Raw genomic sequence first — 144,179 nt, forward strand, 5'->3', positions numbered from 1 at the left:
CTTGCCCTGCGTAAGGGCGCCTAATGTAAATGATCCCGTAGGGGGCGGGAATCATTTAAATTAGGCGCGCTCCCGCGCCGAGCGTAGAGCGCATGCTCCGTCGGGAAACTTTCCCGACGTGCATTGCGGCAAATGACATCATTTGCTTCAGAGTGAACGTGAATGGCGTCCAGCGCCATTCACGAATCACTTACACAAACGACGTAACATTCAAATATCGCGACGCGGGAACGACGGGTATCCTTTAGCATTGGCTGCGCGTGCTATTAGGATGTGCAACCTTACGCGAAACCCGACGTATGCAAACTACGTAAATTGTGTACGCAGGGCTCGCGCAATGTTGTGAATCAGTGTTAGTATGCAATTTGCATACTATACACTGAGCACAATGGGAGCGCCCCCTAGCGGCCAACGCAAGAATGCAGCCTAAAATCTGCGTGGCATAAGAGCCTTATGCCACGCAGATTTTAGGCTGCAGTCGGCGTTACAAAGTTCCTGAATCAGGAGCATTCGTAACGCCGGGGCAAGTAAGCAATTGCGCTGTGTAACCTATGGTTACACAGGCGCAATTGCTTCTTGAATCTGGGCCAGATTCATATATATATATATATATTACTGTGTATCTGTCAAAAGGGTGGACTGCAAATCCTGTGTATCGAGTGTTGGGAACAGGCAGGCTCCAACTACTATATCATATCAATGAGTCACCACACTCCAAAGGTTTCTTTTTCAGTAGTTTTTTTCTTTATTTGTAGCAACCACCTTCTGACATGCACAACTGCTAGTGCTTTATTTACCAAGGTTAGCACTGCTTTTTTCAGCATTTTATGCAAAAATCCCACTTCCATGGCAAGAGAATTATCAAGCTGTTTAAACTATAGCATTTCTAGGGTTGAATGTTTTTGGTCTTTCCTCTAATCGCAGACACAGGAAACAGTTTGTGGCACAAATCAGCACATCTTTTTAAGCAATTCTGTGTATGTTTGTGCTATCCTCCATGTGAGTGCACGTGCATGTGATATATTATCTTCCACACCTGCAGTCACAGTATTATGCCATATTTGCCCTTGTCTTTCACTTTCAACATGACCATTTGATTTGGAGATTTTGATGTCACATCTACCCTGCTGAGCCTGTGAACATACAGTGTGGAAATTGGTTTTAGGCTGTCTGTGCTATGGCCTGGAGGTGAGCCTTTTATACCACTAGAGGTGTGCGCACCGAAGTCTGCTCTTCAACCACAGGATACCCCCTTGGGCCTCTATTATTGTTCACAGTGCACTTTAAGATTTCATTTGTGTTATTTGACGTTTTTACCTCATTACGGTCCCACATCTTCCCTCTTCTGGGACTTCTGGGACTCCATTTGGATTGTGTTTTATTTGAACTTTTTGGCACCCCCTTGGGCCTCTATTATCGTCCACAGTGCACTTTAAGACTTTTTTTGTGTTATTTGACGTTTTTACCTCATTGTGGTCCCACATCTTCCCTCTTCTGGGACTTCTGGGACTCCATTTGGATTGTGTTATATTTGAACTATTTGGCACCATTCACATCAACTAAGCTGTTATTTGACTTCTTTACCTATTACGGTCCCACATCTTCCCTCTTCTGGGACTTCTGGGACCTCATTTGGATTGTGTTATATTTGAACTTTTTGGCACTATTCACATTAACTAAGCTGTTTGGTTTTACATGCTTCTCATGTTTGTGATGTTCATCATTTAATTTAATTATAGTGTATGATTAATATTTAATTTATGCTCACCATTACTGATTCACAGACCTCCCACCCTCACTGGCTCTAGCGAATACTCAGTGGTGGGTTTTCGCTACTCACTTCCTTGTGCATCTGCTCTTTACCCTTCCTCACACAGCGCAGTCACCATCATCTATTTCATTCACACATTTCTGGCCAGGACCGGTTCCAGGTAACTGCAGCAGTGCCCCCCCCCCATAGTATTTAGCACCGATAGCGCGAGAACCTTTCCAATTTACTGCCCTGTGGTGCTGAACTGGTTAACTGCTATATCAGAAAGAGGAGGGAGCTTCTGAGCAGGAAGAGTTCAATATACTGAGTCAGGTAGCACCACACTGTGTGAACAGTAGTCCAGGAGCTTTTGAGCTGAATTTTCCAGGAAAGATTGCCAGGAGAAGAGGAAAGAGCTGCATTTTCTCAAGGTGTGCAGGACACATCTTCCTCTTGCCGTGAGGGAGGTCAGAGAGTGCACATTGCTGTCCAGTGTGCATCATCACTGCAGCATACCAGCAGCCTGAGGGGAATCTGGAGTGCTGAGTGAAGACAGAGTCATCTGGTTGTAGAGCAGTGGGTGGAACTAATTGCTTAGTGTGGCCAGATGATGAGCTGCACAGTTGCTGAGATTGGTGAGCTGCTGCTGTGGGGACCTGTGCTCAGGACCATAGATTAAAAAGCTAAAAATAATAGAAAAGAGCTTTTAAAAAACGTAAAAATTAAGGAACACTATCTTTGTTTAAATGTTACAAAAAATACAGAAGGTAATCAAGGCCACACAAATTCAAAACATTTTTTGCAAAAGATAGTAGGACAAACTCCCATAAATTCTTCAAATATATTAATAGTAAAAAGGTCAGGTCTGAGACTGTAGGTTCTTTACAAATTAAGTTAGAGTGGGTGACTGGGGACAAAGAGAAGGCAACCTTCTTCAGCTCTGTGTATACAAGGGAGCATGGAGGAGCTCATGTCTGTAATGTGGATGGTATTGACACCAAAATGATCCACAATGGCTCAAAACTGATATGGTCCACAAATATTTAGTCAGATCAAAGGTGAATAAAGCACCTGGCCAGGTGACATCCACCCACGGATCCTAAAAGAATTAGGCTCTGACATTTCAAAGCCATTGTATCTAATTTTCTTACACTATTTATTGACTTGAATAGTACCGCTGGAATAGTGTAAGGCCAATGTGGTGCCTGTATTTAAAAAGGGATCAAAGTCTTTGCCAAGTAACTATAGACCTGTTAGTTTAACTTCTATAGTTGGGAAGATACTGAAGAGTTTAACCACTTCAGCCCCGGAAGGATTTTCCCCCTTAATGACCAGAGCATTTTTTACAATTTGGCACTGCACTGCTTTAACCGGTAATTGCGCGTTCATGCAATGCTGTGCCCAAATGAAATTTGCATCCCCCCCCCACAAATAGAGCTTTCTTGGTATTTGATCACCTCTGCAGTTTTTATTTTTTGCGATATAAACGAAAATAGACCAAAAATTTGGAAATAAGCGTATATTTATTGTTTTTGCGCAAAAGTTATAGCATCTACAAACTAGGGTACATTTTCTGGAATTTACGCAGCTTTTAGTTTGATTGCTTATCTAATTTCCTGAGGTGCTATAATGGAATGGCAGTACAAACCCCCCAAATGACCCCATTTTGGAAAGTAGACACCCCAAGGAATTTGCTGAGAGGCATGTTGAGCACATTGAATATTACATTTAAGTAATTAATAATAATTAAGTAATTTAAAAATTACAAATATATATAGTTGATATATTGATCACACATGCCATGGGTATATGTGAAATTACACCCCAAAATACATTTGTCTGCTTCTCCTGAGTACGAGGATACTACATGTGTTGGACTTTTTGGCAGTCTAACCGCATACAGGATCCTGAAAACCAATCACCGCCTTCAGGCTTTCTAAGGGCGTACATTTTTTATTTCACTCCACACTACCTATCACAGTTTTTGGTGGCTATGAAATGCCCAGATAGAATAAAACCCCCCAAATTAACTGTTCTGGCTTTTTATGCACAATATTAGAAACTTATGCCACACATCACCCACTCTTCTACCCACTTGAAGACAAAGCTTTTTCTGACACTTTTTGTTTACATGAGATTCTTATTTTGTTTTCTTTGCTAGAAAACTTTGAACCCCAAACATTATATATTTTAAAGCAAAGGCCTTGGAGATTAAAATGGTGGGTGTTGCAATTTTTTTTACACACAGTATTTGCGCAGCACTTTTTCAAACAAATTTTTTGGGGAAAAAAATATACTTTTTTGGAATTTTAATGCACACGCTATATTGCCCAAATGTTTGATAAATGATAAAAGATGATCTTATGCCAAGTACATCGATACCAAACACAACATGCTTTAAAATTTCACACAACCGTGCAGCGGCAACAAACTACATACATTTTTAAAAGCCTTTTTAAAGCCTTTACAGGTTACTACTGCTAGAATTACTGCCCTCGATCTGACATTTGTGGCGATACCTCACACGCTTCGTGCAATTGCTGTTTACATACGACACCAGACCGATGCTTGCATTCGCCTTTGCACGCAAGCACAGGGGGACAGGGGTGCTTTTATTTTTACACTGTTCCTTTCATTTTTTTTATCATGTTTACTATTATCACAGGAAATATAAATATCCTCTATGATAGCAATAGGGAGTGACAGGTACTTTAAAAAAAAAAATTGGGGTCTATTAGACTCTAGATCTCTCCTCTGCCCTGAAAGCATCTTGCCACACCAAGATCGGTGTGATAAGATGCTTTCCCAATTTCCCAATGGCGCGGTTTATATCCAGCGAAACCAAAGTCATGAAATGCTCGTAGATTCCAGTTTCTTAAGCCATAGAGATGATTGGAGCCGTTCTGGTTTTCAATCAGCTCTATGGTCAGCTGGCGGAACCACCGGCTGCATTGTCAGGTTCACCAGTAGGACAGGAGAGCCCGAGCCCAAGAAAAACATGAAAGACAGTGGTAGGGGGGCGTTCCCTCCCACTGCTTGTAAAAGCAGCCTAGCAGTCAATTAGCCACTAGGATTGCTTTTACATGAAAGCCGACTCCTGGCTGAAAAGAACAATACCAAGATAATACCTAAACCTGCAGGCATTATTCAGGTATAACCACTCAAATTCCAGCAACATACCAGTATGTCGCTGGTCCTTGTTTGGCATATATTGTAATGTTCTTTTTTTCATGCAGCCCGTAGGCTGAAAGAAAAAAGAGATTGATCGGTTGATATGCCCATCATTAGAATACTGCCCTGCATCCACTAATGGGCATGCATGCACTTTTTTTTTTTCAACTGTGGTGGTGAAATGATCTCCTACAGTGCTGGAGTCACTGATTTACGTATCGTAAGAGCAAACCCTGTTGCTAACAAAATAAATAAATACATGCTGCAACTAAATGGCATATCTGAAAAGCTGACAATGAAAACATTAACTCAATAAAACAACTTTTTTTTTTATTGAAATCTGTCCCTAAAAAATACATGCCAAAGCATGGGATAATCCACCCCTGCCCCCATGCTTTGGCATATATGTTCTTTTTTTTTTTTTTTACTGTGGTGGTGAAATCACCTCCTACATCACTGGAGTCGCTCATTTTCATATCACGAGAGCAAACGCTGTTGTTGTCAAGATTAATAAATCAGTGCTGCAGCTGAATGGCATACCTACAAAGAAAAAAATGGTTAACAATAAAACACAGTAAACAGTAAAGTATAAAATAATTATATACCTGCAAAGCAAACATGATAAAACATAGTAACAATAAAACATTGCAGTTAAGCAGTAAAACCAAGCAGAACAATAGAGAGAGAAGAACAAGAACATGACAACTATTTTTGGCTTTTTATTATATATATATTTCTTTACTTACACTTTTATTTGTAACTGTAAAGGTTCCATGTTCGGGTCGCTAAAAATGTGATGGCATCTTTGGAGACCCTGTGAAAGTGTGCCCCAGGATTGTGCTGTGCTGTACCCTATGCAAATACTCTACTAGTGTGTGTGTTAACGACAGAAACATTCACTGATGCAGAGTCCAGGTTGGCCAGGACAGGAGGGACAATAAAAGTGTGTGTCATGCCTGTATCCGTGCTTCCAACAAACACATCTTTTTTGGGGTGTTCTTTGGCCTGGGGTACCACAGAGGACTTCTAGGAAGTGCCTCTCATGCAGCCTGCTCACTGCATTTACGTTGTGAAGTTGGGGCACAGCACCCTCTGGAAACAGAAGGGCTGTGATGATCTTTTCCTGGAATTTAAGGAAGAATCCAGTTCATCCTGATGCTTTGTATAGTACATAAGCGTTCAGCAGAGCCAATTGAAATAGGTATACAGACACTTTTTTGTACCAGCATCTGGCCTTTCAGGCAATTAAGTACAGCGCCATCAACTGGTCATTGAAGTCCACCCCTTCCATATTAAGGTTGAATTACTGGACACAGGAACGATTCTCAACAACACCAGCCACCGTTGGAATTTGGACAGTCAAATCTGCGTGAAGAGAGGACAGAGCAAAAACATTCCTATTATGCCTCCACTTTACTGCAAGCAAATTATTACTTCTCAAGCAGCCTCTCTCCCCCATCTAAGATGGAAATCTACAAGCCATAGGGGGAAGCCCCAGCGATTAGATCGCACGGTGCCACATGCACCAATTCCACAATCAAAAAGGTGACTAAAAAGTAGCACACTTCAGTAGTAATTGTCTACGTACATGTGATATACCTTTCCGAATAAGGGTGACACCAGGTTCCAAACAATCTTGCCAGTGCTCCCTATGTAGTCTGTCCAGTCGGGGGCTCCACGTGACTATCTCTTCCCTCGTAAACCATAAAACTATATGTATAGCCTGTGGCCCTGTCATAGAGCTTATATATCTTGACCCCATATCTAGCATGCTTTGCTGGGGAGATATTGTTTGAATAACAAGCAGCCAGAAGATGGAATCAGGGACTCGTCAATGCAGACAACTTTATCAGGAATAAACAACAGAGTTCGGTGTTGTTGAAGAGCATAAACCGCAAGATCTTATCGTATCTAGCCCTGGTCATGGAAGCAAAAAACAGGGACATATTGTGAATTTCGTCAGTGGACCAATATGAGCGCAGCTCACTATTTTTTAGTTATGCCCATTAGGAGGGATAGGCCCAGAAAGGTCTTAAAGCGGGAGTTCACCCATTTCTAAAAAAATTTTTTTTCTTCCCCTAGATTCCTGCTCGTTCGGTCTAGGGGAATCGGCTATTTGTATTAAAATAGGTGCAGTACTTACCCGTTTTCGAGCTGCATCTTCTTCCGTCGCTTCCGGGTATGGTCTTCGGGAGCGGGCGTTCCTTCTTGATTGACAGTCTTCCGAGAGGCTTCCGACGGTCGCATCCATCGCGTCACTCGTAGCCGAAAGAAGCCGAACGTCGGTGCGGCTCTATACTGCGCCTGCGCACCGACGTTCGGCTTCTTTCGGAAAATCGTGACGCGATGGATGCGACCGTCGGAAGCCTCTCGGAAACCTGTCAATCAAGAAGGAACGCCCATTCCCGAAGCCCATACCCGGAAGCGACGGAGAGGATGCGTCTCGTAAACGGGTAAGTACTGCACCTATTTTTAAATAAATAGCCGATTCCCCTAGTAATAACGAGCAGGAATCTAAGGGGGAAAAGTGCCCTCTAAGGGTGAACCCCCGCTTTAAATTTGGAAACCGTAATAGGTTTCCATTCTCTGGCAAGGGACAAATGGGGATTAGTGGTGATAAACTGACCAGCATACAAATTGCTTTGGTTTACAATAGATCTATAGAGATCTTCCGTGAAAAACAGCGAATGAAAATCAAGCAGGTGTCTGGGCTGATCCTGATAACACTGTTTTTGGGAACACTAAATTATTGGAGACGCTAGTTTAGATCTGATCGGATCAAAGATATCGATCTGTTCAGACACTATGCTAGTAAGGGAGGTTTATGTTGTTTGTGTGGGTGTTAGCCCTATTGGCACTAATCTGACTCTGCCTGGAATTGACACTGACCCTAACTGATGCTAAAACTGATGTCACTTGCCGGGCGATCAGGGGGTTAAACCTTTATTGGGTAATACATTGTGGGTACCCTGGTGCTATAAAAAAAAAAATAACTAACCAGCGTCACCCGTGACACTAAAACTGTGATCACTGGGGGCGATCAAGGGGTTAAAACCTTTATTCGGTAATATATGGGGGTACCCTAACACTATAAAACACTGACAGTGAAACTAACCAACTAACTAGTGTCACTGTGACACTAATACGGCGATCAGAATATAGATCTGTACACTATATTAGTGACACTGGTGACAGGGGGTGAAAGGTCTCGCTGGGGGGTGATAACCGCCCTAACGCTGTTTAGTGACAACAGTACAGTGATCAGTGAAAAATCTGAAAACTGTACTTGGTAACACAGTGACTGGTACTGAAGGGGATAACTGGGGGGTGGGGTAAATCAGGGGTAGTGTTGCTCACGAATATTCGTATTGCGAATATTCGGCTCGAATATGGCATATTCGAGTATTCGCGATATATTTCGAATTTCGCGGTGAATATTCGCTATTCCGAATATTCGCATTTTTTCAATTTTATTTTTAAAACAGATCACATCCTATCGACGTCTAAAAGCATTGCTGGTATGATTAGAGACCCTGGGCCGAGTAGCTAAGCTGAGGCGATCCTTTTATGTTGCTGAATATAAAAAAAAAAAAATTGCGAAATTTCGCTAATGCGAATGCGAAAATGATTGCGAATTTTCGATAACTGTGGTAGGAGAACTCTGATTGTCTCTGATGCAAAAGGGGGGGGGCTTTGTGTATGTTTCGGTTATGAATATTTGTATGTTTGATATTTTTTTTTGTAAGAAGGAAAAAATTGCGCATACCTTAAAAAAAGGGGAGAATACAGCAGCAACTCAAAAATGTTATACAACATAAATTAATACAAGACAGAAAATGGAGTCGCTCTACAAGAATAAAAAATATGTCTAGTGACAAGACATGTGGGCAAATTATAAAATAAGCAAGCGCAAATAACTTGTGAAATACACAGTGAAACAAATATATAAAGAAATATAGTCCCAATAATAGAAAAATAATCTTTCATAAAAATGTCTTTGATATGTGAAGTGAAAAAAAGTCCAAAGCATGCAGCATGAACGTGTTCAATCTTCAAGGTGTTTGATTGACAAACGGCTGTGACAGATGGATAGAGTAAAGAATCACCACCAATGCAAAACACTTTTTATTTTCTATTGTAAAATATCACGAATATTCTGAGCCAATCAGAGTGCTCCTTCCGCATTTGCCGAATATTCGCAATTATTTTGTATTGTAAAATATCACGAATATTCTGAGCCAATCAGAGTGCTCCTTCTGCATTTGCCGAATATTCGCAATTATTTTGTATTGTAAAATATCACGAATATTCTGAGCCAATCAGAGTGCTCCTTCCGAAATTTCACCATCAATATCACATTCGCATTTTGCGAAATTTCGATACAATATCACGAATATTCTGAGCCAATCAGAGTGCAAAATATCACGAATATTCCGCTGTTGTCGAAATTTCGCAATTATTTTCGCATTCGCAATAGCGAAATTTCACAAAAAAGGCATTTCGATAAAATATCACGAATATTCGAATTTAGCGAATATTTCTTGAATATTCGGCTATATATTCGTGATATATCGCGAAATCGAATATGGCGTATTCTGCTCAACACTAATCAGGGGGTCAAAAGTGTACCTATGTGTACTGTGTCAGTGTAGTGTTGGTGCAACTCACTTTTAGATGTCCTCTCTCCTCTCTCTGGAACCAAAAAGTGTTCCATGAGGGGAGAGGACATCACTTTTCTCTGCCTATGTTTACATTCACAGGCAGAGGACAGTTTCTCAGTCCCCTCCCTTTTCTGACCTGCCAGGCTTCATGCTCGGATAAGGGTCTGGTATGGATTGGACTTTTGGACCCCCATGCCATTTTTTTCACGATTTGTTTTTGCCAGCAATTTTTTTACATTCAGATGTCAGCGGGGAAGCCCACTGACAGCTGATGACTCATCGGTTGTTAACAACCAACTATATTCAGTGTTTGAAGTTCAGTTCAGTCACTTTAAAACAAAAAACTCATGAAAAATGGATGAGCACAAATGAAAAACGGATGAAAAACTGATGAATACTTCATCTGTTTTGATGTGACTGAACTGATGGAATGAATGGTCCATATGTGTAAAAGGGGCCTTAAAGTCATTACGGAGGACAAGAAAGCATTCTTTACATCTGGAGGAAATTAGATTTAATCTCCAAATATGGAAAGGTTTCCTCACATTAGGAGCTGTGAAAATGTGGAATAGACACCCTCCATTGGTGGTTCTGACCAGCTCAGGGAGGCATTTTCTCCTGCTGTAGCAAATTGGATCATGCTATATTGTTTTTTTTTTCACCCTCCTCTGGATTGGCTGAGAATATAGGATTGTATGATTTTTTTTATTTTATTTATTTTTTCCTGTTTTTGGTTGAACTAGATGGACTTGTGTCTTTTTTCAAACAGACTAACCACATCAAACTGAAATTTTAGGTTTGGAGATGAATTGGCCCTTAAAGCATATGTAAACCCAGTTGCTAAACTCTCATATGAGTTTTAACTCCTTTCTGCCCAGCCCCCCTTAACATGGTCTTTATGCCTGGGGGAGGGAAAGACCAGCCAATCCCATAACCACTATGATTGGCTGTCACAGTGGTCACATAAACAGGAGCCGATGGGTCAATGTGCTGGGAGCGCACAGTGAGCTCACGCTCAATACAGAAAGCTCTGCCACCCTTGAATGAATATGAGCTGGGTGTGGTCATTAAAGCCCACACTCTCTGTCGCCACACATATGCATTGCATAACATTTCAATGTAATATTAGAACTAATATTCAGGTAAATTTACAGCTTTCATTCAAATATTACCTAATGACAACACTCTGTGACTGTTTTCCAATTGTGCTTCTGCATTGTCTCCCTGTCACACAGGTTTTTGATGGAGACAAGTGGTAACATCAAAACACATTGAACAGTCATGGTACACTGTTGTCACCATAAGGAAACCTACACCATGCAGCCATTGTTGGAGTGCATAAATGTAAAAACACATTTTCGGTATTCAGTTTGAAATCACTGTGGCAGTTATTTATGATATAGCAAATGTAATGCTATTCACTTGGGGTTTTCCTCTGCTTTAACCACTTCCATACCAGGTACTTACGCAGCTTCCCGCCCAAGCCAATTTTCAGCTTTCAGCACTGTCGCACTTTGAATGGCAATTGCGCGGTCATGCTACACTGTACCCAAACAAAATTGGCGTCCTTTTTTCCCCACAAATAGAGCTTTCTTTTGGTGGTATTCGATCACCTCTGCGATTTTTTTTTTTTGCGCAACAACTAAAAAAAGGCTGAAAATTTGGAAAAAAAATTACGTTTTTATTTTTTTCTGCTAATTTTTTTGTAAATAAGTTTTCTCTTTCAATTACGGGCACTGATATGGCGGCACTAATGGGCACCGATGAGATGGCACTGATGGACATCGATGAGGTAGTACTGACGGGCACAGATGAGGTGGCACTGATTGGCGGCGCTGGTATGCGACACTGATGGGCACACATAGGCGGCACTGATGGGCACACATAGGCGGCACTGATGGGCACACATAGGCGGCACTGATGGGCACACATAGGCGGCACTGATGGGCACACATAGGCGGCACTGATGGGCACACATAGGCGGCACTGGGCACTCATAGGCGGCACAGATGGGCACTCATGGGCGGCACTGATGGATACTTATGGGTGGCACAGATGGGCACTGATAGGTGGGCACTGGGCATGGATGGGCACTGTGGGGTGGCACTGGGGTGGCACTGATGGACACTGGGGTGGCGCTGATGGACACTGGGGTGGCAGCACTGATTTTTGCCAGGTTGCCAGTCAGTGCCCATTTATTTTCTCTTTTAGCTCTGAAAGTGTGTCTAATAATATTAATAGAAATGTAGAAAATATCAGAACAAGAAAGGTCATTTATGCGCTTGAAATATAAGTATAGAAAAAGATTTTCACATATAATTGAAAAATTTGATACTATGAATTAATTTTTGGAAGTTCAGAATAATTATTTTAGTTTGAGCTTGTTATCTGAAGTCAGTAGTACTTTCCTCCTGCCAGTCATTTCTTTCTGACATATGGCAATGAATTGATGATGCTTTATATAAACCAGCTGGGCTTTCTTGGTTCATAAAGCATGTTTAGCACATCCAGATTTTCAAGGCAAAGGTAAAATCCAGTACAACAGAATAGATGAACTCCTCTGGGCCCTGAACCTGGCTTCCTGTCTTGTTATTCTTAAATCCGGCTTGAACAACTCACTCAGTTCAACACAAATGTGCCTTCGTTGTAACAAACATGCCATGACGATGTGTCACTTCAAACAATAAAGGTAAAATAAGCATTGAAAAAGCAAAACTGGACCCTGGAACCATAAACAAAGTAATGGATAGCACTAATCTATAGTATATACTGTATTTCTGGAATTATTATTATTAAACTGTTTACGCAGTGCTTTACAATATTAAAAAGGGAGACAATACAGTTATAATACAATAAAATACAAAAGGATTAAGAGGGCCCTGCTCAGAAGAGCTTACAATCTAATAGGATGGAAATGACACCAAAATAGTCAGACTAATGCTGGCCATACACTATACGAAAAATCATCTAAAATTCGGTCTGGTGACGCTACAGATGACGTCACCAGACGAAACCGGTCGAGCACCCAGTCGCAAACACTCCAAGGATATCTGACACAAAATGCTTGATTACTTCTTGCCAATTGTGAGTACCTGACTTTTATATAAAAAATTTTTATCAAAATGATACTGTACTATGTGAGTACTCTCTCTCCTCTGAGATACACATCAAAGTGAAGGGGTCCAATCAAGTGGAAACTTGCCAGAGAGCGACACAGGGCTTATTCTGTGAAGGTGTCTTACCCCTTGTGGGTGCCTGGATCTGGTGAGTGAGGGACCCACCAGAGCATGTGAAGAGGGATCACTGAAAACACTGTCATCTGCATATTATATGAAGCACAACGCACTTTTTCTGCATGGACTGTTTATTTAATATCAGCGGATATTCACAGCACAGAGCACTTTTAATTGAATTTATCCATTAATACTACTATTTTTTATTTTATTTTTTATTTATTTTTTATATTTATGTATTCATTTATTTTTTATAACTGTATGGATCTTTTTTAAATGTTTATTTGTTCATTCTGTGCACTATGGTTTTTGCCTATGATCTAAAAGGGTCTGATATATACCTAATATAAGGTGTGGTGTGTGGTGTGTGTCTTTTATAGGGCAGAGCAGCTATAACCAACACCTCACATCTCATTCCATTGATTGGAGTGAGGTGTCAGCCAACAGGAGTCCAATTAGCTCTTGGAGATGTCATTAGTCTAGGGGTTTATATACTTTTTCCACCTGCACTGTGAATGTTTACATGGTGTGTTCAATAAAAACATAGTAACATTTAATTTTGTGTGTGTTATTAGTTTAAGCAGACTGTGATTGTCTATTGTTGTGACTTAGGCCCCGTACACACGATAGAATCCATCCGCAGATAAATCCCAGCAAATGGGTTTCTGCGGATAGATCCTATGGTGTGTACACGCCAGCGGATCTGTTTCCGCGGAGAAATCTCCTCTGGGATGGATTCCAGCAGATCGGATATTTGCTGACATGCACAACAAATCCATCTGCTGGAATCCATTCCAACGGATGGATCCGCTCGTCTGTACAGACTCACCGGATCCATCCGTCCAAAGGGATTCCCCGCACGCGTCGTAATGATTTGACGCATGCGTGGAATTCCTTATATGACAGCGTCGCGCCCGTCGCCGCGACACGTCATCGCCAGAGGATTTCCGCGCGGATTTCAATGCGATGGTGTGTACACTCCATCGCATAGAAATCTGCGGAAATCTTTAAGAGGATTTATCCGTGGAAACGGTCCGCTGGACCGTATCCGCGGATAAATTCTCTCGTGTGTATGGGGCCTAAGATGAAGATCAGATCACATTTTATGACCAATTTGTGCAGAAATCCATATCATTCCAAAAGGGTTCACATACTTTTAATTGCAACTGTATAATAACTAAAGCAAAATATCAATTTAATGACAAAACTCTTATATTAAAAAAAAAAACACACACACACACACACATATAGTAATGAATGGGAAAAATAGCAGGATATTAAATACCCAATGGATATTCTTAATACTCTTGACTGAAGCTTCTGCCTATAACAGCTGTGGTTTGATTGAAAGTGAAATAAAAAGTTACTCCATCAAAGTTTCCTGTTGAGCTATTTATTTAGCCAACAGCTGAATGTGCATAACTTCTTATGGTGAAGCATTTTGTGTGAAACACATCAAGGTTTCTTCATTGATATCGATTTACCCGTGCATAGCAGTACATTTTTACACTGAACGTATGGTCAAACAAGGAAATGAAGCATTTTTATTATACCAACGTTTTGTTGGATTTATCACCACCAGACAAGGTCTGAAAGCCAAGATCGTTGAAGCGTTTATCATGTAAAGCCATTTCACTTGCGTCAGAAATGTCTTTATTATTCCTTGTATACCTAACCTTAACTAAGCGGTGCCTGTAGTTTATAAGGAATCTGTCCTTACCCTATGAAAGGTTCAGTAGCTCAGCAAGAGTCAGTTGGATATTTGAAATACTGTGTACTTTTTATGCTGTATACCTATATAAGATGGAGTTGCAGTATTTGTATTACTGCTATTATTTGGTGCCGAGAAAGTCATTTCTTTAATCACTTAAGGAACAGAAGGATTTGCTCCCTTAATGACCAGACCATTTTTTTTGCGATACGGCACTGCGTCGCTTTAACTGACAATTACGCAGTCGTATGATGCTGTACCCAAACAAAATGTATTTTTTTTACCACAAATAGAGCTTTCTTTTGGTGGTGTTTGATCACCTCTGCGTTTTTCTTTTTTTTGCGCTATAAACAAAAAAAGCAACAATTTTGAAAAAAAAAATGTTTTCTACTTTTTGCTATAATAAATATCCCAAAAAAAGAAATATAAAAAAACAAATGTCTTCCTCAGTTTAGGCCAATGTGTATTCTGCTACATATTTTTGGTAAAAAAATTGCAATAAGCGTATTTTTATTGATTGGTTTGCGCAAAAGTTATAGCGCCTACAAACTATGGGATAAATTCATGCCATTTTTTTTCTAGTAATGGCAGCGATCTGTGATTTTTCTTTGAGGGACTGCGACATTGCGGTGGACAGATTGGACACTCTTGACACTTTTTTGGGACCAGTGACTTTTATACTGTGATCAGAGCTAAAAATAAAACCACTAATAAGGCCCCGTACACACCATAGAATCTATCCGCAGATAAATCCCATCAAATGGGTTTCAGCGGATAGATTCTATGGTGTGTACACTCCTGCGGATATTTATCCTCGGATAAATCTCCCCTGGGATGGATTTTCAGCAGATGAATATTTGCTGACATGCTCAACAAATCCATCTGCTGAAGTCCATCCCAAAGGATGGATCCGCTCGTCTGTACAGACTCACCGGATCCATCCGTCCAAAGGGATTCCCCGCACGCGTCGTAATGATTTGACGCATGCGTGGAATTCCTTATATGACAGCGTCGCGCCCGTCGCCGCGTCATAATAGCGGCGACGGCGCGACACGTCATCGCCAGAGGATTTCAGCGCAGATTTCAATGCGATGGTGTGTACACGCCATCGCATAGAAATCTTCTGAAATCCTCGAGAGGATTTATCCGCGGATACGGTCCGCTGGACCGTATCTGCGGATAAATCCTCTCGTGTGTATGGGGCCTTAATGTCACTGGCAGGGAAGGGGTTAACACTAGGGAGCTATCAAGGGGTTAAGTGTGTTCCCTGGGAGGTTTTGCTAACTGTATGTGGGCTGACTGGAGGAGGAGAGAGACCGCTGTTCCAAATCACTAGTGTAGCGGCCTGCTACTTTCTAGCCGGCGCTGCTTTAAATTTAGAGAGTAGTCTGAGAGTTAGTTGACTCAGACTGTATGAATTTTCACTAAATTTGGGCCTCTGTTCCAGTCATGGCTGTACTGCGAGTGACCAATATTGTTGTCTGGGGTGTCGTTATCATCCCAGGCTGAGGGTGGCAGCAGTCATGTCAAGGACTCCAAAGACATGCTGGTAGGTAAATTGGATCTCATCCAAAAAAAAATAAAAAAAATTTGCCCAGTATATATGTATATATGTGTGTATGACTGTGTGTCCCTAGCGTGTCAAGATCCTACGGGGTAAAAATGACCGCGCCAGCCAAGCAGACTCTGGCTGGAAAAAGCGCCCAGAGGCGATTCAGTTCGCATGCGTTGCGCTATACAAGTCATTCATTCATTCAAGGTGTTTTGGGTGTTCCCCTTCATCAGCCAATCAGAGGGAGTTGATCGTCCCGCTGTGCATGCTGGGGAGGAGTACTTAAGGGACAGACGTCATTAGTTCGGGGTCATCACCGATCCTGGTCTGTCGCCCCACCACCCCCCGTGTTTGGCCCTCCTGGCCGGGGGTGGGTGTTCAAGTGTTCCTGGCTCCGGGACCACGTTGGTCCGGGGTTGTGATCTACCAAGTAGGCCCAGTAGTCAGACTGGGTCTACGCTTGCAGAGTGGTCCTGTGCTGTCCGTCCTGAGGGAGGAAGCCACCCGATGAAGAACCTGTCTTGGAGAGCATCAAACAAGGGGCTGGTATCTCAGGAGAGGCCTTGAACTCCATCGAAGGACGCACTATTACTGAGAGGCTGAGTGATGGTCGCCTGTCAGTTCTGAGTTCACAAGAGTTTATTCAAGAGAGATCCGGGTGCTTAATCCTGTTCTGAGAGGATTCTGGACCGACTATATCTCCACCATATCTCTATATCTCTCTATATCTCTTACCAAGTTTCCGTGTGACACCCTGGCTGCTAGGTTAGTGAGAGAGGCCTATCCAGGTGCGCAGTACCCACTCTGGCTAGAGTGGCGACAAAAGTTACAATGCTGGAAGCAGGATTGTTTCCGAACAAAAGTTATACACCTGAACCTACTACCTTTTACCCTTTCCACCTCTTCAACTGCTACTGTTATTCATTTACCACGTTTGGTAAATAAAGCAAAGAAAAAGAAGCCTAAAGTGTGGACATTGAAGTTTTTCTCAACTCTCATCTGATACCCTAGACGGCGAAGAAATAGAGGTAACATGCCACCCAAAACAATCCAGCAGCTCCTTCGAGGGTAGTGCTACACTAGGAACAGACAATCTCTCTCTCCTATCCTGACAGAACGGGGATCTTTTTTTTTACACTGACAGATCCCTCAGAACCTGTGTAATTAATATGTGTTCAGTTTTAAAGGGATGAGGTGGCAACCCTAACATTAGAACCACTTTAATGGCTGATCCTTTTGATGGTGGAATGGAAAAAATAATTTAATTTCAACTTCTATTTATTAACATTGAGTGTTTGGAACTTTAAAATCCTGCTTCACTGAGACTTATAACAGAACTCCATGCAAACATTTAAAAGCCACCCCTAGGCCAGCCATGCATATAAAAACATTCAAATGAAAGCTCCACTTTTACTTAAATAATGAAAGCTATGAAAATCAATTTGTAATTTCATGTAATAAAAAAATTACCTGTTTTGATCTACAGCTAGCTTTGATTTTTTTTAATCTTCAAGAAACATTTATTTTCTTTTCAGTAGGGAAATCTCTGTGAACAGGATGAATTTCCCATCCCTTGCTCATGGGCTTTTCCCAGAAGTCTACACAATGGTCAAGCTTTAGGCCCCTTTCACACTGGGGCGGGAGCCGCGGTGGCGGTATAGCGCCGCTAAAAATAGCGGCGCTAAACCGTCAGATTTGCCACGGGATCCGGCCGATAGCGGTGCGGTATTAACCCTTGCTAGCGTCCGATAAAGGGTTAATACCGCCCACAATGCACCTCTCCAGTGGGAAGGAGCGGTATACATACCGCTCCTCTCACCGCTCCAAAGATGCTGCTTGCAGGAGATTTTTTTATCTCCTGCCAGCGCATCACCTCAGTGTGAAAGCCCTCCGGCTTTCACATTGAGGTTGCTGGGCAGGAGTTTTTCAGGCGGTATAGCAGCGCTATTTTTAGCGCTGTACCGCCTGAAAAACTCCTCAGTGTGAAAGGGGTTTTAGGCATTGCCTACACTATGGGGTTTACCTTTGGTGAAATATTCGAGTCTTGCATGCCTAAAGTCATGTATGTGCCAATTAGATAATCCTATTGAAAACATATCCTCCTAAAAACTGTCACTTTCAAAAAGGTTGATAATGTTCAGGCTGTCCTCTCCTCTCATCCAGCTGCATTTACTACTTGAGTTGAGCAGAGATCAGAGTTTCTTCCTGGCAAGGGGGATCTGATCATACTGGATGGCATGGTGACAAGCTTCCTTCACTGCACACTGATCTGTGCTGGATCAGAACACTGACAGGCAGATCTACCATCTCCTAATCATTAAATGTCTCCTTCCGCTGCATCCATCCATGCATCCATAATACTAATAATAATAATGAATCCACCCCATCCATCCACACACCCCCTCACCCCATCCATCTACCCACCCTATCCATCCCCCCATCCATCCACCCACCTACTCACCTACCTGTCCATCACTCCCTGCACACCCCTTCCTGCTGGTTGTGTATTTCCTGGCTATCCCTCCTCTTTCCTATATGAAAGCATCTGATTTCTTGGTATTGTCCTAAAGCTGACCATACTCTGTCCCATTTTTCAGCAGACCATACACAATACAGTCTGTGCAATCTCCTATAGATCTGCCAACTACTATGTGCAAGAGCCTGCCTTGGGGGGGTGGGGGGGGTGGGGTGCGACTGCGTGGGCCAGGTCTGTTTTGCGACCCCCCCTAAAAATGGCCGCCACTGCCCAGTAGGTAAAGCTAATGCAGGGAAATCATAAAGGCTTTAACACCACTTTTCTAGTGGTAAGTCTATTAAAGGGTAAGTTCACCTTTACAGAAAATTCTGTAAGGTGAACTTACACAGGACCCTCTCATCGACTCCCCCAGTTCCATTGACCTAAATCACGGCATTCTCCCATTCTGGGCCCTGGTATTTCCATGTTAGGAGCCTGGGGCTTAGAAATCCCCACAGCTCAATCTCCAAAACGTACCCCATCAGGGTGATGCAAATTCGTCGGCGCCGACACATGGACAGGGCCGACCAATCAGAAGACTCGTAGTCCTTCCTTTTAGCTGGGTAGAAGACACATGGATGCTGAGGGGATTTGTAAGCCCCGGACTCCTGACACGGACATACTGGGGCTCAGAACAGGAGATTGCCACACTGCAGGTCAGGATGCATTAAGGTGAAAAAACACAAGGGTTTACAACTCCTTTAAGAATCTATTGTTAGGGCAATTCTTAAAGTGGTTCTCAAAGAATCACTGCCAGTTCTCTGTTTAGAAATATGGCTTTAATTAAGACCAATTCTGAACTGGTATACAGAGGTACATCATACTCAGAGCTGGCCTTGTCTGTGCTAGGAAGCTGTAAAGTATGTGACTGCTTCCTGCAATATGCTGTATTCCCTGCCACATTAAGAATGCATTCACACCTGAGCATTTTAAAGCTCTAAAACGCAGGAATAGAAAAGAAAATCTATTATTCTCTATGAAGATGGTTCACATCTCCATTCCAAGTCACTCGAAGCACACAAAAGTTCAGGAGATTTTTTTTCAAGCTTGAATCGGGCAGATTGGTGCATTTTTGAAACTTTTTTTTTACATAAAAATGCAGGAAAACATGTGGTTCGTTCAGTTTTAGTGCGATTTTCTGCTGAAATTCGTAAATAGTAAATAAGTAATAAAAAATAATAAATGAATTACATACATAAATAATAATAATCATAAATAAATAATACATTTAATAAACAATAATAAATAACCCCTAACCCTAATACCTAAGCCCTAACCAAACAAAATCATGTTTTTAAATAATAATGATTAAATAAATAATAATAACTAATAATAAATAAAATAAGTAAATTAACCCGTAAATCTAATCCTAATCCCTAACCTAACAAAGTAAATAAATAAATAATAAGTAAATTAATAATAATAATAATAAATAAATGAATCCCTAACCCTAACCCCCTAAGAAAAAAAAAGTAAACAAAATTATTATAAATTAATAATAAATAAATAATACTAAATAGTAATGGATGAAAAAGCTGAAAACATAGCAACAAATGATAAAACAGATGATATTTTCCTCTATTGGCTAATAAAAAAAACAAAGCTCTGAAAAACAAATTGTTCAGGTGTGAATGCAGTCTCAGCTGGGCGATTCCCCAGCCAAAAGCTGAATATAAACTAAAGGGCTGGGGATTCATCTGATGTCATTACCCCAATCTGGGCAATGCCCTTTATGAATTCCCCCAATTGTTTACTAACATGCTATAAAGTTTGTTACTATCCTTGTGAGATGAATTATTGTGTTAGGCACGTATGAAACAATGGTGAAAAGGTCATTTTGCTTTCTAAAATTATACAATTATTATAGTAAAAAATATAAAAAAATAATGAAATTAATTAATATTTAATGTGTCCACACTTTGCATTTAAGACAGCATGTCTTATATGATTCTTCCTACACAGTTAATTTAGTTTGATTGTATTTTACCCTACTGTACCCGTCTGCCTGCCTGCAAAATCCTTATTCCAGGAATTCAGCCACTTTGTAAAAAGTGAGGGCACACTATGAGTTAAGTCCAAGGAGCTGCATGACAATATTGGGCTTGTCTCTATTATTTACATTTGGTAGGAATATTGTCCTACCCAGAGACACTCTGGGGTTCTGAGAGGAGATAAAGGCACACAGAGCAGCTACAGTATGTCTGCTCCTCCATTCTGCTGCCTATTCACAGAAGCCTTTGTATTTTGACAATGTATTTATATATTACCAAGGATTTTGTGATTGGGCAGGAGCAGGGGAGGAGCGGGAATAGCATCTACAGTGACTCTTCTATTCAAGATGCAGAGCTCTGAAGAATCAGTGCCACTCTCCTGGAAATACAGCGATAGATGTCTTCTGGGAGTACTATAAAGCCACCAGATATAAATAATAGAGCTAAACCCAGGAGGTGTCATGCACCTCGCTGGACTTAACAGTATGCCTTAATTTTTTACAGGGGACATGAATTCCTGGAATTCAGCTTTAAGGCAAATGTGGCACACACCAAATATGCATATTTGTCAATTTGTTTTAGCAAACATTCCACTGTTGTTGTTGTTTTTTTTTTGTCCAATAGCCCCTTGTCACCTTGATTGTTGTTAAAAATCATTGAACAGTGTAACGCACATAAACACTTTGATCTCATGCAATGACAACAAGGAATCATTCCTGCAGTAATCAATATGAAATGAAATACCAGAGCTGCATAGGTGTGCTCAACAAGTGCAGCCAGTCATTAATCTCTTTGTGAGTCCTTGTTCTCTGTTAAGGATAATAGGAAATGCCAGTTTCCAGGGATAGCAATTCAACTTAGAAAGAGCTGCCTGTGGGGTCAGCAACAGTTTCCATTTTTGAGGTAGACATTGTTCATAATATATTTAGAATTTAAATGAGGAAATACTCAAAATGTCCTTTGTGGAGGGTAATGAGACAGAAAAGCATGCCTGTGATCATAATCATGATAAACAAAATGATTGTGTGTTACCATCTGTTTAACTGTGTTTGTAAAGCCTCTGTATATTCTGAACCTTTCTATATCAAAATCAGTGAATTTCAGTATGTACAGAATGATTGCCAAAAATAACAAAATGAGAGGAGGGTATTCACAGAAATGTTAAGCTATTGCTAAAAAAAAGAATTGGGACATGGAGCACTGCGACATTTAAAATAAATAAGAGGGTCCTTTTTTAGTGGTGTTTTTTGGTCCCGGACCATTTGGCTGGCCAAAGACCAGAGCACTTTTTGCCATTCTGCACTGCGTCACTTTAACTGACAATTGCGCGGTCGTGTGACGTGGCTCCCAAACAAAATGTCCTTTTTTTCCCCACAAATAGAGCTTTCTTTTGGTGGTATTTGATCACCTCTGTGCTTTTTATTTTTTGCGCTATAAATAAAAATAGAGTGACAATTTAAAAAAAAAAAAAAAACAATATTTTTTACTATAATAAATATCCCCCCCCCCCCCCCAAAAAAAAAAATCCTCAAAAATATATAATATAACTATTTTTCCTCAGTTTAGGCCGATACGTATTATTGTACATATGTTTTGGTAATAAAAATCGCAATAAGCGTTTATATCGTCTTGTGCTGGTCGCCAGGGGTTAAAGGGATTGTAAAGGCAGAAGTTTTTTTTTAACTTAAAGGAGGTTGTAAAGAAAACATTTTATTCACCTTAATGAAATCTATGCATTAAGGTGAAAAAACATGCGGATGACACCGGGCCCCTCTCCCGAGCCCTCCGTTTTACTTACCTGACCCCTCGAAAGGACCCGCGCTCGGCCCGAGATCCTCTTCGCACGCTCAGCCTGCCGCTGATTGGCTAGGAGCGGATGGATTGAGAGCAGCACAGGCCATTGCCTGGTGCTGCTGTCAATCACATCCAGTGACGCGCCGCAGCAAGGGGCGGGGCCGAGTGATACAGTGAGCGGCTATGGCCACTCACTGTTATCACGGGAGCGTGCCCGCAAAGACTCGCCACCATGTAGCCCTCTCGCATGATTGTGGTGAGTTCTTGGCGGGGAGGACCAGAGACAGCTGCCGAGGGACCCCAGAAAACGTGGATGTGCAAAACGAACTGCACAGTGGAGGCAAGTATAACATGTTTGTTATTTTAAAGCAAAACATTTTTTCCTATAGTAACCCTTTAATAAAAACAAAAAATAATACTGTGCATGTGAAAAAATAATTAAGTGTGAAAGAAAGCAGCAACACAAATGTGAGATATTACCACAAAAAACAAGAAACAAAATAAAGGTGTGTTGCGCTACAGTGGTTGATAATAAAAATACTGAAAAAAATTATAAAGAAACAGTCCAGAAAAAAAGTCCCCGTTTAACAATAAGGAGGCACCCAAATACTGCCACCTCCCTGTGAATGAGTAAGGCGTACATAGGGGTACATATACTATGATATCTTAGGATGTTATTGACCAAATATGGTCATGATCATATGACATCACCCAGGAGACCCGCCCCTTTTTTAATAATAGCTATCATCTGCCAGGCTGTCATTGGGTGGGTGTGGTTGGTGTGTTTTTACTCTTAAAAGATCTGCATCACTGGATGTATTTGGGGAATTGATTTTTTTTAAATGAGTAGGGATTCTGTGTTTCCTGTGGAGTTTTGCTTTTCTGTTTTATTTATATTGTCTGTTGTATTTATTGTCTGGTATAGAATTTGGGGGTGGAGCACATTTTTAAAATTCATATGAATTCGTAAAAATGTATGAAAAGACATGCTTTTTGTGTGTGGTGTTCCCCATTAACATATATATGAGACCCTCAGCTAGGGATAAGGGTCTGGTATAGGAGAATGGAATACAGGTGCTCTGCTTACAAACAGAAGAAAGCAGCTGAGAGCTTTTATTTACTAGCAATTTAAACACATTTATTTCTTTGTAAATGTCTGTTTTGCTCTAGTAGGTAGTATACATAACATAGATGCACCACTTCCAAAAGTTAAAAGGAAAAGGTTTGCACGTGGATACATAGCTAGTAAAGTGGTCAAGTGCACTGGATATTCTTTCAGGCATATACAGATATTATCATTATAATTCATATATATAACCAGTATTGCAGTATAAGGCCGTTGACACATATGCGAATTGGACGCGGCTGATCCGCAGCCACAACACTGAGGAACCGCTGAACAACCGATTTTTATCTTCGCAGGGAAACCGGAGCTGCAATTCCCACTGCCATATGTTGAACCAACCTAAAGTAAAATTATAGTTAGCTGGCTTGTAATCCATATCATGAAATATCTATTAACCACTTCCTACCCTCTGTCTGCAGGAATGACGGCAATTTTTTTTATTTTGTTTTAAACAATTTTGCAAACAGGTAATTTTTCTACTTCATTGATGTACGCTGATGAGGCTGCACTGATGGGCACCAATGGGCTGCATTGATGGGCACTTATAGGCGGCACTGGTGGGCACTGATAGGCATCAATGATGTGCACTGAGAGGTGGGCACTGATGGGTGCACTGAAGGGCATTGATGGGTGCACAGGGGGTTGCGCGTTGCACGTGCAAAGTGAGGACGTCTATTGACGGCCTCCCGGATTTTTAGGTCCACGCTGTGGCCGTCATTCAGCTATAGCGCGGGCCCCTAGTGGGTTAAAGTCCCCAACCTTTTCTTTTTAACCACTTCCGGACCGGCCGTCGTAGTTTTACATCGGTTCTTTGAAGAGGAATACCGTTGTTATGGCAGCTGCTAGTTTACCATAACCGCCCGGTATCCTCTTAAAGAGCGGTGCGGTCTGCATCAAGATAAAAGGGGTCTCTGCGGCAGATTCGCCGCAAGATCACTTTTATCAGCGGCCGCCCTCCCACCACTCTCCGGGGCCCTCTGCCATTTACCGGAGCTTGTCCCTGGCTTGACATGGAGACGAGTGAGGGGAAGATTGGCCCCACCCTCTCCATAGTCAATTGCAGGAGGTGCGGGAAGCGACGGCAAAGCGTCACTTCCGCCCATAGCTCTTAAAGGGACATTTTTTTTTTTTTCAAATTGCATTTTAGTGGTAAATAATGAGAGCTGAGGTATTTTGACCCCATATCTTATATTTTAGAGGGTCCTGTAAATGCTTTTTTGTTGTGATTACAAGGGATGTTTACATTCCTTGTAATAGGAATAAAAGTGACACAATTATATTTTTTGTGTAAAAATAGAAAAATAAAAGGTAAAATAAATAACGATTTTTTTATTTATTTTTTATATGAGACCTTGTCCCCGCCGAGGCTCACAGAATCGAACGCATACATGAGTAGCGTGAAAACAGTGCTCAAACCACACATGAGGAGGTATCGCTGCGATCATGCCGAGCGAGATCAATAATTCTAGCCCTAGACCTCCTTTGCAACCAAAGGTGCAACCTTAGAATTTTTTGTAAAAATGTCGCCTATGGAGATTTTTAAGGGTAAAACTTTGTCGCCATTCCATGAGTGGGCTCAACTTTGAAGCGCAATATGTTGGGTATCAATTTATTTGGCAGTAGTAACATCATCTTTTGCAATAAAAAAAAAAATATTGAATTATTTAGAATTATTATTATTAAAAAAAGTTTTTTTTTTTTTTTTTAAATAGTGCGCTTGTAAGACCGCTGTGCAAATACGGTGTAACACAAAGTATTGCAACGACCACCATTATATTCTCTAGAGTGTTAGAAAAAATATATAATGTTTTCTAGCAAAAAATAAATTTAACTTGTAAACACCAAGGGGCAGATCCACAGACATCTGCGCCGGGCGTAGCGTATCTAAGATACACTACGCCGCCGTAACTTATCTTTTTTAGTTTGAATCCTCAATGAATCCGCGCCATAAGTTGCGGTGGCGTAGTGTATCTCTTGCGGCGTAAGGGCGCGGATTTCAAATGGCTGTGATGGGGGCGTGTTTTATGTTAATACGTCGTGACCCGACATAAACAACGTTTTTTTGGAACTGCGCATGCGCCGTCCCTGAGGTATCCCAGTGCGCATGCTCAAAATTAAACCGGAACCCGCCAATGCTTACGACGGTGACGTCATTCTATGCAAATTCCTATTTGCGAACGACAAACAACATGAACAATTCAAAATTGTACGCGGGAACGATGGCCATTCTTAACATTGAGTACCCCACCATATAGCAGCTGTAACTATACGCCGGAAAAAGCCAAACGCAAACGACGAAAAAAAATGCGCCGGCCGGACATACGTTCGTGGATCGCCGTAAATAGCTAATTTGCATACTCAACGCGGTTTTCAACGGAAACGCCACCTAGCGGCCGCCGAAATATTGCACCTAGGATCCGACGGCGTACGAAGCTGTACGCCTGTCGGATCCATCCGAGATGCCGTCGTATCTTGTTTTGTGGATACAAAACAAAGATACGACGCGGGAATTTTGAAATTATGCTGGCGTATCAGTAGATACGCCGTCGTAATTTCTTTGTGGATCTGCCCCCAAATCTCAGAAGGAGGTCCTTAAGTGGTTAAATGTGAGATTTAGGAATAGAGGCATATGACTATAGTATGTCATGGGCCTCATTTAAAGTCCTTAAACACCTCATGTACCCTTTTCACAGCCAGAGTCAGGGCGTCTTATCACCCCTCATTCATGTTATTTAATGCAATTTTGCATGTTTAATGTTTCACTTTAAGCATTATGAAAATGTCTGCTCCATTCCATTTTCTGCTACATTTTCCCTTGGGCAGTGCCCAGATCCCCATGCTATTTCTTTGCCAATCCCAGTATATTATCCTAGGAAATTACCATCACCTGTTTTTATCATCGGGCCCCTATTGACTTCAATAGGGTTTAGATTTGGCACCCAAACTTTAGTCACGTTTGCCAAACCTGTCTCAAACTGAACCCAAGAACGTTTGGCTCATCGCGGGTAACGGTTTATGGTAAACTTGCGGCTGGTGTGACAAACAATTCAGTCAGGCAAACGTTATTCTCCTATCTTTGTGTTGGTACCACATAGACATTAGTCTGTGGATGAACCTCATGACTTCATGACAGAAGGGCTGGAGGTGCCACTACCTCTGAACAACTGGCCATAAAGAGGAGGGGTACTTCTTGCAGTTTAACAAGGAAGCCTGCAACTTTAAAATGTATTGCCATATCAAATATGCTCCAATTGAATTAATAAAATAAAAAATAAATAACAAACCAAAAATCTGGTAGCTTAGAGGTTGACAGCTTGACACACAAAAAAAGTATTCCTAAAACAGTTGGGTCTCTGGACTGTGAAAACAAGGGAGAAGGTAAACAACAATATGTATTACACTACACTGCAATCCCAGTATTTTAGCACAATATACTACTGTATAGCCCCACATAGCAACTAACTCTCGCTATACAGACTCTCATGCCCTGTACACACAATTGACCTTTGTCCGACCAAATTCACATCGGAATTCCATCAGAGGAAAAGAGAACATGTTCTCTAGGTAAACTCTGATGGAATTCATCGGAATATCCAATGGGAAAAATCATTTGAGTTATGACCATGTGTATGCCCATCTGGGGCATACACATGGTCGGAGTTTCCGTCTGACTTTTTCCATCGGAAATTCCGATCCTGTGTACGAGGCCTCAGCTCTCCATAAACGACTTCAACATGCATTGACAAATGGCTACTGACAACCTACAAGGGGCAGAAACATAACAAAGCCTCCATTATTGGTTCTTCTAAGCCAGCTGTTCTACGTTCAAAAGCCTGGCAGTGAATTATGGTCACAAAGAATTCAGTCTGCCAAATTCCTATATTAATTCGGAACTGTGAGACTTGAACAACAGTTACCCCTTGTTATCAACAAATACAGACCTTATCTCTATACTGTATATAAGACATTTTGCTCATATATATTGGCAATTGGTTACCAATATAACTCTACCTCCCGTTTGGAGCAATCAAACAAAAATCAGCTACAGATTCTCATGGACTCTGTCCACAAGCAATGCAGGCAATACATTTTTAAGTCAATAACTCTGCTTTATATTGGATTCAATTTACCTTCTCTTTTCTCGCTGCTAAAAGAATGCCTGGGGGCAATCTTTTTACACCGAGGCTGTGCTTGGATTTAATCCATAGCGTGAGGTTAAGTGGAAAGTTTTATCAAACATGAAACAGTAATATAAATATGTTGCCGTAAAGGCAGTTATTTCATTAACATCATATCTAGACTTTATTTTATGAGAAAATTGCAAATACTAATATCCAGCTTTAATAAAATGTAATGCAGCTTTATAGAACAAAACATTTTATAACGTACATGCTAAAACTAGATGGCTAAAAAGGTGGATTAAGGTAAAGTGTATCAAAAAGTTGAAAGTTTTCGTCAGGTTTGAAAAGAGTGATAAGGGGTATAAACCAGTGTCAGGTTTTTACTGTTCTCTGAGGCCTGGTACACACGATAGGATTGATCCGCGGATACGGTCCTCCGGACCTTATCAGCGGATAAATCCTCTGGCGGATTTGGATCCGTTGGCATGTACTCACCATCGGATCCAAATCTGCGCGAAATTCAACCGCGATGACGTGTCGCGCCGTCGCCGCGATGATGACGCGGCGACATGCGCGACGCTGTCATATAAGGAAATCCACTCATGCAACGAATCATTACGACGCATGCTAGGGACAGGTTCGGACGGATCGATCCGGTGAGTCTGTACAGACCACCGGATCGATTCTGCTGGAGCCGATTCCAGCGGATAGATTTGTTAGCATGCTAACAAATATTTATCTGCTGGAAATCGGAAATATCCGCGGATAAATATCCGCTGGAACGTACACACCAGGGGATCTATCCGCTGAAACCGATCCGCTGAGATTTTTCAGCGGATGGATCCTCTCGTGTGTACGGGGCCTCAGAGATTTACTAGAGAGATTACTCTATTTTGGATCATTAGAACGGAAAATGAAGGACGATTCAAATGTTTAAAGTGGTTAAAACCCAAAAGCAACCCTTTATTATATTGCAGCTTCCCATTTCTTTGATGTGATGGCTGCATTATTTTTAATTCTTTAGGTGCCCCTGTGTTCATTCATCCAAAGCGGGGGCACTGTAATACAGGAGGTGTGTTACTGTCCAGATCACAAAGTGAAAAAAGGGGGAGAAAAGCCTAAGAAAAGAAAACTTATGCAGCCACCACATATTATGATTGGTAAGCTGCAATATATTATAATTTTCACTGGAGCGTTTTGACATGCAATTTGATATGTCAAATCGCACGTCAAATCGGCGGCATTTGCCGTCAATGGCACCGTCCTAATCGGTGCAACAATTAGAAGCCTTTACAGATGTCTCTGAAATTGAGGCCAAAATTGGGACTGACATGCGGGAGTGAAATCATGTGAGTTCAGCTGAATTGGCACGGCTTAATTTCTGCAGCTCAGGGTGAACTTGGGATCAGCCCTGGAAGGATTTACACCCTTAATGACCGGGCCATTTTTTGCGATGCAGCATACTGCATTACTTTAACTGACAATTGCACGACCATGCAACTTTGTACCCAAACCAAGATGATGTCCTTATTTCCACAAATAGAGCTTTCTTTTGGTGGTATTTGATTACCTCTGCAGTTTTTATGTGTTACGCTATAAACAAAAAAATGCAACACATTTGAAAAAAAAATATATATATTTTTTTACTTTCTGCTATAAAACATATCCAATAAAAATATGTAAAAAATCTAATTTCTTCATCTGTTTAGACCAATATGTATTCTGCTACATATTTTTGGTAAAAAAAATCCCAATTACCGTATATTCATTGGTTTGCGCAAAAGTTATTGGGCCAAATTCTCAAAAAGTCTGCGTAACTTAAATTTCAGCAGTTAAGTTACACTGACTTAAAATTTCTACCTAAGTGCCCGATCGTCAAAGCACTTAGGTAGAAATTTCAGGCCGTGTAACTTAAGTGCCGCCGTCGTAAGGCGGTCCTCCTCTCCTGGGGGCGTTTAAAATTTAAATGAGGCGCGCTCCCGCGCCGGCCGTACTGCGCATGCGTGTGACGTAATTTTCCCGACGTGCAGCGCGCAAACGTAATTAACGCCGGGCGGCTTTGAGAATTTCGACGGGACACTAAAGTTGCGACGGGTGAAAAAAAAAGACGCGCCGGGAAAACAAATGATTATAAAAAAAAATGACAGCGTCGCTCAGCATGCATTCCTGAGAGGGTGAACTCCATGCCAATTTTCAAAGAAAAAAACGGCATGGGTTCCCCCCCCAGGAGCATACCAGGCCCTTAGGTCTGGTATGGGTTGTAAGGAGACCCCCCCCACGCCGAAAAATTGACGTAGGGGGTCCCCCTACAATCCATACCAGACCCGTATCCAAAGCACGTTACCCGGCCGGTCAGGAATGGGAGTGGGGACGAGCGAGCGTCCCCCCCCCTCCTGAGCCGTGCCAGGCCGCATGCCCTCAACATGGGGGGGTTGGGTGCTCTGGGGCAGGGGGGCGCACTGCGGGCCCCCCCACTCCAGAGCACCCTGTCCCCATGTTGATGAGGACAGGACCTCTTCCCGACAACCCTTGCCATTGGTTGTCGGGGTCTGCGGGCGGGGGCTTATCGGAATCTGGGAGTCCCCTTTAATAAGGGGGCCCCCAGATACCGGCCCCCCACCCTAAGTGAATGGATATGGGGTACATCGTACCCCTATCCATTCACCTGTAGGCAAAAAGTAAAAGTTATTAAACACACAACACAAGGGTTTTTAAAATAATTTATTATTCTGCTCCGGAGGCCCCCCCTGTCTTCGTTATTAGCTCAATTACCAGGGGGGGCTTCTTCTTCCACTCTCCGGGGGTCTTCTTCCACTCTCCGGGGGTCTTCTCCGCTCTCCGGGGGGGGGTTTCTTCTTCGCTCTCCGGGGGGGGCTTCTCCGGACTCCGGGGGGCTTCTTCCATCTTCTCCCCTCTTCCGCTGTTGACTCGGCGAACCCCGGTTCTTCTGCAGCTCTCCGGTGCCTTCTTCTTCAGCGCTGGCTGCCTGCTATGTTTGTGTGTTAGCTCAATTTCAAACAGGCAGCCGGCGCGGTCTTCTGTCACGTCAGGGTCTCCTCTTCTGTTCTTCCGATGTTGACTCGTCGCCTGTTGTCGCTGTAATGATGGAAGCGCGCCTTGCATCACATTTATATAGGCATCACCGTCCCATCATGCTCCGGTAGGTACCTACGTGGTGGGTGCACGTGGGTAGGCACCCACCACGTGGGTACCTACCGGAGCATGATGGGACGGTGATGCCTATATAAATGTGATGCAAGGCGCGCTTCCATCATTACAGCGACAACAGGCGACGAGTCAACATCGGAAGAACAGAAGAGGAGACCCTGACGTCACAGAAGACCGCGCCGGCTGCCTGTTTGAAATTGAGCTAACACACAAACATAGCAGGCAGCCAGCGCTGAAGAAGAAGGCACCGGAGAGCTGCAGAAGAACCGGGGTTCGCCGAGTCAACAGCGGAAGAGGGGAGAAGATGGAAGAAGCCCCCCGGAGTCCGGAGAAGCCCCCCCCGGAGAGCGAAATAAGAAACCCCCCCCGGAGAGCGGAGAAGACCCCCGGAGAGTGGAAGAAGACCCCCGGAGAGTGGAAGAAGAAGCCCCCCCTGGTAATTGAGCTAATAACGAAGACAGGGGGGGCCTCCGGAGCAGAATAATAAATTATTTTAAAAACCCTTGTGTTGTGTGTTTAATAACTTTTACTTTTTGCCTACAGGTGAATGGATAGGGGTACGATGTACCCCATATCCATTCACTTAGGGTGGGGGGCCGGTATCTGGGGGCCCCCTTATTAAAGGGGACTCCCAGATTCCGATAAGCCCCCGCCCACAGACCCCGACAACCAATGGCAAGGGTTGTCGGGAAGAGGTCCTGTCCTCATCAACATGGGGACAGGGTGCTCTGGGGTGGGGGGCCCAGCAGTGCGCCCCCCTGCCCCAGAGCACCCAACCCCCCCATGTTGAGGGCATGCGGCCTGGCACGGCTCAGGAGGGGGGGGGGGCGCTCGCTCGTCCCCACTCCCATTCCTGACCGGCCGGGTAACGTGCTTTGGATACGGGTCTGGTATGGATTGTAGGGGGACCCCCTACGTCAATTTTTCGGCGTGGGGGGGGTCTCCTTACAACCCATACCAGACCTAAGGGCCTGGTATGCTCCTGGGGGGGAACCCATGGCGGTTTTGAATTTAAAAATTGCCGTGGAGTTCTCCCTCAGGAATGCATACCAAATGCCGTCGCTGGAATGGGCCTTTACAATGTGTGACTAACTTTCCACATTATAAAACCAGCCCTAGTTTTGCGCAGGCAAATTCGGAACTTACGCAGAAATCAAAGTGCTGAAATGCTTTGAAAATCTGCTTAAGTCCTCATTTGCATACGCAAAGCTGCATTTCAATGAGAAATGCCCCCAGTGGCGGATGCGGTACTGCATCCTAAAATCTGACCGTGTAAGTGTCTTACACATGTCAGATTTTCTGCCTAACTTTGGAAAAAGCCTTTTGAGAATCGTTTCCAAAGTTAGGCACAGGGATACGCAGGCTGAACAGCAGTTAAGTCTGCGTATCTCTTTTGAGAATCAGGCCCCTAGTGTCTACAAACTATGGGATAGATTTAGGGACTTTTCTTTTTTTTTAACTAGTAATGGCGGTGATCAGTGATTTTTAGTAAAAGAAGGTAAGGTCTGGTGTGACCCCGCTGACACCACCATCCCTAGTAGTACACAAAAAGACAAAAGTGGTTGCTCTGGGACTTTAGATGAGGTGAGGGAGGTTTAGTCAATGAAAAAAAATCTATTTATTTGTTTCAAAATGTTATGTAACAGAGCGGCAACAACAATGATTTTGAGTTACCCACCATAATAGCCAATGTACATAACACAGATGAAAATAAATTTATAAATATTTATTACAAATGATATACGTCAATGAGCAACAATAAAACTAATGCCGCGTACACACGGTCATTTTTCAGCATGTCCAAAAAACAATGTTTTTCCAACTTCATCATTAAAAACGACGTTGCCCACACACCATCGTTTTTGAAAAATGATGAACAATGCACGGTGACGTACAACACATACGACGGCACTCTAAAGGGGAAGTTCTATTCGCCTTTGGGGTGCTTTTAGCTGATTCCTTGTTAGTAAAAGACGATTTGCGCTTTTTTGTCTGTTACAGCGTGATGAATGTGCTTACTCCATTATGAATGGTAGTTTTACCAGAACGCTCCCGTCTCATAACTTGCTTCTGGGCATGCGCGGGTTTAAAATGTCGTTTTTGCCCACACACGATCATTTTTTACAACACGAAAAATTACATTTTCAGAAGCCGAAAAACGATGTGAAGCCCACATGATCATTTTAAATGACGTTTTTAAAAATTATGTTTTTTTTCATGCCGAAAAATGATCGTGTGTACACGGCATAAGAGTTGCTGGGCCAGTAGATACACATACACAATAAGAAAAAAATGTACATAAATGTTAACAGGAAAGTATGTAAACATAATGCAGACATCAATAATACCCAGCATGTACCGGCAAAAAACAAGCATCAATAAATCCATGCGCGTTTCGCGAGACCCTGCTCGCTTCTTCAGGGGCGGATGCATGAATGTTGTATCTGCAATATACGTGATAAGATCAATTGATGTATATTGTTGACAAATGGGGGCAGGCGGAATAATTGGCAAGAGAGGTATAAAGCAGAGACCTCATACTTACCGACGGGCTGAGATACATTGCCAAATGCTGGATATCAAGATAGCGGTCGTGTAGTGCATCCAGCACTGGAACAGTGAGCAGTGCTAAAAAAATGCCACAGTATAAATTACACTGACAGTGAAGGGGTTAACAGGGTCAATCAAAGGGTTAAAAATCTGTCCCCTGGGTGTGTTTATTAACTCTGTGGGGGATGCTGACACTGGACAAAGAGATTTTTATTTTCTGATTACTAGGAATCGCAGATCTCTCTCTTTTTCTGTGACAGAAAGATGGTCTACCTCAGGGATGCCCAACCTTTTGAAGAGCAAGGGCCAGTAAGTGACTTGGTAACTGGTCGTGGGCCACAATGAACAGAGTGGGTGGATGACAGCTCACTCTACTACATAGTGTACTTTTTTTTTTGCAGATCGGATTGGAGATAGGCGTTTGTAAACGGACACAAAACCATTTACATCTGCCACTCCTTAGATGCGAATGGAGGGTCTGACTGACCATGTGAAAGGGTCCTAAAACTGCTTTCACACTGATGCACTGTTGTTAATTAGACATGTGCATTCGTTTTAGTCCGAATGCATTTTCGTCCGAATTTCGGGTATTTTCGTTTTAACGAAAACTAACGCACAGAATCCGAAAGCTCCGACATAAAAAAATGCTTTATTTTCGTTTAGTATTTTTTTTCAACAGTTCGATGTAGATAGGAGATTCAACATGACGCTGACAATAGCAATCTGTATCTATCGAACCTGTGGTTGAATGTGCCTAACCTTAACTCTATTAGTCCAAGATTATTTTACATAGAGAGGAAAGATTCAACATAGAGAGAAAAGATTTAACATCATAAAGACAGTGTTGGGGTAGACCATTCGACATGAACGACTAAGATTCGACGAAGCAGCGAAAAACATACAAATGTCGAATCTGTCATTGAAGGCTTATGGTGTCTGTCGAAAGTTCTAAGAAGATTCGACAAGTAGCTAAACTGTACGAGGCCGCAATCGTACATTTCCGGTCACATGCTCGGCCCATAGGCTATAGAAGAATTTGAATGTTGGTTGACTAGTAATAATAATTTATAAATATAATTATTACTAGTGTCATACAACATTAGAATTCTTCTATAGCTTGTAGGCAGAACATTCGACCGGAAATGTACGATTGCGGTGTCATACAGTTTAGCTGCTCCGTCAAATCTTTTTAGAACATTTGACAGACACCATAAGCCTCGCTTGAATGCATTTTTTAACGAAGCAAAATAAATAAAAACTAATTTTGGGAGTATCTAAATAAATGTATTTTTCGAAAACGAAATATTTCAGTGTGCACAGGTCTATTGCGTATCCACACCGCGGGTGCAGCACAGTTCACCTGTGGCTTTCCTGCAGGTTAGCTGCATATTGACATAGAATTGTATTATATCGTGGAAGCGTGGTGCACTTTCAGAAAGCATACCAAACTCGCAGGTAATATAAGTCTATGGCTCAGTGCAGGTAAGTTTGAAAGCAGCCTAGTAACCACTGCAGAACAGATATGCCCATATATACACTCTGATTTTAATAATAAATTACTAAAGACCAGACCAGGGAGCGTGGACAATGTACAGGTACATTGTTTCTCGCAGCTGGGCCACCCTGCCGCAGTATATATCCAGAACTGGTTAATAACGCTTTACGTTGCAACTAGAACAGGGCTAGAGGGGAGATCTTCCAAAAACAAGGGTAATAGCAATATGCAATCCACTCACTTGGAGAAACTGTCATTTACTGCTTCCCCTTCCATATCCACGTGTCTTCAGTCTCTCATAAATCAAAGGGAGCCATTCGCATCCTGTGCTCACAGTCCATTGAGAGCCTGTCGCTGCACTATGGAAAACATTGGTAATATGTTTCCACCTTGGCAGAGAACCCAGAGAACACCATTAAAAAATACAATCAAAGGCAAAAGTGTCAATTTACCAAATAAATAAACAAACGTTCGAGAAGACAGAGATCGTGGACCAGTCAAACTAATCACTGACTTAACAAACGACCAAAATAAACACCAGGTATTTATACCTTGGCTCGTATCATAAATGTATAAATTTCTTTTAACTGGATAGAGCCAAGTAAGATAGTAAGTACTAAATAACATACAGGTAGATGGAAAAAGCAAAGGAAAGAAAAGATAAAGTGCAAAATAAAATTTAAAATTATAGATAGGGGGGTAGAAGAGGCTTAGATCTATTATTAAAAAGACAAAGGGTTAGGAAACCTGATCACTAATCAAGGAACACATTTAAGTTCAGTTCAGTGTTTAATTTATCTGGTATGAATCAGGTTCCCAGTTTATAAATCCAGTATTTTTCTATGCACAATAGTACCTGATCCAAATGCGCTCTTCGTGGGTGGTAATTAAGAGCAAAAATGCTGTAACTCTAAGACCATCTGTTTATCCCGCATGCCCTTTTTTGAAATGTAGTGCTAGGGGATTATCCTTAACATTCTCATCCTTTTTGGAAGGTGTTGGTATATGTTCTTCCTATTATTATAGGAGTTTTTTTTACATTTTTCTAAAGTCAGTAAAGTTTTGCATATTTTAACTAGATATACTGCTTGGTGAGTAGTTATTACCTACTTTTTTGGTGTGTTCTATACAGCTAAAAACCTTTTTTGTATTGTAATTTTGTTCTTGGTACATACTAATGGTGTGCCATTGAGCTAAATGAGAATATTTTGAACAATCCTACCTCCTTTGTGGCTTTTAGATTTATTTACTATAATAAGGCTTACTTGTAGGCACACTTACACACAACTATTTCTCCTTTTATGGGAGATTACCTTAGGCAGATTAAAGGCACTACTGTGGGGGCCAGGTTTAAACAACATATGGGGGAGAGAAAGAAAAAACGCAGCCCCAATGGTGCAGGTCAAAAAATATAAAGGTTTTATTGAAATAAAACCGCAGGTATACATTAAAAGTGATCACAAATGGTAAAAAGGGGCAATATGAGAAATGGTGAAAACCAATGCCTGCGCGTTTCTTCCTAGAGGGACTTCAACTGGGGCATCCAAAGTTGAACCTCCCAAGAAGAAATCCCCACTTTGGAACACCATCTTTGGTGTTTTAGATGTGGGGTTCCTAACTGCAAGGTATGTGGCTTCATGTTGCACAAAAAGAAGAAAGCGGCAGGGGTAGATGGAAAGATGTATCGTGTCAAGCAGTTCATTAACTGCTAGACACAGTTTGTCATCTATTGTTTGGTCTGCCCCTGCGGCCTCTTGTATGTAGACGGTACATCATGCACATTTAGAGTGCAATTTAGAGAGCATAAGCAGAACATTTTAAAAGGGTTTGAAAAACATTCTCTTTCGTGCCACTTCCAAGATTTTCATGATATAAATGCTACAGGGCTTAGAGTATTTATCAAATCCATTAATGAATTCTTGGATGCTGGTGGTAGATACCAGTTACTGTGTAATAGGGAAATCTATTGAATACATCAGTTAGGATCCCTGGTGAATGAGGGCCTTGACATCCATGCAGTGCTACAGCTTGTCTATGCGGGGTGTTTTTTCTTTTCTTTTTAGGGGGCAGGACATATGGGGTTGACCAATTTTCTTATGTGTGGAGGTGACGTCTTTTAATAGGGTATACAGAGTACCCTTTTAACCACTTAAGGACCCCTTCACGTCGATATACGTTGGCAGAATGGCACGGCTGGGCACATCCACGTACCTGTACGTTGCCCTTTAACCCCAGCCGCGGGGTCACGCGCACGTGCCGGCGACCCGGTCCGAAGCTCCGTGGCCGCGGGACCCGATCAGGGAAACCTGATCAATGACATCACACGTCCAGCCCGCCCCCTACAGTTAGAAACACACATGAGGTCACACTTAACCCCTTCACCGCCCCCTAGTTTTTAACTCCCAAACTGCAATTGTAATTTTCACAGTAAACAATGCATTTTTATAGCATTTTTTGCTGTGAAAATTACAATGTCCCAAAAATTGGTCTAAATTGTCCGATGTGTCTGCCATATTGTCGCGGTCACGAAAAAAAAAAAAATCGCTGATCTCCGCCATTAGTAGTAAAAAAAGAAAATAAAAACGCAATAAAACTATCTCCTATTTTGTAAACGCTATAAATTTTGCGCAAGCCAATCGATAAATGCTTATTGCGATTTTTTTTACCAAAAATAGGAAGAAGAATATGTATCGGCCTAAACTGAGAAAAAAAATGTTATATCTTTTTTGGGGATATTTATTATAGCAAAAAGTAAAAAATATAGATTTTTTTTCAAAATTGTCGCTCTATTTTTGTTTATAGCGCAAAAAATAAAAACTGCAGAGGTGATAAAATACCACCAAAAGAAAGCTATATTTGTGGGAAAAAAAGGACGCCAATTTTGTTTGGGAGCCACATCGCATGATCGCGCAATTGTCAGTTAAAGCGATGCAGTGCCGAATCGCAAAAACTGTCCGGGTCCTTTACCTGTCTTAAGTGGTTAATAGCCCTATGGGAGCTATAAATACGAGGCTCTTCATCAATGTCCTCTAATTCCATGCACACATGATTAGGCATTATACCATCATTCAAAATCTATGTAGCGAGCGTGGGAAGTGTGTTAGATATAGTTGACTGAATGCTACATGCGTGGACTTTTTACATGAATTGTCCCTGGTTAATATTGTTTTTTAGAGGTACACCTCTGGTTTCCAGCTTTTTGTTTTTAATGATCTCTTAACATTCTTATTCATGTACTGTATACGAGTACATGGATATATGTGAGCATACATATAGGTCTTCATTGTAACCCCTAAAGGGTGGGTTTCTTAGACCTCCAGAGTATTTTAACTAATCGCTCTGGGTATGGATGGAATAGATTTTAATACTTATACATGTTTTTTTATTGGATGATTTTTAAACTTATAGCTATGTAACTATGTATTGATTATGAATTATGTCCCACATATATAATTTAATTTATTTATTGAATAATTTATACATTTTACTATGGGGAATGTGTAGTTCCTTTTGAGCATATTTTGTTTGCATATTGGAGTCCCTTGCCAGTGATATTCAACTGCACTTTTGCGGGTTTTGGCAGTCCCTGGCAGTCCTAGTAGCATCCTTGGAGACATTCCCTTCGCATCGCATTAAGGGCCAACCTCCCAAAGGCTTGGTTTCTGGAGCACGCTGCCAGTTGGTATGTGATCCAGGAGAGGTGGCGTGTGTTCCAGCAGCCCCTCCTGAGCCTGGAGAGCTCTGAGCATGAGTGGTTTGGTGCGCCAGACATCCTTGGCTTATCCATTTACTTTACTACATTAAGTGCAGAATTATTATCAAATCCAAGTAGTGATCATGGAAAGAATTAATGAGAAAGAGACATATATACTATGGCCCGGATTCAGAAAGGAGTTACGTCGGCGTATCTCCAGATACGCCATCGTAACTCCGAATGCGGGCTGTCGCATCTCTGCGCCTGATTCATAGAATCAGATACGCCTCAATGTTGCCTAGATACGAGCGGCGTAAGTCTCCTACGCCATCATATCTTAGGGTGCAATATTTACGCTGACCGCTAGGGGCGCTTCCCAAGACTTTTGCGTTGAATATGCAAATTAGGTAGATACACCGATTCAGAAATGTACGGCGCATTTTTTACGTCGTTTACGTAAGGCTTTTTCCGTTAAGTATGGACGTCGGGCCTGCGTTGAATTTTGCGTCGTTTGCGTAAGTCGTACGTGAATAGGGCTGTGCGTAAGTTACGTTCACGTCTAAAGCATTGACTATTTGCAGCGTAATTTGGAGCATGCGCACTGGGATATTTTCACGGACGACGCATGCGTTGTTCGTAAAGAACGTCAATTACGTGGGGTCACGGCAAATTAGCATACAACACGCCCCCTACAGCCTATTTTGAATTACGCGGGCTTACGCCGGCCAATATACGCTACGCCACCGTAACTTTAGCCGCAAGTTCTTTCTGAATACAGGACTTGCCTCTCAAAGTTACGTCAGCGTAGCGTATATGAGATACGCTACGCCAGCATAACAATACGCATTTGTATCTGAATCCGGGCCTATATGTATAAGAGTACTAATGATTTGATCGTCGTGGTCAAATGACAGATTGTTTCCATTGCAATGTAGCCATAGGACTTTGTGTGGTGGCTAAATAGGTCATCTGTGGGGAGGGGTGAAATATGGGCCCACCCAGATATGCTAGTGAAGGGGAGGGTCTCTGCAATATGTGAACATATAAATGGTGGAACTAAAGCACGTTGGGTCAGCTTTGAAGAAGGGGCTTGTTCCTTGTATATAGTATAATATTGGGGGTGTTTAGCTCAAGTGGGATAAGCGATTTTAAGCGATTCACGCCAGTCCGGAACTATGTTTAAGGGCTTGTTGGCCAACTTTTATTGAAAAGGCAAAAATAAACAAAATCCAAACATAGGTTTCCCACGCAGGGGGTTTTCACTGTCCACACAGAACTGTACCTTTAGCCTCCTGGCTTATACGTGCCAAAGAAAATACCGAGCCACCTCGCTCTTGTCAGCAGTAGCACAACTGCTCAGGCTCCAGCATGGAGCTCTCCTGACTCCTGTCAGCAACCTTAGACTCAGGTCTCTGGGGTTTCACAGTGCAGCCTGCACTCTCCAGCTTCTCTAGCCACTTCACAGTGCACACCTGCACTCTCTGAGTTCTCCCTTGCAAGCCTGGACTCCTGGGGAGGGTGGAGCCCAGAATGCTGGTCCTGAGTCTCCTATCAGGCCCACACACACCTGCACAATCAGTGTGCTGATCAGCTCTAAAGCCTGAACTCAGGACTGGGGATTTCATCCCACCCGGATCTCTACAAAATCCCCGGGCTCCAGATCCCAAAGTGGACTTTAGTAAATACAGAGGAAACTGAAAAGCCAGTTTCCTCTTAAACCAGCAAATACCCTGGAGCCCCTCAACCTGCCTGGTTGAGAATCCTGGTTCACCACACCCCTGGGGTACCACACTACTACATATCTCCCCCCCTTGTTTCGACCCAGAGGGCGGAACACACCAGTACAACCTCCTCACTTTGGCATGACCATGCAAGCTACCACCCACATGGGCCAAACCTTGTCCCATCCGGTGACTTTCTCCGCGTCCCCCTGCTACATTTACTCGGGGTCTGCAAAGACACTCCCATGCCTTTTTACGTGTACGCTTCCAAAAGCGCTGTCTTCCCATTTCCCTTGGACCTACACTAGCCACCTTATCAGTAGGGAGTTTACTACTCTTGGCACCTTTTTGCACCCAAGGCTGATTTCTGAGCTTTGAGGGTCCGATACCATTAAGGCTACCAAAGTCTCCCTCAATTTCCGATACACCACCCCTTTTCCCTTTATTTAATTTGGAAGGGATAACATTTTCAAACACTTTTTTAGCGATAAGTGGGGGCTCTTTTATTGGGGCGACACTGGTCCCTCTCTGAGCTCTATGTACGGGCACCCCCTTACTGTCCAAACTTGGCATCACTTGTTTCCCCATGTACACTGCATGCTTCATGCTGTCAGTTTCATCACTAACACCCTCATATGACTGCAGCCTCATCCTAGTCTCCCTCTGAAGGACATCCTGACTATCTCGCCACTCTGAGGTTTTTAAGTCATGTGACACCTTGCTAAGTTTTGGGCTTTTTCCCTCCAACCATTTTTTACCAGGATCCTTCTCAGATCCTAGAAGTTCCTCAAACCTCAGGAAACCTTCTCCAGAATTACCCTCCTAAACCTGTAGGGGGCCTAATTCTGCTTTACTTTTTAACTCTGTCAAACCCATCATTTCCTGTCTCACTACAATTTTCAGGGTTTGCTACAACCATATCAACTTGACCCAGACCATCAGGTCTACCATTATTTTTGATGTCACCCATGGCAACCAAACCATCAAAAATAGCCAACATGCTGCATTTTTCATCATGGTCAGAAATATCAATGCATTTGTCATATTTAATTTCACCCATGTTTGGCAGGGCAGTGTCTGGAGAGGAACTGCACCCAGCGGAGTGGTTATCTATGGCAGCTTCAGTACATGCAAACTCCACTGGCATGAGATCCTCTGCCAGAAACTGTCCTGACCGCTGAACATCGCATAACACAACATTTGGATCTTTGACTACAATCAGTTCACTTATTGCTGTGCCCTCTCGCACTTCCACCAACATCAGCTCATTTGGCATTGCATCATCCATTACCACATTTGAACCTTTGTGGATCACAGACATGACCTCTTCTGTGCGTTCGCCGTTACTTGGCGCTTCCATCTTGTGAGCAACATCATCTGAAGCAGCAAATGCACCATTGCATACAAGTTGCTCTGCTGGTCCTTCATCTGGCACTGCAGAAATCATGTCTGCTCCACTTTTACCAACAGAGGCCTTTTCCAACAAAGCCAACAGGCTTTTTGCCCATCTGTCCCAGTCTGTTATCTCTGCGCTACCAGAGGGACAGAGTGGCACAGCAACAGACACATTGCAGACGTCACTTTTGTTTAAACCAGACTGTGGTAATACATTTTTAACCAGAGCAGGCTGCAATACCACACTCTCACCACCTTGCTCTGGTGGCGCTTCATTAAACACATGAACACCTTCACACCTGTCATTGCCAGACAGCATTAAGACACGTCCATCATGAGTGTTTTCAAACATATCAGTTTTAGCATTTAACATTTTGTCATCACCATGTTCAGGTACTGTCTTATCCCTCCCAGCGGCACCATAGCTGTCCCAGGCAACCTCCGGCTCCAAAACGCAGAGCTCCCTGGGGGTTTCTAGGGACACCTCTATAACCTTTGTCTCAGTTGCTAGGGGAGATAGCACATCTTTAATTGCATTCATAGCAACATTGTTATCTCTAGTGAGCTGCACTAGCCCATTAGCAGCTGGACCATCAACTTTAGCCAACACAATATTCTCAGTTTTACCCATCACACTGTCACATTCAAGTTTACCACTTGCCTCCCCACTGGACAGGGCACTGCAGCAAGGCAAGTCCTTTTCCACACAGACAGCGGATCTCCCATAGTCATTTTCTATGCATTTACCAGCAACAGTCTTACCGATCACTGTAACAGGGGTTGTCATGTTCATTTGAGTACGTTGTCTATCCTTTATCGCACTTTCACTGGCCAACTCCCCCTGGTGGCCATGGGATGAAACTGCAGAAGCCACTGCTGACTCCTTAGCACCCCCTGCAGGCACAACAGGTATTTCCTCACCGTTGCCAGAGGTGATTGCAAACACACTTGCACAAGGACCTGGGCTTGCAGACAAAGACTTCTGCCCAGTAGCCATATCTCCAGCCAAGTTCCATAATCTGGGACAAGAAAAAATTCCATGCCCAAGCTGACCACATTCCAGGCATGGTACATTTTTGCACATTTCTTTAGTGGGACGCCTCTCCACATCTCCACTGTAGCTCCTCCTTCCGGTTGACATCTGATCTTTCGTTGCTAAAGGAGATGGCAATCTTCCAGCTGTACTTTGCTGACTCTCCCAAATGCAGCGACTTTGCGATTCTTGATGCATTGTTGCTTTCAGCTTGCCACGATCCTCTGTCGGCAATACGTTTCTCACATGGTTTGCAGACTTGACATCACCACCGTTGCTACGGGCAACCACATACCTCTTAAACTTCTGATCCGCCTTTTGGACACTCCTGGCACTCAAATAAGGTTTCCCAAACATGGTCGCAGACCTTTGTCTAGCCATGTCACCTTGTCTTGGCGACTGAGACAAAGGGCACTTGGAGACAACATGCCCCCATTCACTGCACCGCAAACAGCGCTCTTGCTTCATAGCCTTAGCAGGGCTTCCCCAACTGCAGCCGCTTTCAAACTTAGGACTTTGCACATTAACAGCTGGCTTGCTTGTACTAGCGTTACCAGGGGCGACCACATGCACTTCCCCTTTAACTGGAGTTAGTTTAGCAAAAAACAGTCTGCAATGCTCTCCGGCAGGCTCAAACCCTTGCATCATCTTTGCAGTCACTCCACCAAACTTTTGCACCGTCCAGCAAAAAATGAAGCACTGTCACTTTAAAGCAAGTTGCTTTTCACTTCATGCAAGCTCTCCTCAGCTGCACACACAGATTGTGCTGTCTCAAGCACACAAACACAGTTCATATAACAGGTGAACTTACTTTTGCAGAGATCTCCAGTTCTGCCAAGTTTCTCCTTTCACAGGTACATAACCTGCAATGCCTTTTGCCTGGCTGCACTTCCACACACAGCCAACAGTTCCTGACGTGAACTCACTGTAGAGCAAGGACCCGGATACCACCGTCTTGTGCCCGCTGAGTCCACCACTTGTAATATTGGGGGTGTTTAGCTCAAGTGGGATAAGCGATTTTAAGCGATTCACGCCAGTCCGGAACTATGTTTAAGGGCTTGTTGGCCCACTTTTATTGAAAAGGCAAAAATAAACAAACTCCAAACATAGGTTTCCCACGCAGGGGGTTTTCACTGTACACACAGAACTGTACCTTCAGCCTCCTGGCTTATACGTGCCAAAGAAAATACCGAGCCACCTCGCTCTTGTCAGCAGTAGCACAACTGCTCAGGCTCCAGCATGGAGCTCTCCTGACTCCTGTCAGCAACCTTAGACTCAGGTCTCTGGGGTTTCACAGTGCAGCCTGCACTCTCCAGCTTCTCTAGCCACTTCACAGTGCACACCTGCACTCTCTGAGTTCTCCCTTGCAAGCCTGGACTCCTGGGGAGGGTGGAGCCCAGAATGCTGGTCCTGAGTCTCCTATCAGGCCCACACACACCTGCACAATCAGTGTGCTGATCAACTCTAAAGCCTGGACTGGGGATTTCATCCCACCCGGATCTCTACAAAATCCCCGGGCTCCAGGTCCCAAAGTGGACTTTAGTAAATACAGAGGAAACTGAAAAGCCAATTTCCTCTTAAACCAGCAAATACCCTGGAGCCCCTCAACCTGCCTGGTTGAGAATCCTGGGTCACCACACCCCTGGGGTACCACACTACTACAATAGGAACACGATCGGTCTCCTTTCCTTATCAGTCCTCTCCCCCCACAGTTAGAATCACTCCCTAGGACACATATTTACCCCTTGATCGCCGCCTAGTGTTAACCCCTTCCCTGCCAGTGTCATTTATACAGTAACCAATGCATTTTTATGGCAATGATCGCTTTATGAATGTCAATGGTCCCAAAATAGTGTTAAAAGTGTCCAATATGTCCACCGCAATGTGACCGTCACTATAAAAATCGCAGATCACCGCCATTTATAGTAAAAAAAAATAAAAAAAATGACATAAATCTATTCCCTATTTTGTAGACGTTATAACTTTTGCGCAAACCAATTGCTTATTGCGATTTTTAGCAAAAATATGTAGTAGAATACATATCAGCCCAAGCTAAGGGAAAAAAATATATATATTTTTTAATTGTGATATGTATTATAGCAAAAAGTAATAAATATTGTATTTTTTTCAAAATTGTCAATCTTTTTTTGTTTATAGCACAAAAAATAAAAACTGCATAGGTGATCAAGGGAGTAACGTGAGTCTAGATAGAGGGGTGCCACAGAAGGACAATAAACTAGCAGTCATGTTTCCCCAGCTGCAGCATACTGCCAAGTTTGCTCCAGTGTTGAGGAGGGAGGGGATGATGAGGTCACTGACTGTACTTGGGTGCCTGAGAGAAGAGAAGAGGAAAGTGAGGTGAAGGCACAACTCCAATGAGGCAGGATGTCAGGGCACTACTGACTCCCCGCTGACTTCCAAAAGTTCAGTTATGTGGATTTTTTTCAACACATGTGGAGTAGATCACACCGTTGCTGTTTGCAATCTTTGTCTGAAGCGGATTAAGTGTGGCCAGAACAGCACCTGCTTGGGCACCACATGCTTGACAAGACATATGATGACCTGCCATGCAGTTCATTGGCAACAGCACCTGAAAGACCCACAAAATAAAAAAGGCAGACTTCTCCTTTCTCCTATGATCTTCCACTGTTCACTGTTGAATTCAGCTTTGTTGGTGCGGTATGTAATTGGCCGTCCGTACAGCGTAGGGCGGGGCTTTGCACATCATCATGGAATTGCGTCACTTCCGGCTTCTCTAAACCACGGTGAAACTCAAGGCCTCTCTGAGTTGGCCGGGCAGTAGCCGGCCACCAGACTTTCCATGTGTTGCTTCTGCTATTTTTATTCTGCATACATTGTAATTTTATTTGTTCAGAACAGAAGACATGTAAGTGAATGAGTTAATTCATTAATTGTACTAAGGGCGGCTTATATAATCTCCAATCCATACAAATGCAATCATCGCCTTCCGTCTCCCATAAGGAGGGGGTGCTTGCGGTGATCGCTGCCTTCCTGTCCGTGTCCTCTTGGATGGCGTTATGTTTGTTCAGCCTCCCCCTGAAATATTTAGCACCAGCCGCCACTGAATAGAGCACAGACTTGAGAAAAAAAAGATTGGGACTTGAGAAAAAAAAGATTGGGACTTTCACGGTGCTTCACAACTCAGAAATTAACACAGATGGCAAAGTAAAAGAAAAGAAAACTCTAATTTTGTGTAAAAAGTTAAAATCATGATCAACTGGTTAAAAATATGTATATATCACTTCTGATAGAAGCCAGAAGCCAAAAGAATTGGAAATGTAAGTGAGCTGTAGTTACACACAAATGTCAGTATAACAGTGCTGGCGCAGCACATGAAAATGTAAGTAGGCTGCACAAACTGTTGTTGTTTTTAGCATTATAGTTATTATTAGGGTTGTCCCGATACCGATACTAGTATTAGTATCGGGACCGATACTGAGCATTTGCGCCAGTACTTGTACTGGCGCAAATGCTCCCGATACCTTTGCCGATACCTGGGATCAGCAGGGGCGGAGTCAGCGACTGGAGGACAGAGAGGGATGGAGAGCAGAGTGGAGTCCTCAGGCAGGTAAGGGGGTGCATAATTATAAGGGGGTGCAGCCGCATCATTATCCATCTGCGACCAGAGCCGTCACATTCGTTAAATGAAGTGACACTCCGTGTTGCCGGTGTCCTGCCGAAAAAGGTCCCCCGGGGGATAAGGACCCCCTGTACTGCGCAGGCATGGCGCTTCCGCAGTACAAACCTTTTCGGAGCCTCTAAAAATAGCCAAAGATGTCTAAGTGTCAGCTCTATACGGCACTTGTGCAATTACAATGCCGCACGCTCCCGATGCTAGTGCTACTCTGCAAGGGGCAGGGGTGATACAATAAAGTTTAGTACACCTCTTAGCGCAGTACAGGGGGGTCCTCAACCAGCCAACACTGGTACACTCACTGTCTGTCAGTGATTGAAAATCTGTGACGCCCATCTTGGTACACCCTGCACTCAGCCACAGTATGCCAGCAGCGGACATCTTGTTACACCCAGCCCGTGTAGTTCAGGCTGGGTGTAACAAGATGTCCACTGCTTCTTTATTGAGGCAGAGTGCAGGGTGTACCAAGATGGGCGTCGCAGAGGCAGCATAGAAATATAAATCCTCTCCTGCCTAAGTGCCTATAAGTGCCAGCCATCAATAAATGCTCAGGGACATTAGTGCCATCCATTAGTGTCCATCCAGCCAGTGCCCATCCAGCCAGTATGACTGCCAGCCATCAGTCAGTGCCACCTATCGGTGCCAGCTTTCAGTGTGTGACACCTATCAGTGCCCATCAGTGCGTACCACCTTTGCACGTTGCCCATCAGTGCGTGCCACCTATCAGTGCCCATCATTGCGTGCCACCTATCGGTGCCCATCAGTGTGTGCCACCTATCGGTGATCGAAGCCCAGTGCCCAGCCATCAGTGTGTGCCACCTATCAGTGCACATCAGTGCTGCATAATCAGTGCCACCTATTAGTGCTCATCACTCAGTGCCATCTATCAGTGCCAGCCAGTCAGTGCCCATCCATCAGTGCCATCTATCAGTGTGTGTCACGTATCAGTCAGTGACACCTATCAGTGCTGCATATCAGTGCCACCTAATCCTATCAGTGCCCAACAGTTTTATTCTTTTATAATGTCTTGAGTTAGAGTTCTTCATAAATTATCAAGAATATATCATTAGTCTGTATTGTGGTTTGAAAACACATGCCATTGTCACATGGCATTAAAAAAAGTATCAGTAACCGTTATCGGCAAGTACATGAAAAAAAAGTATCGGGGGGGTGGGTTGGACATGAGACTGTGAGGACGCCTCTCTTGTGAGCTCCGGCATCGGCACCTCAACTATCTGATTTAACGATAACCTAGCACGGATCTAACCTCATGGCAAGCATGGTCAAGAAGTCGGGAAAGACCCAGATCAAGAAGGGTTCCTCTGCGGGATCCATCAAGCGATTCCTCGCCGCGGAGCCTGAAGATTTCCCGGAGGCAGATGGACTAGGCCGCTTGCCACGTGGGTCGGGAGCTGGCTCCGCCTCTCGTCATAGGCCTGACGCCAGACATCGATCTCCTGTTTCCTCTGGCGGATCAGAGGGTGAGGGAAGCCCGGTCAGACGATCCGGTGTTGCGGAGCTGGTGAGTGGACTCCCCACTAAATCTGATCTGGCCTCTATGCTTATGGGCTTGGAAAAGGCCATCAAGAAAGCAGCGCCTTAATAGACACGCCACAGCGATAAGGGACTTGCAGGCCACCACGCGCTCTCTTGCTATAGCCCACAGAATGGCAATGTATAAAATCGAGGACCAGGAGAACCGGAATCGGAGAAATAATATCTGCATCAGAGGGCTACCGGAGGCGACGAAGGATGATGATCTTGTGGCCTCTATTCGCAGCATTTTTAACCAGCTTTTGGGCAATGAAGCGGACTATCCCCTGAAGCTAGACAGGGTACATGGAGCCCTTCGCCCCCGTAACATGTCCTCTGATGTTCCCCGGGATGTGATATGCCGGGTTCATTATTATGTGGAAAAATTAGTCATAATGCGGAAGGCCAGAGAAGCAACCACGCTGGATTTTGATGGCGCCACATTGTCGTTTTTCCCTGACTTGGCCAGAGAAACCCTGGAGCAGAGACAAGCTCTTAGGCCTCTCACGGAGAAGCTCCGGGAGGCCTCTATCAACTACAGATGGGGGTTCCCAGCTGCCCTAATTGCTACCAGGGACGGGAAAACTGCGGTTCTTCGTTTTCCAGAAGATCTGGATGTTTTCTGTATGGATCTGAACATCGAACCCCCGGAGCTCCCTGGCTGGTAAGATGGTATTCCTGCTATCTCTAATGTGCCTAAGGTACAATGGCAGAAAGTCACCCGTAAACACCGGTCTACCACTCCGACCTCCACTCCAAAGGCTGACTGAAGTAGCTGTTCCCTTTGCTGGTGCACTTGAGAAAACTCGCTTACTGGCCCTGGACATGCAAGTATAATGCTGTCGGGAGAAATGTTGTTGATTTTTTCCTTTTTTGAACCCTTTTTTATGTTTTCTTCTACCTTTTATTTTCATTCTTTGACCTTATATATTTTTTTTTTTTTACGGATATTTGCTGCACCTGGGTTGTGGGACTCGTCGCTTTTTTTTGGGTGCACACGATTCGCCCGATTTTTGCAGGATTTGGTTCATGTGTTATGGAGGGTGGGTGTACTAATGATGTTCATGGGTCATGTGAGTGAGGTTTACTGTTTGCCGAGTTTTATATGGCTAATTATGGTTATCTAATGTTTTTTTCTTTTGTATATGTATTTTCTTTTCTGGTTTCTCTTCTTCTCCTGCTTGTCTTCTTTGTCCCCTTCTCCTCTTCCCTACCAGCCCTGCGGGATGTTCCTGTGCTGTTTTCCTCCTCCGGAACCCATGGCCACGAAAAAGTTGATTTCCATTAATTTGAGAGAGCTTCATGCTCCAGGTAAGAGGCACACCCTTTTTAAGGAACTCAAGCACCTGCAGGGGGATATCATCTTCCTGCAGGAGACGCATCTAACACACACTACCTCGGTGAAACTTTTTGCACACCATTACCCTACGTGGTATTACAGTCTTTCTGATGTCTCAAAAGCGAAGGGAGTGGCTATTGGGCTCCGGAGAGGGACCTCTTGTTTTGGAGGACTCCCTTACGGATCCATTTGGAAGATATGTGTTTTTGAGGGGCACTCTGGGTAAACTGAAATGCACACTAGCTAATTTCTATGCTCCAAATCAAGGCCATGTGAGTTTTCTGACTTCCACACTGAACAAGTTAAGAAATTTTGCTCAAGGCTGTATTCTGTTAGCGGGTGACTTTAATGTTTCTATGGAACCCTCAGTAGACACTTCCCTGGGTAGAACCTGTATTTCCCACAGACGCCTTGCGTATATTCACAAGAGATTACATGAGGCACAGTTGCTGGATGTGTGGCGCATAATGCACCCACGTGAAACAGATTTTACACACTTCTCCCATCTTCATAACTCCCATTCTAGGATAGATTACTTTTTTATAAACCACCATTATTTAGATTTGCTTTCTCGTTCATGTATTGAGGTGTCCACAATTTCTGACCACTCCCCTATTAGTATAACCTTGCGTGTCCCATCTTTACCATTGAAATCCACCAACTGGAAGCTTAATGACTCACTCCTCTCAGAGGAGATAGATAAACAAGAGATTGAGATGGCACTCTCTCTTTATTTTCAGGAAAATGGCCGCTCAGTATCGTCGGTGGGTGTTTTGTGGGAAGCCCATAAAGCTCACATACGTTGTAAACTTATGGAACTGGGCTCTAGGAAAAAAAGAGAGGACTCATATGCAACTGAAGCTCATTTCGGAAATTGGAGCGTTAGAGAGGAACCATAAACTTTCTAGTTCACCCACTATCTTTCACTCTTTGAGGCAAAAGAGGGAGGAGTTGAGGGATCTTTTCCACAAAGAAAACACTGCACGACTCTGTTTGGTATCCCAATAATTTTATGAGTGGGGTAATAGACCTAGCCGTTTATTGGCACAGTCCTTACAGCAAAATAAATCTGCCTCTTATATAGCCAAAATTAAATCCCCTTCTGACACCCTGGTGTATGAAACTAGTGCAATTGCTAGGGAATTTCAATCTTTTTATCAACAACTTTACAATGTGGGTCGACAGGTCCAGGAGGGGGAGCGTAGAGCTATTCTTATACAAGACTATTTGGAACAGGCCCATTTACCAAAAATCCCTGTTGCGGCATTGGAGGCTCTAGAGGGGGAGTTCACTACCGTGGAGCTCCGACTGGCGCTCAAATCTATGGCCAACGGCAAGGCACCTGGACCCGATGGGCTCACTGTAGCTTACTACCGTGCCTTTGCCGACACGCTTCTTCCATTTTTAACTTCTTACGCCAACTCTATCTTGGCGGGTGTGGGCTTCCGCCCAGAGACTCTTCATGCCCATATCACAGTGATCCCCAAACCCGACAGGGACCCTAGTCTTTGCAGCAATTACCGTCCAATTTCTTTATTAAATATAGATGCCAAACTGTACGCTAAAGTCATAGCATTGAGATTGATGCCATTTATTCCCCAATGGGTTTCTAGGGACCAGACAGGGTTTATACCTGGCAGGGAGGCGAGGGACAATTCGCTCAGGACTCTTTCTCGGATCTTTTTTTGTGCGAAGGTGCTCCCAGCCCACCCTCCTTTATCGACTGACGCTGAGAAAGCATTTGATAGGGTGGAATAGGAGTACCTGATGGCCACGTTAGCGCATTTGGGTATGGGCCCGAATATGCTGTCGAGAATTTCGGCATTATATCATGCTCCGTCAGCCCAGTTGCGAATCAATGGTACGCTGAGTGAAACCTTTACTTTGCACAATGGGACTAGACAGGGCTGCCCCCTCTCCCCTATCCTTTTTGCCCTTTCTCTGGAACCTTTCCTGGCCACAATTCGCAATGATCCCAATGTTCATGGAATAAACGTAGGTAATTTGGAGCATAAATATGCAGCATACGCAGATGATATTCTATTTTATGTTCAGCAACCCCTTCTTACACTTCCCACTCTTATGTCGGCCTTTACCAAATTTGGATCTCTTTCTAATTTCAAAATCAATCTTGCCAAATCGGAAATCCTGAATATATATCCATTCCCCACAAATTAGTGACCCAGTTAAAACCTTCCTTCCCTTTCGTTTGGCAATCCCACTCATTGAAATACTTAGGTATATTCCTGACCCCTAACTTGGATTATTTGTTTCGTAGTAATTGCATACCTTTATTGAACTTAATTAGGACTGATTTGCAAAAATTTACTCAGATGGCTCACTCCTGGCTAGGACGAATTAGCATTGTAAAGATGAATATTTTGCCCAGACTGCTTTTTCTCTTCCAGATGATTCCTTATGGGATCCCCCCTGAGTTCTTTAAGATAGTACAATCCTTGCATCGTAGATACGTGTGAAACCACAAGTGCCCCAGGATCGCCTATGCCTGGTTAATTAGGCTGAAGTGTGAGGGGGGCCTTGTGCGCCCAGATTTTAGGAAATAGTTTCTTGCCATTATACTGACCAGGTTATCCGATTGGAAGTATCACAAAGACACGAAAATATGGGTACAATTGGAAATGGACATATTTGGAGCTGAATTATTTCCTTCAATTTGGATACCCGCCAAATTTCGCAAATCGGCCCTGAATATATCCCCTCTTTCTAAATCTTCTCTTCATTAGCAATTTGGGACTCACTATGTAAGGCTCAACATTGGCCCTATAACTCACCGCTGATGCACATAACTGGTCATGATTTCTTTCCACCTGGGAACATTGACTCTAACTTTGGAAGCAGGATCTCTACTGAACCTTTGTTATTACATCATGTAACTTCCATGGAGGGGGTCCTACCGATGGCTGATCTGTTTACAGCGGCGCTAATTTCCTTTATGGATCAGTGGAAATACCACCAGCTTTCTCAATTCGTAAGAGCTCTACCCCAACCACTGTGGTCGGAGTCAGACCTGACATCTGTTGAGGCCCTATTCGTGGGTACTCAGCCCACGGAGCGGCCCGTTTCGGGTTTTTACCAAGCCTTGTTAGCCTTACCACCGGTGGCTCAACACACGTTCCTTGCCAATTAGGAACGTGATCTCCAAAGTCAATTACCCGAGGCTCATCGACCAACGTTGTTTCAACTCTCACATGTCTCTTTCATATCCTCAAAAACTGCGGAGGTCAATTATAAATTATTAATGCGGTGGCATTACACTCCAGTAATTCTGCACAGGACTTTTCCATCCATTTCCGACCACTGCTGGAGGGGATGTGGAGAACAAGGATGTAACATAAACAACAAAAAACCGCGCTAATATCCCCCCCGCCCTCCAGTCCCCGGCAGCAGCTGGCGTGCGAAAACACAATAGAAAATAAACAAAGAAAAAGCCGCGCCACAAAAGTCAATTGAATCGCACTCAATAAAGATGTGATGGATCCGTGGCTGATCAGATGACACACATATGTTCACAGATATTATGATACAGTCTTTGTAATGGTCGATCCTACGTTCCACACCACCCAGTGACACATATGCATATGGTGACCCTCCACCAGAAAATGGAAAGCCGCTTATCAGAAGGCAAGCGGTTTGAGGCAGGTGGCTATAGCCCAGCCCAGGCCTTTATTCCTCAGATTGTTACCAGGAAGCTCTCCGTCCCCTGAGCGTGATGTCTCAGTACCACCATAGAAATATAAATGAAAAAAGACAGGCGCACATAGCGTGACTCTGTAGCGTACACTTTTATTTAAAAAAAGGGTAAAATAATACTCACAAACGAGCGTGTTAAAACAGCATAAAAGGTAAATTGCCGGCCGGCATACAGGAACCCTACTCCTTGTCGTGGTGACGTCACTGCGTGATCCTTTCCAGACGCATTTCGTCACTATTGGACGTTGTCAATGGGGGTAGGGCCAAGCAGTACCTCACCACCTATATATAGACCCGCCGCCTATTGTGAACGGCTGTCTATGAGTCCAGGTGCGCCATCTTTGATATGGTATACCTTGCCCATACTTGGACCGCACTTAGTGCGTCCATACACAAGAGAAAAAAGAATAAAAAGGAATAAAACCTTTACTAAATCAAACATTAAACATTAAAATTACCCACCTCCATAGCGGAGCTGCCCAAAATCCGGAGCTGGGGCGCAATTACGATCACTAAGATGGAGGGGCCTATAGGAGCTGGAGAAAGGAAGGCTGAATGCCTGGCACCGGACATTCCCTCCAATTTCGTTCGCTCACCTCACCACCGCCATCTAGCGGATGCAGGGGAGTTGGTTTCCCTCACGCAAAAACATGATATATAGAAATGCACTCTCTCTCCCCGCAATCCTACCAGCTACTCAAGCCACATGTAAGATCTGGGGAGTCATGTACATTAATGAACCTAATTCTTCTGGGGATTTATCCATAAAAGAATTTTTTTTTTAAATTATGATTATTATATTTAACCCATAATGGTGGAACTAGTGTAAGTGTTGAAAACTCTCCGTGCACAATATGAACTTTATATTACTTTATATGTGAAAAACAAATACAGACGGCGTCCATGAAATGTTGGCTTTTCGCCACACTTCAATATTCACCGACCACAGTGTGAATGTGAGATATATGTATAAAAAGGAGGAAAATTATGTGACTAGAAATGTGACTACAAAAAATGAGGCTACAAAAAAATTGACTTTTGTGTATACGGGGACAGTTGTCCCTGGAGTGCATAGATCAAAGCAACCTGAACATATGATCTATCTATTATTAATTAATCACCAAAGTGTATATTGTTTCCTGTCAAACCAAATTATATGTGCAAATATAGCTATCTATATATATATATATAAATAAATATATATATATATATATATATATATATATATATATATATATATATATATATATATATATATATATATAGATAGCTATATTTGCACATATAATTTGGTTTGACAGGAAACAATATACACTTTGGTGATTAATTAATAATAGATAGATCATATGTTCAGGTTGCTTTGATCTATGCACTCCAGGGACAACTGTCCCCGTATACACAAAAGTCAATTTTTTTGTAGCCTCATTTTTTGTAGTCACATTTCTAGTCACATAATTTTCCTCCTTTTTATACATATATCTCACATTCACACTGTGGTCGGTGAATATTGAAGTGTGGCGAAAAGCCAACATTTCATGGACGCCGTCTGTATTTGTTTTTCACATATAAAGTAATATAAAGTTCATATTGTGCACGGAGAGTTTTCAACACTTACACTAGTTCCACCATTATGGGTTAAATATAATAATCATAATTTAAATTTTTTTTTCTTTTATGGATAAATCCCCAGAAGAATTAGGTTCATTAATGTACATGACTCCCCAGATCTTACATGTGGCTTGAGTAGCTGGTAGGATTGCGGGGAGAGAGAGTGCATTTCTATATATCATGTTTTTGCGTGAGGGAAACCAACTCCCCTGCATCCGCTAGATGGCGGTGGTGAGGTGAGCGAACGAAATTGGAGGGAATGTCCGGTGCCAGGCATTCAGCCTTCCTTTCTCCAGCTCCTATAGGCCCCTCCATCGTAGTGATCGTAATTGCGCCCCAGCCCGAGATGGGCAGCTCCGCTATGGAGGTGGGTAATTTTAATGTTTAATGTTTGATTTAGTAAAGGTTTTATTCCTTTTTATTCTTTTTTCTCTTGTGTATGGACGCACTAAGTGCGGTCCAAGTATGGGCAAGGTATACCATATCAAGATGGCGCACCTGGACTCATAGACAGCCGTTCACAATAGGCGGCGGGTCTATATATAGGTGGTGAGGTACTGCTTGGCCCTACCCCCATTGACAACGTCCAATAGCGACGAAACGCGTCTGGGAAGGATCACGCAGTGACGTCACCACGACAAGGAGTAGGGTTCCTGTATGCCGGCCGGCAATTTACCTTTTATGCTGTTTTAACACGCTCGTTTGTGAGTATTATTTTACCCTTTTTTAAAATAAAAGTGTACGCTACAGAGTCACGCTATGTGCGCCTGTCTTTTTTCATTTATATTTCTATGGTGGTACTGAGACATCACGCTCAGGGGACGGAGAGCTTCCTGGTAACAATCTGAGGAATAAAGGCCTGGGCTGGGCTATAGCCACCTGCCTCAAACCGCTTGCCTTCTGGTAAGCGGCTTTCCATTTTCTGGTGGAGGGTCACCATATGCATATGTGTCACTGGGTGGTGTGGAACGTAGGATCGACCATTACAAAGACTGTATCATAATATCTGTGAACATATGTGTGTCATCTGATCAGCCACGGATCCATCACATCTTTATTGAGTGTGATTCAATTGACTTTTGTGGCGCGGCTTTTTCTTTGTTTATTTTCTAAGGATGTAACATCTCTGATGTTATTTCTGCAGAACGAGTGCCGCTGTACCTTATTCATTCAGCTGCGCTCCGTTCTGCAAGACGTCCGCGTCACTTCCTGTGCGCGGACGTCTGCGTTCCACGCTGGAACGCGGAAGTGCGACCAGCGTTCTCCTCCGATTTCCCCGCAAATTCGCGGCTATTTAAATCCCCAGAAATGATGGCGGCGTGTTCCGTTATTTTGTCGGATGCCCACCGTCATCTGGGATCACCCAGCCTGCTTCCAGAGCCTCAGGATCCGCTTGAATCCTTGCCACCTCCTATAGAGCCAGCCAAGGGATCTCCTGCCTGCCTGTCCCTGCAACCTGCATATCAGCAGCCCTCTACACCCTGTTCCAGCCATAGACCGGATCCTCCAGCATCCAGGAACCCAGGACCCTGCTCCATCTCACCTCCAGGAGAAGTACTACAACAGCCAGCAGAACCGCAAGTATCATAATCTACCTTCCTGACTTGCACTGTTACAGTTAATTGGAGCGAGTTATACTTGATTCTGTTTTGAAGGACTGAGCCTATTCCAGTAATTGGCCTTATTTATGTGAAGTAACATTATAATCGCCTCATACAAGTACTCAGCCATATACTCATGTCTCTGTTATAAGAACTGCATAGCAAGGATACAGTGACAGTCTATAATACCTCAGAGACTTAGATATTCAAAGCCACTGTCATTTCAAAGCCACTGTATCTAATATTTAGGGACTCATTAATGACAGGAATAGTACCACTGGATTGGCGTAGAGCCAATGTGGTGCCTATATTTAAAAAGGGAACAAAGGGCCAGATCCTCAGCCAGCGGTGCAAATTTAGTTTGTCCTAACTTATGTGATTTAAGTTACGTTGCCCTAAGTTGGTGTCGTAAGTGCCGTATCCACAGCGCATTTGCGTCTAAATGTGCGCCAGCGTAACTTAAATTCAGAGGCGTAAGGCGGGGTTTTTGCAAGTGGGAAGGAAGTGGGCGTGCTTCATTGTAATGAGCCGTGACCCCATGCAAATGAGGCGCCGGCCCTACTGCGCATGCGCGCACGAATCGGGACCTCACTGGGCATGTGCAGAACTTATCTCGGCGCAATCAGTGAGATAGGTAAAAGGCCAAGTGTACTTAGTTTGAGGATCGCCCTGTGTCTAAAAAGCACCACACACACACACTTCCCTTGCTAAAGTATATCCCATTGTTCCCCTTCCATGAGCAATTTGCTTCTGCTCTGTTTGTTTGTGTGTTGGTAAGTTGTGTTTGTGAGAAAAGTGTTTGAGGAGTTGGAGAGTCTAGTTGTTGTTTGTGTTTGAGAAGTGTATTTATTTAATTTGTTTGTTATTGTTTTTGCTGATTGTTTTTTGGTGTTTGTTTTTTGGTGTTTGTTTTTTGTTTGTTTGTTGGTGCGTGTTTCTTTTTGAATTACTATTAGCTGTGTCCTTGTGTGTTTAGATTTTCTTGATTTTTTTGTGGTATAGATTTTTGTCAGGTTTTTGGGTGTGTATTGTCGATTGTTTGTCGGGTGTGTTTGTTGTTGCTGGGTGGTGTATGAGATGCCCCCTAAACGCAGGAAGCTTAATTTCACCCTGGGAGAGAAGCAAATTCTTGCTCGGGGCATTGTGAAATATGGGCGATTTCTGCATGGCCCTGAGAGCCAGAACACCACCCCGGCCAGGAGGAGGCAGCTTCTTAAAAAGATAACGGACCAGATCAATGCGGCGGGGGGGGGGGAGACTAGGACCCCCGCTGGCATACAGAAAAAAATAAACGATCTGAGAAGCGTCGTCCGGACTAAGATGGCAAGGATCGACGCCCATACCAGGGGCACTGGAGGAGGGGGACCCTGCCCAGTCAGACTGACGGAGGAGGAATGGGCAGTGGCCCAGTGTTTCCACCCACAGCAGGTGGTGGGCCTGCCTGGCTATACGTCAGATGTTCCTAGGAGGACAGGTATGTTTTTTGGTTTATTCTCTGTTGATTAGCATGTGTGGGTGGGGGAAGGGAAGATGTGCCAAGTGTGTGGTTCCACAAACATGTGATTGTTTTGTGTCCTCCACAGATGGCCAGGAGGTTACACGCCAGGAGGTTCCACGCCAGGAGGTTGGAGGCCAGGAGGTTCCACGCCAGGAGGTTGGAGGCCAGGAGGTTGCAGGCCCATCGGGCCAGGCTGCAGCACCACCCCCAAGACAGGCAGATGATGAGTCCCAAGAAGGGCAGGATTCCCCAGGGGAGGGGATTGGCCAAACCTACACTCATGAGGAGGTTGAGGGGGAGGAGGTTGAGGTTGAGTGGGAGGAGGATGATGAGGGGGAGGAGGAGGAAAATATGCAGATTGGCCAGGAAGTCCTCCTGGCCACTGATATGATGACCTTTGAGTCTTCCCCTGAGACTACCCCTGAGGCTGGCACCAGTCAGGCCACCATCAGGGGTAGCCCCTCCCACTTCTCCCCCAACAGGCCTCCAGTCACCAGGGTCACTCTCTCCCCTCCTCCAGGCCCGCAAGACTCAGCGGCAGCCAGGGGGACAACCCAGGAGACCGTGGCTGTGGGCGAGCGTCTGTCGGCCAGTGTGGTGAAGGACAATGCCCGGCAGACCCGCATTCTTGGAAAAATTCTGGAAAAACTGACGCAGATGGAGCACAGCCATGGTGAAATGATGGAGGCACTCGGTGATGTGGCCACCAACTCAACGGCGGGCATAACATGTTTGAATGACATACAGACCGCCACAACGCGCGTGGCCCATGAGCTGAGTGCCCTGACCCAGGCTGTGCAGGACAATACAAGGTCTGGCCAGGCCAATGCGGCTGCCCTCACTGCCTGTCTCACTCGCATTGCAGGGGCCATGGAGGGCAGGCCAGCAGGGGCGGCTCCTCCTTCCCCAGCTCAACCCCCCCAGGAGGCTCCTCCTTCCCCAGCTCAACCCCCCCAGGAGGCTCCTCCTTCCCCAGCTCAACCCCCCCAGGAGGCTCCTCCTTCCCCAGCTCAACCCCCCCAGGAGGCTCCTCCTTCCCCAGCTCAACACCCCCCCAATGGACATCCTCCGCGACGGCGTGGCCGTGGCCGTGGCCGTGGCCGTGGCCGTGCCCCTGCTCGTGCCCGTGCCCCTGCCCGTGCCCCTGCCCAGCCAAGGCGTAGCAATCGCCGCCGCTAAAAAATTTGCTGGGATACTTGGTTTTTTTTGGTTATGCATTTTTTTTTTTTTTAATTTTGTCTTCTGTACTTATGATTTGGTTTATGTGTGTGAATGATGTGTGAATGTGGGGGGGTGGCATTCCTAAGAAATTAAGGTTGTCACCCTCAGTTTTGGTGGAGAAGGGATCCCCAGGACCAGGGAGAAGGGCAATCCCAGGTTCCTGAATGGTGTATGAATGCACAGTGACATAATTGGAGCCGTGGCGTGGCGTTACTGCTCCCAAGTCCCAAGGGGGGGGGGGGGGACTTGGATCTAATCCAATTCGATGTGCATGTGATGTGTCTGTGCAAGGAACCACAGTGGTGTGCATTCATGCATTATCATTGTGACTTTATTGATGTGCATTTACAGTGAAAAAATACATACTTATTGTGACATTAATCATGTGCATTTACAGTGAAAAAAAACATACTTATTGTGACATTAATCATGTACATTTACTGGGAAAAAATGCCTTCTGCAAGGCGTCTCCTAGCTGTTGTGCCCTCAGCAGACCGGGTAGAGTTGGTTGGGATAGTATTGCCTGGGTCAGGGGTCAGGTCATTACATAAGTCAATATGCAGTCCCCTTCTGAGGGCAAAGTTATGGAGTATGCAACATGCCCCAATTATTTGACACACAAAGTCAGGGGAATACATCAGGGTACCCCCAGACTTATCCAGGCATCTGAAGCGGGACTTCAGAAGCCCAAAGGTCCGTTCAACCACTCCCCGGGTTCGTATGTGCGCCTGGTTGTAGCGTTGCTCTCCTGGGGTTTGGGGGTTCCTGAATGGGGTCATTAGATGAGGTCCCAAGGCATATCCAGAGTCACCTGTAAGGGAAAAGACAGGAGGATATTAGTCATGCATGTGCCCCTTGTGATGTCAGCATCATGGGGGGGACATACCTGACACACATGTCACTCACCAATCAGCCAGCTGTCTCCATACATGTTCTGGTCAAAATCTCTTGAGATCTGTGTCTGCCGGTAAATGTAACTATCATGGCAGGATCCAGGAAATTTAGCACAGACATGCCAGATGAGGCCATGGGCATCGACGATGACTTGCACATTAATGGAATGCCAGCCTTTACGATTCCGGAACATGTGCTCAGTATCATGGGGTGGTTGTAGTGCCACATGGGTACAATCAATGGCCCCGATGGTGCGTGGAAATCTGGCAAGGTTGTAAAAGTCGGTCATTGACTTTAAACGCTGATCCTCCTGGGTGGGTTTCTGAAACTGATTTCCCATGCGCAGCAGGATTGCAGGGACCACTTGGTGCACACACCTGCTGATGGAGGATTGTGCCATCCCAGCCACGCCTCCACTTGTGCGTTGGAATGAGCCAGTGGCCAGAAAATGCAAAGTGGCCAGTACTTTGGTGAGTGGCTGCAGGGCATGGGAGCGTTGGGTTGGGCTGGTAATATCATCCTGAAGTATTGATGTTAATTCCAGGATGGCCTCACGGGTAAATCTGTAGGTGCGGTAAACTTCACAAGCAGGCATGCCAAACAAATCTTGCCGTGGGCGGTAGACCCTCTCCTGTGCCCTCATCCTCCTCCTCTGTGCCCTCCTCCTTCTTTGTGTCTCTATATCAACTAATGCAGCTAGTATCATTGCTGGTCCTGGCATTTTGGCAGAGAGATTTCAGTCCTGAACGTTTGTGTGCTGAGCTCTTCCTGAATGGTGTTGCTTCAGCAGACATTCAGACGGCATGTGTAAAATTAGGGCTGCTTTTATAATGTGTAAAATCCCACCAAAAAACTAACAGGTGCGCACAGGGCGTAATCTACGGCGCACACACTTAATTCTGTGGATCGCCCTATCTCCCTCATTTGCATCTTTGCCTATCAAATAAAGCGGCGTGCCTAGCGTAATTTGCGCACGAGAATGCGCCGGCGTAATATTTTTAGGTAGGACGGAAAAGCCCGAATTTCAGGCGCTTCTCGTTTTGAGGATCGGGCGCAAAGATACACGCCGTGTAAATTTAGAAAAATCGAGTTAAGTCGGCGTATCTCTTTTGTGGATCTGGCCCAAAGTCTTTACCAAGTAACTATAGACCTGTTAGTCTAACTTCTATAGTTGGGAAGATACTGGAACGTTTAATAAAAGACCATATGGATGAGTTCTTGCAGGAAAAAAACTATTTAAGCAGCAGACAACATGGATTCATGAAAGACAGAAGTTGTCAGACAAACCTGATTTCCTTTTATGAAGAGGTAAGTAAAACCCTGGACAGAGGAGTGGCTGTGGACGTGATATATTTTGATTTTGCAAAAGCGTTCGATAAAGTTCCGCACACACGGCTCATGTGTAAGGTAAGGTCTACAGGATTGGATATATCAGTTTGTAAATGGATAGAAAATTGGCTGAAAGACAGAATTCAGAGAGTCGTGGTTAATGATTCTTACTCTGAATGGTCCAAGGTTATCAGTGGTGTACCCCAAGGTTCAGTGCTGGGACCCTTACTTTTCAATATATTTATAAATGATATTGGGTCTGGGATCAAAAGTAACATTTCTGTCTTTGCAGATGACACCAAGCTATGCAGTGGAATAACGTCCTTGCAGGATGTCGCCAATTTACAAGCCGACCTCAATGCTCTGTCTAATTGGGCGACTGAGTGGCAGATGAGGTTTAATGTTGATAAATGTAAAGTTATGCACTTGGGGGCTAAGAATATGCATGCATCATACATACTAGGGGGAGTACAACTGGGGGGATCTGTAGTGGAGAAGGATCTGGGGGTTTTAGTTGATCATAAGCTCAATAATGGCATGCAATGCCAAGCTGCGGTTTCCAAAGCGAGCAAAGTCCTTTCTTGTATTAAGAGAGGTATGGACTCCAGAGAGATATAATTTTGCCCCTGTACAAATCATTAGTAAGACCTCATCTGGAATATGCAGTTCAGTTTTGGGCACCAGTTCTCAAAAAGGATATCGGAGAACTGGAGAAAGTGCAGAGAAGAGCAACCAAACTGATAAGAGGCATGGAGGAGCTCAGCTATGAGGAAAGATTAGAAGAACTAAATCTATTCACTCTTGAGAAGAGGAGAATTAGGGGGGATATGATCAACATGTACAAATATATAAGAGGTCCATACAGTGTACTTGGTGTTGAGTTATTCACTTTGCGGTCAACACTGAGGACAAGGGGGCACTCTTTACGTCTAGAGGAAAAGAGATTTCACCTCCAAATACGGAAAGGTTTTTTCACAGTAAGAGCTGTGAAAATGTGGAACAGACTCCCTCCAGAGGTGGTTCTGGCCAGCTCAGTAGATTGCTTTAAGAAAGGCCTGGATTCTTTCCTAAATGTACATAAAATAACTGAGTACTAAGATTTGTAGGTAAAGTTGATCCAGGGTAAATCCGATTGCCTCTCGGGGGATCAGGAAGGAATTTTTTCCCCTGCTGTAGCAAATTGGATCATGCTCTGCTGGGGTTTTTTGCCTTCCTCTGGATCAACTGTGGGTATGGAGTTGGGTGTATGGGATTGTATTGTGTTTTTTATTTTGTTTGTTTATTTTTTTTGTGGTTGAACTGGATGGACTTGTGTCTTTTTTCAACCTGACTAACTATGTAACTATATATTATTCACTTATTTCGCCACGCTTATGATTTAATAAGCTAGATTCATGTTGGTTTCTAATTGAGGATATGATGAATTAACCCCAAACTTTCTGAGTATATAGAGAGTGAACTGGAGGTTAGTCCTGAAAAGCCTCTGCAGCTGAGATCCAGCATTAAACAAATAGCACTCACACAGTAGTGTCGTTACAAAGGATCACATGCACATATCTGGTGGTTTTGCCCTCTAATTAAGCCATTTTGGTCTTTTGTATTGTATTGTATTGAGCGAATTCAAGGGTCCAGGGTACTTGAGGATCCCTGGGTGGTTTTGTTCCATTGTACTAACGAGTCAGTAGGATCATATTCTAAGTCGATTACCCCCCTACTCCTTAATGCGGCTAAAGCACTTATCCCCAGGTTTTGGAAGCAGCAAAAGGTCCCCACTTTATGCCAATGGCTATTAGAGGTTGATCACACCTATTACATGGACAATTATACACTAACACTGAGAAATAATCTGATTTGGCCCATAAAAATATGTCCTGCTGGTTCGCTTTTAAGTTTTTCGTCAAATACGCGGATATTATGGCACAACCTACTTAAAGTGGGGTTCCACCCATAAATATAACATTACATCAGTAGTTTTAAAAAAAATTCATTAGTCCTTTAAGAAAAACAATTTTTTTTAGATGCCTTCAAAGTGTTGTTGCTAGGCAGAATAGTTATCTTCCCTCTTCCCTGCACCTAGGTGCTTATGCTTCCTAACCTACACCGCACAGACTCCTGGGAATGTAGTGGGTGTAACTTTCCAGGAGTCTGTGCACTCCCCAGTCTCGAAGAGTCATGTGACTTGGACAGTACAGGTGCTGAAACCTGATCTGAAACCTATTACACTGCTTGTGCAGCACTGAGCATGTGCGAGATCTGCAAGGCTGAAATCCAGGAAGTCATACAGTCTGGCTTCATGATGCCCACACTTAAGATGGCCCCAGTCAATTTCTATTTTATAAAGTGTCTAAAAAATGCTGTAACAACCTAACAAAACGGACCTTAGTTTACAGACTAACTTTACTAGAATACATTAAGCTTGTGTATTACAGGGGTATTTATATTTAAAAAAGAGAAAACTGTGGCCGGACTCTAACTCCGCTTTAATGTGTAATTGGTAGGAGTACATAGATGGTTTAGAAGGCATCCTGTTGTGGCTGGTCACACCTCCCCCCCCTCCTTCTGTCTCTCTACGTCCTATCCTCCACTTTTTCTTCCTTTTCTTAGCTCTTTCTTACCTTTTCTTTCTTTTGTTGCTTATATACACAGTTTTAACTGTGCTTAAGCACGGAGAGGTATAGTTCTTTTGAAAGAATTGGAATCTACGGGAAAGCCTCACTGTCAGATCGTAACGTTTACCTGGCATGACTACAATGTGAGGTTGACTATGTCAGTGTTTCCTGTTGTATTGACTGTATGACCTGCAGTAGTATAGGTCCCCGTTTAACCATTGCACCTTATTACTTTCTTTATTTGTATGTCATTACACTGTTTAATTGTTGATTGCTTGTACCTCATTGTACTGCTTTTGTGTTGTATTGGGCTACTATGTCCTTTCCTTTTTGTTTATTATAATAAAAACGTATTGAACAAAAAAAAAAAAAGTACAGTACTTGTACTCGGTCCTAAAAAGTGGTATCGGGACAACCATAGTTATTATAAAAAGATGGTTTTTATGCTATGAACCTTTTTATCCTCCCTGCGGTATATGCCATGTGATATACAAGTGAGGTGCAATGTGGATGGCGAAGTTGTCCTGGAGTGAGGAGAAAACATTATTTCCCTTAGTTTGAGTGCTTATTGACACATCTTTTGAAAAAAGGTGTGGAGGTCGGTGCATGAAATAGAGGAGACACTGGGGAACATAGGGCCAGATCCACAGCCCGGCAGCGCAACGTAACTTTTTAGATTTAAGCTACACTGCCGCAAATTTCCTAAGTTAGGTACCGATCCACAAAACACTTCCTGGAAATTTGCGGCGGTGTAACTCAAATCTGTCCGGCGCAAGGCGGGCCATTCAAATGGGGGCGAGTCCCATTTAAATTAGGCGCGCTCCCGCGCCGAACGTACTGCGCATGCTCCCGACGCTTTATTCTCCCGACGTGCATTGCGCGACGTGACATCATTTTTTTGAACGGCGCGGCGCGTAGTGTATTTCCGTATTCCCGTACGGCTTACGCAAACGACGTAAAATTTAAAAATTCGACGGCGGGAAGGACGGCCATACTTTACACAGCAGTACGCCTGCTGTGTAAAAGTAGGGGCTAGCCTCACAAAAGTCTAACTAAGCGACGGGGAAACTAACGTAGCGGCTGATGTAGCGAACGCGAAAAAGCTTGAGGATCGACGTAACTCCTCATTTGCATACCCGACGCTGATTTCAACGAGAAATGCCCCCAGCGCGGCCGCGGTACTGCATCCTAAGATCCTGGCAGTGGTAAAACAATTACACCTGCCGGATCTTAGGAATATCTATGCGTAACTGATTCTGTGAATCAGTCGCATAGATAGAAACAGGGATACGACGGCGTATCAGTAGATACGCCAGCGTATCCCTTTTGTGATCTGGCCATAGTGGTTAAGTGTGCTGTGCAGACACTAAACACAAGGCTGCAAATTTAAAGGCACTTTTTTTGGATAAAAGGACACTTAGGCCCAGATTCTCGTAGAATCGCCTATCTTTAGGCGGCCGTAAGCGCATCTGAGATACACTACGCCGCCGTAACTTAGAGCCGCATGTCCCGTATTCTCAAAGAACTTGCGCTTTAAGTTACGCTGGCGTAGTGTAACTGGGCCGGCGTAAAGCCTGCCTAATTCAAATGTGGAAGTGGTGGGCGTGTTTTATGGAAATTATCGTGACCCCAAGGTAATTGACGCTTTTTTTCGAACGGCGCATGCGCGCGCATGCTCAGTATCACGTTGCATTTTCAATTAAATTGCGCCAGCTCAATGCCTAGTCGACGTGAAACGTAACTTACGTCCAGCCCCATTCACGGACAACTTAGGCAAACAACGTAGAACGTGAAGAATTTGACGATGTTCCGACGTCCATTACCTAACATTGGTACGCCTCATCTACGCCTCATAGAGCAGGGGTAACTTTACGCCCAAAAAGCCTAACGGTAAACAGCGTAAAAAAAAGCGCCAGCCGCGCGTTACGTTTTGAGAATGGCGTATCTAGCTCATTACCATATTCAACGCGTAAATCGACGGAAGCGCCACCTAGTGGCCAGCGTAAATATGCAACTAAGAATCAGGGGCATAGATACAACGCCTCAAACTCAGAGTTACGACGGCGTATCTGGAGATACGCCGGCGTAACTCCTACGAGAATCTGGGCCTTAATGTTTTTTGAAGAAAGAGTATAACCACTTCCGGACCGCCGCATGTACATTTACCGCGGCAGAATGGCACGGACAGGCACATCAACGTACCTGTATGTGCCTGCCTAGACGTGGGTCGGGGGTCCGATTGGGACCCCCCACCGTACATGCGGCGGTTCCCGAGGCTTACAGGAGCGATCCGGGACGAGGGCGTGGCTAGTTCGTTTATAGCCGCCCCCTCGCGATCGCTCCCCGGAGCTGAATAACGGGGAGAGCCATATGTAAACACGGCTTCCCCGTGCTTCACTGTGATTTGGGGCGAGTGGCTTTGTGAATCCAGTGCTTGCATCTGTGCGCTGCGTCGGCGTAGCGTATATTAGATACGCTATGCCCGCATAAATAGGCGCCGATGTATGTGAATCCGGGCCATAATGTTTTGGGGTTCTATGTAATTTCTAGCAAATGAATGATGCTTTTTTACATGTAGAGAGAAAATGTCAGAATTGGCTTGGGTGCTCCAGAACGCCTGAAGGTGTTCCCTGCATGTTGGGCCTCTGTATGTACGCTATGTAAAAGTCTCACACATGTGGTATCGCCATACTCAGAGAGGGAATAGCAGAATGTGTTTTCGGGGTGTAATTTGTGGTATGCATATGCTGTGTGTGATAAATAACCTGCTAATATGACAATTTTGTGAAAAAAATAAAGAAAAAAATCACGATTGGCAAGAATTTGTGGAAAAAAAATGACAACTTCAAAAAACTCACACAATAACAGAAAAAGCAGCGCTCAATGGATAAAGGCATACAACGTTATAGTCTAAAAAATAAAATAGGCATTACGTGTAGTAAAACACACACAGTGATTAATATAATCATGTAAAATGTAATAACATAATATAGGGTATAATAATAGTAGTATAATAACTAATCCAATAAGAGTGCCACTGAGAAGTCTGTGATGAAAAGGTTAACATCAGATCCTGAATCGCCCAAGTAGTTCCTGTCACTCCTTTTAGTGCAGTGATCGCTGCGACACAGATGGGGAAAGCAGGGGGGCAGTGGCTCAAAGTACCTGTTGTGATCGATGGCCCTGCAGCCAAAGATGGAAAAAGCGGGGTGTGAGGATTCCAGATGTAATAAGGACCGCAATAGCTGGCAAGCGAACTTCCACCGGGAGATGTACCGTAGCCATGCTACGGCGGGGGGGGTAAACCACAGCACTCACGCACAAACGTCACCAGAGATCCAGCAGATGGAAGACAGGGCGCGCTCTGATGACATCAACAGGGAGCCCACGATCCAGCCAATCAGAGAGTGTAAATATTTGCGTCAATAGCAGCAATCACAAGGAGGGGACTAGACAGGGACTAGATCACAGTGGCAATCGGATGGACTTGAGGGGAGCCATGACTGACATGTTTCGCGTTCTAACGCTTTTTCAAAGTCACCAATGCAAACGGCAGCACCAATAATATAGGCGCAATGGCGGTAGAATGGATAATAGGCAGGGGGGGCCAGATTGTGGATCCGATGTTAACTCCTCCATCACCAATACCAAGCACAATAAAACATTAGAACATCATTAATAATGTTCACACAATAAAGGAATCAACCAACACATTAAACAATTAACAAATAACAACACAAAAACATATGAGCACAAATATACATGTATACCTAAAATTCCACACATGGCCAACAAAGGGGAAGAAGTACCAAATAAACTAAATAATTAAATGTAGGTAAACTAAATAATTAGTAATAAATTAATTGATGATCATGACAATAAGACTGTAAAAATTAATTAAATATTAACAGGCGATGCTCAAAATGTCCAATTCTTCATTCAACCCCCCAGGGCAAGAGAACCGAACTGGTAAATCCAAAAGGTTTCCCACCTGCACAGGAGAGAAAACCTTCCATTGCCAACTGTGGGTTTAATATGGTTACTAGTGGTAATCACATTCTGATCGTGAGAAAGGACCAAATCGAGAAAAATTTACTTGTCAGAGTCAAACACATGCGTAAGCAACAGTCTTAACTTGTTACCATTACAATGGTCAACAAAAGAAGAGAAAATATCAGGGCCCCCACTCCAGATAAGGACGACATCGTCAATATATCGCCCGTAGAAAACAATATACTCTAAAAAAGGATTATTATTCCAAATTTGCAAATCCTCCCAATACCCCATGGTGAGGTTGGCATACATTGGGGCGAAATTCGCCCCCATAGCAGTTCCCTTCTTCTGCAGGAAGAATTGTTCCAAAAACTAAAAATAATTATGTTGTAAACAAAATTCGATCCCTCTGGTTAAAAATTCTGACTGTAAAGAATTCATATCACTACGTTTACTAAGGAAGTATTGTACTGCTGCCAAACCAACATTGTGAGGTATAGATGTATATAGAGAGGCAACGTCTAATGAAGCCCATGAGTATCCCTCTTCCCATGAGTAATTTTGTAGAGTCTCAATAATATGACTCAAGTCTCTAATATAAGAAGGCAAATTGACAGACTATGGGTTGCAGTAGATGGGTTTTGAGCATCGCCTGTTAATATTTAATTAATTTTTACAGTCTTATTGTCATGATCATCAATTAATTTATACGAATTATTTAGTATACCTACATTTAATTATCTAGTTTATTGGTACTTCTTCCCTTTTTTGCCATGTGTGGAATATTAGGTATACGTATAAAGGCTGGCCGAAGGCTAGCCTGTGTTTGTGCGAGGAGTCTGCTGAGTACTTAAGCCTCCTCCCACGTTGGGTCCTGTGGTTGGCGCCATTTCAGGTTGAGCTGGGGGTCCGCGTCACTTCCGGTTTTCGTTGCGGTGCCGCTGGTCGGCTGCTGGAGTCCCGTGGCGGTCCCCTCCCGGTGCTCACGCCGGGGCATCATGGAGGAGGCCTCGTGGCAGCACTTCTCCCAGTGCTCACGCCGGGGCAGCATTGGAGTGGGTTTCCGCCCGCCCATCCAGCCATCTTCCTCTGGACATGCCGGCTTCGGATGAGGGCTGGGGCGCAAGCTCATTCGGCTCCACGTGTTCCTCCAGTGTTGTTCCGGCAACGGGGGGGCCTGCACCCTCCAGCTTCTCCCTGTGCGAACACCAGGCGGCATGGGGGGAGTGGGGGCCCGTCTTCCACCCTGGTCTTACTTTCAGGCTCATACGGGGGGAAGCACTCCTACTTTTCCAGGTGCACGAGGAGAAGAGGGGGCCATCCATCCATCCACCCTCCATCCCACTCCTCCAGTAACATGCCGGCGTTTTGTGGGGGGCCGCCCGATCCTCCTCCCTGTGAGCTCACAAGCTCGTGCTGAGGGGGGCCGTCCATCCACCCACTTACTCCTCCGGGCGCACGCTGGAACTTGCAGTGCCGCCCCCTCGTCCATGCGGTGTCATGTGGGGGGGTCACGTTGGCAGTATGGGGGGAGGCTGTCCTCTCTTCATTCCTGGGGTCATGCTGGAAGCCTGTTACCCATTCCTTCAGGGATCAAGCTGGCAGCATGTGGGGTTGTCCTCCCACAGGTTGCGCTGGCAGTTTTTTCTTACATTACTGCAATTTGTCATAGCGTCCTGTCATTGCATTTTCTGTGCGCTACGTTTCCAACCGATGCGTTTCTGTCATAGCGTTTCTGTCATAGCGTTTCTGCCCCAGGGGTTGCTGTCATAGCATTTCTGCCCCAGGGGCTCATGTCACAGCGTTTTTGCCCCAGGGGTTTCTGTCGCAGCGTTTCTGCCCCAGGGGTTTCTGTCACAGCGTTTCTGCCCCAGGGGTTTCTGTCACAGCGTTTCTGCCCCAGGGGTTTCTGTCACAGTGTTTCTGCCCCAGGGGTTTCTGTCACAGCATTTCTGCCCCAGGGGTTTCTATCACAGCTTCTGCCTCAGGGGTTCATGTCACAGCGTTTCTGCCCCAGGGGTTTCTGTCATAGCGTTTCTGCCCCAGAGGTTGCTTTCATAGCGTTTCTGCCCCGGCGTTGCTGTCAAAGCGTTTCTGCCCCTGCGTTTGCGTGACAACTTAGTCCTGCTACGTGCTTGGGGGGTAGGGGTTCTTCAGTCCTTGAGTCCGGCCTCTCAGGCACCATGGATCCTCTGCATTTCCAGCAGTTGTCCCCCTCTGTCAGCGTCACACTGGCAGCTTGGGGGGGGTCCACCCACAGGTCACGCTGGCTGTTTTCCTTGCAATACTGCATTTGTCTCAGCATCATCTCAGCATTTCCAGTCTCTCTCTGCGTTTCCAGTCTCTCTCTCTCTGCGTTTCCAGTCTCTCTCTCTGCGTTTCCAGTCTCTCTCTCTGCGTTTCCGTTGTTTTTCCCTGGCTATTTTTGGCTTGCGTTTCTGGCCCAGCAGTTCTTTCTTGCGTTTCTGGCCTAGCATTTCTGTCTTGCGTTTCTGGCCCAGCATTTCTGTTGTGCGTAGGAGGAGTCTGCTGAGTACTTAAGCCTCTTCCCACGTCGGGTCCTGTGTTGACGCCGTTTCAGGTTTCCCACCCACCCGTTTTCCCCAGCTTTCATTCACACTTTTTCTCTTTGTACATTTTCTTATTCTTACATTCAGGGTATGCCCTCTTTTCAGGCATACCGACCAGCTAGGCCAAGGCACACCTCAGGCCTTGGTTGTTAGGGTTATCACATTTCATACTCAAAGACTCTGACTACAAATGTATATGTGCACGTATGTTTTGTGTTGTTATTTGTTAATTGTTTCATGTGTTGGTTGATTCCTTTATTGTGTGAACATTATTAATGATGTACTAATGTTTTATTGTGCTTGGTAATGGTAATGGAGGAGTTAACATCGGATCCACAATCTGGCCCCTCCTCCCTAATATTCATTCTACCGCCATTGCGCCTATATTATTGGTGCTGCCGTTTGCATCCGTGACTTTGAAAAAGCGCTAGAACACAAAACATGTCAGTCACGGCTCCCCTCAAGTCCATCCGATTGTCACTGATGATCTAGTTCTGTCTAGTTCCCTCCTTGTGATTGCTGCTATTGACGCCGATATTTACACCCTCTGATTGGCTGGATCGCGGCTCCCGGTTAATGTCATCAGAGCGCGCCCTGTCTTCCATCTGCTGGACCTCTGGTGACGCTGTGCGTGAGTGCTGTGGTTTACCCCCCGCCATAGCGGGGCTATGGTACCGGCTTGCCAGCTTTTGCGGTCCTTATTACATCTGGGATCCTCTCACCAAGCTTTTTCCATCTTTGGCTGCAGGCCATCGATCACAACAGGTACTTTTGAGCCACTGCCCCTGCTTTCCCCATCTGTGTGTCGGCGATCACTGCACTAAAAGGCATGACAAAACTACCTGGGTGATTCAGGATCTGATGTTAACCTTTTCATCACAGACTTCTCAGTGGCACTCTTATTGGATTAGTTATTATACTACTATTATTATTATACCATTTATTATGTTTTTACATTTTACATGATTATTTTAATCACTGTGTGTGTTTACTACACGTAATGTGTGCCTCCACTGTGGGGACGCTCATTGTTTAGTGTTAGGACCACAGATATTGCAGGGTGCCTTGGCGCGGCTCTGTGGCTCACGCATGCGTTTGCAAATGCGTGCGGACCGAACCCCTGTTTTTAACGCATACTGTAGACAGGTTAATTGGTTCTCTGCAAGCTGGTCGGTAAGTAGGCTTGGTTTTTCCCTGGGCATTCCCCAGGTTTTTGTTGTTACTACACGTAATACCTATTTTATTTTTTTAGACTATAACGTTTTATGCCTTTATCCATTGAGCGCTGCTTTTTCTGTTATTGTGTCTGCTTGTCCATTCTCCAGTGGTTTGCGGCTGCACTGGTTATCGGTTACTTAGTTATCACGCTTAGTGTGGTTGTAGCGCCCACAGGGACAATTTTACGTTTAAAAAACTCACCGTGCCTCTTTCTAAATACCTTGGAATGTCTTCTTTCCAAAAAGGGATCATTTGGGGGGTATTTGTACTTTTCTGGCATGTTAGGGTCTCAAGAAATGAGATAGGCCGTCGGTACTTCAGGTGTGATCAATTTTCAGATATTGACACCATAGCTTGTGGACTCTATAACTTTCACAAAAACCAAATAATATACACCAATTTGTACTTATTTTTACCAAAGATATGTAGCAGTATAAATTTTGGCCAAAATTTATAAAGAAAAATTAAACATTTTATACATTTTATAACAGAAACGAGAAAAATTCATATTTTTTTTACAGAATTTTTAGTATTTTTTCTTTTATAGCGCAAAAAATAAAAAAACACAATGGTGATTAAATACCACTAAAAGAAAGCTCTATTTATGTAAAAAAAAGGACAACAATTTCATATGGTTACAGTGTTGTATGACTGACTAATTGTCATTCAAATTGTGAGAGCACCGAAAGCTGAAAAATTGATCTGGTTAGGAAGGGGGTTTAAAGGGTTACTATAGAAAAAAAAATGTTTTGCTTTAAAATAACAAACATGTTATACTTACCTCCACTGTGCAGTTCGTTCGTGACGGCTGTCTCTGGTCCTCCCCGCAAGAACTCACCACAGTCATGCGAGAGCGCTCGCATGGTGGTGAGTCTTTGCAGGCACGCTCCCGTGATACAGTGAGCAGCCATAGCCGCTCGCTGTATCACTCGGCCCTGCCCCTCTGCGCGTCGCGTCACTGGATGCGATTGACAGCAGCGGCAACCAATGGCTGTGCTGCTCTCAATCCATCCGCTCTAGCCAATCAGCGGCCAGGCTGAGTGGCGAAGAGGATCTGGGGACCGAGCGCAGGACTTTCGAGGGGTCAGGTAAGTAAAACAGGGGTTCGGGGGGGGCGGCGTCATCAGATGTTTTTTCACCTTAATGCATAGATTGCATTAAGGTGAAAAAAATGTTTTCTTTACAACTCCTTTAAGTGCCCAGTGGTCAAGTGGTTAATAGGGACTCCAGCTTTTTGTCAGTTGGATCCTTAAAACCCTGCGCATTGTCTAAAGGACAGGTCAGGTTTTTGTTTGCACAAGAAATCAATAGGATAAAGGAGGGAGAACTACTTAGGAGGAGAAAACAGTTTATCTGGATGAATCTAGTCATCATACATCAGTTTATCCAGCAAGGGATGAACTGGAAAGACGCATGCAGCCTGCGGGGATTTACGAGACCCCAATGAGGAAACAGAGGGCCAAGAAGCTTCAACAGGAGGCAATTTGTAAGTGGCACGCACCATCTCTGCATATTGCACCTGCATCTTTAGCGACTGAGAAATCGCAGGAAACCTCTCATCCTCTGAGTCCTCATACTGCACATGATCCTCATCTCCAGAGAGGGATTTTCTCAACCTCAGAAGGCTCATCTGAAAAGAGCCAGAGCAGATGAAGGGGATCTACCCCGTTTTCAGCTACCTCTCAAAGAGGTTGCAACAATATTAGCAATCCTTCCTTCCAGGCCATCCAAAGCAACTTTTAAAGCGTCCTCAGTGACATATACAGGAGCTGCCATAGGAGAAGCTTCAAAACCAGACAGGGGTTAATCCTGTGAGGCTGCCAGAGGGGGATGGTAAACTGCAGGCAAAGGTACTATCCACAAATGCAATCACTATTGTGCTATAGTCTTACAATACACAAAAATATCAGCTCACTGCACAACCTGATGCCGAGTAGGAGTCTTAGGTTTGCCTGGTTCAATTTACAGGGATGCTTACAACCCACAGCTATGTGTCCATGCCGCTTACAGAAAGCTCTGGCGTGCTGAGCTTTTGAACCAGCCTCTTGGTGCCTGCACACAGGTGTCCTGCATTGTGCACGGGCACTAGCAACCTGTCAGGTCACCCGTAGCCAGGTGACAAGTGCACCCCCGTTGGGGTCAGGGATGCACCACAGGGTGGTGAATCCTATGGCCGACTACTGCTAGCAGAGACGAAGCGTGAACCTAAGATCACCCAGGGCGCGGAGTCTAAGACCCAGTTTTGTATTCACCAGAGCCTTTGATGGTAAGGATGGTCTTGGCCGCAACTGGGTCCAGGTCGCATCCCCGAGATTCCTCAAATCACACTCCGCAGGGAGAAAGAGGAAGCAGTCAGCAGGACAAACAGTGGTGATGGGCAAGCCGAGGTCAGGGCAACAGGCAGACAAGGATAACCGTGGGACATGCAAATAGTCAGGGGCACAGGCAGACAAGGAAGTCGGGAACAAGCCAAAACGGTACACGGAAGATGAACGAAGCACTCTGCAAACAGGAACTAGCAACTATACTGCAGACAGGAACTAAGCATAGGAACACTGTTGAACAGCACTGCAGACCTGTAGAGCAACGGTTAATATAGGCTTCCTGGGATGGACTAGGGTGGAGCCATACAGGAAGAGGAAGTGATAAAAAGGGGAACCAGAGCAGGGTCAGCTTCTAATGAACACATGGAGATCAGGTAAGCAGGCAGACATGTTGCATATTCATGACAGTACCCTCCCTCTTAAGGCCCCTCCCCCTCCCCAGCCTGGAGCCAGGGCTAAAGGGGAATCCCAGAAGAAACCTCCTCGACAAATGGGGCGCAAAGATCTCAGATGCAGAAATCCAAGACGCCTCCTCAGGACCAAATCCTCTCCAAAGCACAAGGTACTGAAGAATGCCTCTGCAGAGACGAGAATCCAGAACTTGAGTATCCTCATTGACCAGAACCGAAGTAGGGACAGGAGGAGAGGATTTATTGAGGACCAAAGGCCTTTTAGGAATAAGTAAGGGCATGAGAGGGTCAACAGGAATCCGAGGAGGATCAAGCAGACCCTTAAAGATGAACTGGGGATTAAGCACAGGACCATCATACTGGGCAGAGGTCAGAGGAACCCTGAAGTCAGGTTGGTTAGAAGGTGACAGGGCACAGGAGTCAAGCTGGATAGCAGGGAAACCAGCAGAATGCAGAGAGCCCTGAAAACAAGGTAGAAAACCCCATTTGGCCGAATGAGGCAATCTATCCAAAGGATGGATTGAGCCCCTTAGACAGGTTGCAGGAGGGCCTGAACAAGAAAAGGTAGGAGGCTCACTGGGCATGGGCTGACCTGGCATAGCTGATGCAGAGGCCGATTGAATAGCAAAGTCAGGTGTAGTGATTACCCGAATCGCATCACAAGGCGTAGTGACTGCAGAACTCGCAGACAAGTTAGCCTGGCTGTGCGTTTTAGGGACAGTCAACAGTAAACTGGAGTGAATGATCGGCTCAGGTTCACAGACGGGCTCCTCATCCAGAGTGCTACATTGGCTAGAAAGTGCATCAGCCTGACTATTGCAGGACACATTCCGGACACCACTACATGTGGTAGGACGAGCAAAAGATTCTGGAATGGTGGCAACAGGAAGTTTCTCTTTTGGGGCAACCTTGGGTAGGCAAGACGTGGAACAGGAGGGACCCCAAGCCAGGATCTGTCCGGCAGTCCAGTCAATGTGAGGAGAATGGAGTGTTAACCAAGGAAGACCCAAAACGATAGGAGCTGAGGTCTTAGGTAGAACAAGGAAGGATATCCACTCCTGGTGAAGTGTGCCTACTGACATCTTAACAGGGACTGTCTGGAAGCGAATAGGACCCCCCGGGAGAACAGTGCCATCAATCGCCGAGACCACCAATGGTGTGGTGAGGGGCAAAAGGGTAAGTCTCATGGACGATGCGATTTCCCAGTCTATGAAATTGCCAGCGGCTCCGGAATCCAGATATGCCGAGACCGAATGAGAAGAAGCACCAAAATGAAGGGACACAGGAAGAAAAAGACGAGAAGGTGAAGGAGATATTTCTGGATCCAATACTCCACCTTCCAGATGTATTGAACCCGAGCGTTTCTCGGGGCGAAGAGGGCAAGTGTCACGAAAATGACTTTTGCCCCCACAGTATAGACACAGGCCTAGAGTTCTGCGCCTGGCACGTTCCTCAGGGGATAGCCTGGTCCGACCCAGCTGCATGGGTTCCTCAGTTGGCAAGGGATGCTCCACGGGTCGAAGAGAGGGGAGCTCAGGCTGACTAAGGGCCAAGGGATGTTGGCGTCGCTTTTCTAGGGTCCTTTCCTGAAAGCGAATATCGATCTGATTACACAAGGAGATCACTCCGTCCAGATCAGTGGGGATGGTTCTTCATGCTAGTTCATCCTTCACTCTATCAGATAGGCCATGCAAAAAGGTTGCGACTAAGGCCTCATTGTTCCAGCTCAGTTCAGCTGAGTGGATACAGAACTGAAGAGAATATTGTCCCACTGAACGGGATTCTTGGCGGAGACGTAAAAGGGCGCTGGCTGCTGAAGAGACACGAGCCGGTTCTTCAAAGATATTCCGAAAAAGTTTCAAGAAAACAGGCAGGCTAGAAACCACTGGATCATTCAATTCCCACAGAGGGGCAGCCCAGGCTAAGTCTTCCCCGGAGAGGAGAGAAATGATATAGGCTATCTTGGCCCGATCAGACAAGAAGTACTGGGGCAGGATCTCAAAATGAATAGTGCATTGGCTAAGGAATCCCCTGCAGGCTTTGGAGTCTCCAGAAAAACGGATTGGAGGTGATAACTTCAGTGAATGCGACTCTGCGACTGGTGCAACAGGTGCAGCTGCTGGTTGTACTTGGGGTTGCGGATTCGGGGTTCCCAGCGAGGTCTGAAGCTGATCAAAGCGGGAAGCCAGATCCTGAAGGAAACGCATCACCTGATCCTGATTAGCTTCATGCGTCTCAAGTCTGCGAACAATGCACTGTAATGGATCATCTGCGGGGAGCGGCATGTCGGCCGGATTCATGGCTGTTCAAACTGTCAGGTCACCCGTAGCCAGGTGACGAGTGCACCCCCGTTGGGGTCAGGGATGCACCACAGGGTGGTGAATCCTATGGCCGACTACTGCTAGCAGAGACGAAGCGTGAACCTAAGATCACCCAGGGCGCGGAGTCTAAGACCCAGTTTTGTATTCACCAGAGCCTTTGATGGTAAGGATGGTCTTGGCCGCAACTGGGTCCAGGTCGCATCCCCGAGATTCCTCAAGTCACACTCCGCAGGGAGAAAGGGGAAGCAGTCAGCAGGACAAACAGTGGTGATGGGCAAGCCGAGGTCAGGGCAACAGGCAGACAAGGATAACCGTGGGACATGCAAATAGTCAGGGGCACAGGCAGACAAGGAAGTCGGGAACAAGCCAAAACGGTACACGGAAGATGAACGAAGCACTCTGCAAACAGGAACTAGCAACTATACTGCAGACAGGAACTAAGCATAGGAACACTGTTGAACAGCACTGCAGACCTGTAGAGCAACGGTTAATATAGGCTTCCTGGGATGGACTAGGGTGGAGCCATACAGGAAGAGGAAGTGATAAAAAGGGGAACCAGAGCAGGGTCAGCCTCTAATGAACACATGGAGATCAGGTAAGCTCGCAGACATGTTGCATATTCATGACACAACCACTTTTGGCCCTCCCCATCCATGTCTCTATTCTGACAGAAAAGGCGCACTCCCGGCGCGCGCACGCGCCGCTGTCATGGTGGCACCCAGGAGACAAGGAAGAGGGGGGGAGAGATTACGGGGGGCATTTTGTGGACCCCTGTATGCGTATTGTGGCAGAGCATGCAGCATGGAGGTGAGTGGTGTTATATTTGACCGACTTCACTGAGCATGTTATCCTGGAAGGCTATGTAAGAAAACACCAGGTTTGCACTTACTCCCTCCAGTGGTGAGAACCAGGAAAGACATCCAACTCCAAAGAAGATAATACATAAATAAAAATGATCTTCTTCTTACCTGATCCACGTCACAGGAAAGCTACTAAAGTAGTTCCAGCTTTCACCAATCACGGCAGGCAAGTTGTGCCAACCTTCAGGTTTACCAAGGGTTTTATAAGAGAAAACCTCATACCTGGACCTGTAGAAGACTCTGCCAGAAACTTTTCATGCCACATATGTATTAGTACACCAAAGTCTGCATCCCAGAGCCCAGACCTCCACAGAGAGACATTACAGGCAAACCTTGTTTCTTCTTACACGAGGCCCAGGTACCAACCATCTAAGGCCTTTGATATCAGCCAGAGGAATGGATCCAGTTATAGCTCCTAGGTCTCTGCAGCCAGACCATCAAAAGAGCATTTTTCTTCTTGGCACATGTTGAACGTGACCAACCACCTTCACACTGGCGAAAAAAACTGAGGTACTCTCCATTTGGGAGGGGTTATATAGGGGAGAAACTCAATTTTAATTGGGTTTGCCTGTGTCCAATCCCACAGTGTGGGCTTTTTCACCCCCCCCCCCGTTCTCTCTTCACACAGACAATTAGAACTGCTTGTTTGTAAACTTCCTATTGGAGGTTGTCTGTAAACTCCCTATTGGAAGAGCCTGAGTCAATCATGAGACAGCAGCAAAGGACTGTGGGGAAGGAGATAAAAAGCCAGAGGAACTAGGCCAGAGCCTCTTTTGGCCTGCACCCCATCAGGAGAGCATCTGCATTCTATGTGTGTGTGGAATTGTGGCCTACCAAGGGACACACAGCCTGCAACTCCAGCCCAGAGGAACAGATTGTTTGTGCAGCTCCAGCCCAGAGGAACAGCGTGTTCATGCAGCTCCAACCCAAAGGAAAATAAGGACACCCTGCAACAGCTCAAGGACTGAATGTCACTGTGACACACCTGCATCTAGGATCGATCGGTCAGGGGAGGACTGCTGACTGTGTACAGGATTTGGGGAGGGGGCTTTGCCCAGGAACCTTTAATGCTTTTCATAGAATACCACATTCAAATATTGTCCACAGAGCTCTTACATTGCCAGTGAAGATAATAAATAATAAAGCATTGTCTCCAGGACATTACCGCGGTTGCTCTTAAAGGGGACACACCACGGGTATTGATATCATTTCACTGGGTGTGTACTAGAGGTATTGTAGGCCGGCCTGGGGTTCCCCTATAGCCACAGCATCCCACACACACCAAAAGTTATTGGGGAGTCTATTTAATCTGTACATATTGTTACCTATTGCTTTTGTTGTTTGCATAGTGTTCCTGACTATTTTCTTTAAACTGTTTCAACCAAGTCCTGGGTACTTTCACAGGTCCTGGCTGACTAATGTTAACCTGAATTTTACTTTTCTTCAAGTAAACTACAAGAAGAACTGTGTTGTGTATTCCTGCTGAATTATTCCATTAATCACATTGCTAGGCGTGCCAGAGGGGTTGGGACAGTTCAGTGGGGTTTAAAGGCAGAGTAACGGACTGAACAAACAAAAGCAGCTCCCTCTGAGTTTGCTACACATTTACACAATATAACTTAGCCAAAGACCTACCCACAGCCTGCATGGATAGTATGGACCTAATCATTTTATACTATCCATTGATAGGATGCATGGATAGTGTTAAATGATTAGGTCATCCCTGTACTGTCCCATCTTATAATCATGTTCACAATGGTAGCAAAACAATGGGTTAGAATGCTCCTCTTCTAGAGTGATGCTGTGCAGGGGATTACAATAAGCTCATATTCATAATGCACTAATTGTAATTAAAATGCTATTTCCAAATCTTTTAATTTTTTTTAATATCTACCTAGAGTTCATCTTTACCTCTACGAGTTTCTATATTTTCCTATATTTTCCTCATTCTCATTGTGCAAAGAAGTGTTATCTGCTGTTAAAAAAACAAAAACAAAAAAAAATAACATTGTTGAATCTTTTGAGATGCATTTTCATGCACAGCATGGGATGTGCATTTTGTAGACAATAATAAAAATGTCTTCTGTAAAATAAAGTCCATTACAGAGATGAGATTTCCCTGGCTTTGGAAATGTGTTTTTTGACAAATAAATTAAGAAGTCGCATGAGATTGTCTTGCTTTACTTATTTACTAAATAAGCTTTGGAAAAAAAAAGAGAAAAGCAACATTCAAACCCATAAGTAACACGGAGAAAATGGCATTGTGGGAGCTAGTGGAATCTGAATCAGATTTTGTATATCACATATAGAAGATCCGGAGATCAAAGTAGAGCCATGTTACAAAAGTGACAAAAGTTGGGTAAAGTGACACTAACCAATATTTCTGTTCCTAAAAATTAATCCATACACATCCGTTACTTAACACTCTCTCAACATATACCGCTTAGCGACTGTCCAACATAAATTTACTGCGGCAGGGCAGCCACTCTGCACCTGATCATGTACCTGGTACGTGATCTGCCAGTTCTGGGTCTGGGGTGCAGGGGCCAGTCAGCAGGTCCAGCTGACGCAATGTCCACCGGGACCCGCCGATCGTTCGTGAGAAAAACAGAATGGTGGTCTGCCTAATTGCCTATGTAAACAAGGCAGACTAAGTGAGAAAAATTAGCTGCACCCCAACATCCGTCTAACAGGTTTATTGAAAGACTGCCAACAGGACAATGACAACGAACCAAGGGGTGATGACATTTCAAGAAGCACAATGTATGTGTTAAACGTCGTGACCCCTTGGTCTGTTGTCATAGTAATAAAGTAAATTGCGTAAAAATTATAAAGACTGGAAAAATAAAAACCTATATGTGTTGTCCCTAGTAAGCAATTACATCCTTAAAGGGGTTGTAAAGGTTCATTTTTTATTTTCTAAATAGGTTACTTTAAGCTAGTGCATTGTTGGTTCACTTACCCTTTCCTTCAATTTCCCTTCTAAATTTTTTTTTTCTTTGTTTTCTTTGTCTGAATTTCTCACTTCCTGTTCCTCCTCGGTAAGCTGTTCAGTAAGCTGTTCTAAATGACTTTCCACCGCTCGGATGATGGTGGAAAGCTTACTGAGGAGAAACAGGAAGTGAGAAATTCAAACAAAGAAAAAAAAACATTTAGAAGGGAAATCAAGGGAAAAGGTAAGTGAACCAACAATGCACTAGCTTAAAGGAACCAATTTAGAAAATTAAAAACAAACCTTTTCATCCCCTTTAATTCTATTTTATCAGGTCCTTTAGGAAATCGAACCTGATTTCAGTTTTTTCCTCCTTCCAGTTTTTATGAACGCTGCCTTGTAAGGATGGCTAGCAGTGCGCTTTTAACCCCCCCAAAAGGGTTTTAAAGCGCTGCTGCTGAAGTGCTTTGCAGGCACTTTGGCAGAGCTGCCCATGCATTCCAATGGAAAGGAACGGTGGAGGAGCCACCAAAGATGCTGCTTGCAGGATTTTTTTTAATGTCCCGCAAGCACACCGCTCCAGTGTGAAAGCCCTCGGGCTTTCACACTGGAGTGACAGGCTTTCACACTGGAGTAACAGGAGAGGCGCTTTACAGGCGCTTTGCAGGCAATATTTGTAGCACTAAAATGCTTGTAAAGCGCCTTCAGTGTGAAAGTAGCCTTACAGATAAAAAAGAAAAGGGGGGAATACACTGCCTACCACGGGATGGTGTACTGTAATAGCCAATCTTACTGGGCAGGATACAATTTACATGCAATTCTGTGTGGTGTGATTTGAGCCCATTGCAGGCACTTTTTTTTGACCAACCATAAGATCTGGTTCAGACGAACACTGCGTCTGCGACCTTCTTTTGAGTTGTTAACTTTGACTTGACATCTGCAGCAGAACAAAAACACAGTGTGATTGCAATGCATTTCCTGAACCACATATGTATGAACCAAGGGTAAAAAAGGGCCAAGGCTTGCCACTGAGGGCAGCAGAAAATCCAGCCTGGCTTTGGCATTGGCAGACATGTTCCGGTGCCAACTGCTGAATCAGTAAGCCGGCTGGACTGTCAGTAAAATAAGCCATAGAAAACACAGCTTAGCCTCAGTCAACTGTCAGTAACACAAGCAATGCAAAATTTAGCCCAGCCAGCCTCAGTCACTAACTTTGCCAGTTGCCACACAGAATCACAGACAGTCTCTCACTGACTCACGATTACTTAGTATGAACAGCAGGTTGCCAGCAGCAGAGCAGCAGTCTGAGCAGTGGTAAGTCTGAGGACACTCTGATAACACGTACACACGATCGGTTCGTCTAAAGAAAACGGTCTGATGGACCGTTTTCATCAGACAAACCGATCGTGTGTGGGCCCCATCGGTTTTTATCCATCAGTGAAAAAACTAGGAACTTGTTTTAAAATTATCTGATGGTTAAAAAAACGATAGAAAAAAACAATTGTCTGTGGGCACGTCCATCGGTTAAAAATCCACGCATGCTCAGAATCAAGTTGACACATGCTCGGAAGCATTGAACTTATTTTTTCTCAGCACGTCGTTGTGTTTTACGTCACCGCGTTCTGACACAATGTTTTTTTAACTGATGGTGTGTAGGCACGACTGATGAAAGTCAGCTTCATCGGATATCTGATGAAAAACTCCATCAGACCGTTTTCATCGGATGAACCGATCGTGTGTACAGGGCATGAGACTCTCTGAGACTAGGCCAGAAGAGAAAGAGTTACATACCTGGACAGGGCAGGAGAATCCATGTGTGGAGCTGGCAGCTACACAGCACTGTACAAGCACTCTGCGCTCCAGGAACCAGGCAAAGCTCCTCTCTCAAGCCTAAGGTGGGAGTGGCACTGCAAACCAATGGGAATACATGCTGTAAAGAGCAGTGGGCACTACACACACTGCCGTCTCCCACTGTGCTCAGTGTGCTGCCTGGTTATAGATTTGTCAGCCTTTAGCCCAAGCATGATAGACCGGCCTGGTGGTGTACCGCAATGTGAATGCGGGTATGCCTAATGATCTATTACACTTGCTGCAGTGGCATTATTACACTCTGTGTGCCACTGACTTCGATGCTGCCTGTCGCTGGTGCCATGTGCGGCTGCAGAGCAGGGACACCATGCATTTCATTTTGGCCGGGGGGGGGGGGGGTAGAACACCCCTGACACCCCATTATCTTTGCCCCTGATTAGTGCCACTGGTCCTCAAAAAGTGTCAAAAGTGTCCGTTAGTGTGATGATGAACAAAGCGTGGTGACGTACACCGCGTAGGACGGCACTCTAAAGGGGAAGTTCTATTCGCCTTTGGGCTGCTTTTAGCTGATTCCTTGTTAGTAAAAGACGATTTGCGCTTTTTTGTCTGTTACAGCATGATGAATGTGCTTACTCCATTATGAATGGTAGTTTTACCTGAACGAGCGCTCCCGTCTCATAACTTGCTTCTGGGCATGCGCGGGTTTAGAACGTCGTTTTTGCCCACACACAATCATTTTTAATAGGGTTGTCCAGATACCACTTTTTTAGGACCGAGTACAAGTACCGATACTTTTTTTCATGTAGTCGCCGATACCGAATACCGATACTTTTTTGACAGTTTTCAAACCACAATACAGACTAAGGATATTTTCTTTAGAATTATGAAGAACTCTAACTCAAGACATTATAAAAGAATAAAAATGAGTAAAAATGAATAAAAATGTTTTATTTGCTTGTCACGCAGTAGTAAAAAACTCAAAGAATTTTCATAGAACATGTTGATAAATACAAAAAAAGTATTCTATTTAGGTATCGGGAGCATTTCCGCGAGTACGAGTACTCCCGCAAATACTCGGTATCGGTCCCGATACCGATACTAGTATCGGTATCTGGACAACCCTAATTTTTAACAACACGAAAAACAACATTTTAAAAAATGATGGGAAAAAGAAGCCAAAAAACGATGTGAAGACCACACAAGATCATTTTAAATGACGTTCCCCCCTCCCCACAGCCATTCATATAATGCAATAATGTGATATAAGTAACTATCCTTTACACACCCACATTTAACCACTTAACGACCGCCGCAAGTAGATATACGTCGGCAGAATGGCACATCAATGTACCTGTACGTGCCTGCCTAAACGTGGGTCCAGGGTCCGATCGGGACCCCCCTGGTACTTGCGGCGGTCCGGTTTGCTGTGGGAGCAATCCGGGATGAGGGGGCGGCTGTTCTTTTCTGGTCACCCCCTCGCGATCGTTTCCAGCCAATTCCCTTCCGCCGATGGGCTTCCTCTGCCTGTGTAATGTAAACACAGGCAGAGGAAGTGATGTCATCTCTCCTCCTGTTGGTCTTTTTGTCCGGCGAGAGGAGAGAAGACATCACAAGTAAGTTGCACCTAACAGTACACTGACACCAGTGACACATAGGCACACTTAAGCCCCCCAGTCCCCCCCCGATCACCCCCCCCCCCCAGCCCCCTGTCACAGTGTGACTGATTGCAGTGATCATTTATTTACTGATCACTGCATTTAGTGTCAGTTGTGACAGTTAAAAGTTAGCACCTCAAGAAATGAGATAGACAGTCATAAATTAAAAGCTGTGTAAATTCCAGAAAATGTACCCTAGTTTGTAGACGCTATAACTTTTGCGAAAACCAATAAATATACCCTTATTGCGATTTTTTTTACTAAAGACATGTGGCTGAATACATTTTGGCCTAAATGTTTGACTAAAATTTAGTTTATTCGATTTTTCTTATAACAAAAATTAGAAAATATCATTTTTTTTCTAAATTTTCGGTCTTTTTCCGTTTATATCGCAACAAATAAAAATCGCAGGGCATACATTTTTGATTTCACTCCTCACTACTTATCACAGATTCAAAGGCCATAAAATGCCAAAATGGCACAAAATCCCCCCCAAATGACCCCATTTTGGAAAGTAGACACCCCAAGCTATTTGCTGAGAGGTATGGTGAGTATTTTGCAGATCTCGCTTTTTGTCACAAAATTTTAAAAATTTAAAAAAGAAAAAAAAAATACATTTTTATTTTCTTTCTTCATTTTTTAAAAACAAATGAGAGCTGTAAAATACTCACTATGCCTCTCAGCACATATCTTGGGGTGTCTACTTTCCAAAATGGGGTCATTTGGGGGGGTTTATGCTATTTTGGCATTTTATGGCCTTCGAAACTGTGATAAGTAGTGAGGAGTGAAATCAAAAATGTATGCCCTTAGAAATCTTGAAGGCGGTGATTGGTTTTCGGGGGCCCGTATGCAGCTAGGCTCCCAAAAAGTCCCACACATGTGGTATCCCCGTACTCAGGAGAAGCAGCAGAATGTATTGTGAGCTGCAATTCCACATATAACCATGGCATGTGTGAGCAATATATCATTTAGTGACAACTTTTTGTAAACATTTTTTTTGTTTTTGTCATTATTCAATCACTTGGGACAAAAAAAAAAAATATTCAATGGACTCAACATGCCTCTCAGCAGTTTCCTTGGGGTGTCTACTTTACAAAATGGGGTCATTTGGGGGGTTTTGTACTGCCCTGACATTTTAGCACCTCAAGAAATTAGATAGGCAGTCATAAATTAAAAGCTGTGTAAATTCCAGAAAATGTACCCTAGTTTGTAGACGCTTTAACTTTTGCGGAAACCAATAAATATACGCTTATTGCGATTTTTTTTACTAAAGACATGTGGCTGAATACATTTTGGCCTAAATTTTCGGTCTTTTTCCGTTTATATCGCAAAAAATAAAGATCACAGAGGCAATCAAATACCATCAAAAGAAAGCTCTATTTATATGAAGAAAAGGGCACAAATTTCGTTTTGGTACAACATTGCATGACCGTGCAATTAACAGTTAAAGCAGTGCAGTGCCAAATTGTAAAAACACCTCTGGTCCTTTAGCTGCATATTGGTCCGGGTCTTAAGTGGTTAAAAAAAAGTCTATGGCTGGAGTTCTGATCTAATGCAATAACAAAAACAGATATTGTTATGCTGGCAAGAATGACAAATAAAAGAGACTGTCATGCTTGACACACTCAGTACACAAGGCAATAATGCTAGATGTAATTCTGGTTGGCCGCACATCCAGTAAAATCACCTTTATTTCAGCAAGTTCATAAAAACATGTCGAAAACCATACAAATAAAGGGGAACAGCATCACCAGCTAACGCATTTCACGCTTTCTTAGCGCTTAGTCAACAAGTCCCATCTTTCCTCTGCCCGTGGTAGTCATGCTTGTAACTGTGAGCCTTGCAATGCTTCATGGAACTTGTAGTTCAGCAATAGCTGGAGGGCCACAGATTGAGCACCCATGCTCTAAGGCAGGGGTGTCAAACTGGGGCCCTCCTGCTGTTGCGGAACTGCAAGTCCCAATATGCCTCTGACTATGTGAGTCATGCTTGTAACTGTAAGCCTTGCAATGTCTCATGTAACTTTTAGTTCTGCAACAGCTGGATACCCGCCACTTTGACACCTGTGCTCTAAGGCCTATTTCACACAGGTGTACTACAGCATATGCCCAAGCAAGAGCCATGTTTGCCAACACAGGGATGCACAGGTGTTCTGTGCATCCCTATGTAGGCATTCCAATTATGCCAGTTGCATACCTCCCAACTGTCCCTGATTTCGAGGGACTGTCCCTGATTTGGAGCAATGTTCCTCTGCCCTCATTCCTCACCATTTGTCCCTCATTTTAATCTATATAGTTGTATATAAAATGCACTTTTTATCTATCAAAAAGTTTTTTCCAGCACTAAACCTTTTATCTGATTTCTAAATTGCTGCATTTGTAAATTCTAAAAGCCAATATAAAGGAATAGTAACCAATATTTTTGTACAACTCTCCTTTAAGGGAGCGTGACAAGGGGGTGTGTCCTATGCCTGCATACTTTTGCTGATATGTGTCCCTCATTCCCATCTCAAAAAGTTGGGAGGTATGCAGTTGGGAAGCAGTAGATGCATGATACAACAATGTAAATATTTACCAGAACACCACAGATCTCCAATCAAGTCCAAACAGTTTTTATTGAAGAAAGATCACATCACAGTGTAATGCAATGTTTCAGACCTGTGCATGGCAGGCATGTGATACAGCTGCTGCTCCCAATCTGACATCTGTGTGGGTGTGGGTGCACGGCCCTGAATGCACACAATCTGTTCGGACTGAACACTGTGCTCATCCGTATCCCTGACTATTTGAATGTTTCCAACAACAACTGTATATGTTCATGGGCTATATTTCCCAAGTTTGTTAGTTCCCATAGCAATGTTGCAGATCCGAACATGCAGCTGTTATAAACCACTTCAGCCCCGGAAGAATTTACCCCCTTCCTGACCAGAGCACTTTTTGTGATTCGGCACTGCGTCACTTTAACTGACAATTGCGTGGTCGTGCGACATTGCATCCAAACAAAATTGACGTCCTTTTTTCCCCACAAATAGAGCTTTAGTTTGGTGGTATTTGATCACCTCTGCGTTTTTTTATTTTTTTGCGCTATAAACAAAAGATGAGTGACAATTTTGAAAAAAACACAATATTTTTTACTTTTTGATTTAATAAATATCACAATAAAAAAAAAAAAAAAAAAAAGACTGATATGTATTCTTCTACAAATTTTTGGTAAAAAAAAATTGCAATAAGCGTTTATTGATTGGTTTGCACAAAAGTTATAGCGTCTACAAAATAGGGAATAGTTTTATTGCATTTACATTTTTTTACTAGTAATGGCGGCGATCTACGATTTTTATTGTGACCATGACATTGCGTCGGACATATCGGACACTTTTGACACATTTTTGGGACCATTCACATTTATACAGCGATTAGTGCTATAAAACTGCATTGATTACTGTGTAAATGTGACTGGCAGGGAAGGGGTTAACACTAGGGGAGCGCTGAAGGGGTTAAATATGTTCCTTAGTGAGTGATTCTAACAGTAGGGGGTGGGGATTCCCAAGGGGAGGTGACCGATCTGTGTTCCTCTGTACTGGGAACACACATCTGTTTTCTCACCTCTGACAGGACCTGGATCTGTGTGTTTACACACACAGATCCAAGGTCCTGCCGTGATCGCGTGCAATCGCGGGTACCCGGTGGACATTGCGGCCGCCAGGCACACGCATCGGGTCCCGAGCGATGCCACAGGCGCAGGCGTGCACGCGCTCCCTAGAAGGCCGGGAAGCCCAGGACGTCATATGACGTCCACCCAGGATGAGATCCCATCTGTGGATGTCATATGACTATGGGCGGGATGTGAAGTGGTTAAAGGAGAAGTAAAGCCAAAGTTTGTTTGGCTGTACTTCTCCTGTGGATCACAGGAGTGTAGTCCAGTCTGCCAGCTGTCAGCTGATGTCAAAGAGCTAGACCAGGTTCGGGAAAGATCGTGACCATATAATCTGGATCCACCCGCATGCCTGGACCAGCACCCGGCTCAGTCTCTCAGCAAGCTTCAGAGAGCCTGGGCCGGCCGCTCCCTCAACCGCCCAGCACTCCAGTGAAGGGGAAGGGGGGCAGAGCAGAAAGCTGGTGACAGTCACAAGCTCTCTGCTCAGGAAGCTGTGAGAACCGAGCGACCGGCAGTGTTTGATCGCTCGGTTTTTAGCGGGGGGAACGATGCAGCTAGGAAAGTATGATTAAAAAAAAACACCATTCCCATACTTATCTTTAATGCCCCGTACACACGACCGAACATGTCCGCTTAAACTGGTCCGCTGACCAGTTTCAGCGGACATGTTCACTATGATCACTAAGATCATCCGGCGGACCGTTTTCAGCGGGCAGTCCGTCCGTGTGTACGAGGCCTTAGAAGTGTTCGATGGACAGCACACTAAAAATGCTGCATTTTTCTTCTTGTTTTTTTTTTAACTATTGTGACAGGAAGTCAGGTAAATCTGTGGGTGGTGTCACAGATGGGAGATACATTTCTGCCTTGTTTAGACAATACACCAATTGTTATTAGGCTTCGGCTGCAGATGTAGCCAGAAAAGGTCTAAGGACATTAAAAAAACTTCAGCTGTTCAGAATGAGGCAATTAAGGCCTCTATACGTAATCCAGAGGATTACCACTGAATTGCTGCATCCTGAGGCTTTCTGAGTGAAAGAGAGCAGTAGCTGAAAGTCTTCTGAGGAGGTGAGGAAGTGATTGATTTTTCTGTGTGATAAAAATCAAAAGACTATTGTTTTTTTCTGCTGTATGACCAGCAGTGTCTGCCCAGCACTAGGCTGTGCCAGACTCCACAGATAGGTTCCTGTGTGGAAGGTAAACGCCCAAAGTGGCCAGGGTTTATTTTATGTTTGATTTTGTTTATGCTGTTTGGATGCTTGCACTTGTTTCCAGCAAGATGGAAGAATAAACCAAAATCTTTGTTTTCAACCGTCTTCGACTGCCTGTCTGTATAAATTCAGTGTGTAGTGAACCCATCCAGGGGGTCACACCCCCCGCTACCGAGCTAACCCCTTACACTATGCATACATACATACATTTTTATGCCTCTTTTTAAAAATATGTTTACTTGGTCTTTATACCTTGAACGATAACCTCTTGCTCCAAAAGTTTGCTATCAATTGTTTGGCAGGATATTGTGGGTGTGGCTACCATAAGGGGCAAAGTTTGTTTGTGGATGTGGTAATAAGTGGGTCTGGTCACTAGGTTGTCCCTGGAATTAATTTAGAAAATCTTACCTTCAAAGACAATCATGTATGTAGCCATGCCCCCGTAGGGGTTGCTGAATGTAGTGGTTCACCTGTCACCCTGCCCAGCCAGACATCCATCTCTGTCACTCGAGACATAGAACAGTCCATAGCTTTGTTTTGTTTTTTAATTTGAGGGGATTAAATTTGGGTGGGAAATATGGGATGCCCAGGAATATTCAGTGCAAACTTCCTTGGGCCTTCTATATACACACCAGTACCACCCCCAGTCAAATAATTATCTGCACAAATTTGGAGATGGACCCGGGGGGGGGGTTCCAGTGGCGGAGGGGCCGACCCAGCCCTCACAGGATAATACGGCCACGATCCTTGCCGCGATCGAGCAGAGTAAGACCTCACTGCTGGTGCGCATCGATCACCTTGCGGAGGAGTGCAATCTCATCAGGAACGACCTTGATAAAATACGGGGGAGAATGGCGGAGACAGAGACCAGAATATCTGCTACCGAAGATCTTACAGCCACCCATGCCTCCTCCATTGCCGAGCTGCAGCGCACCGTGCAGTCCCTCGTTGCAAAGTCCGATGATGCTGAGAACCGACTCAGGCGCAACAATGTTAGAGTCCTGGGGTTGCCTGAGAGGGAGGAGGGGGAGCACCCAGCTGAATTTGCGGAGGAATTCTTCAAAAATCTCCTAGACCTCACGGATGTCCCTCCTACATACGTGGTTGAGAGGGCTCATCGGGTGCCCACCGGCCGCGCCATCCCGGGGAATCCCCCTAGGCCCTTCCTAGTCCGCTTCCTCAATTATCGGGACAGGGACAAGATTCTCTCCGAAGCCCGCAAACATCCCACTCTTAATTACGGCAACGCCTCCATTCATCTCTTTCCTGATTTCTCGGCCGATTTGCAGCGGAGGAGGAAGACCTTCAATGATGTTCGCAGACGACTCAGGGACAAGAACATAAAATATAGCATGCTGTACCCCAGCCGCCTGAGAGTCCAACACAATGGAGCGGTTCGATTCTTCGACAACCCAGCGGCTGCTGATGATTGGCTGACCACCTTGCGTTGAGGACCCATCCCTATGCCTCATCGGATGCATGAACTTCCTACATCCTTGCCTGTTGTATCCTGTTGACGCCTCCTGTAAGTACCGGAGCACCCTCACCTTGACCGATACGTCGTTAAGAGACTAGCGTTGAACCCCCCACAGTTTAGTTGGTTTGCATGCTGCGGGAGGCCTGGTGTTTCTACGTATCTTGCAGACTGCACACCAGACCCCGCGCGCCGAGAGGGGTATCACACCCGCTACCGTGACTACGGTCTTCGACCACCTGAGCTGGGAGCCGCTCCGGGATACTTGGTGCAGCACGACGAATCGTCACCGGCTTGCACCAGCCTACCCCCCAGGAGAACTCCCACTATCTCTCACGAGACTCCCATACCAGTTCGAAGATACCCTCTCGTGAGCTGAACCTGTTGATTGGTTTAGAACTGCTGAAGTCTGTATAGTGGCCTAATTTTCAGGGTTAGCTGTACAGGCTCTGTGTTTTTTGTTTTGTTTTGGGGTAAAGACCGCTTCCTGACCTCCATGATGTTCTGGGGGGTAGGGGGGATTGGTAGGATAAGCACCTGGTGCTTGGGAAGTTATGGTTTTGTTACTTTGACAGTTTATATGTGTGTTTTGTGTTGCACGTACAATGGCTCATGCTCCACTGCTGCTCACCGGGTGTCACCTGCTCAACGACTACTATTCTCCTCTAATTATTTTGACCGAAGCCCCTATGGCATCACGTGATCAGGATTCTTTTTCCGTGGTCTCCTGGAATGTGCGTGGCCTCAACTCTAAGTTTAAGAGGGCGCTTCTTTTTCAATATGTCAAACAATACAATCCAGCTATCCTGGTCCTGCAGGAAACACACCTGGTGGGCAGTAAGCTCATGGCTCTAAAAAGACCCTGGGTACAGAAGGCCTTTCATGCCTCCTACTCCACATATGCGAGGGGAGTTTCCATCTTGATAAACAAGTCTCTCCCATGTGTCGTTGAGGCGGTCCACACGGACCCGCAGGGTAAGTTTGTAATTTTGGTGCTCACGCTCTGGCAACAGAGGTATGTTCTTGCGGGTATATATGTGCCACCACCCTTTAAGCCTGAGGTTCTGTATACTATACTGGAGAGGATCACCCCCTACTGTCCTGCAAAACTTTTACTACTGGGTGACTTTAATGCCATCCTGTCCCCTGATTTGGATAGACCCGCGCCACCTAAATCCTTCACCGGGGAGTTGTCTAACTGGGCACTATCTGCGGGTGTGACGGAGGTCTGGAGGTGGAAATTCCCTTCCACTAAATCCTTTTCATGTTTTTCTACCTCCTACAAAACCGCCTCCAGAATCGATTATGCTTTTGCTAACCCCTCCCTGCTGTCGGACGTTTTAGACGCCTCTTATCTGTCCAGCGGCCTCTCTGACCACAGCCCCCTGCGGATTACCCTGCGTACCACCTCATCCCGTAGTAGCTCTATGTGGCGGCTTGGTGCACAGTGGATTTCTCAACCTGATATAGCGGAACAGGCCCCTTCGGCCCTACGTGCGTACTGGGACTCTAATGCAGGGTCATCCTCTCCTGAGATAGTCTGGGATGCCTTCAAGGCATTTACTAGGGGCCATTACATCTCGGCCATCAAGGCGGTGAGGGTGCAGCAGGCTGCTGCCGTGGTGGCTCTGGAGGATGGGGTGGAGTTGGCTTCCGCCCGCTTTGGATCGGATCCCTCCGCCTCAAACTTCGACGCGCTGCAGGCGTCTAAGCGTAGCCTTCACCTTCAGGTAACAGAGGCTACTGGACTGGAATTGTTTCGTACGAAGCAAACTTTTTTTGAACAGGGGGACAGGAATGGCAGACTGTTGGCGATGATGTCCCATCATGACACCCCGAGTACAGTGATTCCTGAGCTCACCTCTCCCACGGGTGAGGCCATCTCTTCTCCTGAGGCCATTCTGGGGGCGTTCCGTGATTTTTACCAATCCTTATACAGCACCACTTTGCCCTCCGGTTTAGACCAAGAGGGGATGAAGCTCCTCCTAGATCCAATAGCCCTCGGTTGGCTCTCCGACTCGGAGAGATCACATCTAGTTGCCCCAATAACTGCTGAGGAGGTTCTTGCTGTGATTAATTCCCTGTCCACTGGCAAGGCTCCTGGTCCTGATGGTCTTCCGGTTGATTTTTATATAGCACATGCAGGCATGTTGGCCCCCCGACTGGCCGCCTTGTTTTCCCACTGCCTGGAGCAGGGTTCTCTCCCACCCTCCATGGCGCACGCGCATGTTATTCTCATTCCCAAGTCGGGTAAAGATCCGAAGTTGTGTGCCTCCTATAGACCCATAGCGCTTCTTAATAACGACCTTAAGATTCTAACTAAGCTCCTCACTGCTAGACTCAGCACTTTACTTCCCTCCCTCATAGACTCGGATCAGACCGGTTTCATGGCCCACAAATCCACTGATATCAACTTGCGTAGACTGTTCACTAATCTTCATGCACAGCATGACAACCAGGGTACCAGAGTAGTCGCCTCTCTTGATATTGAGAAGGCATTCGACTCCATAGAGTGGCCTTTCCTGTGGGAGACTCTAAGGCAGATGGGTTTCCCCCTGGTGTTTATAGGATGGTTGCAGACTATTTATCGTTCGCCGACAGCTGCCATTCGTTTAGGGGGTCGGCTATCGCCTGTGTTTACGCTTGCTAGGGGTACTCGGCAGGGCTGTCCTCTCTCTCCGGCCCTTTTTGCCATTGCCATGGAGCCAGTGGCTGAGGCACTACGTGTTTCGCCACACATTAAGGGGCTTCGTCTGGCCTGGCTGGAGGAGAGGGTGGCCCTGTACGCAGATGACCTCCTCCTGTTTCTAAATGATGCCGGCCCTTCTCTACAAGGGGCATTGCAGGTCCTGGAATGCTTTTCAGAGGTGACAGGACTTAGAGTTAATTGGTCGAAGTCACAATTGCTGGCTGTTGATGAAAACGCTAGGGGGGGGGCTTCGGCTTCTCTTCAGCTACAGTGGGTGGACGAATTTACATATCTAGGAGTACGGGTCTCGAGGAATGTGGCTGATTTTCTTCCACTGAACTTGACCCCCGTAGTCGACTCAGTCCGGACCAAGCTGAAAGCATGGGAGAACCTTCCTCTATCCCTGTTGGGGCGTATCAATTTGATAAAAATTAAAATCCTTCCCAAATTTACGTATCTGTTCCGTAACTCCCCTCAATGGATCCCCAAGTCGTTTTTTTCCCACCTAAATCAACTCTTCTCCTCTTTTTTATGGGGCCCACGCCCTCCCCGCTTCAAGTTAACCACTCTCATGCGACCTTGTTCGCAGGGGGGATTAGCATTCCCGGACTGCCACACATATTTTCTTGCGGCTCAGTTGGTCACTGCATTCTGGTGGCTTGTCCCAGACAAGTCCAACCCGGCCTGGGCCACTGAGGCAGCGGTGGTGGGGTCTGCGGAGGCTTTATCTAACCTCCTATTGCGGGGTCCGAGGGCTCCGTACAACCTGACCCCCTCTATGTGCACCACCCTTAGAGCCTGGAGGGAGGGCCTGGCCTGCGAAGCTTATCCCGCGACGGCAGTATCCCCGAACGCCCCACTCTGGAACAACCCCACCTTGAATCATTTTCTTAACATCCCAGACCCGGTGGTGTGGACCAAGTATCATATTAAAATTCTCTCAGATATCACCTCTGACCTCTCGATTTTCTCCTTTGATCAATTAATGGCTAAAAACAATGCTCCGCCCTCACATGGATTCAGATATCTTCAGTTGTCCCATGCTTTCAAGGCCCAGTTTCCACCAGGCGGGAAGGAGTTGGTGCAGTCTGACTTGGAGCGGACTTTACGCTTCGACTGTACTAACAAACCCGCCTCTGTGTTGTATGCTCATCTCCTACGGGTCTCTTCCCCTGAGTTGTCCAAGCTCCGTCAGCAGTGGGGCCGGGATGTCCCAGAGTTAGACTCTGAGGACTGGGTGGATATATGGGACTTCCCGTTTAAAATACTGGTCTCCCTGAGAGATCGCCTCATTCAATACAAGATCGTCCACAGAGCATACCTCACTCCCGCCCGGGTGCACCGGGTGAGGTCTTCCCTCTCCCCGGAGTGCTGGCGGTGTGACCATGCTCAAGGGGACTACATTCATATTTTCTGGTCCTGCCCGGTCATAACAGTCTTTTGGTCACAAATCATTCTGGAGGTGAATGAATTGTTAGGCATCTCTATTGATTCATCCCCGAGAATATGCCTGCTGGGGCTGGTGGAGGACCTGGTTCCCAGGGTGGCTGAGAGAACCCTGTTGGGTCTCTTGCTGTTCTATGCCAGGAAGTCCATCGTCCTGTGCTGGAAGCGTAGGGCCCCTCCCTCATTGGGCCTATGGAAAACACTGGTTAATAATGTGATTCCTTTATACAGGGATACTTATACACACAGAGGCTGTCCGAAAAAATACGACAGAGTCTGGTCTAAATGGTTGGCCGAGCCCTCCACTGCGGCAGCAGATTAGGTGGCTCCTCTGATTTCTGGTGGCGATGCCTGAGGCCTTGCTGAGCCGTCCCCTGTTGGCATAACGACTTAGGTGGACCTGTCCACTATCATCCTGCCCCTGGAGCATGAGCTGGCCTGCCTTATTGATGATTGTTTTTTTGTTTTTTTTTGTTTTTTGTAGTCGCTAATTCGCTGACATTTCTTGGTTCTGTACTGCTACCTTTTGACCCCTGCGCGGGTCCCTGCTGGGATTTATGCCAGATGTTGGCTGTGCTATTGTACGTTTGGTATGTCTATGTGTTGTTGCAAATAAAATAAAAAAAGATTTTCAAAAAAAAAAAAAAAAAAAATTCTCTGCAGCTATTACCTTTTGTACCCCCCCCCCCCTTTCTCTCTTTAGAATGTAAGCTCTACAAGCAGGACCCTCCTGTACCTTTTGTATTGAACTGTACTGTAATTGTGTTGTCCCCCTATACATTGTAAAGCGCTGCGTAAACTGTTGGCGCTATATATATATATTGTGTATTATAATAATAATAATAATATACACTCCAATCTTCTCTCCAGCACAAACACTTGCTGCACACTGTTTCTCCTCCAGCACTTCCCTTGCTGCAGACTGTTACTCCACCAGCACTTCCCTAGCTGCAGACTTCTACTCCTCCAGACCAGCTAGCACCGCATGGGTAGGCCTAACACTACTTCAGCCCGGCCTCAATGAACTGCCTTTTGTGGGCAGGGACCTCAGGCCCCTGTAGTGTAGAAATAGTGCAGGTGCTAACTGTCCTCTATTTAGCTACCACTCCCAGATAGCTCTTTTTAGGCCCTGCCAGCCAGCATGGCTGCAAAGACCTCTTTCCACTGCCCTTCCCACAGTCCTCTCTTCTGGTTCTGCACCCATCTCAAACTTCAATCTCCCAGTTCTCTCAGGTGTGCCGCTCCAGTCCTCCCGACTGTGCTTCACTCACCAGCACTCCCGGCTGTGACCAGTTGCCCTCCATGGAAACTATTAGGCCCAGATTCACAAAGCACTTACGCCAACGTATAACAAGTTAGGCCAACGTAAGTTCAAATGTGCGTTGTCGTACCTGTGCGCCAGACCCACAAACAGATATGCGCCTAAAACCAGGCTACACCCCGCCGATGTAGCTTGCTTACGCCGGCAGAGGGTGGGCGCACATTTAGGCTGGGTGAATGGTGTCGCTCCCATTGCCCCCATAGCCATTCAAACATGCAAATGAGGAAAATACGGCGATTCACGAACCTGCGTGCGCCCGACTGTCTGGCTGGGCGTAGTTTACGTTCACGCCGTACGCAGTGATCCGGCGTAGTTTAGGCAGTTGTTCCAACGTGGTTGTGAGCAGGCGCAGGGGGATGTGTTCACGTCACGGCGCATGCGCAGTTCGTGATACATATCTGTCTGGCGCTCGGCCCATCATTTGCATGGGGTCACGCCTCATTTGCATGGGTCACACCCAATTTCACCTACGCTGCCGTAGGCCTTCGAATCACACGCAACGCTGGTGCAGCGTTGGGAGCACTGGCTTGCTGAAGGCATTGCTTGCCTCTCTGCTCTGCGTTGGCGTAGCGTACATTGGTTACGGCGGCGTAATGTGTGCCCACACTCTGCGAATCTGGGCCCAAGAGGTCTTCTTTCCCACTGTCCTCTCCTTGCTCTCTCAAGTGCCTCTCCTTCCAGAATCTCATCACTCCTCCTGGATGCACCTGAACCCCAGCCCAGGGTCACCCCCCAGACTGAGGAGCTCATTGTGGGCCTCGGCAGCCTCCACACTCACCCACTCCAGCTCTTCCACCTGTCAACTCCTTGGGGATTGGTCAGGGCTCACTAAAACACCCCAAGCAGCTCCACTTCTCCTCTATTTACAGATCTTTCTCACAAGCTCTAGAAAGAAGAGGGAGGTCTCAGTGTTGCTGCTTGTTAGTCACTAGCTGCCAGCCTGAGCCACTCCCAGCCCAGAATGAAAACAAACAGGCCAAGCAACCAGCTAGGCCTGCCTAAATTTACCTACTCTGCTACAAAATCCTCATCGTATCACCTAACTACAAGGGTGCTACATGTATATGTCATCAAATGTATTTTGTTTAATGCAAGCTGTGTAAGCACCTTAATTTGTTTTGGCATTAGCCTCTTGTCCTCTATTGCACTGTACAGCCGGGCTTGGAGAAAGAAGAAGAAGCAGCACAACCAATTAAGTGTGCTGCAATTCAAGTAGCATACTGATGGGAAAAGAGAACAGAATGACAGAAAGAATTACACATTACTGTTCTGCGTCTCCTTTTGCTCTCCAGTCACAGGGTGTAGGTGGCGAAATGTGACTGAAAGTGAAACTGCAGCAAAGACAAATTAGGTTCCTTAAAGAGGAAGTAAACCCTTTAGAAAAAAACCTGCAAGAAAAAGGCATAATGAGCTAGTATGCTATGCATACTAGCTCATTATGAATTACTTACCTGAGATTGAAGCCTCCGAAGCGACTCTCGTTCCTCTCCTTCGCCGCCACCATGAGATACCCAAACGACTTCTGGGTATGGCGGCTCCGGCGCTGTGATTGGCCGGAGCCACGATGATGTCATTCCCACGTGTAGGTTTAGGAGATATTTGTTGCACCTACAGGTAAGCCTTAATCAAGGCTTACCTGTAGTTTAAGTGGTCTGTAAGGGTTTACAACCACTTTAAAGTGGAACTTTCAGCTCCAAAATAATAAAAGGTTGAGCAGGCAGGAATTTTAATTCAGAGGAGACATGCTTTGTCTCTTCTGTATTAAAGCTACTTACCTGACTGTTCACCCCTGTAAAGTAAGCTGCACAAATTCGGCAATGCTGAATCTGACAGAACTCCCGCACATGCGCGAGCATGACGTCATCTCAGGCTGGCCAATGACAGCAGCTGGTGATTGAGACCCGAGGTACTCCACTGGATTCAAGTTTAGTGTAGTTCTGATTTAAATATTGAAAGTGTTTTGCTAATAAATGTCAGGACTATATATATATATATATATATATATATATATACATATATATATATATATATATATATATACATATATATATATATATATATATATATATATATATATATATATATATATATATATATATATATATATATATATATATATATTTACACACACATATATGATTTTTCTGTTCACGCAGCTGCAATTTTTTTAGATGTTGAATATTTATTCTTCAGTAAAGATCACAATATGTATTCCATCAAGCACTTCAGAGAATATACAAGGTAGGACAACATCCCCTCTGTTCTTTGGGAAATAAGAACAGAAGCAAACATGATTCTGATTCCTTGCTACACAGGATCTGTCAGCTGTCCATGGTTCTGAAGGGACATTTCACATCCTACCCGTGTAAACAGTAAACACATTTGATGCAGTACGCAGGAAAATAAATATCTCTGCACAGCATGGAAATCAATATCAGTGAGTTAGCATCACAGCATTTTAAATTTGTTCACTCTGTTGGAAAAAAATCTATTTGCCATTTGGATGCACACTATATAGAAAATAAGCTTATTTATCGGATTTAATGACACAAGGAGTAAATAGAACAGATACACAGATCATTTAGTGTGATATAGCCGGATTCAGAAAGCACTTACGCCGACGTATCTTCTGATACACCGCGTAAATGCACTGATGTGCCGGCGTATCTATGCGCCTGATTCTTGAAATAAGATACGCCTGAATTTGGGCTTCATACAACCGACGTAAGTCTCCTACGCTGTCGTATCTTGGGCGCATATTTACGCTGGCCGCAAGGGGCGCTTCCATTGATTTACGCTTCGAATATGCAAATGACTGAGATACGCCGATTCACGAATGTACTTGCGCCCGTCGCAGTAGTATACGTCATTTACGTAAGGCGTATGTCCGGCGTAAAGTTATTCCACCTAAAGCAGGTGTAAGTCATGTTAGGGTATGGACGACGGAACAGCCGTCTTTTTTTTTTTCGTCGTTTACGTAAGTCGTACGTGAATGGGGCTGGGTGTAGGTTACGTTCACGTCGTAGGCATTGAGCCGGCGTATCTTAGGGAGTATATGCAACGTGATTCTGAGCATGCGCGCGCATGCGCCGTTCGTTCGGCCCTTCATTAACATGGGGTCACAAAATAGTTAATATGCAAATACAGTGATACCTATTATAAATAAGGTGCCAAATGTGATATTAAACAGCGCTCAAAAAAATAGGTGAAAATGTAAATCAACAAATATAATATTGGTACAGTGACATAGTGAAAAATAAATAAATAATCCACCCTCTAAGTGAGTCAATATATAAGTGTCCAAAAATCCGTGCAAAAATCGCATCAAAAAATACCAGGTTGGCAAATAAAGTCCATGAACTGTCTAAGTGAACAAAAAAATATATATAAATAGTTCATAAATGGAGAGCAAAGGAAAAGAAAAAATCCTTCCCGATCTTCAATAAGTGCTTTCACCACACCACAGTGACTGCGTGCTTCTACCACCCATCAGAAATGCAAACTCACCGCAACAAATGGCCTGACACTTTCGTGTTTAGGCACACAGGCTTGTTAACTGACCCCCTCAGTTTAGTTGATAGAACTCCTTCTTTTCATATAGAGTGGAGCATTCAGTTAAACAGATGGAGATCCGAAGCAAAAAGAAAACTCCAAGATAACAGCCATATGCAAATAAGAAAAAGAGAGCACAATAGTGTGATACTGTAACACAACTTTTAATAACACACTACAAATCTCCCAAAGAATGCACTCACAAAGGTAACTCTTGTTACAAGCAGTGTATAAATCCAAAAACTGACACGGTGTAAAACAAAAAATAAAGATATCCTCCAGGTGAACTAGTGGTCACAGCGGACCAACGAATAGCCCAAGTGTTACTCACAGCCCTTGTGCAGGTGTACTGGAGCCGCTGCTTAGGTAATTGAGCTGGTGGCAGATTAGACCATTCCACGTTCAAGCTTAGAAAGTTAAGGTGTGCGGTTGTGACTTCAGTAATCACTCCCCGACATGTTTCATCGAAATGATTTCTTCATGGGGTTACTTACCAGCTGTCTAGTGCCGCTTTATATAGTTGCCAGGGTCCTCCCTCCCCCCTTGTGTTGATGCGTGCCTACTGATGTTAACAAGCTGCAGCTGAGTGGACTTACGTTCCTCCCAGCCATGCTAACATGCAGCTGATCCGCTCATCCAATCAGAGCAGCATCATCGTCTTGACACTGTAGCTGGCATTCTTCCAACGTGGTGGAGGCCCTCAGTGGCGACGTCGGTGTATTACACCACATCCCACTGCCTAGTATCGAATGTAATGTTTAACCCCAATGGTTAAACTGGGGTATGACACTCAACCTGCCTGTAGTGTATTCCATAATGGAGGGATGAAAACCAAATATTGCTGACTGTCAGCTTTTCGGATGTCCCTATGACCACAAGTTACCTCTAGGTCTATGCATACAGAGTATAGCAGTATAAATTCAGAAACACAGAGTACATTGGCTCTCATTATTTAAGCACAAGAGCCAGCCAATTAATGGTGTGTATAGTTATGAACGACATGTATACATATATAAAATATATATTATATAGCACTCTAAAATCTACAAACACATCTCTAGACAATAAGTGTATATACAAAATATAAATGATATTTTAAAAATTGTATATAAAAGAGTTGCAGATATTGTTATCCATATTAAAAATGCATAAAAATATTAGTTAAAAGATATTAATAGGAATAAACAATATATATAAAATAATACATATATTTATAAAAATGTTAAAATTATTTAAAAACATTATATTAAAAAGAATACTGGAAAAAGATAATAAACTGGGCCATGAGCTGTAAATGACATGTGTATAAATATACGTTAGTAAAACAAATAAATGCTCTGGTTTAGACGTAAGTGGGTGTACTACATCATCCCCATATGCATGCACTCATCAAAACTCTGATCATGACGGGTAGCCCAGTTGTTTGGCCCCCTTATATAAACATAGCTCATGATCATCCTATATATGTAAAAACGCATGTCTCAAATCTATTGCTCATAATTTAGGCATTGCTAATGAAGCAATTCACATCCAGTTCTATGTTTAGTCCCCTCGGAAAATGGCTTTTTAACAGGAAGATCCATTGAGTTTCGCGCTGCGACAGGTCTCTCACCCTATTTGAGCCTCTCCACGAAGGGTACACACAGTCAATACCGCAGAACTGAGCTAACGAGGGGTCTTGGTTATGTTTTTCTTTAAAGTGGACTGACACACTATGATACTCGAAGCCTTTCTTAATATTCGCAAGGTGTTCAGCCACTCGAATCCGCAATAACCGCTTGGTTCTCCCTACATAAAGTAGCCCACAGGGGCACCAGATCAGGTATACTACGTAAGAAGAGTTACACGTAATAAATTCTTTAATAGAAAAACTCTTCCCATCACTACTCATGACCTGTTGTTTACCCCTGTTACTTGTTCGTACAGTTCTACAGCAGATGCATTTCCTACAGGAGAAAAATCCTTTAAGATCTATTCTAAGGGCCTGTTGGTCTGGGGGATCTAAAATCTTACGAACCACCTTATCACCGAAATTAGGAGCCCTCCTGTAGATGAATCGTGGTTGACTCGGAAGAATTTCGGCAAGGTGTCTGTCCTTACCCAAGATGTGCCAGTGATTTTTAAAAATGGCCTCTACCTCCCTATATTGGGCATGAAACCCAGACAGGAATCCGCATTGGTGTTGATTATTGTTTGGCTCTTCTGCCTTCTTCTCCAAGCATTTATCTCTAGGGATAACAGCAATGTCTTCAATCATAGTATTCAAAGCTGGCTCATCATATCCCTTTTGAACAAATTTATTCTTGAGTATTTGTGCTTGTGAGAGATAGTCAGTGACATCTGAGCAGTTGCGTCGAACTCTTAAAAATTGCCCCTTAGGGATATTTTTAATCCACGCTGGATGGTGTCCACTATTAATGGACAGGTAACTGTTCCGATCAGTGGTTTTAAAATACACTTTAGTCTTTAATTTATTTCCTTCTCTTTGAATAGTCACATCCAAGAAATTGACAGTATTTCCACTGATCGTGTATTCCAGTTTAATATTATTGGAATTATTATTGAGTTCTCCCAGGAACTGGAGTGCTTCTTGTTGTGATCCTTCCCATATAAATAAAATATCGTCTATAAACCTCCGATAAAATAATAATTGGGGTCTCCGGTTATGAAAAACATTCCTGTCCTCCCACTCAGCCATAAACAGGTTGGCGAGGCTGGGGGCAAACTTAGCCCCCATAGCCACGCCAACCTGCTGGGAAAAGAAAGAGCCATCGAACCAGAAGTAGTTATGGGACATGCAGAATTCTAATACATGTCCCATAAATCTCTTCTGAATGTGCGATAAATCATCCCTCCTGCTAAGAGCCCAGTTCAATGCCAGTGCGGCATCATCATGCTGAATGATAGTATAAAGTGACGCCACGTCGGCTGTCACCAAAAAGATGTCTATATCAGGCTTGATGCTCACTTTGTCCAGGGACTGTAGCAGGTCAGTGGTATCTTTCAGATATGCCTTGGTGGTCCGCACACTCAATTGAAGAAACCTATCGAGATATTCTCCCAGTCTGGCTGTAACTGATCCAATCCCGTTGACTATTGGACGAGCAGGTGGAATGGTTTCATTCTTATGGATCTTCGGCAAAGTATAGATCACCGGTATCCTGCACGCTGAAGGAGCTAAGTATTTTTTCTCTTTAAGACTTAAAGCTCCAATGTGATATCCCCAATCTACCAACGCATCAAGTTGTACCTTAAAAGGTTCAGTAGGATCTGATGGTAGTTTTTTATATGTGGAGGTATCGCTCAACATATGGGATAATTGGGTACAGTAGAACTCCTTGTCCAGGACTACCACCCCTCCCCCTTTGTCCGCTGGTCGGATCACAATATCCTTCTTATCCTCCAAAGATTCAATACCCTCTTTGATGTAACGGGGGTTAACCCCTTTTTTCAGAGGTAATTCCTCAATATCTTTGAGTACCAACTGTTTGAAGACCTCAATAAAATGATTATTGGAAATCTGGGGATTGAATAATGATTTATTCTTAAGTCCACTATCTACTTTCGTTGTCACAATGGTACTATTCATAGAAGACGTTACAGGGTGGCTCAAGAAATATTTCTTTAAATTAAGAGTCCTGATGAATTTCTGTGTGTCCATGTACACATCGAATTTGTTCATCGTTTTTCTAGGGGCACATTTTAAACCCGTATTGAGGACATTGAGCTCTTTCGGGCTCAACGCTACCTTACTCAGGTTAAATATTCCTATGCTTCCACTTCCCTCATTCGTTTTCTGGGATTGTTTCCTTCGCCCTGCATCCCCGTCTTCTCTTTGATAGATTTCTGGTCCTCTTTGCGGAAATTTCGGAGTAGCATGCTTGTCTCCTCCCTTGTTGTTCCTGGTCTGTGGGTACCTCTTCGGCGTCCCGCCTCTCCCTCCCCTCCCCCGATGCCCTAAAAAAGGCTGTTGAGAGTAATAACCATTATGGCAATCCTCTGCCAAGGGTTGGAATCTGTTACCCATATGTCCATATTCAGGTCCTGGATAATATCCCAAAGGGGGCGGGTGATGGGGCCACTGTTGGTAATTCTGATGTGGGGGATAGTCCCACTGATCCTTCCTCCCATAAAATTGTGGAGTCCGAGGGGACTGATATTGGTGACCATATTGTTGGCCATTTCTCTCCTGCCTTGAAGGTCCAGGTGATGCCTGTTGAGAGGCATAATGATCTTTTTTACCAATATTCGTACCAATACCTCGAGCTTGATTGGATGAGCTCTGATCAAGCTTTGGTTTTTTACTATTGGTACTTTGTTTAATAGTATCCTTCTTTGCTATGACTTCCAAGGTTCTTGATGATTGTTGTGAATCCACAATGGCTTCCTCATCCATATTATTATTGGTGATTCCTGTGCTCTGCCAAGCATACATTTTATTATTTTTAAAATCCTCAGAATCCCTGTTAAATTTTTTAACTTTCCTTTTCTGTGTTTCTCTATCAACTTTTTCCAGTTTCTTTTTCATATTAACATTAAAATCCTTCATTAAACTGGTTTCCTTAATTGGTTCCAATTTATTCTGTAAAACCTGATTTTTTTCATTCAGTAAAGATAATTTAATTTCTTTCCTTTTAAGTACTAAATTCTGCAACTCTTTACCTACCCTATTGAAAAAATTTAACCATTCGGTCATGTACTTAGTGTCGGTTAAACCATCTTGAGGTGTCACCTCCCACCTCAAGCTTCTGAAAATAAGTCCCTCCTTGTTATAGTGCTCAAAGGTGAACACGTCCCACCAGGCTTTGACCTGTTTTTCTAACAGGTTCTCTAAGATTTTCAGAGTTCCTGGATAATCTTCATCACACTCAGCCATTTCCTGGTTGGTGGAGAAAACTGATTCTGCATTAATCTGTCTATTCGACAGAAAATTAATGGCTTCCATAGCAGCAATGAATAAAGTTATAAATGTAGAAAAAAGGGGTGGAGATAAGGGCCGTCTAATGTGAGCCACCCTCACTGCGCGTAGCTGGAGAATAAATGTGAACACTAGTGATATTTATAAAATAAATGAATAAATTAATAAATATGCAAGAGCTGCTGCTTTAAAAATTATAGAATCCAAAATAGTTAATATGCAAATACAGTGACACCTATTTTTTTGAGCGCTGTTTAATATCACATTTGGCACCTTATTTATAATAGGTATCACTGTATTTGCATATTAACTATTTTGGATTCTATAATTTTTAAAGCAGCAGCTCTTGCATATTTATTAATTTATTCATTTATTTTATAAATATCACTAGTGTTCACATTTATTCTCCAGCTACGCGCAGTGAGGGTGGCTCACATTAGACGGCCCTTATCTCCACCCCTTTTTTCAACATGGGGTCACAGTTAATTTAAATGTATCACGCCCACTACTTTCCTACTTTGAATTAGGTGGGCTTACGCCGGCCAATTTACATTACGCTGGCGCAACGTAGGGAGCGAGTGCTTTGTGAATACTGCTCTTGCCTCTCGGAGTTACGTTGGCGTAGCAGATATGAGATGCGCTATGCCGGCACAAAGATGCGCCGATCTACGTGAATCCGGCTAATAGTATTTAAAAAAAAAAAAAAAAAAAACATTCTTATATTACACTAGCTGAATACCCGGCGTTGCCCGGTCTTCCTATCTTAACCTTTTGGGGAGGAAAATCATAGTAATATAAATATACCCATCTTTTATATAAGGGTGTAGGTAAGGGTTAATTTAACTGTCATATATTTTTATTTGGCATATAAGTAATATGTGTACCAGGTATTATTGAAATATCTCCAGGCGTACAGAAGTTATGTGGGAACATACATTTCCCATTGATTTGCATGGGACTTTAAACAAAAACCCTGACCCTCACAAATGGGGGTAGTTAAGGGATAAATTAACTATCCTATAGTTTAAGTGGACATATAAGTAACATGTGACCAAGTGTTATCGAAATATGTACAGCCGTTTGGAAGTTATGAAGTAACATGTATTTCCCATAGAGTTGAATGGGACTTTAAAGAAAAACCCCAACCATGGCAAATGGGGGTGGGTAAGGGTTAAACCACCTATCCTATGTTTGTTTCTGACATATAAGTAACATGTGTGCCAAGTTTCATGTTAATATCTTTAGCTGTTTGGACGTGATGCTGGAACATACATACACACACACGTTGAGTTTTATATATATAGATTTTGAAACACATCATAAACATTCCACAGACATCACTAAAATGAAAACCCTTCAAGAAGAACTTTGCTTTAATTAAGAATATAAAATGTTACATTTTTTGTAGCATGTTGAGGACATATGGCCTGATATGGTTCAGGAGAGGGTGGCTGCACAATTGTCCCCCCCCCCCCCTCTTTCCTGGCCAACCAGGCTGCATGTTATGATTACAGGTCTAGTATGGATTTCCTGGGGAACTGCACAAATTGTTTTTGTGAGGTACCCCCTTAAAATTCATACCAGACTCAGTCTGATATGCATTTTAAGGGGGACTCTAAGCTATTTTATAACATTTTTGTAACGTGCTACAGCAATAACGACATTTGCAAAGAAAATAATTAAGCTGGTTTGGCTACCTCCTGCCGGTCGCAAATACAAATAATGGTGGAGCCGGGCGGCTCTCGTTCTTGGACAACGTCATATGACGGCACCCAGTCTTGAAGGCACTTGCAGCACAGTGATCATGGGCCACACTTGGGGGCAACTGCATGGCTGCGGCTTTTTACCCCTGTGATTGGCTGTGTCCAATCACAGCCGATCACATGTAAACAAGGAGGTGCCGCTTATTGGCTCTCCTCACCTCACACTGACAAAGTGTGAGGAAAGGAGAGCTGATCAGCGGCATCTCCTCACAGGGGGACTCGTATACAGTAGGTAATCAAGGCACTGATCATAAGTGCCTTGATTACAATGCAGCCCCAACAGTGCCCATCAGTGGTGCCACTCAGTGCCCATCAGTGATGTCACTTTGTCCCATCAGTGATGCCACTTTGTCCATCAGTGACACCAGTGTGTGCCCATCAGTTATGCCAATGTGTGCCCATCAGTGGGGCCAATCTGTGACCATTAGTGATGCCAATCAGTCCTGCCTTTTAGTGCCCATCAGTGCCACCCATCAGTGTAAATTAGTGCCGCTCCATCCGTGCTATCTATCAATGGTTATCAGTGCCGCCTATCAGTGCTCATCAGTGCTCATCAGTGCCCGATATCAGTGCCCATCAGTGCTACATGTTAGTGCTTCCTCATCAGTGCCACCCCATCAGTGCCATTCAGTGCTGCCTCATCAGTGCCCATCAGTGCAGCCTCATCAGCACACATAAGTGAAAGAGAGGGGGGGAGGCTGAGAGAACTGAAAAGATTCTGTAGAGGATTTAAAGTGGTAGTAAAGTCTTTACTACCACTTTTACCTACAGGTAAGCCTATAATTAGGCTTACCTGTAGGTATAAAGAATATCTCCTAAACCTGTACGGTTTAGTAGATATTCCCCTCGCCATGTGCCGCTGATTGTAGCGGCACATGCGCAGCGGGATCCTCGGCTAAAGGGCCGGCAGCCGCCGGACCTTGCCGGAATGAAATCTCCCGTGCGCATGCGCGGGAGTGACGACATCGCCGCTCCAGCCAATCACAGCGCTGGAGCGGCGATACCCGGAAGACACGCCGAGGCAAGATGACATCTCGCTCGGCGTGGACCAGGTAAGTTCTCTACACCTTGTTTTAAGGTAAGTATTTCATAATGAGCTAGTATGCGGTGCATACTAGCTCATTATGGCTTTTGCCTTACAGGTGTAAAAAATAAATAAAAAATTGCGTGTATACAACCGCTTTAATTTCTCCTTTCTGTGGGTACCCTATAATAAGGATTCTTCTCTATGGACTTGAATTCAATGTAGGACTTGGGGCACACTAACACAGCTCCTTTCTCTATCTGCAACGTAGAGACAGTCCTGACTCTCCTGTAGTCCAAGGGAGGGGGCGAGCACGACACTCCACATATGGGAGAAAGCCTTGCATTACTGTGTGGAGTTACAGACAGAAGAACAGGAAGTGAGGATTTCTCAGAAGAAATAAGGACATTTAAAAGCAAAATGGAAGGATGAGGTAAGTGAAGGAGGACTGCACTAAGGTAAAGGAAGCTATTTAGGAAAAAAATTGTACCTTTACAACCCCTTTAAGGAAGTCCTTCACTGGTAACTGGCGTATCACAGTATCATATTCTGTCATAGCTTGAGTCATATGTATGTCAGTATTCATAATGTACTGGCTATGTATCTTCTATGCACTTCAACTATAGATCGTATCACTTGGAATAACACCTGACTCATGCTCCCCATCCTCGCCTATAGAGTATGCTCCTCCCTCCTGGAAAAAACAGCTCCCCATCTATCTATTGGGGAGTCCAGCTCCTCCAGTGCCATAGCCCTATTTAACCACTTGCTTACTGGGCACATATACCCCCCTCCTGCCCAGGTGAAATTTCAGCTTTCGGCACTGCATCGCTTTAACTAACAATTGCGCGGTCGTGCGACGTGGCTCCCAAACAAAATTGACGTCCTTTTTTCCCCACAAGTAGAGCTTTCTTTTGGTGGTATTTGATCGCCTGTGCGGTTTTTATTTTTTGCGCTATAAACAAAAAAGTGAGACAATTTTGAAAAAAATACAATATTTTTTACTTCTTGCTTTAATAAATATCCCAATTTAAAAAAAAAAAAACATTTTTTTTTCTCAGTTTAGGCCGATACGTATTCTTCTACATATTTTTGGTAAAAAAAAAAAAAAAAAATCGCAATAAGCGACTGGTTTGCGCAAAAGTTATAGCGCTTACAAAATAGGGGACAGAATTATTATTTTTTAATTATTTTTTTTTACTAGAAATGGCGGCGATCTGCGATTTTTAATGGGACTGCGACGTTATGGCGGACACATCGGACACATTTTTGGCGCCATTCACATTTATACTGCGATCAGTGCTATAAATATGCACTAATTACAGTATAAATGTGACTGGCATTGAAGGGGTTAACACTAGGGGGTGAGGAAGGGGTTAAATGTGTGTCCTATATAGTGTTCTAACTGTAGGTGGAGGGGGGGGGGTGACTGGGGGGTGACCGATCTGTGTCCCTATGTACAAGAGACACAGATCGGTCTCCTCTCCAGAGACAGCACCGCTGTCTCTGTGTAAAACGGCAATGAGAGATGATCTCATATGTTTACATATGAGATCATCTCTCATTGGCCGCACAGATCGCATCGCAAACGGCCACTCTGATTGGCCGTTCGCGGCGATCTGTAATTGGCTGTGTCCGAGGGACACGGCCAACACAGATTTTCCACGCAGCGCGCTCTGGAGCGCGCGCGGGGACCGCCCTAAGGGGCGGACGTCAATTGACGGCAGTTTGGAGATTGGGATCCGCACTGTAGCCGTCAATTGACGGCAGGCGGATCCCAAGTGGTTAAATAGCAAATGTGAAGATGATGAGAGAACGAACGAGGAGGAGCAGTCAGCTTGGGATGAGAGTGGTGGTGCAGAAAAGGAGTTGAAACTGAAGAGTTTGTGCTAGGACACAGGAGAAATACCAATGTCTGTGTGCTGGAGGAGGGATACAGGATAAAGACCAACATCTGTTTGTTTGGGAAGGAAAACAGGGGAAAGACCAATGTGTGTATGCTAGAGGAGGGACACAGGAAAAATACCAATGTAAGTGTAGCGCTACCCCCGAAGGAGGTGTAGCGCTACCCCCGAAGGAGGTGTAGCGCTACCCCCGAAGGAGCCGCTGATTTGTTGTTGGGATCGGCGTATTAAGTTAACTTGATGTGGTCTAGGGGTGCAGTTGGAGAAACAGGATAGTGAGCGAAGGTCCAGACAGTGAATAAAGGGTTTTCCAATGCTTTATTTCCAGGCCAACACGGCCAACATCAACATCAAATAGGAAGAAAAGGTTGATGAAGAAAAAGAGGAGAACTTTGCAGTATCAGGCCTGGATATGAACCGAACAGTCCTGCTCTCAGTAGTATCAAATTGTGGTTCGTCGTCACTCTAGCCAGAGTGGGTGAAGTGCCCCCGGACAGGCCCCCTATCATAAGCCTGGCAGCCGAGGTGTCACTTTAGATTTGCTGGGAGGAACAGGTCTCTCTCACAGGCCTGGCTCTAGGGCCTCTGCCACAGGCCAATTACTTTAACCACTTGCCGCCCGCCAATGACAAATTGACGTTGGCAAAGTGGTTGTAGAATCCTGACCGGACATCATATGACGTCCTCAGGATTCTCAGCCGCTGCGCGCCCCCGGGGGCGCGCATCGCGGCGATCGTTGTTGCGGGGTGTCAGTCTGACACCCCGCAACACCGATCTCGGTAAAGAGTCTCTCACGGAGACTCTTTACCACGTGATCAGCTGTGTCCAACCACGGCTGATCACGATGTAAACAGGAAGAGCCGCCGACGGCTCTTCCTCACTCGCGTCTGACAGACGCGAGTAGAGGAGAGCAGATCGGCGGCTCTCCTGACAGGGGGGGTTCGCGCTGATTGTTTATCAGCGCAGCCCCCCCTCGGATCGCCACATGGACCACCAGGGAAGCCCACCCTGGACCACCAGGGAAGCGGGCAAAAAAAAAAAAAAAAGTCTTAAAAAAAAAAAAAAAAAAGTCTTGAAAAAAAAAAAAAAAGTCTGAAAAAAAAGCAATAAAAAAAGATGCCAATCAGTGCCCACAAATGGGCACTGATTGGCAACATGTGTAAATCAGTGCCGCCCCACAGTGTCCATCAGTGCCACACCACAGTGTCCATCAGTGCCACCCCACAGTGTCCATCAGTGCCACCCCACAGTGCCCATCCATGCCCAGTGCCCACCTATCAGTGCCCATCTGTGCCACCCATAATTATCCATCAGTGCCGCCCATGAGTGCCCATCTGTGCCACCTACGAGTGCCCAGTGCCGCCCATGAGTGCCCATCAGTGCCGCCCATGTGTGCCCATGAGTGCCGCCCATGTGTGCCCATCAGTGCCGCCCATGTGTGCCCATCAGTGCTGCCTATGTGTGCCCATCAGTGCCGCCTATGTGTGCCCATCAATGCCGCCTATGTGTGCCCATCAGTGCCGCATACCAGCGCCGCCAATCAGTGCCACCTCATCTGTGCCCGTCAGTACTACCTCATCGGTGCCCATCAGTGCCGCCATATCAGTGCCCGTAATTGAAAGAGAAATCTTACTTATTTACAAAAAAATTAACAGAAAAAAATAAAAATTTAATTTTTTTTCAAAATTTTCAGTCTTTTTTTAGTTGTTGCGCAAAAAAAAAAAATCGCAGAGGTGATCAAATACCACCAAAAGAAAGCTCTATTTGTAGGAAAAAAAGGACGCCAATTTTGTTTGGGTACAGTGTAGCACGACCGCGCAATTGCCATTCAAAGTGCGACAGTGCTGAAAGCTGAAAATTGGCTTGGGCAGGAAGGTGCGTAGGTGCCCTGTATGGAAGTGGTTAAGCGAGCTAGATGGATGATTGGAGAAAATCCTCCCAGTAACCTCTTTCTAGACCCTGGCAGGGCACCGCTCTGCTACATCACTTATTTATAATGTTTTACCTGAACAGGGGGCCAGCCTGAAGTGAACTAGCAGGACTTATTTTAAGACTAAAGTTCCACTTTAAGAGAGTGCTTTGCTTTGAGAAGTTGTTTAGGTAGAAATTCAATGGTGACAGGTTATCTTTCAAAATATAAGGTAGAAGAAAATATTTTGAAGACAAATTAGAGCGATTATATTGCCATTTACTGCAGTCACAGTAGAAAAGATGGTGTAATTCAAACAGTAATTGCCTCTTGTTCACACAGTGAAAATAAAAAAACACATAAACTGTTGGGAGTCAATTAAAAGCAAAGCAATAAACCAATAGCTAGATTTAAACCTGCAAGTGTCATACTGCTTAGAAGTTTACTCTTAGCCTATTCCATACAAGCTTAAAGTGGTTGTAAACCCGAGAAAAAAAACCCAGCAAGACAAAAGCATAATGAGCTAGTATGCATAGCATACTAGCTCATTATGAAATACTCACCTTAGATCAAAGCTCCTGCAGCAGTTCCGTCACACTGCTCTGCCCTGCACCATGTCTTCCTAAGTTATTTCTGGGGCTCTGACACTGTGATTGGCTGGAGCCGCGATGACATCACGCTGTCGAATGCTGGTAATGGCACATTAGCTGAAGCAACAGCACGAACGAGCCGTTGGTTCAGTGCGCATGTGCTGATGAAGTCAGCACATGCTGATACAGGGGATAGCCCCTAAATCTTGCAGGTTTAGGAGACATCCACATAGGAGAAGCCCAACCAAACAAGCTTAGGATGGACTTCGCCTTTAAGAGCATAGAAAACTTAAAATCTCTGTCTGTCAGCCTGTCAGTGATTTCATGAGGATAATTTCCCTCACTTCTTGTCCCCTTGATGACTATACAAGATATGAAGAGTGCAGGCATCACCAAGACAGGCAGGAACAGATAGCAAATAAACATTGGGCTAGATTCAGGTAGATGGGCGCATCCTTATTCCGGTGTAGCGTATCTCATATGCGCCGGCGTCCCGTAAATTTGAAGGCGCAAGCCGGCGTAAGTGTAAGTGGGTGTGCCCTTATGCAAATGATGGACTGAACGTGGAGCAGTGAATTACGCCCGGCGTATCATAGACGTAGCATGCGCAGTCACGTGGACGTATGATCGCTTCCCTGTGCGCATGCTCACAACTACGCCGGTCCAACTACCTGGGATACACCGGCCCACCGGCTTACGCCGAGCGCATAAATGCGCCCAGACATGCGCCCGTGCAGCGCAAAATTACATCTGCTTCCCCCCCCCCCCCCCCTGAGCAAGGTAATTTTGTCTGGTCTGGAGATGGCACCTCCTCAAGTGGGCAAGGAGAAAAAGAGGAAGAACAACTTCAACCCAGCTGAGATGGAGATTATGTTGGCGGCACTGACTCAATACGATGCCTCCCTGCATGGTGCCCAATGTAAAAATACCACCAAGGCACAGAGGAGGGAAATTCTTGAAAAGATTGCCCTGGATGTTAATGCCATTGGCAACGAGACCCGGAGTTGGGATGACATTCAGAAGAAGTTGAATGACATGCGACGTCGGGTCCGGGACAAGTTGGTCCTGATTAAAAAGCATGCCAGTGGCACGGGAGGAGGACCAGCCTGTTCATTGCGATTGACGCCTGAGGAGAAGATCATTGCTAGGTGTCTTTCGCAGGAGCAGGTGGAGGGCGTTCCGGGATATGACTCCACTGATCGGGACTTGGGGACAGGTAAGTGTGTTTTATCCTCCATTCGGTGTGTAGCATGTGAGGGGTGGAAGGGAACATGTGACAAGTGTGTCGGTCCAACAACATGTGTTTTTTTTGTGTCATCCGCAGATGTGCTGGATGGAGCTGGGCTGTCGTCGGCTGTTGTGCGACCCACACCATCCCCGGAACAAACTGTCCCTGGGAATCCTGGGCATGTTGGTGGAGGGGAGTGCCCACACCTCAGCTCTTGAGGTTGTTGTGGAGGAGTCCATTGATCTCCACCAGGAGGACTCCATCTATTTAGAGGAGGTTTCCACCATCTCTGGACCCTCAACCACCTCCCCGACCATCCGGTCTACCCCATCCAGGGTAACCCCATCCAGGGGAACCCCATCCCATGCTTCCCCGTCTGGACGGGCCCAAGCCTCTCCTTCCCCCAGGAAGGCTTTAAGGAAGACGAGGGGTGTACCCGGAGCCCTGCAAGAAGGGCTGCAGAAGGAGCAGGGCCTGCAGACCCGCCATATCGGGGCTATGGTGGGTGACCTGCGACGTGTGGGGGACAGCCTGGCCTCCTCGTCCAAGTCCCAGGCTGCATGTACAGCAACATTGCAGCAGACCCTCACCCTGCATGCTGATCAGGGCAGCAAAATGACCGAGAGCCTGCAGGATGTCAGCTCTAACTGTGTGGCGATGGCGACATGCATGGTGGAGCAGCAGGCTGCAACAGCAGTCCTCACAAAGGAGGTGAGGAGGTTGGCAGGTGCAGTAGAGGCCAACACTGCTGCTGTGCATGCGGAGGGGAGGCAGACCCGGTGGCACCAGCACCACAATATGACCCACCAGCTGAGGATGCTCGCACAGACAAACTCAGTGCTCACCCGCCTCACCATCGCTATGGAGGGCAGGCAGTCACCACCTGCCAGGAGTGACCGAGCAGGGGATGATGCTCCTCCCCCTCCCCCCCCCCACCCCAGGCTCCCTTCCGCCAACTGAGGAGCCAGAGCCGTGGCAACAGCCTTGGCCCACGTAAGAGCAGATGAGTGCTCATTTTTTTGTTAAATTCTGCTCAGGTTAAAAAAAATAATTCTGCTCAAAGTATGAGTTTTATTATTATTTTTTTTCTGCTCACAGTATGAGTTTTATTATTATTATTTTTTCTGCTCAAAGTATGAGTTTTATTTTTTAAGTTGTAGTTCCTACACACGGTGAGGAGTGTAAACTACAGTGTGACTGGTGTGTGAATGTGGGGGGGGGGTGACACTCCTGCCAGCAAAGGGGTGTCACCCTCGGTCGTGTGAATGTGGTATGAATGTTCAGCAACATAATTGGAGCCTTGCCGTGGCGTTGCTGCTCCCAAGTCCTGCTTGGTGGACTTGGGCTAATCCAATTTGATGAGGATGTGGGGTGTGTGTGAGCTAGGGACCACAGTGGTGTGCATGCGTGCATTCTCCTTGTGCCATGATGAATGTGTGTGTTTAACGTGCAAAGATACATTCCACGAGGCAACTCCTGACTGCTCTTCCCTCAGTAGACCGGGTAGCCTCGGTTTGGGGGGGACTGTTTGGTTGGGGGGTCAGGTCATCACGTATGTCAATCTCCAGGCCCTTTCTCATGGCGTAGTTGTGTAGAATGCAACATGTCCCGATGATCTGGCACACAAAGTTTGGGGAATACAACAGGGTCCCCCCAGACGTATCCAGGCATTGGAAAACGGGACTTCAGGAGGCCAAAGGTGCGTTCCACCACTGCACGGGTACGTGCGTGTGCATCATTGTAGTTTTGCTCTCCTGTAGTTTGGGGATTCCGGTATGGAGTCATGAGATGGTGTCCAAGTGCATATGCTGCGTCACCTGGAAAGAGAAAAGACAGGAGGATGTTAGTCGTGCATGTGGCCCTCGTGATGTCTGCATCATGGGGGCGGACAGTCATGCCTGACACCCATGCCACTCACCAACCAGCCAGCTGTCCCCGTACACGTTCTGTTAAAATTCTGTGGAGATGTGGCTTTGACGGTATATGAAGCTGTCGTGGCTGGACCCTGGGTGTTTGGCACGGATGTGCCATATGAGGCATTGGGCATTGGCTATCACCTGTACGTTGATGGAATGCCAGTGCTTCCGATTGCAGTATATGTGCTCTGTGGCACGGGGGGGGGGCGTAGTGCCACATGTGTGCAATCAATGGGCCCCACGGTGCGTGGGAATCCTGCAATTTGATAGAAATCCGCCATTGCCTTATTCCGCAGGTGCTCCTGGGTGGGTTTGATGATGTGGTGGGACATGCGTCTGAGGGTTGCGGGGACAACCTGGTGCACACATCTGCTCATGGAGGATTGTGACATCCCAACCACTACTCCACTTGTACGCTGAAAAGATCCACTGGCAAGGAAATGCAGTGTTGCCAAGACCTTGACCAGTGGCTGCACTGCTTGTGAGCGATGTGTCTTGCTGGTGATGTCATCATGCAGGGTTCTGGCTAATTCCAGGATGGCATCAGAGCTGAATCTGAAAATGCGAAAGACCTCTGAATCACCCATACCAAAGATGTTCATGCGCGTGCGGTATACCCTCTCCCGTGCCCTCCTACGAGTCGGTTCACACAGTAGTATTGCTAGGACCATGGCTGCCCCTGGCATGTTGGCATACAGATGTGTTGTCCTGCAAGTGTGGGTGCTCAGATTGCTCAGCTCGTCCGTAACGGTGCTGCTGTAGCTGCTCTCCAGCTGACCTGTGGACGTCTGTTGCTAAGTTGCCCCTGCTTTTATGAGGAGCAAGTTTGCGCTGGGCGTACAAATTACGCGCACCGCACGTAGCCTGCGCCGAACGCGCGTATCTTCGGGAATCAGCGTATCTCCTTCATTTGCATATTTGCATAGGAAATCAATGGGAGCGCAAGATGCGCCCAGCGTAAAAAATGCGCCTAAGATACGCCGGCGGAGGAAAGTTACGTCGGTCGGGAGAAGCCTAATTTCAGGCGTATCTATTTTGGTGGGTATGGCGTATAGTTACCACGGCGCACATTTTGACTTATGCGGCGTATCTCGAGATACGTCGGCGTAAGTCCTACCTGAATCTAGCCCACTGTCAAGAACTCCAACCCTTTTTGTTCTGTACTGCACACTTTTGCGGTCCAGTTTATACTGCACTACATCCTTAAAGGGGTTGTAAAGGAAAACATTTTTTTTCATAATAAGCATCCTTTACCTGCAGACATTCCTCTTTTCACTTCCTCATTGTTAGTTTTTGCTCAGAAGTTGCTCTATTTCTTCTCTGTTTTGTTCACTTCCTGCTTGTCTGATTTTACTGACCACCGTGACGGGAGGGTTTACTACGGTGGTCAGTAACGTGCTCACCCCCTCCAGGGAACTACATCTGTGTGGCAGGACGCTCTCTACGTGTTAGAGACTTCAAGGAGGTGTGAATTACTTGGCGTGCCGCAATTCATACTGGGAAATGTAGTTCTTACATGAACGAGCGATGCAAACCAGAAAGTGAATGAGAGAACATAAACTAGAATGCCGGAGGTGATATAGATGAAGGAATTTAATAGGTATATACTCGTTTTATAACCGAATCATTACACCATTCTGTCTGTCTACCTTGCAGACATTCATTTTAGGCAAAAAAATGTTTTCCTTTACAACTCCTTTAATCGCTTTATTGCCGTAGCTGCTAAAAAAAAATTAGGCAATCCACTAGGAGGCATATATAAAGAGGCAGAGGTTCTTTACATGCCGCTAGTAGAACTCAAACAGTTTCTGCATCCTCAAGCCAAGATGTGGTTGGGCCACACCTTTGAGAGGTAGGGCATGTTTGTTTTCCTTTCTGGCGGTGGGCATGCATTACATCCCATTATAAGGGGTGATATTTCAACCTAAACATTTTTTACCTTAATGCAACCCCTTTAACCTCTTCCCACCTGCACTATAGCTACAGCTTGGCACTCGTACGCCCCCCTGGGGTGTGCTCCCGGCATGCTCTGTGACCACTTTGTCGACACAGCTGATCAAAGATCATAGTAAAGGGCAAATCACAGCTGGTCACATGTAAACAGACTTCTCAGTTGTTGGCAATCCTTTCCTTACACGCTGTGTCTGACAGGGCACAGTCAGTACATTTTATACACTGATAATCAGGGCACTGATCAATAGTACCCTCATAATCAGTGCAGCCCCATCGGTGCCAATCAGCGCATATGAGTGCAGGTTTTCAGAGCCCATCATTGCAGCTTATCAGTGCTCATCAGTGCTGCCTATCTTTACCCATCAGTGCTGCCCATCAGTACCCATCATTGCTGCCTATAAGTGCTGCCTCATCAGTGCAGCCTCATTAGTGTTCATCATTGCCTCTCCATCAGTATTCATCAGTGCCGCCGCATCAGTGCCCTTCAGTGCAGTCTCATCAGTACCCATCAGTGCAGCCTCATACAGTGCCCAAAAGTGAGGCTTCAAACAAAAAGAGAAGCCCCCCATGCTCAGACCAAAGCAGCACTCAGTCCCCAATGATACAGAACATAAAAACTAGAGAACGATTTGCCCAAGAGACTTTGGGAGTGGTGCTCTATCAAATAGTACAACAAATGTATAAAAATACAAAATGTGTTAGATTTGCATACAAAACAACAAGTACTGTACATACTGTATTCACATTCATTGTGTAAAAATAAGGTCACTGTTTCACCAATGTACATTCAGGATGCCAACATAATGATAAATGGATCAATATTAATTTGCGAGCACTGTAGACTCTATGCATTTCATGGGGCATCAGCCATTTTTTCAGGAGACAATCTCAGTCAGTTTGTATGTGTATCTATGGAAAACCATGTCACTGTAGAAGTAAATTGTAATTCAAGACCACAGATTAAAAGAAATGGCATCTAGATATCAAAAGCTGCAGGTAACCGCAGCAGGGGTTTTTCACCAGGAGCTGAGGGTAGCTGGTGACCTGGAGGCTGGGCAGAAAAAGGGAGGACAGAAACCCCCACTGCAGAACCACTTAGGTGAGAATGAAAAATCCAAGGGACACTGCAGCATAGAGTGCTGCAGCAAACAGCCAAATGAACAATAATAAACCCAGTGGTGACATAATACCACCAAAATAAAGCTCTACGTGTCTCAGAAAAACTGATAAAATTGATAAAAATTTCATTTGGGTACAGTGTAACAGGACCACGCGATTGTCATTCAAAGTGTGAAAGCGCTGAAATCTGAAAATTGGCCTTGGCAGGAAGGAGTGAAAGTACCCAGTATTGAAGTGGTTAAAATCGTTTAAAAATACGTGAATCTGTGAAACGTGGGTTGCACATCACTGACTGCTTAGTCAGTTAAACTTTTGATCTACAGAAGCAACACGATCTTACAAAGAATATAACCAGAGGTACATCACTATTAAATGTACTGTTGAGGGTTAGCATGAAGGCCGACATATGTTTAATAGGCTACACAGCGTTCTCTGTCAAGGTCAGTGTTTGAGAATGATCACTTAACAATAAATCCAATACACCTTTATCTTTTCCCTTGGTTTTTGACTATTTCACATCTTTCCACAATAAGGTCAGAAAGTATTTGCACTATATATTTATTGTCCATTTTCGTTCTTATCCAAATTGATAAATTACTGATAAAGTAAATGAAATGTCCTTGTTGAAATTAGGTCCTTCTGTACATGACAATTATATTAATTTATTACTTAAACAACACCTTTTTTTTCTGTAAGTGATAAGTAATAATTAGTGTAAAATGATTTATGGTACAGGGTCACTCCATCCAAAACTGAAGTTCCTGTGTTTGCTAAATATTGATTTTAACCCCTAAAGACTTCTTATTCCTGTATCTCTTGGGGTCTCCCATCATGAGATCTATGTGCTTGAGTTGCAAGGTCACGTGCGGGTAAATCCTACCTTCAGAACCCTGACCACAGCAATCACTTAAAGTAGATGTAAATTTGTTAAAAGAGAAGTAAAGAATTTTTTTTCAGTATCATACTTACCTTGGTGGATGCAGCATCGGTACGATGCTGCATCTGTCCCCGACACCTCTACACTGGGAACCGAGACATCAAACACCGCCAATGGCTCAGTTCTCACAGCTCCCTAAACAGAGAGCTAGTGACTGTCAGTCAGCAGCTCTCCACTCTGCTCCTCTATGCTCATTGGAGTGCTGAGCTGTGGAGGGGCAGGGAGCGGCCATCTCAAGCTCTCAGCGGCTTGCTAAGAGGCTGAGATAAGTGTCAGTCCAGGCACCTGGTGGATCCAGACTCTTATTGTCGGGATGACACGGTGCCTGGACTGATTTCTGTGACATCAGCAGAGAGTGCACTTCAGTCCACTCGCTGCTGAAAACGGGCCACAGGAGAGCAAAACAAATTGCAATCCTGTGATCCAAATGAGAAGCCCATCCAAACGAGCTTTGGCTGGACTTCTCATTTAACAAAATTTCAAATGCTACAGGAGATCAGTAGTACCATGATGAAACAAATAATAAAATACATAGAATAAACAGCTACAGGAGATCTGTAGTACCATGATGAAACAAATAATAAAATACAATAGAATAAACAGCATCCCACTCAGTGAAGTCCAGGGTAGCTCTGGAAGCACAGTTGAACAGCTGGAGGGACTCCAGGCCTAAAGACATGGGGGGAAGCTGGTGGTGATGTGGCTCCCCACTGGAATTAAAGTACCTTGGCAGCCTACAGTAGCTGGGGTTTCCAGACAAACTGCATGCTACTAGGCTCTGGCACGCCGACTCTGACAGCAGAGGGCCACTCACATGACTGGATCACTTGCCCATCAAGTGTAGATTCTCTGAGCTTCTAAAGGAGAAAAGCAGAGAAATGTTTCCTGGGCGTGTCTAGCAACCCAACCCGGTTGTGGAGAAAGAACTCAAAGGGGCCTATTCCTGCATCCAAGCATAGTGAGCAAATGGGCACTCTACTAAACTATACTTGAACTTGTGAGTTTACAGACCATTCAGATTCATCTTGTGCATACTGTACAGCATCAATACCACCCAGTGGCTCTGGGTGGTATTGAACCTGGGACCTCTCTGTTGCTGCTTCGGTTCTTTACCTCTGAGCCACTCCTCAGTTTGGTAATCTGCTTGCTTTCCAGCTAAGGTGGTTCTGAATGATGTGCTGATCTCCTTGCAATCTGTACCTGTCTCTCCTGGTCCAGCTGAGGCAGGTTACCCAATTAACTAGGGTATAAAACACTGCCTCACTCTGAGGGAGTTGTCGGTTCATTGTGATTATTCTGTCATTGCCAAAGGTTCCTGTGTACCTGTAGTCCTGTGCTTTGTTTTAGCTACAAGACTGACTCCGGCTTCTGACCCTGGCTATGTATATCCTGTATTCTGAATTCTGGAATCCCTGACCACGGCTTACCTTTGACCATCCTTTGGAACCGTGCACAGACTCACAGCCCAGGTAGCTTCTTACTTTGTTACCATGGGCTGTGTGTATTTGTAAGGGTCAGCATACAACACTGCAATATGGACTCCAGCCAAGGTAAGCTCTTACACTAAGCCTGTACCAGTCTAGAAGAGTAATGGAGGAACTTTATTCTGCCATAATGAAAATTGCAGTAATAAGAATTATTTTAAGACATCTCTTCAGTCAAGACAGGAATTCTAACTCTTCAGCTTTTTTATCTACATCTTGGCGAGGCCTGTCTGTACCTTGACATGGTGTCTCTCATTTTGCTGCCTTCTCCAAGGAAAATTCAATTTTCACAAAGTGGGCTGTCCAGTGTTGCTTCAGAGTGCCAAGCTTAACTGTTTGGAGATGCAGCAATGGATTGTTATCTGTCCAGACCTCAAACTTGGCTCTTTTCAGGTATATAGCAAAGCATTTGGTTAATGCCCACATGAAGGCCAACAGCTTCAGCTTGAAGACGCTTAATTTTACAGTTGCAAACAATGGCACGTAGGCTTTCAACTTGTGAATGTTTTAACTCTCTCCTGTCCACTAAAGTACAAGAGTGCAGTCCCTAGACCCTTAGTACTGGCATTGGTTCTCAGGAGGAATAGAAAGTCAAAAATTCCAGTAAGGGAATCAAAATCAGTTGCTGCTTCAAGAAATCTAAATTTTTTTGTTATTTTTATTCCACTTTTATGTGGCCTACCCTGTGTAAGAACTTTTGAATCAGGACAAAGTGATGGGCATAGACCTTGATGAAATGCCAATAATGTTCCATTGTCTTCCGGAATGTGAAAAGGCACCCCCCCAGGTCTTCAGCCTGTATGCATTTGAGAGAGGGATCTGCAAATACCCTGTGCCAAGATTGAGTGTGGGGAGACATTTGGTCTGTTTCAGGGCAAGTATTTGCTTAGTCTGTGGAAAATAGGTACCCCTTATTATAACAGCATTCAGACACCTATAGTTCAAACCAAAGCCAAGGGTGCCATCCTTCTCCCTCACCAGGATAATTGTAGCCACTGATGGACTTTTACCTGTCATTCAACTTATCCAATGCCCAATTACAGAATGCAATGCATTGTTGGATTGTAGTAAGAGAAGTTCTGAGTGACGGAGTGAGCAGAAGAGGGAACAACTTTTCTTCGAAGCTGAGGCTGCAGTCAACTTTTACAGTGCAGTATCCTAAGGCCATGAAAAGGCACAGAGAGTAAGATTTGAAGCAGAAGCAGACGCCTGCAGGTAATGGGATACACACCATTACATATAAGTAATGTGTATGGGGCTGTATCCCAACAAAAAAAGTATACCAAACTCCAGCTGTATATATGCTATATAGGTATATGCTATATTCATCTGTTGCATTTACCCTGATGTGTACCTATCTTGTTTGTACTCTGAAAAACCTTTTCAATTAAAAAAAACCTGTCAGATTATTACAACATATTGTATGTATGGACACAATAAAGCCCATATCCGGGCAACAATGAAACTCACTCCCCTCTTAACCATTAAGCCTTTTGTTAAACAAACCTTTGGAGAAAAGTTATACTTATCTAAGTTCACCCTTGGGTTCTCTCACTAGAGCTGTTGGCATGGACCAATAATGCATCACGGCAGATATGCCTTCACCAGTTGGTCTCCCCTCGTTCCCTTTTGCTGGTGTTACTGCTAAGACTCCTCTTCTGCATCCTACGAGGACCCTGGCACTGGACAACCAATAGAAACTGTGACATGGCCACCCATAAAAATAACCAGATCCTGTACACAGAAGAAGAGAGAAGATTTGGGACTGGAATATCAAGTGAACACGGATATAGGTGCATAAAAAGGGCACAAAGGGTTTTCTTTTTAAAAAATTTAATGGCGGAGATTAGATTCATGGGCGTAAGGAAACCTGGAGTGTATCTTTAAATGTTTACATCCTATAAATCATTTATACTGATATTTATAGCTGATACAGAGAACATAAACTTAGCCGAGCTTACATTATGCATCATTCAAAAGATAAAATTGCCAACACACAATATATGCCAATGTCCTCAGGGATCTCTTCCAAATAAAGTAACTCATACTCATCAAATGCAAGTCACCTCTGTGATAGAGGAATTGCTTGTCATGATAAGTTTCTCAGTTTCACCAAGGATACCAAAAGGCTGACATTTTGTTTTTTAGATTGTATAAATACCCCAGTTATCGATTCTAGGTAAGAGTTTCAGTTATTTTCCACATGCCCTGTGTTTTAGAATTTATATATTTTAAGAGTTAATGACACCCACACAGTAAAGCGAGTCATTAAATCCAGAGAGATCTATGTGAGAATCATAGCTGGGAGGTTTTTTCTTCTACACTAGTATAAAAATGACAAAGCCCAACTTTTAAAGTGGCTGTTGAAATTTACAAATGAACAGATTGGTTCTAACTCACAGCTTACACAGGGTTAAAGGTGTTGTAAAGGTTCGTTTTTTATTTTCTAAATAGGTTCCTTTAAGCCAGTGCATTGTTGGTTCACTTAACTTTTCCTGGGATTTCCCTTCTAAATGTTTTTTTTCTTTGTCTGAATTTCTCACTTCCTGTTTCTCCTCAGTAAGCTTGCCCCCATCATCCGAGCTGTTCTGGCTTGGGGTTAGTCAGCGTGCTTGCCCCCTACCTTGGGACTACATCCCTGCAAGGAGACGCTGTGGTTAGTCAGTGTGCTCGCTCCCTCCCTTGGGACTACATCCCTGTGGGGAGACGCTGTGTTCACAGCATCACCCTGCAGGGATGTAGTCCCAAAGGAGGGGGCGAGCACGCTGACTAACCCCCAGCCAGAACAGCTCGGATGATAGAGGAAAGCTTACTGAGGAGAAACAGGAAGTGAGAAATTCAGACAAAGAAAAAAAAAACATTGAGAAGGGAAATCGCAGGAAAAGTTAAGTGAACCAACAATGCACTAGCTTAAAGGAACCTATTTAGAAAGAAAAAAAAAAAACCTTTACAACCCCTTTAATGTCCGCCTTCTCATTGTCAGATGACATAGTTCTAGTCTGGTGATTGAATATTTCGGCCCCAGCATTACATCCTAGGAGGAGGGACTGGGTGTTTTTCTAAGAAATGGAGCAATCGAGCAATGCAGGGGAGCATGCTGAAGAAAATAGCAGGTAGGTTTTTTTCTTACATTTGAACCTGTCGTTTGCCCCTGAATAAAAAAAGACATGGGTTCTCTTTATTGAAGGCCCTATACATAGCAAGTTATGCAATATTCAAATGACATCACTTGATATTTCACTCACTCAAAATTAGAACTTATACTTGAGTACCTTAAATGTCCTTTTGGTTATGTGCGTCACATTTTTATAAACTCAACCAGGTTTATCAAAGCGTGTGTAGAGGTGATTTATAGAACAATTTATTAAATAGATTTGATGATTTTCACTGTTCTCAAAACCTGTCAAGCACAGATGTACATCCTAGCAACATTGCTCATAGGGTTCAGTGACCTGTGAAAGTAGCAGGAATCAGTATGGCTCGGGATCTTGTTCAGGCTGCTGTGAGTACAACTAAGGTGAGGGCAGTTTCTAACAGATGCAATATGATACAATGGTATACAGCAGTGGTCCTCAACCTCAGTCCTCAAGTACCCCCAACAGGCCATACTTTGGTAATTTCTCTTAGATAAAATAGCTGTCCAAAAATACCAAGCCATTGACTCTGATTTAAAACATCTGTGCAAGATAAAGGAAAACAAGGAAACATGCCCTGTTGGGGGTACTTAAAGCGGGGGTTCACCCAAAAATTTTTTTTTTGAACATTAGATTCAGCCGAGTTGTCAGAATGACAATCGGCTGTTTTTTTTTTTTTTTATCCCCGTACATACCATATTTTTACCGCCGCTTCCGGGTATGTCTTCTGCGTTCCTAATTGATTGATAGGCTTCCGACCGTCGCATACTGTGCGTCACGAGTTGCCGAAAGAAGTCGGTGCGCAGGCGCCGTATAGAGCCGACTCGCAGTCCGGCTTCTTTCAGATACTCGTGACACGCTGTATGCGACGGTCGGAAGCCTGTCAATCAATTAGGAACGCCCAGTCCCGCAGAAGACATACCCGGGAAGCGGCGTTGAAAATACGGTATGTACGGGGATAAAATAAAAAAAAAAAACAGCCGATTGTCATTCTGACAACTCGGCTGAATCTAATGTTAATTTTTTTTTTTTTGAGTGAACCCCCCGCTTTAACCACTTAATCCCCGGACCATATTGCTGGTCAAAGACCAGAGTACTTTTTGCGATTCGGCACTGCGTCGCTTTAACTGACAATTGCGCGGTCGTGCGACGTGGCTCCCAAACAAAATTGGCGTCCCCACAAATAGAGCTTTCTTTTGGTGGTATTTGATCACATCTTCGGTTTTTAGTTTTTGCGCTGTAAACAAAAATAGAGCGACAATTTTGAAAAAAATGATTTTTTTTTACTTTTTGCTGTAATAAATATCCCCCAAAAATATATATAAAAAAAAAAAAATTTCCTCAGTTTAGGCCGATACGTATTCTTCTACATATTTTTCGTTAAAAAAAAAATCGCAATAAGCGTTTATTGATTGGTTTTCGCAAAAGTTATAGCGTTTACAAAATAGGGGGTATTTTTATGGCATTTTTATTCATCTTTTTTTTTTTACTAGTAATGGCGGCGATCAGCGATTTTTTTGTGACTGACATTATGGCGGACACTTCGGACACTTGACACATTTTTGGGACCATTGGCATTTTTATAGCGATCAGTGCTATAAAAATGCATTGGATTACTATAAAAATGCCACTGGCAGTGAAGGGGTTAACACTAGGGGGCGGGGAAGGGGTTAAATATGTCCCTGGGTGTGTTCTTACTGTGGGGGGGGTGGCCTCACTAGGGGAAACACTGATCTTCTGTTCATACATTGTATGAACAAAAGATCAGCATTTCCCCCCCTGACAGGACCGAGAGCTGTGTGTTTACACACACAGCTCCCGGTCCCCGCTCTGTAACGAGCGATCGCGCCCGCCGGGCACGCACACGGGAGTTGGGGGCGAGCGGGGAGCACGCACGCCCCTGCTAGCCTGCGAGAGAGCCGACGTAGATTGACGGACTCTCGCGCAGGAGAGCCGACCTGCCGCCGTAGAATGACGGCGGCTGGTCGGCAGGCAGTTAAGGACTGAGGTTGAGAATCACTGGTATACAGTACAATCACATCATCACAAATGTCACAGAGTGTATAAATATTATTAGTGAACACAAAGTGGATATTAGATAACCTTACCACCCCCCCCCCCCCACACTCTAAATTATATGTGTGTTTAGGGCTTTGGGCGGCACCAGTATGGAAATCCTAACACTTTCTGAAAGCTTTTCCGCTACTAGAAGGGGGAAAGGGCCAATGCTCAAGTGACTGAAGTTTTTCTTTTCATATGCAAGAGAACGTGTTTTGTAATACCTTGTAGATTTAAGGAAAAGTGCATAGCTCCAAATCACCAAGTGCTCCCCTTATATGCTGAAATCAGATGCTGGCTTGGAGACCATCATTCCGCCACACGTGGCTCAGAATAATCCAGAAGAAAAGCTGCACACTAATATCTTCACAGGCAAAACTTTAATCAGCATATGGTCCTGCTCCCTCTGACATGTATCACCCAAATGGGCTTAATTTTAGAAAATTATAAGGACTATGGTTAAGCCCAACGGGTGGTAAATGTCGGGAAAATAATAAAACCTCTGCACTTAGTGTCAAAATCAAGAACTAATAAAGTAAGCTGCACACAAAGGCCCGGATTCACAACGGACTTCCGACGGCGTATCTCCACGTATGCCGTCGTAAGTCCAAATCCGAGCCGTCGTATCTATGCGCCTGATTCATAGAATCAGTTACGCATAGATTTGGGCAAGATATTTTGGGGTGCATATTTACGCTGGCCGCTAGGTGGCGCTTCCGTTGATTTCTGCGTTGAATATGCAAATGAGCTAGATATGCCGATTCACGAACGTACGTGCCCCCGGCGTATCAAGATATGTAGTTTACGTAAGGCGTCCGACCGGCGTAAAGTTACCCCTCATAAAGCAGGGGTAAGTCATGTTAGGTATGGACGTCGGAAACGTCCGAACAGCATCGTATTTTACGTCGTTTGCGCAAGTCGTCCGTGAATAAAGCTGGGCGTAGGGTACGTTCACGTCGACTAAGCATTGAGCGGGCGTAATTTACTGAAAATTCGACATGATACTGAGCATGCGTGCGCATGCGCCGTTCGTTAAGCGGGTCATTTACGTGGGGTCACGAATCATTTACATACAACACGCCCCCTACCAGCCTACTTTGAATTAGGCGGGATTACGCCGGCTCATATGCGCTACGCCGACGTAACTTAGGGAGCAAGTGCTTTGTGAATACTGTACTTGCCTCACTAAGTTACGTCGGCGTAGCACATATGAGATGCGCTACACCCGACTACATTTACGCCGCTGTACGAGAATCTGGCCCAAACTGTCTGAATACTGAACAAAACTCTGATATACAAAAAATGGGAGCTATCCCTTTAAGAGTGAAAAACACATGTGAAGAAATAAAATGCGACAAGTATAAACACGTATCAAATACAACCCCGATTCCAAAAAAGTTGGGACACTGTATAAAATGTACATAAAAACAGAATGCAATGATTTGCAAATCTCATAACCCCATATTATATTCACAACAGAAAATAGAAAACATATCAAATGTTTAAACTGAGAAAATATATAACTTTAACAAAAAAGTAAGGTCATTTTTAAATTGATGACAGCAACACGGCTCAAAAAAGTTGGAACAAGGTGATGGTCAGACCGCAGAATGACCCTTCCCTTTTTATTTCCCCCTAATATTTCTGAGTAGGTTATGCTGCACTTTCCAACCAGATCAATGCTTATAGGTTTATCCACGTGTCCCTGAGACTCTGTCTCTGACACATAAATGTTTCTATATTTTTGGTACTGCTACTCTTGAACTTGATGTATTGCTTACCTACAGTACTTTGCTTTTTGTACTATGTCTCTTATAAAAGGTTTCACCAAACAATAAAAATAAATAAAAAAAAGTTGGAACAGGGCCATGTTTAGCATGGTGTAGCATCCCCTCTTGTTTTAACAACACTCTGTAAACATCTGGGAACTAAGGTGACCAGTTGCTGGAGTTTTGGGAGGGGAATGTTGATGCATTATTGACCGATATGGAATTCTAACTACTTAACAGACCTGGGTCTCCTTTGTCATATCTTTCATTTCTAGATGCACCAAATTTTATTTGGTGAAAGGTCTGGACTTCAGCACCCAGACTCTTCTACTACAAAGTCATGCTGTTGTCATAGATGCAGTATGCGGTTTAACATTGTCCTGGTGAAATATGTAAGGACTTCCCTGAAAAAGATGTCATCTGGAGGGGAGCATATGCTGCTCTAAAACCTAGATATATCTTTCAGCATTAATGGTACCTTTCCAGATGTGAAAGCTGCCCATTCTATACGCACTAGACTAGAGGACCCCCATACCATCAGAGATGCAGGCTTTTGAACTAAATGGTAATAACAAGCCGCAAGGTCCCTCTCGTCTTTAGTCCAGAGGACATAATGCCCATGGCTCCCCAAAAAAATGGTGCATTCTAATTCATCTGACCAAAAACAGTTTTCCACTTTGCAATAGACCATTTTAAGTGAGTTTTCCCGCAGAGAAAATGGCAGTGTTTTTGGATCATGTTCAGATATGCCTTCTTCTTTGCATGATAGAGCTTTACCTTGCATTTTTTGATGGCAGGGCTTCTATGGGAAATCACGGGGCCCCATGCAGCCTAACTGACAGGGCCCCCAGCTGAAAGTGTCAGAGAACATCTCTATAACCTTTGCTGCACAGATGAATGAATAGGAAGCGTTCAGAGGCTTCCAGATCATTCACAAACTGAAGCATAGTAAACACCATTTACTATGCTTTAGTGATGAATGGACACAGGAGTGATTGGTAAAGATTTCTCACTGTGTTCATTCAGGAATGGAAGGGGCCAGTAAATTACATATTTATTGGCCCCTTTCCCCACTCTACATCCTGAAACATCCCCCATGTGTGCCCACAGCAGCTTCAGGCAGGAGAGGAGGGAAGCCCGAAGCACTGTGGGGGAAAGGGGCACACAGGGGGGCTTGGACAGCAGATGGAGGGGGTGCATCTGCTAGAACTAATTTGGGTTGTATATTAATAAACAAAATATACACAGACAGTTTATAAAAAGAAAATGGCAAAATCTAACTTCAACTCTGTAGTGTCAGGCAAATCTTGTGAATATTATGCAGTTAAATGTTCTTTCCCACACCACCAGGTGCACGCACTGCTTAGACTCTCACATATCATAAGAGGCAAACCGCGCTTTATAATGCATCAGCATCCAGGTTGATATTATTGACAATGGGTATATATTCAAGAGAAGGCCCAATCAACCCACAGCGCCACATATAAAAAAGAAGATACAAAGTCCAAAATAATGTAATACTGCCAGACACCAGAATACCATTGGGACAACTGCTATAACCACAGCTGCATGCTGTTCCGCCCTATGCGTTTCATTAGAACAGACTTTGCCAGGGGACCAGAGATGATACATGGTGGAGGCTTGGTCCTTGGGACGGGACCATGTGCTGAAACTTGTTAGCTGTATAAAGTTCAGCCTGTTAGGACATTATCAGTGTGCAGGTTTTCTTTCAGATTATATTGAGCATTTTGGTATATCTGTTCAATAAGTGAAAAAAGTACCTTGTAAAATCTTGTGGGCTGAACACTCACTGTGCTTTCTGCCTCTGTTGACTGTTATCAGAATTTTCGCACTAGAACTGAGAATTGGAATAGAACCCCCCCACCATGTTACAAAGGAGTAGAGGGGTGTTCTGCAGTTCTGAAACATTTTCTGCCCTAGGATGACAACTCTCTGAATGAACGGATGAATGAACACTGTCGTCCTGTTACGGTTACTAAAGCTTTTTTGTGTGTTTGGATACCCTTTAGGTTTGAGAAAATGTGTATTTATTGAATATATAGACATCTAAAATGTGTAGTATATCCAAAATACAACATCCATGTGTAAAGTAACATAGCCGGACTAGAGTAACCTGGAAAAAATTGTTATTTGGCACCAAGTTTCCGTTCAGATATGTGCAAGGTTGTTTGCATTTCAATGGGTGCCCTACTTGGGCGAAACACGTAAAAGAAGTTCGGGACCCCTTATAGAAATTGTGACGAACTTAGGCTGTGCCACCATGCAGTTTAGCACATGCAAAATCACACTGAGGTTGCTGATGTATGGGAGTGCCATTAAGGATTAACGGCACCCCCGCACTTCTGCTAAAGTACAGCTTGTTCTTCTGTGGGTCAGGTACACGTATGATTTTGCACGTAATCCCCACACACAGGTTATGTGAACCTAGCCTTAGCAATGCCTTACCAAATAAATTGGAATACGGTTTAAAAATATTTGTAAAGACATATCGACGTGGCACATACCAGTGTAAACTACAGATAAAAAGCACAATTGACATATTAGGCTAATAAAGAATACAGAAACAATAAGTCAAAGGAAAACATCCCTGTTTGAACTATTGTAGGATCATTAATTAGAAACTTAAAAAAAAAAACTTAATTAATGGGACCCCCTAGGGGAATAGTTAATATTTTAATTTACAGTTGTCTTTGTAGCATGTAAAGAAAGAGAGCTTTGAGTCAGCAGTGCATTTCCATTACCGAAATATTCAGCTCCCTGGGGGGAATTTATCAAATTCAGAGCAGCCAGAATCTGGAGCTTCTGTCTTCAGCCTGTTCATTTAAACTTTCAAAATAAGATTAGAAATGATTGGTTGCCATATACAGCTGTTTCAGATTCTGGCTGATCAAGTTTTGATAAATTCCTTTACTTTTTGCAGTAGTCAACCCCTTAAATCCCCAGCTAGTACTTCATGTTTTAATAAATTAATTAATGACATGTATCTACATATAACAAATATTAAAAAATCCATGCTATTCTTAAAAAAAATGTGTATGTAAATCAATAAAGCCCATGCCCCTGTTTCTATTAAAAAGCAGTAAGGGGGACAGGCTCAACTGGTATTTATTGATAACAGTAGACCATGCATGAAACAAGAACAAAAAAAGGAACAGTTCATGCAGGTTTGTCGTGCACTTTTATTTAGCAAGGCAGTAAATAAATACAGTTTTAATGTAGTAGGGCTTCATACAGACTTATTCATAAGTCCATAACCTAAAGCTGGTCATAAACTAGTTGATTTTTGAGAAAACCAACACTCATATGAAAATTGAATTTGAGGATTCAATCATCATTTGATGATTTCACAAATGTCATTTAAAGTACTTCAAAATGTTGTTTGCTTTTAACATTTGATTTTGGAACAAATAGACTTTGCCAAATGAAAACCACATAACGCTGTTAGAAATGCATTTTTTTCCATTCTGCTCGCTCAAATTGCTTCATCACTAAAGTTGAAAACAAATGTTGATTTAACCCTATTGATGATTAGATCAAACAAACAATTTTTTTTAACCACTTACCCCCCGGAACATATTGCTGCCTAAAGACCAGAGTACTTTTTGCGATTCGGGACTGCGTCGCTTTAACAGACAATTGCGCGGTCGTGCGACGTGGCTCCCAAACAAAATTGGCGTCCTTTTTTTCCCACAAATAGAGCTTTCTTTTGGTGGTATTTGATCACCTCTGCGTTTTTTATTTTTTGCGCTATAAACAAAAATAGAGCGACAATTTTGAAAAAAATGAATATTTTTTACTTTTTGCTGTAATAAATATCCCCCAAAAATATATAAAAAAACATTTTTTTTCCTCAGTTTAGGCCGATACGTATTCTTCTACATATTTTTCGTAAAAAAAATCGCAATAAGCGTTTATTGATTGGTTTGCGCAAAAGTTATAGCGTTTACAAAATAGGGGGTATTTTTATGGCATTTTTATTAATATTTTTTTTACTAGTAATGGCGGCGATCAGCGATTTTTTTTTCGGTATTGCGACATTATGGCGGACACTTCGGACATTTTTGACACATTTTTGGGACCATTGGCATTTTTATAGCGATCAGTGCTATAAAAATGCATTAGATTACTATAAAAATGCCACTGGCAGTGAAGGGGTTAACACTAGGGGGCGGGGAAGGGGTTAAGTATGCCTGGGTGTGTTCTTACTGTGGGGGGGGGGTGGCCTCACTAGGGGAAACACTGATTTTCTGTTCATACATTGTATGAACAGAAAATCAGCATTTCCCCTGCTGACAGGAACGAGAGCTGTGTGTTTACACACACAGCTCCCGTTCCCCGCTCTGTACCGAGCGATCGCGTGTGCTCGGCGGCGATCGCGCCCGCCGGGCACACGCACGGGAGTCGGGGGCGAGCGGGGAGCGCGCGCGCGCGCCTCCGGCGGCGCGCACGCGCCCCCTAGTGGCGGCTATACGATAGGACGTATAGCTACGGGCTCTCGCCCAGGAGAGCCGACCTGCCGCCGTATAATGACGGTGCGCGGTCGGCTACTAGTTAAAGAAATTCTAATAGTGTATGGCCAACTTAAAACAAACAACACATCTGAGCCACTAACTAAACTCAGGCAAGTTCCTGACTTGGGATGAGCCGAACACCCCCACCCCCCCCGTTCGGTTCGCATCAGAACCTTCGAACGGACCGAACGTTCGCGTGAACATTTAGAAACCCATTGACGTCTACAGGACTCGAACGTTCAAATTCAAAAGTGCTAATTTTAAAGCCTAATATGCAAGTTATTGTCGTAAAACGTCTTTGATAACCCGGGTCTTGCCCCAGGGAACATGTATCAATGGAAAAAAGTTTTAAAAACGATCGTTTTTTCAGGAGCAGTGATTTTAATGATGCTTAAATGAAAAAAAAATTCCTTTAAATATTGTACCTGCTGGGTGTCTATAGTATGCCTGTGAAAATGTCTTTGAGAACCCGGATCTTGCCCCAGGGAACATGTATCAATGGAAAAAAGTTGTCGTTGTCGTCTCCTGAAAAAATGACCGTTTTTTAAAACTTTTGTTCCATTGATACATGTTCCCTCGGGCAAGACTCGGGTTCTCAAAGACGTTTTCACAGGCATACTATAGACACCCAGCAGGTACAATATTTAAATTAATTTTTCATTTTTTTTTTTTTTCATTTAAGCATCATTAAAATCACTGCTCCTGAATCTTTAGGTGCCAACTACAGAGCACACGGCCAGTACACACCAAGTAGCTTTAGGTGCAAACTACAGAGGACATAGGCAATAAACCACATACTGCAGCTAGCACAATCACCTGCCTGCCAGTAAATTAGGAAGAACTGATCTAGCTAAACTATACAGTGTATAAATATATGTACAACACCTGGGATGTATATATAACCTCTACACACTGTAACATTAACTGACTAGCCTGCCTGCCTGCTGTATCTACCTGCAAAAAATGACACTCTCTCTGTCCTCTCAACAACCGCAACACACTACACAAGGCCGACCTGCAGGCGGCCTTTTATAGTGTGGGGCATGTACTAAACCCCCTGAGCCATAATTGGCCAAAGCCACCCTGGCTTTGGCCAATTATGGCTCTCCATTTTTTGCAAGCTGTGATTGGCCAAGCATGCGGGTCATAGTGCATGCTTTGCCAACCATCAGCCAGCGATGCCACAGTGAATTATGGTCTGTGAAACGTAACTCGAATTTGGCGCAAACGACCCGTTTTGTTTGTATTTTGACGAACGAAGCTCATGCCTATTCCTGACTAACAGGATCTCCCCTATTGAGTTACCCAAAATAGACAGCTCTTGTACCTTTTTGAACTTGTTTTATGTTCTGTCAGCAGCCAGACTTTTTACCCAGCAGCAGGCTCTTACAGCAGAGAGAGAGGGGACCCTGAGCATTAGTCAACTCACAGTATAAAGGCCTGTGGACAGATGAAACTTAAAGAGGTCTGGCTGCTTGATAACATTTGGACTTAGGAATGGAAGATTTTTCCATCCAAAACTCTACAAATTCCCAGAGCTTCAGGACCAAAATAGGGCTTAATAAACCTAAGAGAAAACAAAGTCTGTTTTCTCAACATCAGTCACAATCTCTGGAGCTCCTCATTATGTGCAGGTGAGAAATCTAGGTGACCACTGATCACCACATATACACCATCCATAATCCTGCAAGCCAGTGCCTTACAAAACACATTTATTTTTTAGCATCAACTATTACATTGTTTCAGTACATAAAATTACATCCACTTGGGATTCTATCTATCTTTTCAGGTGAGAACGCACATCAACTTGGTTGAGAAGTAAGGTTACAAGATTTGAAAAATGAGATGCAGCAACATACCATCAATCATGTCAGGGCACCAAGGGCAGGCAAAGGACTCTAGGACCCGTCGTCTGTCAGGGCACCAACGGCAGGAGAAGGACTCTAGGACCCAGTTTCTCCACCAGCACTTCACATGGGCCTCTATAAGGAAGCCTGTCAGTGGTTGAAGTTGCTGATTGATCTTCAGCTTCCTGTGTTCCTGTGTTTCCTTGCTTCAGTGATTCTTTGTTACCGACCCGGCTGTTCCTGACTTATCTCCTGTCGGCCTTCTTGACCTTGACCTCAGCTTGTCTTACGGATTCTCTCTGCCTTTCTGTGTTTTGACCTTGGCTTCCACTTAACCAAGTCTGCTCTGTTATCTACCTGGCTCTGTATCGTGGTTTGAACTGACTATCCATGTGTCTCAGCATTCCCGCAGACCTGTCACATCTCACAGGAGCCAGCTTCCCCCCTCCCTCTCAACGCTGACTCCAAAGTCAATGCGAGTAGCGCTCGCACAGTCAGTTCTCCCATTCGCCCATATGCTTGCCATAATAACTGCAGCAGACCCGGCTCCTAAAGCGAGCAGTGCTCCCGTCCCTGTCTGTATGCTCAGAAAGCTATGCTGGTAAAACTCACAGCACAGCAAGGAGATGCAGGATGTCGTCATACCAGTGCTTGGTCCGCATAGACAGGGATCTGTGCAGTCACATGCTAGTTCTTATCCAATCATGCTACTCCAGCCCCTCCCCTTTCTCCTGCCGCCAGATTTGGACAACTTTAAGCAGTTTCAGAGGAGGAGGAAGTGGCTAAAATGACCCCTCTGCTCTTCTGTGTCACAGTGAGTTTTTTTCCTTTGCTTCAGGAATAGAAAGCAGCAGCAGGGATAGTCAGTGATAGGGAAAGGGGCAGCAGCATGGTAGGTTGGTTGTTTAGTGCAGGCAGCAGAGATAGAGGGGAACGGGATCCAAGGAAGACATGCTCTTACAGTCTGTTCATGTTCATCCTGACACTGGGCTGTGAAAGATCTTTATCATCAGAGAGACAGAACACACAGACTTGCATTCCTTTAAACCAGCAGAAATCATGTTTCCTACATTAGGTTTCTACCTGGGAGAAAAGAATGCAAGGTCTGTGTGTTCTGTCTCTCTGCTACACCTTAGGGCTCATTCACACTCGTTGGGGCTGTTGCAGAGCATCCTCATTCAGTTGAAGGGGTTGTACACAGTGGGTGGAAGCACCTGCCAAAAGCAACACAGGGTGTAATTGCTGCCATGACACTAAACATGGCTGAAATATGTATACACCCCCAGTCACTGCCTGTATGCAGCTAACGGGAGTAGCGGGGGGTAAAAACTTGGCTCAACTGCAGGGTTTAACAGTCCCCCTCACCACTTGTGTTAATAATGCGTTCTAACATAACATTGCTGGTGTGGTTCCACAATAAGACAATAAAAATACCACATTACTCTCGACTTTTGTGTGTATGTGTGTGTGTGTATATATATATATACATACACACACACACTTATTTAGTTTAATTTCCATGGTATAATTTACTGGTAAAAATTATTAGTGCCCCCCAAGTTTTGACTGTGGCATCTTATGTACCCCCCTATATATTGTTCCTAGAGTCGCCACTGCGCCCAACAGGCGATTCCTTGTCCCAGCCGGTGGGACTTCACCGAGAGGCCGGCCAGGAGGCGGTATGGGAAACCGACACTGACTCGTTCTTTACACCGGGGGGGGCGCAGTTTGCCATCTTCGCCCTGGGCACCGAATGACCTTGTCCCAGCACTGCCTCCAGCACCTGGTACCTGACAACCAAGGTATGTATACATAATGAAAAAGGAATGCCTTGGAGGTATCAAGAAGAAACATGTGGTGAGTGTAGTAAGCCTCCCACTGAACATGAGACATGACCAATAAAGTAGGTGTTACTTTGCATTGTATGGCTTGTGATGTGGGAATATAATAAGCCCCCGGATTGGTGTAATTTTAAGAGCAAAATATAAACTATTACCTTTTTAGCTTCAGTAGGAAACGTGGCATTTGTTTCATTCATAGTGCAGGGGTCAGAAGTAAGTAATGCAGAGTTCTGAGTTCTGTAGCACATACTGTAACACAGAATGCAGGGGGCAGTAGTATGTAATTCAGAGTGCAGGGGACACATGTATATAAAACAGAATGCAGGGGTCAGTAGTATGTAATTTAGAGTTAGAGGTCAATAGTAACTAAGACAGAGTTCAGAGGTCAGTAGTAGTGATGGGCCAAACACCCCCTGGTTCGGCCTGCCAACAGAACTCCCGAACATGGAAAAAGTTTGGATCCAAACCCAGAACCCTATTAAAGTCTATGGGACCTGAACTAAAAAAATCAAAAGTCCCCATTTTGAAGACTCTGGTATGGATTTCGAGGTGGACCCTTATGCCATGTTTTAAAAAAAATTGGCGCAGGGTTCCCCTTAATATTCATACCAGACCCAAAGGGCCTGGTAATGGGCTGGGGGGAACCCATGCTGTTTTTTTCAATGAGTTTTATCTGTATTGCTGAGACCTGACAATTCATTACAGCTTTAAATTACCTTTTTTCCTTTACAAATGTCATTTTGCTGCGGGACTGTTCTAAACACAAGAAAAATGCGCCACTTTACAGTCATACTATAGACACCCCAAGGCATGAAATTTAAAGGAATATTTCACTTTTAATGTTTCACCTTAAGAATTATAAAAATCACTTCTCCCGAAAGAAACTGCCATTTAAAAAAAAATGCATTGATACATGTCCCCTGGGACAGGACCCAGGTCCCCAAAGACTTTTTATGACAATACCATGCATATAAGCCTTTAAAATGAGCACTTTTGATTTTTCATGTTAATCTCCCATAGGCTTTTAAACGGTGTTCTTCAGCTTTCGATTTGCCGCGAACACTGCATAAAGTTCTCTATTCGGCGAACAGGCAAACACCCGATGTTTGAGTCGAGCTCATGTTCGACTCGAACATCAGGCTCATCCCTAGTTCCCAATATATGCCTAGCACCATTATGAATATCTGCCAGATCAATGATGCCCAACAATACCACCCATCAGTGTCCATCAGTGCCACCTATCCGTGCCCATCCATGCCACCTATCAGTGCCACCCATGAGTACCCATCAGTGCAGACTTTCAGTGCCCATCAGTGCCATCTATGGGTACTCATGAGTGCCGCCTATAAGTGCCCATCGGTGCCACCTCATTGGTGCCACCTCATCAGTGCCCATCGGTGCCGCCATATCAGTGCCCGTCATTGAAGTGGGAAACTTACTTATTTCCAAAAATGTATAACAGAAACAAAGAAAAACTTTTTTTGGTCTTTTTTTTATTTGTTGCGCAAAAAATAAAAACCCCAGCACTGATCAAATACCACCAAAAGAAAGTTCTATTTGTAGGAACAAAATTATAAGAAAAATGGTTTGGGTACAGTGTAGCATGACTGTGCAATTGTCATTCAAAGTGCGACAGCGCTGAAAGATAAAAATGTAATTGGGCAGGAAGGGGGTGTAAGTGCCTGGTATTGAAGTGGTTAAAAGAGCAGTGAAAAAATATAGTATAGTGCCTGGGAGGTCCCCTTAGTCTTCTTGTAAAGTGGTGCATGTGTACCGTGTATAGAACCTGCTGCAGAAAAACTGACACATGAAAAACATTTTTTTTTACAAAACTGACATATATGAAGAAAAAAAATAGATTTTCCCGGCTGTAAGCTTTCTTGAAAAAAACTCTATTTCCGGCAATACAATAATGTGAAAAAAATGGCATGAGGTCCTTCCAATCCATAGAAGGCCTTTTGGTCTGGTAAGAATTATAAGAGGAACCCCATGCCAATATAAAAAAATGGAGTGGGGTCCCCCAAAATCCATACCAGACACTTATCCAAGCAAGGGGGAGTGGCGAATGAGCGACCCCCCCTCCAGAATCATACCAGGCCACATGCCCTCAACTGACCCAGCGTGCACCGGTCAGTGATGCCGCTGTGTGGTGTCACCAGGTGGCTCTGCCCCTTACCTACAAGAACTGTCGGCCGGGATTTCCGATGGGAAAACTGAGATGAGAGCTTTTGCTCGGGAATCCCGACCGTGTATATGCTCCATCGCAGTTTTTCTGACGGGAAAACTGCCAAAAGCGGCCGGCAAAAAAAAGAGAACTGGCTCTCTTTTTCCCCATCATGATTCCCGACGGACTTAAGACAGCGGAGTGGGCAGTCAGTGGAAAGCCTTCATCGCAGGTGGAGATTTTTTTTCTTTTTTTGGGTCCGGTGGTTACTTTTATAAAGGAATTGTCAAAAACTCTGTTTTTTTTTACTTTTTTTACACTTTTTTGTTGAATGATGTACATTCCAAAAAGCCTGTTTCCTGCAGACCCCCACAACCACCGCCCAAGTTTGTGGGGAAGAGGCCCTTGCCCCATCAACATTGGGATAAGATACTTTGGGGCAGGGTGGTTTTCCAAAGCACCCCCCCCCCATTTTGAGGGCATGTGGCCTTGTATGGTTCAGGAGGGGAGGCCACTTGCTAGTCCCCCCCCCCCCCCCCGCCCCACTATCCTGGCTTGTTAGGCTGTATGCTCAGATAAGGGTCTGGTATGGATTTTGTATTTTTCAAGTTTTTGTATTACTGTTTTTTTTTCTCCCAGCTGTCAGCGGGGAAGCCCACTGACAGCTGATGACTCATCCACTGTAAAGGATGTGGCAGCCAGATTCCCGGGCCGCTCCTTAACATCCAGCTAATCACTTTTCCCTGATTTCAGTAGAAAACACATTAAAAGTAAACTTTAAGGGGCACAAAACGCAATACATTTTTTGGTAAAATATATAAGTTGAGGTTGCAGTAAATAGATACCCAACATGTGAAACCTTAATCACTTCAATACAGGGCCCTTACAGTAGGGATGAGCCGAAAACCCCCCGGTTTGATTTGCAGCAGAACATGCGAACAGGCAAAAAGTTTTTCGAACACTGTTAAAGTCTATGGGACACGAACGTGAAAAATCAAAAGTGTTAATTTCAAAGGCTTATATGCCTGGGATCTGGCCAGCTGGCCGGTGAGTAAAGCTTGGATTTTTCCTTGGATTTAACCTTGGTCTTGTTTATATCATATGTTGCCTTCCTATGCTACTTGCTGCAAAGGCCAGTTATAGGTGGGGGTGGTGGACACCATTTTTTGTTGTAGTATTACTGCTATATTGGTCAGGCAGTTTACTGACACCTTTGCAGCCATTGTGCGATTTGCTGGGTGTTCAGTGTGCTCCTGTACTTTTAAGAAGGGGTGGGCTCCCTTCAGTCCACCTGACCTCCACTTATCCATGAGAATGCATGTGCTTCCATTGTGGAGTCCCTCATAAGCTAGAGATAGGCCACAGATACCAGGGTGCCTTAACGAGGCTCTGTGACTCACGCATTTATTTTCAAATGTGTGCCGACTAAACCCCTGGATTTATCCTTGGTCTTGTTTATAGTATATGCAAGTTATTGCAATAAAAGTGTTTGGGGACCTGGGTCCTGCCCCAGGGGACAATTTTTTTTTTTTAACAAAATGGCATTTTTTTCGGGAGCAGTGATTTTAATAATGCTTAAAGTGAAACAATAAAAATGAAATATTCCTTTAAATATCGTGCCTGGGGTATCTATAATATGCCTGTAAAGTGGCACAGTTTTCCTGTGTTTAGAACAATACCACAGCAAAATTACATTTCTAAAGGAAAAAGTCATTTAAAACTGCTTGCGGCTGTAATGTATTGTCGGATCCCAGCAATATAGATGAAAATCATTGAGAAAAACAAAATGGGTCCTACCCAGTCCATTACCAGGCCCTTTGGTCTTGTATAGATATTAAGGGGATCCCTGCACCCAAATTTGAAAATAAATGGTGTGGGGGTCCTCCAGGCACTATATGTTCTGAATGGCAGAATACCGTATTTATCGGCGTATACCGCGCACTTTTTTGCCCTGAAAATCAGGGCAAAAACGGCAGCGGCATGGAGGGGAACACAGATCACGGAGGGGGGGAAGCAGCGGCACGGAGGGGGAGAGCAGAACAGAGGACGGCAGCGGCACAGAGGGGGAGAACAGAGGATGGCAGCGGCACGGAGGGGGAGAACAGAGGACGGCAGCACAAACCTTTCTTCAAGGCCTCCTAAAGCTGTTTAATCCTCTGCTCCCTCCGAAGGCAGGATGAGTTTTCCAACCTTACCCTTGTAACCTGGATCAAGAAGGGTTGCTAGCCAATAATGATCCCTCTCCTTGATACCACAAAAAGGTCCTTTCACAGGCTTTGCAGAATCAGGGAGGCCATGCAGCATAAGTTTTTCAGAGGCATTCGATTCTGAGTCCTCTGGGTCACTAAGGATCACTTGATCCGTAACAACCTCCTCCCAGTCACGTACAACTCCTTGAGTTTCTGGGAACTGAAAATGATCCCTTGAAGACTGCTGCTGAGTGTTCATGCTGACAAAATTCTCCTACTCCTCCTCTTCCCCTGACCCTGTCCTAGTGCCATACTCACACAGGTACTCATTGATGGCCCTCTGCTGCATGTGCAGTCGCTGCAGTATTATTAACGTTGAGATCCACCTGGTGGGCATGTCACAAATGAGGCGGTTGGTGGGCAGGTTGCATTCTTTTTGAATGTCAGCCAGCTAAGCACTGGCATTGTATGACGGGCAGAAATGGCCACAGACTTTTCTGGTCTGCCTCAGGAGATCCTGTAAGCCTGGGTACCTGCTTAAGAACTGCTGCAGCACCAAATTCAGGACATGTGCCAAACATAGAACTTGGATAAAATATCCCTGTCAGAGGGAGCTCACAGAATCTCTGCTCCAGTGTGGCTCCTGTTCCATAAGCAGACCAACTCAAGCACCGCTTGGCATCTTTTTGCTTGAGTGCTTGCATAGCCCCTTGAACGCTTATGGAGAACTGCTGGTTCAGAGGACAAATCTGCAGAAGAGGCCATAGAGGATAAAGAAGAGGAGGGGTGGAGGAGAGAGCTGTGGCAGAATCACCACTAGCATTTTGGAGGCGTGGTGGCGGAACAAGCTCCAACAATACTGAACCCTGTCCTGCACCCTTCCCAGCTGCCAGCAGAGTTACCCAGTGAGCCGTGAAAGAAAGGTAACATCACTGCCGATGCCTGCTGGACCATGAGACAGCGGTAATATGCACCTTACCGCTGACTGCCCTGTCCAACAAGGCCAAAACATTGCCTTGCACATGCCGTTAGAGAGCCAGAATGCCCTTCCGTGAAAATAAATGGCGTTTTGGTACCTGCCACTGAGGTACAGCACATTACTCAAATTCACAAAAGGGGGCAGAGTCTACCAGCTGAAAAGGCAGCAGTTGCAGTGCTAGCTATTTGGCCAAACTAGTATTCAAACACTGAGCATGTGGATGGCTGGGTCAAAATTTCTTTTTACGGTTTAGCAACTGGGATAGGGAAATTTGCCTGCTAAAATCAGATGGTTGTGTACTGCTAGCAGATTGGCTGCAAGTACTTGGGACACCTATTGCTATACCTTCATTACTCTCAGTGCAGGTTTTTGAGAGGACTGGATGTATAGTGGGGTTGGAGATCCCAGATGAGGAGCAAGGAGAAGTCCGCCTTTTTCTTTGATGTGGGTCTTTTGAAAGACTTCATGGGAGGTCGTCATATGTCTGGTCAAGAATGTGGTGCCCAAGCGGCAACAGTGCCATCTGCTGCACATGTGTCGAAAAAGGCCCACACCAAGGAACTTTTCAATGTCAGCAGGGAGTCTGCAGCGCCCTGCACCTGCATAGTGGTATGATGCAATACGGTGGCTGCCCTTAAGCTGCCCCCTAGAGGACATCCTGCCTCATTGAAGTTGTGCCTCCTCCTCATTCTCTCTTCTATCAGGCACCCAAGTAGAGTCAGTGACCTTATCATCCCCTCCCTGCTCATCACTGGAGCAAACTTGGCAGTATGCTGCAGCAGCGGGAACATGACTGACAGGTTCTTGTCCTTCTTGGGCATCATCGCTCTCTAGGCTCTCGTTGCTCCCTTCCTCAACCTGGGTACCATCATCGGAGACTTCAAATTATTGCGCATCCTCCAGCAGCATGTATTCGCCACTGTGGTGAATTGTTGTGGTTAATAATTCAGGGGCCCCTCCATGCATGATGGTGGGGCTACGGAAGGGTGACAAGGAGCCGGTGGAATAGGCCACTTTGGTAGCTGCATTGGAAGGCAAACTACTCTGAGCCTTGGTGACAGAGGATGAGGAGGATGAGGACAGCTTTGTTATCTACTCCACCAATTCCTCTGCATGTTCTGGCTCAATAAGACGGCCAGTAGCAGAAAAAAAGGACAAGTGTGCCCCACGGCCACCTGCAGAGTATACACCATGTCCACGACCAGTACAGTTGACTGTAGACACAGAGCCTGCTTGACCTCTTTTAGTGGCCTGTGAGCGTCTGCCTCTCCATGATGTATATTTTGTTTTGCAACACCACACTATACTGTATTAGATACTGTGTACACCACCATAAGTGTAGTTGCAACTGTACTGCAGCTGCACTGTATTGTGTACACCACCAGAAGTGTAGTAGCAACTGTACTATGGTGCACTGTATTGTGTACACCACCAGAAGTGTAGAAGCAACAGTACTACGGCTGCACTGTATTGTATACTGTGTACACCACCAGAAGTGTAGTAGCAACTGCACTACAGCTGCACTGTATTGTGTACACCACCTGAAAAGTAATAGCAACTGCACTGCGCCTGAAGTTTATTTGAAAAAGCACACCACGGAATGCACTGTATATATAGGCTACACTGGATGCAGAGTATATATATATATATATATATATATATATATATATATATACTAGACCGACTGTGTGTATCGATATATATATATATATATATATATATATATATATATATATATATATATATATATACTAGACCGACTGTGTGTATCTATATATATATATATATATATATATATATATATATATAAAATGAAATACACTGCCACTTACTGATTAACCCCAGCCTGCTTAAAGCGGAGTTCCGGCCACAATTTCACTTTTTAAAAATAAATACCCCTGTAATACACAAGCTTAATGTATTCTAGTAAAGTTAGTCTGTAAACTAAGGTCCGTTTTGTTAGGTTGTTACAGCATTTAGACACTTTATAAAATAGAAACTGACTGGGGCCATCTTAAGTGTGGGCATCATGAAGCCAGACTGTATGACTTCCTGGATTTCAGCCTTTCAGATCTCCCACATGCTCAGTGCTGCACAAGCAGTGTCAGATCAGGTTTCAGCACCTGTGCTGTCCAAGTCACATGATTCTCTGAGACTGGGGAGTGCACAGACTCCTGGAAAGTTACACCCACTACATTCCCAGGAGTCTGTGCGGTGTAGGTTAGGAAGCATTAAGCACCTAGGTGCAGGAAGTGGGAAGATTAACTATTCTGCCTAGCAACAACACTTTGAAGGCATCTAAAAAAAAAAAAAATTCGTAAAGGACGAATGACATTTTTTTAAAACTACTGATGTAATGTTATATTTATGGGTGGAACTCCACGTTAATCTAAATCAAGCTATCTCTCCATTTACACCACTACAAAAAGTCCCCTATGTGATGATTTTTTTTGATGACAGGTTCTCCTTAATGAGTCTCGTCTGTGCTCCAATGAACATAATGCACATCTCACTGCATTACATTCTTTCCCGAACTTGAGGGCCGAGGAAACTATCAACAGGGACCTGGGAGTGATGTCACACGTCACTTCCGGGTCAACAACTAGAGGGGGAGGAGAACGGATATGTGGGAATACATAGTGGGGGGGATGTGGGGAGCATTCGGATGGCAGCCCAGATGCCAGGATAAAACGCCATGGTGTTATACATGACTAGGGTTGAGCGAACCCGAACTGTAAAGTTCGGGTTCGGTACGGACTTTGTTTTTTTTTGTACCCGAATAATTGGAAAGTTTGGGTTCGTGTTCGAAATTCGGCTATGTTATGGCGCGCTGCACGGCAGCCAATTGCAATTTGTTTTACTAGTGTGACTAGGAAGCCATCACAGCCATGCCTACTAATGGCATGGCTGTGATTGGCCAGTGCAGCATGTGACCCAGCATGTGACCAGCCTCTATATCACATAGAAGTAAAACAGCACAGCTCGTCACTCTGCTTTAGCTAGGGTAGGGACAGGCTGCTGCTGATTGAGGGACAGAGTTAGGTTTATCCTGCTTCAGAAATCTACACCAGCACTGTTTATTTCTGTGAGATCTGCATCTTATCGTTTAGGGACTGTGCATTACATCGTTTAGGGCTCGTCAGTCTGCTTTAGCTAGGGTAGGGACAGGTTTGCTGCTGATTGAGGGAGAGTGTTAGATAGTATTATCCTGCTTCCGAAATCTACACCAGCACTGTTTATTTCTGTGAGATCTGCATCTTATCGTTTAGGGACTGTGCATTACATCGTTTAGGGCTCGTCAGTCTGCTTTAGCTAGGGTAGGGACAGGTTTGCTGCTGATTGAGGGAGAGTGTTAGATAGTATTATCCTGCTTCCGAAATCTACACCAGCACTGTTTATTTCTGTGAGATCTGAATCTTATAGTTTAGGGACAGGTTCCTGCTATTTGCTATAGGTACAGAAATATATAGGTTACTCTCTGCATATTTCACCAGCACTGCACCTGTCACTTGTGATATACTGTGTGTGTCCAGTACATTGTTTAGGGACAGGTTCCTGCTATTTGCTATAGGGAGAGAAATATATATAGGTGACTCTCTGCATATTTCACCAGCACTGCACCTGTCACCTGTGATATAATGTGTGTGTCCAGTACATTTTTTAGGGACAGGTTCCTGCTATTTGCTATAGGGACAGAAATATATAGGTGACTCTCTACATATTTCACCAGCACTGCACCTGTCACCTGTGATATACTGTGTGTGTCCAGTACATTGTTTAGGGACAGGTTCCTGCTATTTGCTATA

The sequence above is a fragment of the Rana temporaria genome, chromosome 2 (assembly GCF_905171775.1).
Source record: "Rana temporaria chromosome 2, aRanTem1.1, whole genome shotgun sequence".
In the NCBI taxonomy this organism is placed as follows: domain Eukaryota; kingdom Metazoa; phylum Chordata; class Amphibia; order Anura; family Ranidae; genus Rana; species Rana temporaria.